Here is a 144,179-nt window from a genome sequence, read left to right on the forward strand (position 1 = left end):
AAGACTCATTAGCCCGCCCGGATTCAAATCCTCTGCGGCAATCCAGCAGCATTCAACCAAGGAATGCCACCTGTCCTCCTTTAATCTTAACCATTAGATCTTTACAACTTCTGATTAAAATTTAAATCGGGTTAACTAATGCCAAAACTTGGATCAAACCAAACCATAATCCGGTTTTCACTTTTCACTCGCCTCGTCCCATTCTTTCTCTCAACGTTGGATTCAAACCCCCCATCGCCGCCAGAATTTATTTGTATCTCGAATACTTGTTTTGGTATCCGAAGTTGCTTTCAGTTCCTGATTGAAATTGCTTTTATGGATTACAACTATTTGTCGGCTTCATGGATCCTTGCTCTCCAATCAGCTCTAAGTTGCCTAAATTAAGCATCTCCTATGGTTAATTGATGTTTGCCCCTAGATCTTGTAGTTCCCTCAGTTTAAATCAGATAGTCCAAACTGGAGCATCCCAAGATACCTCACCACTTCTCCTATTAATTTATGTCTGGCTCTTTGAGGTCCCAATTAAATCAGATAGTCCAAACTGGAGCATGGAGCATCCCAGGATACTCACCACTTCACCTGTTAATCTTATTCTAGTATTCAATTCTTTTCACTCACCTTTGGTGGTGTCTCTTACTCTTCTATATAAATTAAGGTGGGAGATGGTTTGTTTATTATCACGAAAAACATGTTTTTGAGAAGCTTTAGTTTCCTTTAAATTGTATCATACAAAACGGATTGGTGAATGTAGCTTTACGGATCCCTTAGTCCATCAATTACGAGGTGCACCATTTATGATGGAGGGGTTGACTGATCTTGCAGTGAAAATGCATTCAGACCTGTGTGCACTATTCGGGGCGTTTAAATACCTTAAAGAAAGTGCCGTTACCGGCACGTTTCAACTCCGCCACTTTTTGACAATTAGGTCATTTCATGCTATTTGAAACAAGATAAGTTTTCATATTTATGATTATGCTTTATTTAATTGTCTTATACGATTGCTCATGTGGTAATGTATTTCCAACACCTTCTGATCTTCTATGTATAGGTCTCTGATTACAATATCATTCTTGCTCAGACAATATTCTTTCCGCTTAATCACAAGTTTTTGCTTACATTACGACACCTGTCCTCCTAACAACTCTTCTTTGAATTAACAATATTCCCTTCATCTCACCACACATAGTCTTGTAGAAAGGTTGGAGGGCGTGGGCATGTCTCCTCGGAGGTCATGCGGGCTCCTATGGCAGCATGTGAACCAAGTGGCTATGGAGCAGCAAGGCCAGGTCCATGCGACTCAATTGTATCTCCATGCATGGCATTCTCAAGATGATGTGGTGTCGTAAGTCGTAACTGCCCATCTAAGCCGTCAGGGCCTAGACCACCAAGAGCTAGCCAGAACAAAATAATAGCTTTTCCCGCCCAGGAGAAAGCTCAAAAGCTTACCATATTTTGGCGTTAGGTTAAACATAGCTCTGAGGCATTTTTATCTCAGGAGTGAGTCCAAAGAAGAAACCAAGGCTAAAGTTGAGAGTATGCAACAAACCATGTGAACATATTGGGGCCTAGATTTAGATTCCTTCATTCATTGAGAGATAAGAAAGAAAAAATGGGAAAAATGCTTCATGCTTGCCTTTGCTTCAGAGTGAAACAGCTTAATTCATATAATAGTTTTGTTAAGTTGCCAAAAAAAAATGATAGTTTTGTATCCAGGTTGAGTTCTTACAATTAGATTTGTGATTTGATTTCAATTGAGAGTGATAGATTATGAAAAGGTAACAAAACATTAATTAGTCCCCTCCACTATACTTAATTTCCTTATAATTCTTAGAATCTTTGTTTGCTGTTGTATAGTTCCGAGTAGTTCTCAAATCGTGATACATGGCATTTTCAAAGTCTAACGACTATAATCTCCTGCTCATAATTAGAATCATTTAACTTAAAAAATGCCAAATGTCTGAGATTGTATAAAGACTTTCATATCCGCTATTTTCTACCATTATTTTTTGTCCCGATTATAATTATAATTCCTATGGTCCTAACCTGAATTTTCTACCTTGCTAGCCTAAAACAATCAAAAGTCACTTGCTTAACGACTTGAATTGTACTATTCCAAGAAAAAAGAACATCAAGACTCAGGAAGCTCATTTGTAGGAGTCTAGGTCCTCTCCACCCAAGCAGGTCGTCCCCCCACCTTCACACATGGCTTGCCCATGGTACACAAGCAGACCTATGTTAGCCCAACTTTCCTTTTTAGGATTTGTAAACCCATTTATTACTAATATGTCCTAGTCTAGAATGCTACAAATTAGTAATATTAAAGACATTGGAAGCATATCAAGCATTAGAAAAAGTTAGGAGCATATGTTCTACCATCTAATACATACAAACCATATTTTTTATTACCTCAAAGATGATCATAATTAAGAATACTTACAATTAAACAATAACACGGATTCAAGTCGTTCATATACTTCTGATCAGTTGGGAACAGCATGTTCGGAAGCCACTCCTTGGCAACTGAAGTACCAGGATTGGCTATTGCACAAACAACTAGAGTTGGTCGTCAAAGACCATTTCGGAAGGAGTAGAGGAGGAAGAGGAGAACTACGAGTTGAGGTCGTCCCTACATCTCGAGCAGATAGACTTGGAGATCTTGGGGTACCCAATGACTCTTTTTGAGTGGTTTCTTCACTAGAGGGGCTTTCAGTTCGAGATCTCTTCTCAACTCCCTCGACCACAGCTAGAGCAGGCCTTTTTGATTTTTTGGGTGGCAGAGGAGGATGACCAGACCCTGAAGCTCCTTTAGCTTTAGTGGATCTCGACCTATCAAGTTTAGGTTGATGTTTATCAAAGACTTCTTTCATTTTGGAGGCAGCAGCCTTGGCACAAGCAGCCGGGTTCAAAATCACTACACAAACAAGGGTCAACAAGATTATGGCTGACTACTGAGAAAAAATATTAATAAAATGAAATAAACAAAACTTACCGGGCAAAAAACCCCCAAAAAGACAAGATCTCCGTATGCTCAGGACAATAGCCATTGACAGCTCGAAAATTTTTATTGTCTGAAGGAATGCTCAGGGATCTGCTCCTTTGCTTGTTCTTCGGGGGGAGAAAGGTGAGGAAGTTTGTTCGACTTCTTAAGCAAAGACCGGCTCCAAGAGGTCGGAAAGGATGGAGTACGAGAAGTCCGGACAAAAAAACTTGGGGCGCCACCCCTTGGTATTTGAAGGCAAGGTCCCATTGGCTACAAACTTCCCATTCCATCGAGACTGACGGGAAGAACATTTTGACAAGTAAAACCAACCCGACTGCTCCATCTTTTTAGCCATAAAGAAGTGTAAAAATAGAGCAAGGGAAGGTCGAACACCGACCTCAAGTTGTTGGCAAAAACCCCAGAAACAAACCAAATTTCTCCAACTGTTCGGAGCCAACATACCAGGGCAGATGCCAAATTGACAAAAATATCGAAAAAGATAGGATGAACGGGAAGTCTAAATCCACTTTTTAGGGAGTCCTCATAAAGAACGAACTCCCCTAGACGACAGATGTTAGTTCGATCGTCTTTGGAGGGCACTCTTAGGACGAACATAGAAGGAATGTCGTACTTAGAACGGATGACTTTCAGCCTATCCTCGGTCATCTCAGTAGTTCTAAAAGCTGGACCTGATTTATTAGGGTCAAATTCTATATAGTCGGGAGAAGGTTTCTTTGCTCGCTCAACTTCATATTGCTCGGGAGTTAAACTGTCAACCCATTTCTGCCTAGCAGCCTTGAATTTCGCTCGAGCACTTAGTCCAAAACTAGAGTGTGGAATGGGGAAAGACTGAACTTTAGGTTCTTCACACAAATTCCCAGAAGATTCTCTAGAAGGATGGGAAAGACTTTGACTATCAGCATGATCTTGGTCGGACCCTGAACAACCATTGTTATCATGGTCTGAATGGGATTGACCACTAATATCATGGTCGGAAATTGTTCGACTACTGGAAGATTTATCGAAACAACTTGGTCACTAGTATCAAGGTCAAAATGTCCTATTCTATCCGGAAAATGCCAAGTCGGCAGCCACATCGACCCAATCGTTGATGATGACAAACACTCTACTAATGTTTCCATGTGATAGTTTTATCCCTCCCGGAGAATCTCGTGAATATCCGGTTCAAGAATTCCGAGGTAGCTCAGATCAACCATCTTAGCAGCCAAAGTCGGGGGCATCGTCCGTCGATCGTCAAGCCAGTAAAGATCGACTTGGCTATCGCTTGCCCTTCTCCCCTGTATGCATCCATTTGTATCCTGTTCTGGTGACCTGGCTGTTGTGGTGTCCGCTGGTTGTCCGTCCTCCGCCTTCCCCCGTTGTTGGGCCCGGTGTGTCCGTCCGTCTTCCTCGTTTCCCGGTCGCTTCCGTCCGGGCGCGGGCCGTCGGGTCTCTCTCGTTCTCGGCGGTGCCCGTCCGGGTGCCTCTGCCGTCGGCCCGTGCTTCGCTGTTTGGTTCTTCTCTGTTTGTCGGTCCTTTGGCGTGCCGCGGCCGCTCCTCGGCTCTTTTTTCTGTTGGGGTGGGCGTTGGGGTCTTGCCCCCTCCCCTTGGTTCCTCTCCCCATCTGCCTTTCCTCACGTGGCGTTTTGGTGTTTTAGCATTTTGTTGTCCTCCCCTCCGGTTCTTTGAGGATTTCCGTTGGCTTTCGCGTCGGGTTTTGCCGCTGGTTTTGTTCTTGGTTCATTCATTCATCACTTGCACTCGGGTGGGTTCTCTCTTTTGTGGTTTCTTCTTTCGTTTGTGTTGGTTTTTTAATTCTAGTCTGGTTGTTAGTTCTTGTTTGGTCTCTTGTCCGTCGGTTGTTTGGTCTCTTGTCCGTGCGGTTGTGGGTCTCTTGCCCGACGAGGTTGTGGGTTTGTTTCTCTACCCCTGTTTGGGTCTGTTGTGGTACTCTCTTGAGACTAAGAGGGGTGGCGGCTCGTAGAGTCGCCACTATTTCGTGTTTGTGTTGCTTTTTTCATTGTTTTATCTTGGCTGTCAATTCATTTTGTTGCAACTAACCGTTGGTATCCACTGGTCAACCTTCCCCCCTCTGTTGCCCCCTATCCGAATCGTCGGATAGGAGCCCGAGGAACCCATGGAAAGAGGATGAATACGAGGTCTCCTAGCTACTGTTTTCCTCCCCACCATAGAACAATAAAAGGAACACTGAGGAAAGGGGTAGATAACGACTACGGAAATAGCAAAGAAGCACAGTATTGAAACATTACAACGAAATACTGCAAAAATGGCAAGAAAAAACAAAGGGCATCGTGTAGAAGAACTTACTGATTCGAAGATAAATAGCCTCGCAAAATAAAATCACAGAAGGAGAAATAACGAACACAGAGCCTTCAATGAAACCCAAAGGATCTCAAAAGTTCTACTCCCACGACAGAAACAAGAAGGAAATAATGATAAGAGCGATTGAAGACACCCACAAGGATCTTAGGCAGAACTCTGAAATCAGAAGACAAAGCGAAAGATGCAAGGTTGAAGACGAAGTGAAAAACGCAAGGTTGAAGACAAAGTGAAAGAAGAAAGGGTTTTATATACCCCCAGTAAAAATGTGTTTTTACATTTTAATTCCCATCGAAGAGACATGAAGGGCCCAAGATCTAATGGTCTGGAGAAAAGGCCTTAGATATTCTAAAAACGATTCTAATCGAGCAAATATCAGAACATCTACCAGATGAATGGATCTAAGGTTGAGATGATAAAAGGAATGTGTGCTATAGATTTTGCCACGTGGAAGAGCACATGAAGAAGCTATTTATGTCAGCCGTATTTTGAGTCACTTCAGGACCACGTGGAGTGACCAGAGCAAACCTCAAAAAATGTGCTGCAGTCATTATAAACCGTCACTCTTATTAGTTGTCTTCTCGAAAAAGAAATATCCTAACATATGGATAAGAGCCAGAGTTAGATCAAGGAAGACGATAAGTCTTGCATGTTGAACATTGGAATGATTGGGCACGCAAGACTGGGGGGCTTATGTTATGGTCAAACCTGCCGAACCGGAACACCATGGTCGGTTTAGGTTTGGTCAAACTTTAGGTTCGACTCTATTAGATCCGGACTCTTAGGCTCGACCATATTAGATCCAGACTTTGCACTGTGTACAATAAGAAGAATAGTTTGTATCTAACTCTATTAGGGTTGTCCCAGTTGGATTCGTCTCCCCAGGAAGCTAGCAACACTTACAAGGTTTATTACAGAGTCCTATTCGAAATCCATTACCGCACAGATAAAGTAACCTCTCATAAGGTCTATAAATACTGACATATTTATCATTGTGAGGTATGCACTCTTAAGTTATTGAATACGCTGAGAGATTGAGCTTGCTTCCTTTGTTCATTTGAACTAACTTATTCGTTGGAGACGAAACTCAACCACACCGGTCGAGCACGTTTTTGCAGGTTCGGAAGATCGACCAGGAGAGACCGAATATAGCAACAACACCAACCTTAACCGCCTTGATTAACCATGACACTTGTGGGAAACAAAAAGGGATAATAATGTTGCTGCTAAGTAAAATCAAATCTATGACCTCTTTGTTGAAAATTATTGATCTTACCAATTAAGCAATGTTGCATTGGTATGCCATGCTGATATTGAATAACATTCAAGTGTAACTTTAATTAAATTAAACTAACATAGGTCGGGTTGGGCTGGGCTAGTTGATTTCTTCATGAATGTGAAATAAAAAATATCTTTTTTTATCCATTTTTCTACCTTTTTTTATTATTTTATTTGAAAAAAAGTAGGTCACTGCCTAAGATTTTTTTTTTTGAATGTTGGTCCCAGTATCTACATTGGTCCAGGCTTCAACATTGATTTTTTTAAAGAAAAAGTTAGAGAATCCCCCAATCAAAATATTTGGCTAAACTCGAACTTGACACTGTTTGGGCTCATTATTTTGTGAACCAAGGCCACCCTTCGAAATGAAAAACTGAGGCTGGAATAGGGCCGGTGGCTTGCCGCCTTTATCAAAAGTTTGGATATTTGAGAGCTTTGAGCTTTGTTCCATAGTTGGTTGCTTCAGAAGAAGGGCGGTGTCAATTTGCTCCAATTTTTTGAACCCAACTCCACCTATTTCTTTGGCTCGTAACATTTATCCCAAGCGATCAGAGTTAAGTGTTTACTTGAGTTAGTGTTCCTTAGCCAAAATTTCTAGTATAGAAAGTTCATCTTTCTACACACAACTATAGGGAGCAGAGACAAATTGGAAGGGCTTGAAGAACTAATTGTAATAGCACAACCCTTCCTGCAAAAGAGAAAGATTTGGCCTTTCAACCAAATAATTTAGAAGTCATCGTCTCCAAAAGCAGTTCAAGACTTTTAGACCTTGCTCTTGGGGAGATTAATATAGCTTCCAAGTAAACAACATTGAGATTCATCTCCCTAATTCCCAGAATTCCTAAAAGCTTTGTTCTATCAAAAGCAGAGACCTTTTTACTAAAAAAAGCTTTATCATTTGCATTGATAGATTGTCCTGTCGGGACATTAACCCAAATTGGAGCATTTACAGCTGGAATATAAACTTTAGTAACAATTCCCAGGTTAGCAAATTTGGCAGTTGATTCATATTATTTTATAAATGCATTATGTTTTGAACTTCAAGTCCACATTGCCCAGTGCGATGGTCTAAATGAGATAATGATAATGCATTCCAATCAATCTCTTTTTCCAACTGTTTATTCTCTTCCCCTCATGTAGAAAAAACTAATCATCAAAATGATAATCAACAAGTCTTGCTTTAAATAAATTTCCAATCATTGGCAAGATATTGAATTATATAAATAGATTTATATCCAATATATATTCTCAACTTTATTTGGAGATTTATCTTTGTGCGTTGTGGTGGAGCAATTGGAACACAAACCGCACATACAAATTTTAACATGAGAAATATTTGGCTTCTAACCTTAAGCTAATTATAATGGGGAGAATTTATGACAATTTATTATCTTTGTGAAACCCGTTCTACCCTTAACCCTGGTTTCCAGACCGGCCGAGTACAATGTGACCATCAATTCAGCCAGGTGAATACAATGTTGGTGATACCCTTATGCTCAACTCTCCTAGTTTTATATCTGGTTAGTATGAATATCTTATCTTCCTTCATATGTCCTCCGTTCCTTTCCCGGCCTCTCAATCTTTTTGGGTCCCCCGCTTTGCCGTTTGTCCCCCCCCTGTTTCTTTTGGGTTATTCGGTTTTTACCCTTTTTGTTTTTCTCTCTGCTTTTTGGGGCTGGCGGCTTTGGTCTGCTTTCTTCTTGGTTGTTCTCTTCTCTTTTTTTTCTTTTTTCTCTTCTTTTTTTTCTTCTCTTTTCTTTTGGTCTTGGGTTTTGGTTTGCTTTCCTTTTTGTTTTGTCCCTTCCTGTTTGTGGGGTTTCTTTTCTCTTCTTTGTCGTTTTTCCCTGTTTTTTTTCTTTTTTGTTTCTTGGTTTGGGGTTCTTTTCTCTTGGTTTTTTTTTTCTTCCCGTTTTTCTTTGCTTTTTTTTTCTTTTTTTCCCTTCCTTTTGTTTCTTGTTCTCCTTTCTTTCTTTGCTTTGGTTGGTGTTTCCTTCCTGTGGTTGCTCCCTTTTTCCTGTTTTGTTTGGGTTTTTTGTTTTGTTCCTTTTCCTTGCTCTTTTGTTTTTTTCTTTTGCTGTTTTTTCTTTTCCTTTTTGGTGTTCTTGTTTGGGCGTGGTGTTCTTCTTTTTTCTGTTTGTTCTTCTTTTCTTTTGTCTTGTTTGCTTTGTTTATCTTGTGGTTTTTTTTCTTTTTTTTGTTGCTTGTTTTTTTTTATTCTTGTGTTGTCCTTGCTTTGTCTTTTTGTTGTTTGTGTGTGTTGTTGGTTTTTTTTCTTCTCCTTGTTTTTCTACTAGGGTTGTGGGTTCCTTGCCCTGTGTTTTTGTTCTTTTTGTTTGGGTGGTGCCCTTTGGGCTTTCTCCTGTCCGCGTTGGGCCTTCCTTGGTCCCTTGGCTCTTTCCCGTTCTTTTCTTTTGGCTGTTTGGTGTTTGTTTGCCTCTTCTCTCCCTTTGGTTTCTTCTTTTGTTGTCTTTTCCGCCCCTTCTCTGTGTTCTTTGTGCTCTGGCTCCCGTTCCCTGGCTTCTCCTTCCTTTTGTGGTGCCCGTTTTGGCCCCGTCCTCCTTGGGTTCTTCTGGTGGTTTGCCCCTCTGGGTTCCGCCTTGTGTCGCCTTGCTTTGCTTGGGCCTGTTTCCTTCCCCATCTTATCCTGGTGTGTGAGAGAGTGGTGACCTAATCCCCAACCATGGCTTGACGGACATTACACAACAACCGCGGAGAACCCACGACGTGCTTGAGTGCCGTGAGGGAAGAGTGATGAGACCGCCCAAGAAGCGGTGTATGACTTAATGCGTGTCTACCATAGAGACTTCATGATAGAGTTAGGAGCATAATCATTCACATATCATATCATTGTTATTAATTACATTATTGATATTCATGTTATATGTGTGGTGTGGAATCTTGAGAATGAATGTGTGATATGATGTTGAGTTGACCTCACTGAGTTCTGTTGAACTCATTCCTTTTATATGTCTTTTTTCTATTAGATTATGCTACAGGTTATGAGGACTTCTTCCAAATGGAGGATGCGTTACCAATATATCTTATTGAAGGAGTGATCGAAGAAGAAGTGGCGCCATGGAGTTTCATGCCGTGTCGGCTGTTCTTTTGGATTGGATTCCATTAGAGAACAAGTTTAGTTTATTTTTCGCTGTGAATAAAACTACTCTCTTTTCTTTTCAAAACTCTGATGTTATACCTTTTATTTTGAAGTAATGGATGATTGTAACCATTATTTCGGTTTTGATAACTTAGTATGATAAACTTGATTTATTCTTGTCCATTTAATTATGCTATATCATGTTTTGTATGGATTTGTCACTGAACCTAGATCTTGCGGTGTATCACCCCCACGGGCATTCGGGTAATGACCGGATCCGGCTGGGTGGGGTGTGCCAATCTTGATGCGTACAAGTAATGCTGCATATAAAATAGCATATCCCAATGTTGACATGAGATTTGTTCTCATAATGGTTTAGATATTAGTTGGAGACATTTGATAAATGATTTTGCCAAACCATTTTGAATATAAAAATGACCAATAGGCTACTCAACTGTAATCTCAATTATTATATAAGAATCATAAAGCCTGAGATGCATATGTACCAGTATTATCAAAACAAATGGTCTTAGTCTTATAACATATAAATTGTGCTCTTAATCTAATTATTTGAGCAAATAATCTCGCAAATACCAAATTGTGAGTTCATAATGAATATACATGTGGTCATTTTATAGATGCATCTACTAAAATCATATATTATTTGAATGGTTCACATGATGAGTGAATGAACCAATATATTTCACCATGTATATGTTTAAAAAAACTTAGAATGTTCAATCTCAAGTTTAGTGAATGAATATCTAATAATAGATTTCCTGTAAGAACAAATAGTACAAGAAAAATCATTTAATTGAAGAATCTTCTAGTTCTTCAATAGATGACAAATGAATATTTAATAATTTTTTCGCATTATGCCTGATCCAGGATGGTCCAATCGGTCAATGCCAAATAATAAACTATTGGAATCATTGTTCTTTTGATTTACCCAAGTATACTATGCAAATGTTCGTGTAATACAAATTGGAAGAAAATATCTAACAATTTTATAATAATGTATAGATATTCATTTTTACCATCATTTGTAGTCTCAATCTGATAATCATTTGACAAATAGTTTTCAAATTTATAAGTTTATTTGAGACTTACTACAAAATAATATATTATTTATAGCCAATTTGATCTCTCAAGTAATAATATATTAGTTCTTCTGGAGCCCTCAATCAATGTTGTACTATCAATTATTGTATGGATATTGACTTCTGCGACATCAAATAAGATAAATATTTTTTTCTTTTTCAATGTAATATGCGTTGTAGCACATTAGAGAATACTCACATTCTTAATTAAGATGAAACAAAATACATCAAAAAATATATAGAAAGTCAATATAAAAAATTAAAAGTGAAAAATATTAAATTTAAAATAAACTAACATATGGGATGAAATTTGAAGGGAAAAGAATTACAAACTAATATAATATCAAATTTATTTTATTTAAACTTCAGTAATACAAACAAATTTTCAATTATTATCTTCAAAGAAGTTTGCAGCGTCTAGCTATATAGTATTTATGAGGCTATCAAAATCATCCTCTTTGTAGACAAAATTTGTTCCAGTATCATTATTTTGAAAAATTCAATTTATCACCACATTTTCTTCATACATTTAATTAAGGCTTGACAAAGTTTAACAAAATATGGTGGAGTACAACAGATACATACCTAATAGCTTTCATATCACATCGATAACAAATATTATCTTACTCATTGAAGAGTTATATTAAAAATCCTTGTTATTATCTTATTTATTTCTATCATAAGAACGGTAATTATTCCTTCTTTTGTTTCATCCACATTTACAGTCATAACCACGATTATAAATTTGCTATCTTTCAGGCTTATCATGAATTACTGCATTCACTTGGAATGTATGAGCTTCATAATTTTTCATTAATAATTCATTATTTTGCTCAGTCACAATGATGCATGAGATTAATTCAAAGAATATTTTAAAATTTTTTTTCTTCATGATATTGCTATTGTAATAACACATTTGAAGTTTGAAAAATTAAAAAATATATATTTTTTTCTTCCAATAAGTCCTCATTAATAATATTTTCTCTACATAATTTCAATTGAGAACTAATTTTAAAAACTGTAAAACTGTACTTGTTTATAGGTTTTAAATCTTACAACTTCATGTGCATTTGCAAAATTGTTTTTATTTACAGTTTCAAATCTTACAACTTCATATACATCTACAAAACTGTATTCATTTACAATTTCAAATCTTGCAACTTTAGGTTCATCTGCAGAATTATATTTATTTATAGTTTCAAATCTTGCAACTCAAGTGCATCCAACAATATTTGTGGTGCAAAACTAACAACACTATTTACAATAAATAAAAACATTATTTTGAGATTGGTTAATCACAAACAACAATTATTAAGAGCTGTTTGGTTATATGAATCTAGAGATTTGAAATCTCTAAATTCACAAATGGGAGATTTATACTTGTTTGGTTGTGTGAATCTCTGGAATTCATTAAATTTAGAGATTTACCTTTTTACGTTAAAAACGTGAATCTGTAGATTTATGGGTATGAGATGAAATCCAGAGATTTCACCCTTACTATAAAAGCGTCAAACATTTGAACCATGACTTTGTAAATGTTTATTCATAATTAATTTACAAATTTCATTTCAAAGATTCAGGTTAACCAAACAGTTAATTTTATGAACCATGACTCCATAAATTTGAAATATATAGATCTTAAGTTTCTAGATTTTTTAAATCTTCAGACTCAAGTAACCAAACAGGCTCTAAGGGCTGTGGTAGGCGGAGATTTCAAATATCTAGAGTTTCAAATCTAGATTTCAAATTTAGGGTTATAATTTAAAATTGATGTTTGGTGTGGAGAATCATGTTCATCCAAAACTTTTGACGCGTGTTTGTGTGGCATGTTGTTTTTTGAAATCTCTGTTTCACCCTTCCCTATCTTTCCGTTTTGTGTAAAGGATCTCTGTTTCATGATCTATTTTCCCCGGGTATATCGATTCTGTCCGGTTTGTCTCTGTCCCGCCCTCAGGCAATCTAATATCTTATAATTTATTTGATTTTTAGATTCAATAAATCATATACCTTAATCACAATACATTTACATTACAAGATGGACAAGGTAAACTCATTGTTTATAGAAATGCGTGGGTGGTTAATCATCTTTCTCACATTGGAATAGAAATCATAATAATATGTAGTCTGTTTGTCTTTCTTTTCAAAACGCAATACTTTGAGCGGATTCATGCTGATAACATGTTATAAAATAGTGATGCGTCTAGAAAATGTTAAGCCTCTAGATATGTGAAGATAATTTGCAAAACAATGTTAGACGTGGCCCGACCGCTGGGGTCGGGAGGCCACCTTCAAAGCTTAAGTCAGTCGCTGAACTAATCACAATGCTTTGGCTAAATGCATAGTCTAAAATGAATACAAATTGTAGGGAAATGATTCAGATACCTCTGTGGTGAGTAGATCACTTGTTTATATAGATTCTCAATCTTTTTAGAGGATCGTCCGATCGTAGGGTTTTTCCCTAGATATTCGGGGTGTAAGTAGTTACCAATGTGCACACGATTCCCTCTCCGCCTTGATGATAGGTGCTTCCTACAAGTTAGCTCTGTCTACTTCAAGATTCGGGAGGTCGTTCGTGACGGATAGCTAGAAAACAACGCCCTCTCGATTGTTTCGATTAGGTTAAAGTGGGTCTAGATCGTGGTTTGGTTAAAGCGAATGGACTGAACCCGGTCCAACAGGTTCGGTGCAATTTTCCTCGTATCAAATAGAAAAGATATATTAAATACAAAGAAGAAAATTAAGACAAGATGAATTCAACTATTCTATTGAGTTATTTATTACATATTTATAATGGAACTAACATCTTCTTTGATATGAAAATATCACAGTATATAAAGAAAAAATAATATATGATTCTCACACACAATAAGATAATTTTGATATGAAATTATGAATTGCTAAGAAAAATAATATATAATTCTCACACACAATAAGATAATCTTAATATGAAATTATGAATTGCTAAGATCTTCGATTAATATGAGAATGCAAATAGCCAAGATCTTCATTTGGAAATTACATCTTTTGGTATAATATTTTTAGGGATAATGAATATCTATAAATAAATATTATTTATAAAAAAAATTTAATAAAATTGGAATCATCACTCCCATGGTCCCACCTTACTTAAAAAGGAAAAGGTTGCTGACAAGGAATTTATTGTAACTTTTTTAGATGAAAAGGAGTTATTATCATCATCATCAATTCATCATATTGCGAGGTGTCTAAGTGGGACCAACCATGACTGGGAGGTAACCGTCATATATCCGAACCGAACACCTTCATAAACGCGAACGGAAAAGTTTTCTTTTGAGCACAAGGCAGCAGCATCGGCTGTATCGGCTCAAAAGTTTGCATGCAGATATCAACATCCGGGAATTAAATACCTGAAAGATTTCACGGTGATTTCGGTTCTGGTTTCGAAGGTTAACATTATTCTTTTTTGCTGTTCTGTAGTTCTGATTTCAGGATTAATTAGTCATGGAATTGAGCATTTTACTTCTTAGTTTTGTTTCGAGTTGAGTTATAGTCGGAAGCATCTGCATTGATGTTTACTGGATCTGCAGTTATTTGGTAAGTAATGTGGAAACTCAAGATCGCTGAAGGAGGGAGTTCATGGCTCCGGAGTGTAAACAATTACGTTGGGAGGCAAGTTTGGGAGTTCGATCCCAAACTTGGAACGCCAGAAGAGCTTATGGAAGTGGAGAAGGTTCGTGAGCATTTCAGGGAGCATCGGTTTGAGAAGAAACACAGTTCAGATCTGCTTATGCGACTTCAGGTAACCGTAATCGATTTGACAGGAAAAAAAAATGTAAATTTTAGTTAGTATTTCTTATTAATTTGTTTTTTCGTTGTAATGGTGGATTCCCGATGAATGAATCACTTTCGTCCCTTCCATAGGTTCTACTTTCATTAGATTCAGTTTTGTCTTCAAGTTCGTTACAAACTCTCTTGGAGTTTTAATCATCCAAAAAAAAAAAAAAAATCTCTCTTAAGAGTATTTCTACGCAAATAACAGCTCGGAATCGAGTTTGAAGTCCTCATTTTCTTCTAAGTTTTACCGCGAACAGCCTTGGGGGTTGATCTAAAGTTCGAGTTCTGTTTAGAATTTAACCGCTGTTCTTCATCCCGAGTTGGCAACTCCCTTTCCAAAGCTTAGGTTCCATTCTTCCCATTCCTACCCCCAATCCCCAAGATGGGATTTGCACCCTCATTAGCTTGCAGATTGCATATTGCAAGACACGTAGTTATTTTTCAATTACTGAACGATCTCCGTGAATTCTTGATTTGACAGCAATTTTCTCCATTGGACTGATAATTTCTTTGAAGTTTGGTATTCTGGTGAAATTCCGAGGAATTTTTAGTACTAGTTACGAATTGCTGACTTGATTTCTGTTAGCCTGTTCCTATTAGGCATGTTATTTCTATCTCCTAGTTTTAGTAAGACTTGAGTACTCTATATCTAGTTGGGTTAGGATCCCTGTTTTTGCAACAAATTAATGAAAATTTCTGCCGCATGATTTATCCAGGTCTCAGCACCCCCAGGATTGATGCATTAGTAAAAACAAATGGAAATGTTTATTACCATTCAAATAACTTGTACACATGTACTGTTTCTATTCTTGAGCTATTGGAACTTACAAAAAATCTTAATGGCATATATCACTATATAACATTTAAATGGTTAAAATTCTTGATCCTCTAATTAGTTTCTTTTCCACAAATATAGTTTGCAAAGGAGAACCCGTGCAAGATTGACTTACCCCAGGTCAAAATAAAAGAGACAGAAGATGTTACAGAGGAGGCAGTAACAACTACCTTGAGAAGGGCTATCGGTTACCATTCAACTATCCAGGCACATGATGGGCATTGGTCAGGAGATTATGGTGGTCCTATGTTTCTAGTTCCTGGCTTGGTAAGTGCTTAAATATGGATATCACAGTTTTCTTTCTACCACCCACTGAGCTTGTATCGATGTATCTATATCAGTGGTGTATACTTATAAAATTTTCAAATCTTGGTTGGTTGGTTGGATGGCCCCTAGATCTGAGGGGTGGGGGGTTTGTCTTGCCAGATGTCAAAATTTTGCCATATGGTGAACTTAATTTTTGTCTAAACTTTAAGTAGAGGTGTTCTGGGATGTGTTGATCTTTTCTATGGGACTTGATTTCTTGATCTGCTACTTGGCAGATTTGTAGTGGTGCTAATGTATATGTACAAATAGAGTTTGTAGGCAATTCACCTTGCCAAGTGTGGCTTCTTCATAGAGCCACATGGAGGGCTGATGATTTCAATCTGAATACATGTGAAACCTTTTAGACTGGCTCCATCCCTAAATGGCCCAACATGTATTTGAAACAAAACAGAGTCACTCACTTCGTCTGTGTTCTGCGCGCTGTTAATTGGAACTCTTTGATGGCACAGGTTATAACATTATATGTCACAGGAGCAATAAATGCTGTCTTATCAAAAGAACATCAGCAGGAGATCCGACGATATCTTTACAATCACCAGGCAAGAATATTCTCCCGCAATTTTGCAACATTTTGTCAGTTTGTTGCTTCTTTTTCTGCCTTTAATGCATTTGTCTTTACAGTCATTAGGCATGACATTTTTCTGACAATTGACAAATGTGGTTTATAGAATGAAGATGGGGGCTGGGGCTTACATATTGAGGGCCCAAGCACCATGTTTGGTACAGCTTTAAACTATGTTACTTTGAGGTTGCTTGGTGAAGGAGCTGATGATGGGCAAGGAGCAATGGAGAAAGGACGTAAATGGATTCTGGACCATGGTGGTGCAACTTCAATAACATCCTGGGGAAAAATGTGGCTTTCAGTATGGCTGTAAACCTTGTGTTTTTTGCATTGTTCAGCTGGACAAGTGTTTGATAGTTTTCAGATTTACTGTGGCTGATATTTTTCTTTCTAATGATAACAGGTTCTTGGAGTATTTGAATGGTCTGGAAACAATCCTCTGCCTCCAGAGATATGGCTATTACCTTATTTTGTTCCTTTCCATCCAGGTTTACTTTTTCTTTGCTTCTAATTTTTTCTTTTTGGAATCAAATGAGAGTAAAAATCCAATTGAAAAGTAAAGAATCTGTCAGCTGCTATTTAGTTTTTTCTTTTTGGTTACACTTGAATACACTCTATCAAGGGTGCTAAAGATCATTTTCTAGTTCTAATCTTCCTTTTCTAAAGTATGTAATGAATTGAAAAGTAAAGAGCCCTGAAAGGTAGACATTGAAATTACAGCACCCAATGAGAGGTTAATACTTTCTTCTAGCTCCCACAAAGATTTGTATGGTGAGACCAAGGATCAAAGCCTTGGGGTACCATCAAAACCTCTAATATCACCAGTATGGTAGACCTAGGTACACTAGGGAGAATTGCTAGGTACTTCATGCCCACACTTCTTAGACGTGCTCATCCTAGTCTGCATGGTGGTAGTAGAGGGGGTTCTCGATGGGATTAGATCCCTAGTTTAATTGGACCTTGACTTGTAAATCCTCGTTTGATTCAGTTTTTTCCCCCTAGATCATCTACTTGTAATTTCACTGATAAAAGCATAGGAGGGACTGTAGACTTACACAGTTCTCCATGAAGCTCCACAGCATGTCATGGACTTTTCATCTCTGTTCTCTTCTCTCTTCCTAACTCTGAGTGCGGTTTACATTACATGTTAGAGATTACAATCTAAATTAGACACACACTGGTCATATACGTTCCTCGGTTAAATCTCTATGTTTGAAAGTTACTAAATGTAAAAACACTTGTCACTTGTCAGGAAAGTCTGCGTACCAAATATGGTTCTTAGTGACGCATCCATTCAGTCCATGATAATTCATTTTATTAATGGGTAGTTATTGGTGCCACAACTGTTGCTGATGTTTCCAGAGGCCGCAGGACAGATCTGAGCTGTCCATTATTCATGAGTTCTCCTTCCTGCTCTGAGTTGGGAGAGTGCACTTCAATGATATTACTAGAACACATGCACAAACACACATAGGATGCATGCCAATATGAGGGTCATTTTAATTTGATTACACTCCTGGAATCTGATGCATGGCTAATCTAGAGTCCTAGACTACATTTTCTATATCCAAATATTGGAATGGACACATCATTTGTCTACATGGAAGAGTTGGTGTCTTGCGAGGTTTTTAAAAATAACTGACTCTTATGGCAATAATATTTCATCTTTATTAACTAACTTATCCAAACTTGAATTTCTAAAATCCATGTTCTGCTGTAAGTTTCCTTTATTTATATATTTTTAATTTCATCTTGACAGGAAGGATGTGGTGCCACTGCAGAATGGTTTATTTGCCTATGTCATACTTATATGGGAAGAGGTTTGTTGGTCCCATCACATCAACAGTTTTGTCTTTGAGAAAGGAGCTTCATGCGGTGCCCTATAACGAAATCGACTGGAATGAAGCACGCAATCTTTGTGCAAAGGTCCATAACCTTTAACAATCTTAATCTTTCCAGAACTTTGACATGTCTTCTATTATCTGTTGTTTTTGTATTCTAATCTATCCTTATGCAAGCTCTCTTTAGTGTCTTCTTAGAATGGTGGAAGAGGAAGGATGGAACTGATTCGGATCTGGTTGTGATCAGTGGATTACCATTCCCACTGGTGAAAGTTGTTAGACTGGGGTTTCCTTTCCATGGGCTCCATTTGTCTCAAAGGTTATATAAGACAGTTTTTGGCTTAAAAGAAAAAGAAAATTGACTATGAGATATGAACAGAAATTATTCCCTGAAATGCAACACGAATTTAGATTACATCTACTGATTTTTATTTATTGATGTTTTAATGAAGAAGCATTGATAATATTTTGTTCAATCATATGGTTACCCCCCATGGTGGACAGTACAACCACCATATGGTTGAATTCAATCCTCTGAGAAAATGCTCAAAATGTTCCCTTGTCATGTACAATTAAAAAGAAAGGGAAAAAGAAGAAGGATGAAAAAAAAAGACAAATGAGAAAATAGCACCAAATAATTTGTATTACTGCAGACTGATTTTCCTAGAAAATATTTGGCTGAAATAAGTACAATGCTAGAAGACCATAATCTTTGTTAAATGGTGGAGTCAGAATAATATTTTAGTGTTATTTGGTCAGCAAGATATCACAAAATGAATATGGATCTTATGTTGGTCAATGATCTTGTGGTTATTTCAGAAAAGATATATGTAGGATAAATTTGTTTTTATTTGTTTCTAGATTGTTAAGGTGAAGACCTAAATTGATTGTAATCAGTTCTAGGAACTTTATGTAATCAGCAGTAGGAAACTTTTCCTAATCCCAGAATTTATAAATAAAGCTATCTCAACAGGGGGAGAGATACGCACAATTCTCATCCGTCCATCTCGTCCTCTCTTCATATTTTTCTTCTCCCTTCTTCTCTGTCTTCTTTCTTTTCTTCTCTATGCTTATCCTAATCTGATGGAATTCTAACATGGTATTAGAGCAACTGTGATTGGTTAAGGGTTTCTTCCTCTTCTCTCACCTCTGGTCAAACCTTTTTGATTTTGTTTTCTTCTTACCTAGTGCATAGACACCTATAGCTGTATAATCATGTGGTAGTAACTTCTCCAACGACACTAATGTAGGACAACTCTAGAAACTAGGGTATTCTACAATAAATGAGATCCTAAGCCAACTAAGACACTATAAGGTGTGAGGACAGGGGTTTGCACAACACATAATTGAATTCACACTTAAAGAACGATATGAAATCAAAATTCAGCAAGCCAGGTTATAAGTAATGTGCAAATATCTACAGATTCAAGAGAATAATTTTAGAATCCTAAAGGGAAGAAAGCTTACTAGGAGAGAAGGAGGAAGGAGGCTCCACATGAGAGAAAGGAGAGAGACTGGTGGAAGTTCTTCAAGCTGCCGCTAGTTTTTTCTTTTTCTTTTTCTAATTCTTACCCCTATGGTGGTTACATATTAAAAGGAAAAAAAAACTTCCTAATTTAACTCCAATAGAATAAAGAAAATGGAATAGAATCCTATAACTCTAAGATATGAAAAGAAATCCCTAAACTACCCTTACAAAAAAAAAAAAAAATCCCAATGACTGCTAATACTAATGTATTAAAGAAAAAGAGTTGTGGCATGGACCATGATCCTAAGGGTCTAGATGACCCTTTCTAGTAGCTGAACCACATAGAAAGGTTTCGTTGCCTTTGCCTCTAGTAGTAACGGGTGATGGTTGGGCGTGGCGTGATGTCCCCATTAGACACATATGAAGTCATCTACCATTCTTACTGCTAGAGACCCAGGGTGATACGTTTTCTCATTGACTGAGATCTTTTGTGCATGAAAGCCTCTGGTTTTTTGGATCGACATGCTGTCACCCCCCTCTGGGTTATGATGGATATGCTGCCTTCTCATTCTGTAATTGATGTTGATGCTGCTAAAACTTCGAAGAATTATTGTATCTACCTAGAAGGGAACTCAATCGCAATTTGGGATGTTTTTGGTCATCTGGTGGTTTGGTTACCACATTCTATTGCCCTCTTTTCTTCTGGCACAGACTGTTTTTTGGGTTTTTCCAACTTAAGCTTCTGGTTTATGACTTGTTGGATCAGATTATTTTCTTGTTTCTCAAAATATTGAGAAGATGAAGTTGGTTGTTGCAAGACCAAAGTACTATGCCTCCTACCCTGATTTTCGGTAACTAAGGTTGAATGTCATCTTCTGTTTTTCTATTTTCCTTAAAAAATTTCTACTTATTTTTTCCTTTTTTCTTTGGCAATTTGTTTGCTTTCCTGATTGAGGGTTGAAGATTATCACGTTACTCACCTACCATGGTTATCAAAGCGTCCGCCTAGGCGGCAAAGCGGTTTTTGAACCGCTTAAATTGTGACCCCTTAACTAACGGGCTGATTTCTTGCCGCTTTTTTGCTTATCCACTACCGGTTTGCTGTCTTTTGGGCCTAATTGCCGCCTAGATGCTAAAGCAGCCGCTTTTTTTACATTTTGTAATTTGTGCATATTATTTTTCTTTTTTTTTAATCATAATTTATTCTACAATGCCGTATATAATATATGAGCCATTTTGGAATTGAGGCCCAAATTGCCTGTCGGCAACAGAATGTGAAGCATGAGCCATATTCAATGATTATTGATATAGTACATACTACATAATTATTGTAATGAATCTTATGATGCTTGATGAGATAAAGTTATGTTTTTATTCTTTTTTTGGATAATTTTTCATAATTGTGATTCTTGAATTTTTATTTTATTTTTTTTATTTTTATGAATGTGATTGTTGAATGTTTATTTAGTACTTCAGTTTATTATAAAAAGTATTTGTATTAAAAAGTAGTTTAAAAGTAGTTATATTAAAGATATTGACTAAACCGCTTTGGTCGCTTTATTGCCGCCTAAGCGCCGCTTAGTCGCCTAATCGCCAAGACGGAGCCCCAATTGCTTTGGTCGCTTTGCCGCTTTAATAACCATGTCACCTACCGTATCTAATTTCAGCTTCTCTTTACTTAATTACCATAAATTCTCTTCCTTTATTCCATATTCCCTCGTGTCCCTGATATTCTTTCATCTTAAGGGTTTCCTTATTTATAATTGCTTTATTTATACTTGCTTCCAAATTTGTTTTCCCATTATTACTTCTCCATACAGCCCCTCTTTCCATTAATAGTTCTCCACCTATTACCCTTTTTACCAACATAGGTTCTCTTTCTTTCCTTATTTAGTATAGTTCTCATGACTTGGTCACCGCTTAAGTCATGTTAATTGCCTCTATTTATTTAGCTTCCTTTTTGCTTTGGCTATTTTGGGGGGGGGGGGGGGGGGAGAAAAAATTGCTATTGGGCTTATTTTGCAAGGTGGATCCCTCTTTATACTCAAAATTTAGAGAATTGCTATTGGGCTTATTTTGCATGGTGGATCCTCTTGTGGTTAGAATTTACAGAATTGCCATTGAGCTTATATGTAAACCATTTTATTTGGTAGACTCCTATTACATCAGCTTGTAGATCTAATTTTTTGAAGATTGGCACATGTGTGACCATTATTTCTATCGTGAAATGTACATTGATAATTGCTGGAATCTAGCAGCCGTGTTACTTTGGGTTATTATTTTGTTTAGACCATGTGTAGTGCTACATATGAGGGGGAGATTGAAGACTTATCTACTTAAGATTTGTTGAAGAATATTATTTGTGAAGATCTTTGTCCTCACACCTACCTACTTGGTCCGTGGTAACTTATATTACATTTTACCCATCTACTTGGTCCACAACAACAGATACTACCTTTTATCTATCTACTTGGTCTATAGTGACTAATACCTTTTACCCACCTACTTGGTCCAAGTAACTTTTTGTCTACCTACTTGGTCCGTGGTAACCCATACTACATTTTATTTACCTACTTGGTCTGTACTAACCCATACCACTTTTTACCTACTTACTTGGTCTGTAGTAATCCATACTGCCTTTTATCTACCTACTTGTCTATAGTAGCCCATACTACCTTTTACCTACCTACTTGATTCACAATAATCCATTCTAACTTTTACATATCTATAATTTTAACTGCTACTTGCCTTCTTGTGAAGAGCTTATATGCAACACTAGATTTGTACTTTTTACCTACTTGTGTGGACATTGGAGGTGCACATTTTTGTTGTTTGATGGTTCATTTGACATGAAGATTATATATTATTATTATTATTATTATTATTATTATCTCTTGGTGAATCTATTTTATTCAGTTTTGTTGATTATCTCTTGGTGAATCTACAAACTAGAACCTGTTAGATTATCCTTTCGGTGAATTGATGGCTCACTTACATGGAAGGAAAACTGCTAGGGCAGTGAGTAGTTGAGATGGACCACAAAATTTAAACTCTATGCAATCCATGGGGTGCTTCATCTATCCAATGGTTGTATTGACCTCGTGGCCATCCACATAGATCTAAAAAGTCTTCAGATAAGGAAACGTTTCTAGTCTGATTCTGGAAATCCTTTCACTTACTACCATTTTAAGATTTTCTCTGTCATCAGTAAAATTGTTGTTGATATGAAGGCTAGGAATCTACAAAGGGCATTTCACTGCACGAATGTTGTCCACTTGATTGATTCATGGAGTTGAATAAGAATCACTTATATGCTGTGGAAGCACCAGGCACAAAAAATAGTATGTCCAAATCCCCCCTCCTCCCACCAGGAAAAAAGAAGTGTAACAGTTGTTTTGAGAAGTGCAACCAATTATCTGACTGAAGAATGGGTGACTTTTTCTATTTTTTTTGAGGAAAGATTGTTGATGCCGTTCTTTCTTATTTATTTATTTATTTATTTTATTTTATTATAATATCGTATACTCCATTTTTTCTCGTTCATTGTTCTGGATTTTCTTTCTCTGTCAAGTGGCATAAGAAGTTCCTTTTTGATAAGATAGAAACCTGTGTAAAGGAGCCAAATGGAACAATTCTATTCAACAACTTTGTTTGCACCTTCTTTCCATGCTTCTCCCTATCATATTATGACATCATGAGGGTACAATGCATTCTTGTTGCAGGAAGATCTATACTACCCACATCCACTTGTACAGGATATCCTTTGGGCATCTCTTCATAAGTTTGTTGAGCCTATACTAATGTCTTGGCCAGGAAAAAGGCTGAGAGAGAAAGCTTTGCTCACTGCAATTCAGCACGTACATTACGAGGATGAGAATACACGATACATATGCATAGGTCCAGTAAACAAGGTATAGATTGGAAGCTTCCTATGGTGCTTTGCTTAAATTTTAACTTATAACATCTATAGTTGGCTGGAGCATTGAACATTCGGTTGTGGCTGAAAAAATATAAAAGATGTTATTAACTATCAAGTCGCTATCCACTTTCTTTACTTTATTGTTTGGTTCTTTAGTTATAATTCTGTTAAAGGTTTTTAAGAGCTTGATTAATGTAATGCAGATTTTAAACATGCTTTGCTGCTGGGTGGAAGACCCAAACTCAGAGGCATTCAAGTTGCATCTCCCAAGAATCCATGATTATTTGTGGCTTGCTGAAGATGGCATGAAAATGCAGGTTTGAAGCTAAACACCTGTCAGTAAAATAGTAAATATCATTGGGTGGATCTTATCATTATCTTTTGCAGTATGTGTTGTTTAATCTTTCAAAGAGATTGTAAAATCTATGAGGTGGCTTGATGCTTTGAAAACCTCTCACTTATTTTATTCAAGCTACTATGTCCATCACATTACAGGGGTATAATGGAAGTCAGTTATGGGACACTGCTTTTGCTGTTCAAGCAATTGTTGCCACTGACCTTGTTGAAGAATATGGTCAAACTCTTAGAAAGGCACATGAGTACATAAAAAGCACACAGGTTCCTTCTGTTACATTCAACAGGCAACATTTTCCGTGATCTTAATTGTGTTGTTCCCTACTCTTCTCAATCTTTTTTTTGAATATTTTGTTTTTATTTGAAGGTTTTAGCAGACTGCCCAGGTGATCTAAATTTCTGGTATCGACATATTTCTAAAGGTGCATGGCCTTTTTCGACTGCGGATCATGGTTGGCCGATCTCTGACTGCACAGCCGAAGGATTGAAGGTAAAATCACTGAACAATATCAGAACATCTCAATGGCTTTCATACACTTCGTTATAGTAATTGTTTGTTTTGTTGTTATTTCCCAACTGCAGGCTGTTCTTCTGTTATCAAAGATTCCATCAGAAATTGTTGGCAAGCCATTAGAGGCAAAGCTCTTATATGATGCTGTAAATGTGATTATTTCGCTGCAGGTATGCTAAATCTGAGTGATCCAAAATAATATAATAAAATGCTAATGCACTTGCAGAGTGGGAATAAGTCTGCATACTAAAGCGTCTCCCAAATCCTGCAGTTGCAAGAGCCTTGTGCACTGAGGCATTCTCCCCCCCCCCCCCCTTTGTATACCACCATATTTGCAAGTACATCCTTAATTATTTGATATCATAATCGATAAATTGGAAGTAGTCATCTTAAGGGCAAGCAGTAGATGATTGGCTTTGAGAAATTGTTGTTCCAAATTTGATGAAGTTTCTGTTGAGTGCCCACTGAATCATAGTATGGCATGACGTTGGTGCTTGAGTACGTTTCCAAGCCTTTTTCTAAATTCACAGGGATCACACCTTGTGAGGCCTACCCGTCACCTGGGGCATCTCGGGACACTGGGTTGATTTTTTCTATTCACAGCTTTCCTCTAAATAGTGTTGTTATTAGCATTTTTATTGGGTTGCATACAAGTTTACTGTAGGTGAGAAGTATGGGATCATTTAGTACCAAAAATACATTAAGAAGGAAATTAAACTTCATTAGTTCACTTACTTTTCCCCCTCTACATTGTGCTATTCCTAAGTCCTAACATAATTTCATTCCTAATTTATTTTTGGTACTAAACAATCCTATGCTTCTCTAACATAATGCTGTCGAAGTGATGCCAGATCCAGTCAAATTAGTTCATGAAAATAAATTCGTATTATTTTTCCAGTAATGCTATAAACATAATTATATTATAGATATAATTGGATACATAGAACAAAATCCTTGGATTGTAGGCAACAAAGTAATTAGGGCAGCGCTCCAATGCCTTGAGTTGTCTACGTGCCCTGACAACTATGCTCTGGATGCTTTTGTTCAGATAGTTACTTCTTAGCTTGAAAATTGATATTTATTCATGTGTTGGGATCCGAATTCTATGTGCCCCATTATCAATTCTATTTATGTATAAGTTGATTACAAAGATCGTTTCCCTATGTCAACTAGGAAATCAATATCCCAAGTAAAAAAGAACATAGAAGACTAAGTCAACTAGGAAATATAACAAGAAAGTAAATCATAATTGAGGGTTCCGTCCTATCTCATGGTATATGTAAAATATGTTTAGCACATGCAAAAGTTGATGTTGTACAGAAGGCATCCCTTGCTTTATTTCTATCACTTCACTTGTGGTAGCTATATCATCACAATATTGAATGAAAGAATAACAACATTAACTGCAGTTTGTAGCACTCGACTCTGGTTATTTTACTCCATGATGAACATTTCTACATTTCAGTTTGATTGCTTAAAACTGTCAAATTTGTCACTCAATGAATTAGGAGATATCTTGTTCACCCCCCTTTGCTTTTAAACTTATTTAGGGGTATAGATATGAAAAGATACAATATGTGCTATACACTAGTGAGGTTCCCCACATTTCATTGATTTTTGCCAAATTGAATGGTGATGTCTTCCTTACCAATTGATAGATATAGATTTTCTGTGTAGGTAACATGTGAAATGTTCTCAACCATGTGTTTTGTAAACCTCTGCCCCACCGACCCCTACCCCCAATCATAGTTGTCACGGCGACGAGGCGATGCAAGGCGGTTTAGGCTAATTGAGGCGATGAGTCGACGAGGCGCCCTCCGAGGCGCTTTTGAGGCGGTTGAAGCATTTTAAGTGAAATTTTTAGTGTACATCTCATTCACTCTAAATCTATCATATCTTATATAATAAAAAAACTAATATCATACTACCTCAAGTCATCCAACATACTACAAACCACACATAATAGGTCCTAAATAAAAAGTTGCGAGAAGAAAGGAAGAGAAGGAGTTGCTTGTCACTGGCCACTGCTTGCCGGAGTGTCGCTGCGGGAATGGAAGAGAAGAAGAGAGGAAGAGAGAAAGAGATTAAGGTTTAGAGTGAGAGTGAGAGTGTGAGACTTGAGTCAAGAACTTATTCTCTTTCAATTTTGTTTGTTTTTATTTTTATTTTAACATTTGATCACATGTAGCGTCATTATACATATGCATATAGGTTCAAACAATAGATACTTTACAATCGGAATCTAATAAGTATTTCAATATATGCCTTCGATTAGGCATCTTTCTCGTGATTTAAAAAAGGAAAAAGAAAGAAAAAAAACGGATGCCTTATTGCCTAAAAATAAGGCGACGCCAATTTGAGGAGCTCTGAAGGAGCCCAGACGCCGAGGCGACGATTAAGCGATGCCTAGGCGACGCCTTGACAACTATGCCCCCAATACAACATGCCCACCTTCCGCTCCCACTCCCCCCTACCCCCTAAAGACCCCCCCCCCCCCCCCCCCCCCCCCCCCCCCCCCCCCCGGCCCCCCCCCCGGGGCCCCAAAAGCCTTTTCCCAACTAAATGGGGTCGGCTACATGGATTCTTGCCCTCCAATCGGTTATGTTCAAGGCCTGCTGATCAGGCCTAGCTATACATATCCTTTCTCACCACTTCTCCTAAGGTTATCTTGGGTCTACCCCTAGCTCTTCTAGTTCCTTCAATATGGATTATATCACTTCTCCGAGCGGGCATTTTGGTCTCCTTGGCGTGCCGTGCCCCTCAGCGACTTTCTCTGCTTATCCTTTGGGGCACTCCCGGCCACTCTAATATGATCGTTTCTTATCTTATCCATCCTAGTTTTGCCACTCATCCATCTTAGCATTCTCATTTCTGCTCCTGGTTTATCTATATGATTCTTTTTAACCCCCTCTGCCCGTCTCATAGCTGGTCGGCCGGTCCTTTTTTCCTTTGCTTTTGGAATCGCCGATCCTGACCCGGTCCCTCTCCCTTCTCCACCCTATTTTAATTCTTTGGGAACCTCATCTTCTAAATCACCTCTTTTACTTATGATTGAACCTAGGTACCTAAACAATCACTCGAGGAATCTCTTTATCGTCAAGTATCACCACTTCATCATCTGCCCGATCATGACTAAAGTTACAAACTGATATTCTGTCTTCGATCTACTAAGTTTAAAGCCTTTTGATTCCAAAGCTACTCTCCATGATTCTAATTTGGTATTAATCCCCACTTGGTCTCTCATCACACTATCATCCCGCATCACCGGGGACCTCATCTTGAATGTCTTTGGTTAATTCATCCATTACCGGTGCAAATAGATATGGGCTTAAAGTTGACCCTTGATGTGCCCCTGTTTCGGAATTCCTTACTTTGTCCCCCCTTTGTTCTAACACTAGTCACCGACCATCATACATATCCTTAACTATATCTACATATTTACTTGCAACACTTCTTTTCTCTAGTACTTGCCAATTACGCTCTGGGCTCTATCATGCTTTTTCTAGGTCAATAAATACCATATGAAGGTCTTTCCTACATTTTCTATACCTTTCCATAAGTCTCCTAATTAAGTAAATAGCCTCCGTTGTAGATCTTCCCGGCATAAACCCAAATTGGTTCTCCGTACTGTAGTTAAGTGTCTCAACCGGGTTTCAATTATTCTCTCCCATAATTTCATCGTATGGCTCATCAATTTAATGCCTCTATAGTTATTACAACTTTGAATATCTCCTTTATTTTTGTAAATTGGAACCACAACACTTCTCCTCCAATCATCGGCATTTTCCTGTGCTCTAATCTTATTAACAACTTAGTCAACCAAACTAGTCCATGGGTTCCTAAGCTCTTCCATACTTCAATTGGGATTTCATCGGGCCTTGTGTCTTGCCGGTTTCATCCTCCTTAGCTTCTTTTACCTCGGCATCGAAATTCTCGTATATAAGTTCGGACACCGGTGCCTTGGTGAAAAGTGTAATCGTCCGAAACATAAGTGCTTGAAGAATGCTCATTTAGTAAACTAGAAATAGGTTTCCCATCTTTTCTTAATATCCTCCTCCAAACTATACTTTACCATCTCCATTTTTTCATCTAACTGGTCAGTCTCTACTCTTCCTATCCCTCATCTTAGCTATCTTATAATAGTTTTTCCCCTTCCTTTGTGCCCAACTTATTGTATAACTCTTCATACTTTCTTTCCCTTGCTTTTCCCGCAATTTTCTTAGCTTCATTTCTATCTAACCTATACCTTTGAAGATCCTCAACATCCTTAGTTCTTTGCCATGTCTTAAAACTAGCCTTTTTATTCCTAATGGCAGCTTGAACCTCACTATCCCACCACCCGTCTCTCTATGTGGTCTTTCCTTTTGATTCACCTAGAACATCCTTAGCCACCTTCTTATACCTAGCCATCTCATTCCACATTGCATTGGTATCCCCTTTAAAATCCCATTTTCCTTGTTTGACTACTTCATTCGAAGGATTTAGAGTACTCTCCTTTCAAATTCCACCATCTTATTCGGGATAGTTTACCTTAGACCTTTTATGTGTTCTTGGGACTAAGCACATATCCAAGACCACAAGTCTATGTTGTGCGATTGCTTTCCCCGGTATCACCTTGCAATCCTTGCACAACAATCTATCAGTCCTTCTAGTTGGAAGAAATCTATTTGGCTTCTATGCTGTCCACTTTTGAAAGTAATTAAATGCTCATCTCTCTTTTTGAAGTAAGTATTTATAAGAGATAGATCAAAAGCAGTAGCAAAATGCCAAAATTGAAATCCCCTCGTCATTCCTTTCTCCAAAGCCATAACCTCCATGAACACTCTCATATCCTCTTTGATCTTTTCCAATATGTCCATTTAAATCACCTCCTATGATAATCTTTTCTCCTTGGCGAATTTCTTGCGGTAATCCACCCATATTTTCCCAAAATTCTAGCTTTAGACTTTCATCTAGTCCTACTTGAGGTGCATATGCACAAATTATATTACGAACTCTTTCTCCATTACAAGCTTGATAGCAATAATCCTATCACCCACTCTTTTAACATCCACCACATCATTTTTAAATCTTTATCCACTATTATACCCACTCCATTTTTATTTGTTTTATCCCAGGTATACCAAAGTTTAAAGTCATCCAACTCTTTGGCTTTTTACCCCTCCATCTAGTCTCTTGAATGCAAGCTACATTAATCCTTCTTCTCCTCATAACATCTATCAATTCTAAGCTCTTACCGAGTTAGAGATCCTATGTTCCAAGATGCCAATCTAATCCTATGCTTATGGACTAGCTTCTTTACCCGCACTCGTCCACGGCGCGGGAACCCTTGCCTACTTATCACCGCATCCGGGCGCCGATGCGACGCGTCGCTACGGGGGGACGCCCTAGCTAACCCTTGCCCACTTATCACTACACCGGGCCATAGTGTAGCGCGTCGCTTCTTTGTCGGGAACGCCCTAGCATAGCTTTATCATATAAGGTCGAATCCATGAAAAAGGTTTGGCTAGATTTTTCCGGTGCCGGCTGCCGACCTGGCGCACCAACCCTCCTCCTTTACCGGGCTTGGGACCCCGGCGGCGGCCGGGGGGCTCGGGGGGCTCGCTCTTTTTTTTTTTGTTTTTTTTTTGGTTTGGTGGTAATTGGAATGTCGTAACATATCAAATTTAAACTTTTGATTGGTTAGGATTTTGTTGGGGTTTTGTTTGTGTTTTTTTTTTTTTGGAGAAAAAAAAAGATAACCAAAGGGGGGGGGGGGGGGGGGAAAGGGGGGGGCCGGGGGGGGCCCCCGCGGGCGGCCCCCCCCCCCCCACCGCCCCGGGCAACAAGGGCCCAAAGGGGCGGGGCGGGGGGCGCCCCCCCCCACCCCACCCCCCGCGGCCCCCCCCGCCCCGCCCCCCTTTGGCCCCCCCCTGGGGCCCCCCCTTGGAACATGAAAAAGGAGGACAAAACACTGTTCACGTGAACAGTATCACAGCCATTTATTTGCTATATTGGGAATGTTTCATAGAAGATTTGTGGGGCCCAAAATCAGATTGCATGAAGATTTTATTCTTTGGAGATTTAGGACCTCAATTTAGTTTCTATTTCGGTAGTTTCTATTTTAGTTATTCATGCATGTGGCTGAAATATAAACCCTTGTAGTTTCTAATTTTAATTAGTTTATATATTTATAAGATTCCATTGTCACTAGTAACTAGGATATAAGTTTCTATTCCTCAATTGACCCTAACATTTTTGAAACCCCATCCCCTATTGGATCTTCCTTCCTTGTGTGAGACAGCCTCCCCTTGTAGCGATAACCTGCTGGACATTCCAGCCCCTCTTTTTGATGCCCCCAACCCCATTTAGTCCTTATGTCTGTAAGGGGTCTTAATTCCCTTGCTAAGCAAGCCAATGTAAAAAAGGCCATCCGCAAGGTGAAATTTGTGCCCTCCTTGAAACCCATGTCCATTGTGATAATGCCCGTTAGATCGCCCAATCTATTGCTCCCTTTTGGTCCTCTCTCTCGAATTCTAACCTTAATCCTAATGGCCACAATTGGATCTTATGGGACTTGTCAAGATTCCAAATCTCTCTCTTGGCCTTCTCCTCCCTCTTAATGCATCTCCTATCTCCTTCTTCCTCATGCTCCCTTTCTTTCTTTCCATTATTTATGGCTTCAACCGTGCTTTTGATTGTGCCCCCCTGTAGGATGACTTAAGCTCTATCTCGTCCTCTTTGGCAGGTCAACCTTGGGGTATTGGTGGGGACTTCAATATTGTTTGCATTCCTTATAAGTGGGTTGGTGGTTGCAATCTGGCCCCAATGGCAATTGATGCCTTCAACTCTTGCATTGTTGACCTCAATTTTACTGATCTCTGGTTGTCCGGCCATCATCTTACTTTGTCCAATAGCAGAGCTGGGTTAGATCGCATTGCCTCCAAACTTGACAGATTTTTAGCAGACCCTTGGCGCTCTTGTTTCCCCTCCTCCCATGCCTCTTTCTCCCATCCTAGCCTTTTGGACCACTCTCCTTGCATCCTCCACATTTAAGATCTCACCTCCTATGGCGCCAAGCCATTCAAATTCTCTAACATATGGTCTTCTAGCCCCTTGTTCCTCTCCTTTGTTATGGCGGCCTGGGAAAAGCTGGTTCATTATCCTTCTCTCCTATTCATTGCCTTCGCTAGAAAACTTAGGAATACCAATGATGCCCTCCCTTCCTAGAACTCCTCTACCTTCGATAACATCCCCTCTAGCATCTCCTTATGTCACTCCAATCTCTCAAGGGTTGAATCCCTTCTTCAAGTGGACCCCCTTGAAGATGATGAGAAATCTCTTTCCTTGGAGCTTTCCCCCCTCACCTCTCAAGAAGAAGGTTTTCTCTGTCAGAAGTCGAGAATTAAATGGTTGGAGCTCGGTGACTCTAACACTGTCTACTTCCATTGCTCGCTTAAAGCTCGCCATAACTTCAGTTCCATCCCCATCTTCCTCTCCAATAATAGAACTTGGTTCTCAGACCAAGCATAAAGTCTGAAGTGATCTCTTCATTTCGGGCATCCTCTCCCCTCTATCCCTTCCCCCTCGCTCCTCTCGCTCCCTTCTAAACAAGTTCGTCGGTCCCTCCTCTCTTGACTTCCTTTGGGCTATCCCCTCGACTGAGGAGATCCTTTTGGCTCTTCGCTCCTAGAAAGACAATGGGGCCCTAGGCCCTAACGGCTTTAGTATGGGATTCTTCTTTGCATCTTGGGACCTCGTGGAAGAGGATCTTATCCGATCAGTCTACAACTTCTTCTTCAATCCTTCCTAATTGGCCTCCATCAAACCAACCTATCTCTATCTTATTCCCAAAAAACCTAGGGCCTCCTCTCTTTCACACTTTTGCCCCATTTCCCTTTGCAACCTCCTTTACAAATTCATCTCCAAGATCCTGGCTAACCGGCTTAAGAAACTTATGACCTCTATTGTTAGCCCAAATCAATCGACCTTTATCTCGGGTAGGAGTGCGGACAATATACTCCTTTGTGCTTAGATTGTTAGAGGTTTTGATAGGGCCTCCCATTCTCGCCACCCTCCTTGGGGTGGATCTCCACAAAGCCTTTGACTCCATTTGTTGGGACTTTATCAATGAAGTCCTTTAGGCAGTGGGATTCCATCTCGCCTTGGTCCACTAGGTTGAAGTTTGCATCTCTACCCCCCCACTTCTCTGTTATCACCAATGACTCTCATGCTAGCTACCCCAATGTGGGCATCTATCAAATTTCCCCCCTTTCTCCCTTCCTTTTCTCCCTACCTCTGGAGGTTCTCTCCCATATTCTCCAATCCAAAATTAACCAACTTCTCGTCTCACCCATCCTTAGGTGTAAATCCCTCAATTTCACTCATCTTGCCTTTGTGGATGATCTTCTCTAAGGCCTCCCATTCCTCCATCTCCTCCATCCTCTCGACCCTCTTTCTTGTTGAATCCCTCTCCAATCTTCGGGTGAACTTTGAAAAATCCACCCTCTTTCTCTTGGGTGTCTGTAACATTGATCGGGCCACTCTATAAAGCTCACTGGCTTTCATCTTGGATCCTTTCCCATCATCTATCTTGGCCTTCCTCTCATCTTTGGTAGGCTCACCAATCATCATTGTACTCTAATGCTTGATCATATCCGTAAGAAGCTCCACCTCTAGAAAGGTAAACTCCTCTCCTTTACCAGTAGAGTGGTACTTATCTGTTCAGGCCTCCACTCTTCCTATCTTTATTGGTGCAACATATTCTCCATTCCTAAGGCCAACATTGGTGCCATGGAAGGTCTCTTCTGTGCATTCCTCTCGAAAGGTCAAGACACCTCCCAATTCCTCCACCCCATTAGTTAGCGGGATATCTATCATCTTAGTTGGAGGTTGGCTTAGAAATCCGGTGCATTTGTGATGTCAACATGGCCTACCTTTTGGAGCTCATCTGGAAGATTGCTTCCAAGTATTACTCTATTTGGATCAAGTGGGTCTACTCTTATCTTCTTAAATCTGATTCCATCTGGACTACCCCCATCCCCTCTAACCCTTCTTGTGTCTAGAGAAAACTCTTTCTTCTAAGGCTGCTAGCTATTACTGCCATCTCCACCCACATCTCTTCTGGATCTTCCACCTCTTTTTGGCTTGACTCATGGCATCCGATGGGCATTCTCTTCACCCTTGTGGGCACCCACACAATTACTAGTCCGTATCCCTAAATCAATGCCTCTCTCTTCCTTTACTTCTGATGATTCTTGGAGTCCCCTCCCTCATCCTTGTCTCATGTAAGTTTGTCCTCCCTCCCCCCATGGAAATCCCTAGTGATGTCACTATTTGGCTTCCTTCCCTGCTCAATACCTTCTCCAAATCCTTGGCTTGGAGTCTCCTTAGCCCCCCTCTCCTTGTTCCTTGGGCCCGCTTGGTTTGGTTCAAAGGGCATATCCCCAGACACTCCCTTACCCTTTGGAAAGCCCTTAATCTCGGCCTCCCCACCCAAAGTTTCCTCATTAGCCGCCATATGCTTGTTAAACCTAATTGTATCATTTTCTGTAATGGTTTAGAGGACATTGACCACCTTTTCTTTACTTGCCCTTTTGTTATTACCCTTTGGAAGAAATCCCTTGCTTCCATTTGGCCTGTTCTAGACATTCTTTTGGTTTTGCTCGAGACTGGTCTTGGATTTGAGAACTTGTTCCGGTTCTACTATTTGTGATCGAGTTGGTAAGCTTGTCTTAAGTGCCACCATCCATCATTGTGGTGGGAGCATAACCTTAGGAGATGGACTCCCAAATATCGCTCCATGGACATGATTTGGAAGGCCATATACTTTGATGTCTCTTCTAGGCTACAGTCTTTCATCCACCCCCTATTGATGACACCCCAAGGACATGTTTATTGTTGTTACCTGGGGTCTAGGCTCTACAGTTCGGCCTCCTTTTTGAAGGCTGGTCCCTTTGTACATTCTTTTTTCCCTTGTAGTTTACTAAAGTGTTTATTTATTCCCCCCCCCCCCCCAAAAGAAGAAAAAAAAAAGGAAAGAAAGTTTCTATTTCTCGTAAAGCTTAACCAAGCTATAAATACTTCCTTACATTGCAATAAAGAGAATACTGATGGAATAAAAAAAGATGAATTGAAGCTTTAGCAGTGTGGGTTTGCAGCCCCCATTTTCTCTCTCTCTCTCTCTCTCCTCTTCTCTTCTTCTTCTTATGAGTGTTCTTCTCCTTCTTCCCCTTTTATCATGACTAATTCTTCTGATTTTCCCTTCTCCCCCTATCTTCTTTCTCCTTCTTTCTCTTTATCCCGTCCCCCATTAATTTGGCATCAAAGCCCAAACTTGGGTAACTCTCTCTCTATTGGAGTCTTCACTCTATCGAGCTCGCTTTTAATGTTTCTTCCTTGCTAATTCCTTCTTCTTATGATTTGTCTTCCCTCTACTAATTCTTCTCTTCAATTTGTCTTCTTTATTGCTTCTTATTTCTCTGATCTTCCTCCCCATTTTGTTCTCCACCTTATCACTACCACTGTGATTAATATCACTCTTGCAAACCATACCTCTTCTTGTTCCGCACATCTTTTGTGGGGGGGGGGGATCTGCATACTTCTTGAACAAGCACTTTCCATGCGACTTTAGTTTTTATTTCACTAGAACCTGAGGACGAGGGTTTTATTTATTTATTTATTTTTTAATGAGAGGGAGAATTGATGCATGCCAACCAGCCAGGAATCAATTTGAACCAGCATTGAAGGCCACCTTAGAACATGAAAAAGGAGGCAAAAACACTGTTTACGAGAATAGTATTGGCCCTTTATTTGGTATATTGGGAATGCTTCATAGAAGATCCATGGGGCCTAAAATCAGATTGCATGAAGATTTTATTTTTGGGAATTTAAGACCTTAGTTTAGTTTCTATTTCAGTAGTTTTTATGCATGTGGCTGAAATATAAAGCCTAGTAGTTTCTAATTTTAATTAGTTTCTATATTTATAAGATTCTATTGTCACTAGTTTCCCATCTCTCCCTTCTCTATCTCAATCTCGTCTCGCCCTTTCAAAATAGCAAGATATCTCGCAAGATCTTCCACCATGACTGCAAGTATAAGAGGAAGCAAAGAAGATGAAGAAGAAATAGAAGAAAGAAACACAAGAAGTACTGATGTAACCGGGGAGGACCCTGCCAATTTCCTGCATCGTTTCAGGAAGGCCAAATCTGACCAGGGGCTAATTGATCATTTTGCCCTCTCTTTTGGGGTCTTGATGGGTCTTATTGGATGCAGAGTACTGTTAGAAGTTTGGATCTACTTTTATTTTTTGAAATTGAGTCCTTATTAGCTAACTTACAACAGAGTCCTAGTCTAGTTAGGATTCCTAAGTAGAGAAGGAATCCTTTTATTGGATCCTAGATCTGCTTTTATTTTCAAGTCATTATTTGTCAAGTTATTGAAGAGTCCGAGTTAGGTTGGGCTCCTAACTAGTGAAGGACTCCCATAGTTGCAGTTTGCTTCTTTTATTGGATCCTAGATCTACTTTTATTTTTGAGTTTGAGTCATTATTTGTCAAATTATTGAAGAGTCCTCATTAGGTTGGGATTCCTAAGTTGTGAAGATTCCCCTATGTTCAGTCTGCTTCTTACAAGGATTCCGTATCTACGGTTATTTTTTGATTTGAATCCTTCTAGAGTAAGATATGATCAAGTCCTTTTATGATTATTAGTCTTTAGTCAAAAGTAAGAGTCCTAGGTTGATTTATTATCTAAAGTTGAGTCCTATTGTGAGTTTCTTTTAAAAAGCTATAAAAAAACCTCTCTGGCTTGTAAAAATTCAGATTATGTTTATGAATAAAATTGTGAATTGAAGGAGCAGAGAAGCTTGAAGTCGTGGATTCCCTTGGAGAGAACTTGCGGCTATGTTTGTGCATGAAATTCTGCAGTTTAATGTTCTTCTAGGTCCCTTTTTCTCCAAGTAAGTACAGCCAAGTCCCACTCCAACCCCCATGCTTTCTCTTCTTCCTCCCTCATCTGCAGCTTTCCCTATTCCCTAAAACCCTAAAACCCTAACCCTAATTCCCATATTACCCTCTTTTCAGACTTTATCTAAGACCAGAAATTCAAGGCCAGATCAATGACAATCTAACTCTTAGATCTGCCCCAATTTTTAATAGCCTCATCCCCCCAACCCTAGTGACCTTTCCTCCTAGTTTCAGCCCAATTGGACCAACCGAAAACTAATCTGAACCCTAAATTCCTGTGCTGCCCTAATATTTTCAACCATAATTTTCAAACCCTTCATCGAAAACATAATTCCTTTTAAAATTACCTTCCTCAACCCCTATTTGACCTTCGACTGTAACCCTAACTGTAGTTGAAACCCTAGGAACCCTAGAACTTAAGAGACCCTAATTCCAGAACATTAGATTTGGAATCCTATTCTGAAATTAAAATTACTGCAAAGGGTTAGAGTTGGATTTCATAACTCTAGCCTCTAAACCCTAACCGAACCTAGTCCTATCCATTCCCAACCCTAGAACTTCCAAAACAGCCCTATTCACTCAACTGTAGGGTAATACAAACCCTAGAAGACTGCTGATTCTCAGGAAGAGTATCCTGGAGTACGCCTAGATCTGGGGCTTTACTTCAATTAATCAAACCCTAGATCCTAGTTTACATCAAGTACTTGTCGCACAGAAAAGGGAAAGGGAAAGGGCTATCCATGCACCAAAGAGAGAGAGAGAGATGCCAAATATGGTAGGAGGGAGAGAGAGAGAGAGAGAGAAAGAGAGAGATCTCAAATTTATATTCATTCCAATTCATTCCTCTTTTCTTCTGTACATGTCCTTAATTAGAGAAATTCTCTACTAATATCTATTAATTAGGGACAAAATTGAAACCCCAAAGTACAGTTAAATAAAAATAACCTATGGATGAAACTAAACCCAAGTACATTAAAATAACTCAAAATTAAACCAATAAGAAACCATACCCAACCTATGACTGATGTCCTCATCACCGACATACACATAGCGGCTTCTAGTAGCCTAGGTTTGAGGATTTCGTTGGTTTGTACTTGTTATGAGTTATGATTTTTGAGTTGATATTTTGTAATTTGTAAATGAGATTTACTACTTCTGGATGTTCCATGCTCATATGTGTTTGTTGTGCGCATTTTAATGAAGTTTGAGTGTTTTGCTTGATTTTCAATTGAAAATGCTTCTCATTTATGTCAATTTATCCTTCAAGCATGTCTAGATTTGTGAAATACGTCATTTAGTTTTATCCAAGTAAAATCAACCATGTGCGAATCAAAAAGACCAATTTTGTGTTGTGTTTTAGTAAAAAGCAACCACAGAAATGTGCTTATTGGCCTTAAAATAGGCTGTCCACCAAAACCGGGTGAAAACAGCCATAAAACTCACGGAAACCATCCATCGAAACCTAGCACAATCTTGTACCTGGTTCTGGCAAAATTTTGCTGAAATCTTGAAAGTTTGGTCATCTCAAGGTGGTTGAAACCTAGAGAGTAGAGACAAAACGAAATCTTAAACTATGCCATCCCATCTCGAGGTGGCTGAAACCTCGAGATCTGAACTGAAATATTAAATTATGCCGCTGATGTAGTTGGTGGAATTCAAACAGTGAGAAATAATTCTAGCATATAAGGTGGTGTTGTCATCCTATTCTGCTAACTTTCTGCACCCTTTTAACCATTGTTATTTGACAACTAATAATTTACATTTTATTATTACCAAAAATATATTGCCATTTTATATATATATCTAAAACAATTTGTCAATTCTTTTTATTAATTTAGTGGAGTATACCATAAATTTTCATAACCTCTTAAATTTATTAACCATGACTAAACTTTGAATGCAAAGTGCTTGCCTTCTTGTCTTAAATATTTAATCTTGCAGGAAATGGTATATAACTTGTATGACATTCATCCAAAAAAAAAACTTGTATGATGGGGTGAGAACGGTATGAAGTTTTAGCAGATGAATCTTTTGCCCTTTTTTTTTTTGGGGGGGGGGGGCGAGGAGCTTGTGAGTGTCTTCCTTGTCTGTTCATGTTTGATGAGTATCGAGTATGTAAATACATGATAGTTGAGCAATATGTTGAAAGGGGAATTATCAGTGTTCAGCACTTCAGTGTTGTTTGGCTATCTCACTTTCAAGAATCTGCTAGGGAGAGAAATTGTAGGGTGAGTTTGCTTTAAGTTGATACGTAACAGGATTTAGTGGGAGCAGAAGTGGGGTTGATTTTGGGAATGTAAAAATAATATAGGAGTAGGAGTCCTGCTTTCATTTGATATGTGAAATTGTTGCCAACCTTCAGCATTTTTTGCACAAAATTGGCTGCTTCGAGACTTGAGTCTGTGTATTTATACTTCAGCTTAAGTTTTTAGTGTATTCTGAATGATATCATAATGCTGTCTTATTCTGAAACCTGTGTTCTCATTATTATTGTTGTTGTTATTATTATTATTATTATTATTAAGTAACAAAACTGTTCAATTCATTTATATGTGCACTTTTTGGTGCCGTTGCAGAACAATGATGGTGGCTTGGCAACATACGAATTAACGAGATCATACCGGTGGTTGGAGGTAGCCTTCATGATGCTTACATGCTACTTTATCTATAGTAATTTAATATTTCTTATAATCTAAACCGTCAGTCTCACTTGCAGTTGTTCATTAGATATATTTATATATGCAGCAACTCAGTCCCATGCCTCTAAAACCTGCATGTGCATGGTTGTACACAAATTCATCCACATGGGCTGTTCCCTTGTAGTATTATCTGACAGCTTAGCATGTGTAGGAGTGTGTCTGGCTATGAGATGAGCAGAATTATAAATGACTAAGCATGGATAGACTGTTATGATTTTCCCAACTGTTCCACCATTATTCCTCCACCTTGGTGACTACAATTATTTCCTAGCGGTGGTTTCTTCCTTTTCCCATTTCCAATTGGTATTTATGGATGACTTTTGTATCCTAGTGGTCATGGATTCGAGTCAGAGAACAACTTTTCTGCAAAAGAAAGTGGTAAGGCTTCATTAGTCATGGACCCTGCAGTGGCAGGAGTCTCACAGACTGGGTATTGCCCTTTATTTGTGGAATACTATTGTTGTAATTTGTAAAAAAGTGAGAGCTTTCTGTTTTTTGTGAATTGTTGATAAGCTTGTGTGTGTGTCATAGTGACGCAGCAAGAAGCAACCGAGTGGGCAATGCTGTCTAGTTTGCAGAGAAAGAGGGAACTTGGGAATGAACAAATGCCACTTTGGCATTCATTGGTTCTATAAATGGAACACAGGAGAATCCTTCCTGACTACATGGGGATTTCCATGTTGTGAGGCCTCATGAGGTTGAATCTCTTTAATATATCCCTAATTTATTCCCTGTTGATATGATCATCTGTACTTGCCCATTTCACTCCCATCCAGGCCCATGAAAATATTAGTTATTGTGCACCATGAGTTTTGCACTTCTACTATCCATCATAATCAGGTTATGTGCCATCATCATCGTCACTGGAGCCCCATACTTTCTTGTTAGGTCAAGGCTCTGATTTTGAACTGTACAAAACTTTGAAAATAGTATTTCTTGTTGCAAGTGTGCTGCAGCTCATTGTCATAGTTACTGTCATCTTACTTTTGTCTGTTGCTCCTGTTTTCAGCTAATCAACCCTGCTGAAACTTTTGGGGACATTGTTATAGATTATCCGTAAGCTGTCCATTCCTTAGTTTTTAATTTTGTTAATTAGATATTTTTGGGTAACTGACTAGTAGAATGCTGCTGCAGTTATGTGGAGTGTACCTCAGCAGCAATTCAAGCGCTAGTTTCATTTAAGAAGTTATATCCAGGATATCGGAGAGAAGACATAGAAAATTGTATCGTAAAAGCTGTGAGGTTCATTGAAAGTATACAAAGTCCAGATGGTTCATGGTCTGTAATTTGTTGTAATACTTCTGCAGTAATTTAAATTGTGTCGTTTCTCTCTTGTAATTAGCTGGCTACTTGCTGAGTTTTCTTTCATTGTGTACTTGGTTTATTTGGAGAATCTTAAAATAGGTATGGCTCTTGGGCGGTCTGCTTCACCTATGGAACATGGTTCGGGATAAAGGGATTGATAGCTGCAGGAAAAACCTATAAGAACTGCTCCAGCATTCGAAAGGCTTGTGATTTCCTGTTGTCCAAACAACTTCCATCAGGTGGATGGGGAGAGAGTTATCTTTCATGTGTAAAGAAGGTTAGCTTTTTAAATTTTGTTAAGTCTCCGTTTTTACTTTTGTTTGTGTGGAATATTTATTATGTAGAGTCCCGTAAGTTAAAATTATTGTTTTTTGTTTTGAGTGAAACAAGAAAAGAAAACTTCAAAGATTTAAAAGAGGGTTGGTATTATCAAAAGAAGGTAGTGTAAAAACCTAGACCGGGGTGGGGGTTGGGTGGGGTGGGGTGAGTAGGTACACCTACTGGATTTTCCCTTTTCTTTGAGAATTACTGTTAGTTGAAATAATTTACCAAAATGCCAATCAATAAGTGCCCAAGACAAGCAATTTTAGTTGTTTGACTTATCCAAGTCTATATCCACTGCTCTTTTGGTCTTAAGAGGGTATTGTGCTAGAGTTCCATTGCAATGGGTAGCAAAACTTATAATCTTGATTCAATTGGCAAGAGTTCCCTAATCTCTTTTAGGATGAGAGGGTCCTTGTATCAATCCTAATTCTAATGTAGAAAGGATACATGTAATTAAAAAATACAAACAGTAGTTACAGATCAAGAAATGCGATACTTTTACTCTTGAATGCAGTGAGTGATGCAAGGTGATGTGCAAGGAATGAAATGGATGCTCCATGTTAGAATTCAGACCTGTGATTTAGATCAAGAGCAGAGAAGAAGAAGAGAAGTAGGCTGTCACAAGCAAGAAGGGAACCCTGTGATTGGATGTTTTCTCTAATTGCAGGATCCTGATTCAGATTCGTTTAAAGCACCATAAAAGGTCCATTCTACCCATACCTAAGTGACAGCAGAGATACAAGAAAGCAATGTTCGATAAACTAAGAAGCGAGGACAGATTTGTCCTTGCAGCTGCCGATAAGAGCTGGAGTCCTTGATATCCCAAACTTCAACACTCCTCACAAGCTGGAGCATACAAGGCACCTGTGCTCAGCTTGTTGCAGTAGTACATGAACTAAGAGTACACAGTTCCTTGATAAACATGTCTACCAACTGGTTAGAAGAGGATAGATTGGGAGTGACAATCACATTCTTCATCACAACATCTCTGATGAAGTGACAATCCACCTACATGGTTGGCGTGCTCATGGAACACCAATTACTAGCAATGCAGGTAAAGTCTTGGTTGTCAGACTTACAGTTCATCTTTATTGGTCAGTCTACAGGAAATCCCGGTTACAGAAGTAATGTTCTAATCCACATCAATTCAGCTGCAATATAGGCCATCACTTTGTATTCAGCTTGAGTGCTAGACAATGGCAATAGTAGTGTGCTTTTCACTCCGCTATGTGACCAAATCCCCCCCCCCCCCCAAAAAAAAAAAAAAAAAAAAAGTGCAATATCCTGTAGTAGATCGTCCATCACTGGCCAAACTTGCCAATCAACATCAGAAAAGGCTACCAGATCCGTGTGTCTATTGGGACAATAAATTAACTGTTTGCTTGGAGCACCCTGGATATTTTGAAGTATGCAAACTGCAGCATCCTAATGATCTTTTCTAGGAGACTGCACAAACTAACTAAGAACTCCAACAAAAAAAAGGCGATGTCTGACTTGTAATACTAAGATAGATTAACCTTCCAACCAAGCTCTTGTAGCGATGAACATCACCTAGTAACTCCCCATCTTCAACTCCAAATTTCTGATGAGGATCTGACAGAACATCCACTGGTTTTGTAGCAAGCATTCCTGTGTTAGTTAAAAGATTCAATATATACTTCGTTTGAGATAAGCTAATCCTTTTCTTGCTATGAATCACCTCTATCCCAAGGAAACAGTGAAGATCCCCTAGGTCCTTGGTTTGAAGATGCGATCGTAGGTTGGTCCACCTCTTCAATGTCAGCCATGTCATTTCCGGGAAATAATTATGTCATCTACGTACGCAACCATAATAACAACCTTATCCCTGTGATGGTGGACAAACACTGAGTGGTCAGAATAACACTGATTAATCCTGTAAGTAGTAGCGGTAGTTCTAAATTTCTCAAATCAGGCTTTAGGAGATTGTTTGAGACCATAGATGGCTTTTATGCAGCTTGCACACCCTATGTCTATTCCCTGGAGCAACATACCTTGGAGGTGGTACATGGGAGGTCTCAAAGTAATCAACACTACAAGTTTGAGTGTATCCTTAATAATGGGCTTTGAGATCTCAATGAAGCCATCAGAATGATACTTAATAGTAAACACCCAATGACACTTAACCACATCTTTACCAAGAGGTAAATCCACCAAACTTGATGTGTTCCTTGGGGTCAAACCATCCATTTCCACATCCATTGCAGTCTTCCAGCTGGGTTTTGGAGAGCCATAGAATGATGAGAGGGGAGAGTGAAGGTGGAAAGGGACATAACAAGATCGGTCACACAAGGTTGAAGGTGAGATTAAAAAACTAAATGGTCAATGGGATAAGAACCATCAGAACGGAGTGTGCAAGAACGTTTATCTTTTCAAAGAGCTATAGGTAAGTCATCTAGAGGCAAAGAGGTAGGAGTTTCATCCGAGGAGGGCGGTGGCACAAGGGCTGGTGAAGGAGGGACTGTAGTTCCTATTGTATGTTGCTGCTGATATACTAGTAAAGGAGGGGGTGCAGGAATAGGTATTAAAGAGGGTATAGTGCGAGTGTGGTGTTGAAGGGGTCGTCTGAAGGTTCCCCAAAGTGAAGAAAGTAGGGGGTGCGGGAATGGGTATTAAAGAGGCTATAGTGCGAGTGTGGTGTTGAAGGGGTCGTCTGAAGGTTCCCCAGAGTGAAGAAAGTAGGGTGTGTCTTCAAAGAAAGTTACATTAGCATTGACAAAGTGTATGTGGGTAATAGGATTATAACATTGGTATCCCTTTTGTATGAGGGAATAACCCAAGAAAACACGCTTGATGGACTGAGTGGAAAGTTTGTTAGTAACAAGATGTATGTTAAAAAACTCTAATAAAACCTAAACTTCATCTTCTTCCCCAAACCATAGAAACCCTAACTCTACTTTCATTCATAACTTTCAAACCCTTCACCCAAACCCCAATTCCTTTTACAATCACCCTTCCAAACCCCTCATTGACCTTCAACCGTAACTCTAGCCCTAGCCATCCCCCTAGAAACTCTAATTCCTATCAAACTCTAAATTTCAAAACCCTAAACTTGAAGGTTCAATTCTGAACTCTAAATTGCAGCAAGGTTTTGAATTGAACTTCTACAAACCCTAGATTCCTAGCACTACCTGAAGCATTGCCATCCCTTTCTAAAACCCTAGAACCTTCAAATAAGCCCTAAATCTACAACCACAGGTTTTTACTAACCTGGATTTACTGCTGGTTCAATTGAATAAGATCCTGTAGCTAAACCCTGAATTTGGGGTTTACATCAATTACTAACCCTAGATTTTGGGTTTACATCACCAATACAATACAATACCAATCCAACATACTTTTTTCTATAAAAAGGATAGGTGTTTGTTGCTAGTACAAGCAATGTGTATCTGAGGCTAAATTTTATGATAATGGCATAGCGTAGTGTGGATACATCCCAATAGACTCTGGTAGCTAAAAGCAGGCGTCCCCATTTTTTGGAATCACAGGGAATTTGTTATTGGTTTGCATTCTCTAAAAACATTTTGGTCTGAAGTCCTGTCTGCTGCTACGTTTATGATGGCTCACATGTCATCTATAGTATCATTAGGCCAAATGTCCTTTGGAAATTTTGTCTGCTAATATCCAAATGTTTTCTTCTCTTTTAAGCTGTTTTTAAGTGTATGTTTTTATTAGGAACCTAAACATTTGTTGCTTGATCTTATAACTCAAATGTTTACTCCTATTGAGAAGGGCTAAAAGTGCTACCAGCCTCCTCAGAAATGACTTGTATCGATCAATGCTACTTACATTAGGCCTTTGCTGTTCTTCTCAACAGTGACAGTTTTCCTGGGGAGAGTAAATGCAAAGTGTTCAGGAGGTGATCCCTATTAAACAAAAACTTCAATATATTTCTCCATTTTACAGGGGTTGATGGATGATCCATGTGATCTTTGAATGAAAAACTAGTTCACAGATCTTTTTCCCTAGAAAAAGCGACATCTCTTCTTTTGCCTTGAGATGATGTAAAACATAAGCCTAAACCCAAATGCTCAACAACATGATAGATATTCGTTTTCTATTCTATCCTATAAATTGAAGAACATACACACATGAAATAATTAAAAGGAAAAAATCATAGCAGAGTGCAATCCTTGGAGAGGCTCAAGTGTTATTCTACCTCTAGATATTGTTTCTTGCTCTATTGAAGACGCTAGGCTGATCCTCTTGAGTCCTACAGTTACACTTGATTCTATAAAACCGAACTTTTCTTTAAGTCTTGTTTTTTTTTTTTTTTTTTTTTTTTTTGGGGGGGGGGGTCTGTTAAAACTCAAAGGAAGGAGAATAGCCAAAAACATAGAAGGCAGTGGTCTTCCCTTCTTGGGATTTCTATTTATAGTGGTGTTGGGCATGCTCCTTCCAAAGTTCCCTACAATGAGTTAGATTTCCCATTCCCTGCTTGGCTCAAATTGAACAATTGTAGTATGTATTGAATAGCGAAGCAGAATCTAGAGGGAAAGTAAAGAGCTAGTAAATTAATTTAAGTTGAATAAATATAATTATATCATCATCAAGCAATTAATTACTCACTTATTGATTTGCAAATTTTTGAATAACTCCCAAATGCAGTGACTGTTTGATATGGGTGCCCAACCCAAACCCTAGTTGTGACTACTATTTAGGTTTAACTAAGGGACCCACTATGCTCAAAAAGTTGACACTGCATGTGAAAATAGTAAAAGAAATTATTGAATTACCAAATCAAGTGGGGTTCAAAAGACCTGAGTGGAGTTTGATGGGTACATACATCCAACATGAAGAGTGGTGCAACCTTCTCCTAATTTATCTTTCTTCTTGTGGGGAGAAAGATATGCAGCATCCAGTAGTGGTTAGCATATCAGGAGGATTTATTCTTAAATGTCTCAGAAACATCATCAAGAGATGTGAAGACCATGATCAAGTATCCACATGATATAGATCGATATGGTTGATATGGAAATTGAGCATGTCAATATGATATGTAATTAATACGTAAGAATTCAGTATAGTACTGTTGAGGTCTGATATGGTACCAATCATAGTTCAAATCACAGTAGAATTTGTCCAGCATGAATGGTGATGCTATGTCGAAATTGTAAAAAAAGAAAAATTCATTTTTTCAGTTGTCGTCTTTCAAGAATTCCTTGTCTGAAAAAGTATGTTATTTTGATAATTTGTTTCAAGTATATATTACTCCAAAATGGAGAAGGAAAACTTAAAAAGTAAAATGCTAAAGCAAAATCTTGTCATCCCACAGAATTTTGGTCGGGCCGAATAGCCTTCCAATTTACTATGTACCAGTACAAACCAATACATTTGATGCAAAAGAAGACGTCTTTTTCTCTGATTTTTCTCCGAAACTTCTGGATTCCATGACCCCCACCCCAAAAAAAGGGGAAAAAACCCTAAAATAAAGAAAAAATAGATATTATAGGAGTGAGTAAACAAGAAAAAATTTGCATTAAAGCTCATCAAAATGGACATTCAACTTGAATGCAAATCAGGGGTTACTTTAAGCCAATACCTAATTGTATGTGGATTTTTATTCCTCCAAGTCTTCATACTATATTGCTTCTTATTATCTAGTACTTGCCAATGAAATTTGCACGATTTCAATGCCATGAAGACAGATTTAAACTTTCATTAGTTGGATATCATTATTTATTGCTTGTATATCAGCGTCTTCAACTACCCTTGTAGTTTCTTAAGCATATCTTGCATCTCTTAGTGTCTCTCTGATACATTTTTAATGTCTCTTAAATCCAAGCCTCCTGATATATTGACCAATATCAATACTTGTTGCCTTGGTCCCATTTCCTTTACAACTTGAAATTAATGTTGTTACAGTATAACTGTATTTGGTTTTTGAATCTAAAACTACGATGGTGTTTTGATGCTTGTCTTCGGCTGTATTCATTTATCAAGGACTTGTTTAAATGTTTGAGCAGGTGTATTCAAATCTCGAAGGTGGGAGGTCACACATTGTAAACACTGGATGGGCTATGTTGTCTCTCATTGATGCTGGACAGGTGAGTGTGTAGAGATAATTGTAACACTATTGTCCATATTTTACCAGAAATTAGGCCTTCTCCATTTTGTCTTTTTACAGTGAAGAGTAAATTTTATGCCTCCTGAATTTATCTACTTATTGGATTCTCATATAAAGTTAGTATACGTTGCTTACAGGTCCTCATGCCCTCAAGCCCTGTAATAAGCATGTTCACTTGAAATTTAAAGAGTACGCCGTCTTGCTCACAACAGTAATAAATGTTTCATTAGTTAACTCTCCAAATACCTTTGCCAAAAATGTTCATAAGTAAATATTAACCACAAGCTGATGGGTCAATGCAGCTAATTGGTCGATCTTAGGGAACCATCTTGTTAACAATAGTGATAGTCCCTTGAGTGAACTATTCCAAAACCTTTGCCAAAATAAATGTTTTAAATAAATAGTAAGCACAAGCATACAGGTCATTGGACTGAATATAGTTAATGGGTCAATCTTAGAGAGATACATCTCTCTGTTTTAATCACTTTAAGTAATGCAAAGCGAACCAAATTATGATCATTAATCAAAATAAGCTACTGGTCTTGACACATGCATCTAGAAATAATTATCAAATTGACAACCTAACCTTTAAAATAAACTCTCCTAGCACATGAATCTAAAAATAATTATCGAATTGACAGCCTAGCCGTCCAGAATCTAACCTATTTACATCCAATGCTGAGTAATGGATTGACTAACAAATTTAAAATTACATCCATCCCACATAGAAAGGAGGACTGAAGAAAAGGAGGAAAAAGTGGATGCTGAAAGAGATTGTACCCTAGCAATAGATTTTTTGCAAGAAGAAGTTTGATCATCAATAACTCAATCTAAGAAAATTAAATGAAATAAAAATTAGTATGAATCTCAAATGATATATGGAAGCAGCAAGGTAGAGAACAAAATAGAACATGAAACTTGAAACGATACTTCCTTCATACAACAACAACAACAACAAGCCTTGTCCCAACTAAATGGGGTCGGCTACACGGATTCTTGCCTTCTAATCAGTTCTGTTTGAGGCCATGCTAGATACAAGGCGTATGCTATGCATATCCTTTTTCACTACTTCTCTTAAGGTTATCTTAGGTCTACCCCTAGCTTTTCTAGTTCCTTCAATCTGGATTATATCACTTCTTTGTATAGGGGCATTTATAGGTCTCCGTTGAACATGGTCGTGCCACCTCAAACGACTTTTCCCAAGCTTATCACTTATGGGAGCCACTCCCAGACCAACTCTAATATGATCATTCCTTATCTAATCCTTTTTAGTTTTGGTACTCATCCATCTTAGCATCCTCATTTCTGCTACACTGAGTTTATTTATATGATTATTTTTAACAACCCAACACTCTACACCATACATCATAGTTGGTCGAACGATGGTCCTATAGAATTTTCCTTTAATCTTTAATGGAATACGCTAATCAAACAAGACCCCAGACGCACCTCTCCACTTCATCCACCCTATTTTAATTCTTTGGAAAACCTCATCCTCTATGTCACCTCTTTTATTTATGATTGAATCTAGGTACCTAAAAGAATCATTGTGAGGAATCTCTTTATCGTCAAGTTTCACAACCTCATCGTCCTCCCGATCATGACTAAAGTTACAAACTAGATATTCTATCGTTCTACTTAATTTAAAGCCTATTGATTCCAAAGTTGTTCTCTATGATTCTAACTTGGTATTAATCCCCACTTGAGTCTCATCGATCAACACAATATCATTAGCAAAAAGCATACTCTAAGGGACCTCGTCTTGAAAACCAAAATTGATGTTGATGAATTGAACATGAAATTGACTTATTGTTGATGAAGCTTGCAGTGATGGAATGAAAGTAAAACACCAATTTCTCTCTTTCTCTCTTTCTCTCTCTCTCTCTCTTTAGAACTTAATTCCTCTCACAAGAATCAATCCCCTAGACTAGAATGCTTTGAAGATTGAATTAATCTAAAAAAGCCATATAAATGTCTAATAAAAATTGCATCAATAGAAAAATTAGCCTTAGTGGATAATAAAATTTTCATTAAACTAGAAGAGAGAATACAAGAGAATGTAAACCTAGACTATCTCTACTTATATTTTTCCCTCCTCTTATAGACTTGTTAGGACCCCTTCTCACTAGCCTAACTTATCTCCCTACCAAACTCCTCAACAGCAGCAAAGATTACTCAGATTGATAAACAAAGAATATGAACAGATGAAGAAGTTGAATATCATTGCATATATATTAAGATGACAATCCAACTTGAATCACTACAACAGACTCTATTCATCTGCTAACTATTTCTTGGAATGATAAAACAGAAATAAAGTAAAGCTGCAACTAACACCAGAAGGTTATACCCTTCTCCTGAGAGGCTCCCTCTCCCCGCAAGATCAACTTGCCTTTCTCCTCTTCCTCCTCCCTTACTATTCGGCTATTCCCCTTATATTATTCTCCCATCCCCTGGTACTCTAACAAACTTGATTCTCTTATCCACTGTCCTGCTGCCATCTGGTCTACAGTTCTGTATTTATATTATGTTTATTGCATAATAAAGATGGTGGTATTTGCCCACTCCTGGGTTGCCACTTGGCCTTTCTCTACACCTGCTGCTGGTGTAGCTACCACATCTCCCCTGTTTCACCTATGTTATGCCCTGTTCCAGCCAATGTCTCTGCTGTTCTTCTCTGTTTCTTCTTTCGTTGATACACTTGTGTAATCAGGGGCGTATCATAGACCTAGGAGAAAATACATATGATAGGATCCCCTTCCTTCTAAGATTCCTAATTGGGAACTCATCTTAAAAGAATAAAAGAAAATCACATAGAGAATATTATCCTCTTGGTCAAATCGTGGGCTAAGGTTAGGATAAGAGGAGTGAAAAAAATAAAAGAAAATAAAATAAAAAATAGAGATGTGAAGGAGAGGAGAGAGATTGGATATGGAGAAATTGGAAAGAAACAAAGTAAAAATGAACAAAAAGGATGAAGAGAATTGGAAGGAAAGAGGGCATGGTTGTCAAGATAGCAAGGCAACCAAAGCGGTTGGGGCTCCACCTAGGCAATTTGGCAACAAAGCGGTGTCCAGGTGGCAATAAGGTGACCAAAGTGGTTGGGTCAAATTTTTTTAATACAATTACTTTTAAATTGGTAAATTTTTACTATAATCTAAACGAACATTCAAGAATCACATTCATCCCCCCCCCCCCCCCAAAAAAAAAAAAAAAAAAAAAAAAAAAAAAAGAAGAGAAGCATTTAAGAATCATAATTATGAAAGATTATCCAACAAAGAATACAAACATAAGTTCATCTCATCAAGCATCATAACATATATAGTTCATAAGATCATCTCATCAAGCATCATAACATATAACTATGAACTATATCAAATTATACGTATGAAAATGAAGTATTAATTTTATGTTTTTACTTACCTCTATGACAATGTGATGCCAAATAAGTGCCTTGTGTACAGACCTACGAATTGTTTGACCCGATTTTTTTTAAATAAACGAATATTTTCAAATCCAAATTGGAATTGATATGTCTTTTTTTTACCACTTTTCTACTGAACACAATAAATTAATATTACATTATTCCAATTTCTAAATCATTATCCATTTAATGATTCATTGATTCCCGATTCCGACATGACTAACTATTAAATTCGTATACGGCTTGTTGAATAAAAATTGATTAAAAAAATCTGAAAAAAAAAATTATTATGTATAAAATGTCAAAAAAGAGACCGCTTTGGTGTCTAGGCAGCAATAAGGTGCACAAGGAGACAAAGTGGTAGTGATTAGGCAAAAAAGCGGCTGAAAAACCACATGTCAACATAGTGGTGTAAAATAAGTTGGTTGAAAAACTGCCTTACTGCCTAGGCGGACACTTTGAAAACCATGAAGAGGGAGAAGAAAATGAGAGAGAGGAGAATAAGATGAGAGAGAAATGGAGAGTGAGAGAAGTACTTGATGGAGAGAAATGTGTGAGAGGTAGGAATAACAGGAGAGAAAAAGAATAATTAAAAGAAGGGAAAAGCACGTGTGAGTGAGGTGGGTGGAGAGAGAGAGTCATGGAGGGATTGGTTAGGGATTTTTTTTCTTCTCTTTTTATCTTGAGTTTTCATCCTCTCTTTCTTCTGTGTTGTAGCTTCACATTCTTGTTTCCGAATTCTTCTGGTTTGTTGTGAAGTACCCCATTGCCCTTAATGCTTTACCGACACTCCTTCCGATTCTTCCCTTGATCACATATGCACCAATCCATGAATGGCATGGCTGGGTCGCATCAGAATGTCCTATTAGCATCAATTATGCGCATAACCCTACAACCTGCAAATGACAATAAAAACCCAGGGTAACTCCATTTTAAGTACGTAAAAATGCATGCTTTATGCATAGGTTTTCAAGGATGCACTGCTTATCAATAAAAATCATGAAAAGAGAAATACTTTAATGCTACATTCTGTTGCAACTTGCAAGTAAAGAGAAGTAAAGGGAAGTAAAGTCACTTCAAAATGAAAAAGAAAATTGTTGCATCAAATTCGTTGCCATTGTGTTGTTAAGGTATATGAAATATGGGGTTTATGTTTTTTGTTTGTTCTTCTAGACACCTTTCTTTTTAATTTCCTCTAAAACCCTTGTGTGAGAAGGCTTTATGCTCGTCAATTTTTCTTTTATAGATCTTTTGGATTAATTTGTCCATGATTTTAATGGAACAGGCGGAGAGAGATCCCACACCATTGCACAATGCAGCGAGATTCTTAATAAATTCACAAATGGAAAATGGTGATTTTCCCCAGCAGGTAATTCTGTGCTACATTTGCAGCATCTGTTATTGCTTAGAATAGGAATTTAAAGGTAAAAATAAAATGTCATTTGCGGCTTTTAGTATTTTCACATTGTCCGATGGGATTTGGTCCATGTGATAACCAGATACTTCACACTCATCTCAGTAGTCAAAATCACCAAAGAACAGCCATGGGATGTGCCTAAATTGAGTTTAAAATTTCATTAGATTAAAACAATGCACTACATAAATGAAATCTGTTGATGTGCTTGTAGTCTCCTGTCTTGAGCCCCATTTTTAAGGTACATTCATTGCTTCTAGATAAAAAACTTGACCGATGATGGTGTTCTGTTGGGCCATAGGGGTGTGGACTAACCAATGTCTTGTGTGTTTAGTTCTGAGACACTAACTTATCCACCTGAGTGACCTTCCCATCATTTTTAGGAACGGAAAAAAGGCTTTGCACTAATCCTATTGCTAAAATTGTATCTTATGCTTCAACATCCCCTACATGTATTGCATATTCAGTGGTCTAGTTTCCTTCCTTGAGATTGTCACTAACTCACTGTAGGCATGACAATCCCAAAGTGTAAAGAAGCTATTAAAACAAACACTAGGAAATAGCGAATTGAAATGGAAACAAAACGAAAACACACAGAAATTTACGTGGTTCACACGCTGATGTGGTATGCTACGTCCATAGTTGAAGAAGAAGAGTTTTTTTCACCATGTAGAAGAAGAACACAAGGAGATCTCACAACCAATCGCCAAGAATGGCGTTACAAGAACTCTTGCCCAAACCCTAATCTAAAATCCCAAATCTCTCAATCAATATGTGGTAGGCGAACATAAGATATATATATATATATATATATAGACTCCAATCAGGTAAATGGGTTGACCCACTAGGTCGTGTCGTACCGTACCGCCGGGGCTACGCCCCCACACTCGGTCCACAAATAGGTCATTCGGGGGTTGCTCACCAAAATATGTCGGTGTGGGTCCATATTCCAAATCGGGTACAAGAATTCGGGTCAAAACATAATAGATGCCATGTCTGAGGAGATGAGAGCTCTTAAGAAGAACTGCATCTAGGGAGATGGTTGCAGTTCTTGTGTTCCTGCTGGCTGCAGATGGGTTTTCTTGGTTTAATACCATTCAGATGTTACTATTGGAAAGTATAAAGCTTGTCATAGGGTTAAGAGTTATAGTCAGGTTTCTGGAGTTACTATGAAGAAATATTTGCCCCTATTCCCAAACTTAACTTGATAAGAGTCCTCGTCTCTAGAACCAAACAACTCCTTTTTTCCATTGTGACTTAGAGAGAGGACTATAAATGCACTACTCCACCTGGATTTAATTTTCATAGATGAAGGAACTTGTTATGTTTCCTTCGTTTCGATCAGACCAAGATGAACAAAATATTGAAATTTTGGCAAAATTTCTCGGACTCTCTATCTCTTTGTCAATGATGTAGTTTTGGTGGATGAGACAAGAGCAAGCATTAATGCTTAGTTAGAGATGCGGATAACTGTCTTGGAAACAAGAGCCTAAAGATTAGATCAAAGACGTAGTTAATATGATCTGTAACTTTAGTTATATAATGGATGATGACATGGCAAAAGTTAAGGAGAGAGAGACTGCCAAGTGACTTTCAGATCTTTTGGGTGTATTTTCAAATGATACTAACATATTTTCTTATCCAAGTTCACACCTTTCCATGCAGAAAATTTTGACTTAACTCGCAATGGAGTGAGTTATTTTTTTAGGCCTTGTTTGTTAAAAAATATTCAAGAGTAAACAATTGATGTTCTCTGTGGAGTGGATAGCAGTAGTATCAACGTGGACTATGGGGCAGACAAGGGAAATATATAATTTGTAATTCAGGGTACCATACATAAGGTTGTGTCTAAAATTTGCATTCTGACCCTTGATATAGTAGATCGCTTTTTTTTTTTGAGTTTTATTTCCTGGATGAATAGTAGATTGCTTTGTTAATCCAACTCCATAGTTGCAGTGACCTTTGGCTGGTTTTCTCAATCTGTTACTGCATTGATGTATTTCATACCATTTCATGTTCGATTGTTCAGTCTTCCTCTATGGAGTTCCAGTTGCCTTTTGTTTCTCTTCCTTCTGCTTTTTCTATTTCTATTTTTTTTTTGGGGGGGGGGGGGGGGGGGGGGTTGAGGATGGGTTTGACATGTATGTCTGATCAAGTTAATTTACATTAGGAATTAGGTGTAAGGCTGTGTACTTTTGACTCTCTCTGTAGGACAAAATAAAACTTCCATTGTTAATAACTGTGGTAAGAGCAACAGTGGCAACATTATGAACTAGGGTCTACAGTCTACACTTCCAGTTCTTCAATTCTGCTGGTAGTTTTACTATAGTACGTGATTTATTCTAAATGATGGTAGAGAACTTGGAAACTTCACCTTTCAATAAGCAAGTGGGGGTACACTTCTGCAGTCGAGTCAAGAAGGTCCCCTTACAAGTACTTGTGAAGAAAGGAAATCAATTGATACACATGGAAAATGGAAAGTGATGTTGAAATTTTTTTTGTTTCTATCTTATTATTTATGGAGTTTCAAATATCAGATCCCTTCTAGGTTCTTTGTGCATCTGGGCATGTTTGCAGTTTGTAGTCTTATATATTTGTGAATAACTCTTTTTATTTTCTTGTTGCAGGAAATTATGGGTGTATTCAACAAAAACTGCATGATCAGCTACTCTGCATACCGAAATATATTCCCAATCTGGGCCCTTGGTGAATATCGTTGTCGGGTATTGCAGGCCTCATGAGCAGTGTACACAGTATTCTTCAATGTCCATTTCTTCAAGAAACTCGTAGTTGTTAGATGATTTCTAGGGTGCCTCTTTATCTAACACTAAAATATTACTCCAAATAGTTTCATTCTTGGTGGATCTAGTTGGTCAAAGATTGCAGAAGAGAAATATTAGTTTTGATAGAGAAAACTCTAGCAAGCTGATCAAAAGAACAGCCGTCTACTTGTAGTCCTAGTATTACTTTTTCCCTCGTTTTTCATTTGTTTTTGTTTATTAATCTATTTTAATGTATGCATTTATTAAGGAGAGGCTAGTGTGACAGTTGATGTTTGCAGTTGATTCTGCTTCAAGAACAGGACAGCATGAGTCTTGCAAACTCCAAATGGCTGTATTTTAGTTGCAATTTCACCTTGGATCTAGAGGCGATTTGATTTTAGTCTTCAATTCTGCTACTATAAGCTCTTGCATGGTTGGTTGGTCCTAGATTTACCAAGCGTGGCCCACCTCCTCGTTACCCACTTCCAGCACCATCATTTCTTCACACTGCTTATCTATAAACCCTAAATCAGGTAGGTATCATTGCTTGTTGGTGTCGAATCTCCCAAGATTGTAGACCGCACCAAGTTGTATTGCTCTGGTCTGAATTGATTGAATCACTATTAACCTGCGGATGACCTGAAGAATAGAGTTAGAATTGGAGCTGGTCGAGTTGATCGGGGATTTGTCTCTAATGATCAAGTCAGTGGAGTTTGGGACGAATCAAATCTAGTGTTCATGAGAACCCTAGGTTTGAAAGAACAAAAGGCAGGAAAATTGCAAACTAGCTTCAATGGTTCTTGAAATGATATACCTTTGCATTTGTCTCTTTTCTATTTATGGATTTTATCTTCTATCGAGGTCTCATTTGGACCATCAGATGTTTATTTTTGGACCGACGTCCCCAATTAGCTTTCAGTGTAATTCACGGTTTGACTCCGCATTGTTTTTAGACCATTTGCCAACCCAATATGAACTAGTAATGGGTGATTTACCCATAACACGAGCCCCAAGCCTGCTGACCAAGTTAAACCCTTGTTTAGACAATGATTAGGAGGCTTAGATTATATCCTTGATTCAGCACGACAAATCTTCGCCAAATTCTTTTAAATTTATGTTGAGTTCATCTCTAGTTGAGAGAGTTCATCAAAATAAATTTTGAAATGAGTTACTTGATGAAATTGCTTTTGTGGACTACATGGCTGATTTTTAGCCCCTTGACACTTGACATTTCTTGGGATCCAATCATTGGTTGTGTTTTTATCTTGCTTCGAGATTATTCGGACTTTGATCTTTTTGCGTTGGGAACATGCTCAGCCCCCTGATCATTTTCAGCTGTCTGGCAAAAGTTTTGCTTTGTCAGGTTTTTTGGGACTTTCCTCATAAATGTTGGGATCTGATCATCCAATACACTAAGTCCCTCGAAGCAAGGCTCTACACTTTTCCTCCTAGTTGTTGGCTCTTTGTGTCTAGATGTTTCCCTCCAAAGTGTGGATGAAGAGTCTTTTTTCCCCCAAGTGCCAGTTCCATTTAATTGCAACCGTTGATTTGAAACATCGTGTTTTTCCCTCGAAGTTCAGAAAACTTCCAAACACGTTGCTTCACTTCCCTTATTTACTCTTCCCCTCAATTACGCCTTTTCTTCTTTTTCTTTAACCCTGTTTCATCCTTTTTAACCTTCGAAATCTCCATATGCAAGTTTAGTATTGCCGTGTAAGTTTTTCAACCTTGTCCTTCTTCTCTTTTCTTTACTTTTACCTTTCTCTTCCTTGTGATTGTACCCTTTTTTTTTTTTTGGTCTTAAAATCTTCCCATGGACCCAACTGACTTACTAATCCAACCTCAATCCCTAAAGCTAATGCTTTTTCATTCCCTATTCAAAGAAATACTCCTCCAAGCCGGGTCTCAGTTGATCCTTCTGTCGTTGGCCCCAGCGGAGCCCCTAGTTCTAGTTTAGTTGATCTTGATTGGGTTCTCATCTCATATGCTCATGACGAAGTCATCCTTACAAGCCTGAGAAAACTGTTGGGAAGCCCGATTTAAAAATGGCTGGTCCTGAGTGGTTCCTCAAATTTTCTTCAAGGAATTTTCACTTTCGTGTAGAACTTAGGGCCTAGATCCGTGAACCAGATGACCGTGCTTTCCTTACTGATCCTATTGTGATTGCCCTTTATGCCAAGTCCCTAGAGGTTGGCTTTAGGATTCCCTTAAATCCTTGGGCTCAATCCATTATTGATCATTACCAAGTATCCCCTTGCCAACTTACTCCAAATAGTTGGATGATTGTCAATTGTTTCTAGGCATTTGTTCAGCATCTGGGGTGTAGGCCTTCTATTAATTTATTTTTGTATCACTACTCCTTGAAAGTTTCTAGAGAACGGGGCTTTCTTCACTTTGCCAGAAGGAACAATGTGAATGCTAAGCTTGGAAATTGCTCTATTTTCGTTGAAAAGTCTATCCCTTATGATAATAAAGGTTGGAGAGAGAAGTTCTTCCTTTGTTTAATTCCTTCTCTGAACTATCACTCCCGCTGAGCCTCTCACTCATTGGAATCTTTGGCTCCTTCAAACCGAAGAGAAACCCTGAATGCTTTGACCAGGAGACTTGGAGTCTTTTCCCAACTGGGAAACAGATTGATGTCAACAAGTTCAAATCAGATGAAGGATTAGCCCGATATGGTCTTCTTCCAGGTTTTTCCTCAATTCAATTTATGTTTTCTGCCATTTTTCTGATCATTTTCTCATATGTTATTTATGAGTTGAAACCTAGATTGCACCTAACATTGTTGACATCCAACAAGCCACCCATGCTGAGAAGGAGGCTAATGCTAGTTTGGAGAAGAAAAAGAAGAAAGAAAAGAAATCCTCAACCCTACTGGTGTTGGTCATGTTCCAAAGAAAAGGAAGTCTACTAAGAAAGAGCGAGATTCTAACAAAGGTGATAGTGGTTCTGAGGAAGAAAGTGAAATGATAGAAGGATAAGAAGAAAAAGAAAGAAGAGAAGAAAGATAGTGGAAAGAAAATGATGAAAGGTTCTGATGAAGAGGAGGATGATGGGAGTAGGAAATGAAAGAATAAAGAAACAAAATAAGAAGATGATGACATTGAGATCGTTGGTATTAGGGTTGATGAGAGTGCTGGTGGAAAACCTTCTAATAGAGATCTCGCCCCAAGGAGGAGGCTTCGTTCTATGGAGCTGACCACCCATAGAAAAGGTAAGAGAGTGTGGACCAAATCTCCTAATCCGAAAGAGAATCTTGGGGGTACAAGGAGTACAAAGGGGGCAACAACTTCTGACCTACCCTCTGGACCTGTTGTTTTGTCTTTGCCTTCCCCTGTTCATCCTCCTGCTAGTGAAGGACATATTCCAACCATGCAATCTTTAGACATTTTCAGATTTTTTGATTTGCCACTTTTTGATGAGTTGTTAGGGAACCTCATGCAACTTCAAGAAAAGTTCTTGATCAAGAAATGAGAGCTAAAGGCTCTCAAATAGGTTTGGAGGCTGATGATGCTCAGATCAGGCAAGTTCTTGAGAATATCGTTGTTCATGCTGCTGAGGAATTAATTGAACAACTTGTTGACCAAATTTTTTGCGAAGAGAATAATCCCACAACTTCCAGTCACCCTCAAAGTGGTAGGGTCTGATATTCATGTTGAAATTGAGACCCAAGTTAACATTGCAGCTGATGTGGCTGACCATCAAGAAGCCTCTAATGATGCTGCTCTAATCCCACTTGGTCAAGAGATTCTAGGAGATGTCCCCATTGATATTACTGGTCCCTCTCAGGTTGATGACAATCTAAGTGCTGCTGATTTTGGGCATAATTTCCATCCAGAATAGAATTTGAAGGAGAATCACACAGTTGCCTAGAATTGGGGTGCAACTTGCAAATGGGGGACCAAGGGCAAGTTACCTCGAGACAAAAGAGAGACTACTGCAATGGCTGATTATAATCTTTACTGCCATGGATGGGGGTAAGTTTTCTTCGATCCTTTTATTTCCAAACCCTTTTTTATTTATTTTTGGATCTAAGGTTCATCCGGGCTAGCTTGCGCGCACCACGACTACATCCTTAGGGGAGTTTTTTTTATTCCAAACCCTTTGATTAGCTCTCTAAACTCATTTGTCCTCTATTGCAAATGTTTTGGTGTTGCTTTCAATGCTTATGTAGAAGTTCTGAAGGGGCAAAGGTCCCTTTCCATTGAGAATCTAGAGCTCATCAAACAAAATCTTGAACTAGTAAATGAGGTACGGGTCTCAGAAGTAATCTAGATGTCATGCTAAGAAAATTGGAAGTTGCAGAAGTTAAGGAGAAGCTGAGTTTAGATCTTGAAGGTCTACAGGAAGACTTTGATTTTTGTTCTAATCAGTGTTGTGAATTGCAGGATGAAACTATAGGTTTAAGATCTTTGTTTTGGAAACAAAGAGAAGAGATGAATCTCTTAGAGGCCATGAAGGTTGATGCCATGGAAAGAGCCAAACTTGCTACTTGTGATAGAGATGAAGCTTGTCAAATGGTGGAAAACTAGAGGAAGGATTTGCAAAATTCTCAAATCAAACTTGACCAGGCACCCACGTGGTCTAGAATTTTTGAAGTTGAATGCAATGAGCTGCGAAGGAAACTTTGCGAAGCTGAAATTGAGAATTTCAATCTGGACAAAGACAAAAAGGAAGCTCAGAAAGCTCTGAAATTCTTTACTTAAGAAAGAACCGACCTCAAGGTTGAACGAGATAATCTGCTGAAAACCTTGGAATCCTTCCAAGAGAAAATTGCTCTTGAAGTAGAGAAGAGTAAAATCACAGAATGACTATAATACTTCAGTCAGAGCGGTCATGAGGCCATTAAACATGCCAAAGAAAATCCTGGCTTTATTGGCTTCTATCACAGTATTTTCAAAACTTGTTGTGATGAAGTCTTGGGTGAGATATTTAGAATTTAGCCCAATTTCAGTTTTAGGGAAGAAAATGAGAGTAAGTTAAAAGTTGGTCATCGATTCCTCCCCACAAGAGCTTTCTTCAGCTCTTGTGGAATTTGATTTATAGAAGATGATAGTTCTTCAAAAGAAACTGAAAATGGCTCAGAAGATGAGGATGAAACCGAGGATGAAGAAGATGGGGGGGTGATAAAAGGAATGACGATGAGCTTAGTGATAATAAGTCTGAAGAAGAAAAGGATTTTGACGATGGAGATTTTGTCTCTGAAAATGATGAACCTGAGGAAGAGAATGCTGTTAAAGATGGTGCTCAACCTCGAATTCTGAAAATTTGTGACTAGGGTGCTATGATGCTCTCTCTCTCTCTCTCTCTCTCTCTCTCTCTCTCTCTCTCTTCCCTTCTTTAAAAAGAGCATCTAATCTCCTTCTTCTTTAATATACTTTTTGAATTTTGATCACTTTTTGAATGTCTGGTCACCTGGCATCTTCTTCGTAAGCCTTGTCGAGCTATGAATATGACTTTTGCAAGTATATTCACACTTCCACGTAAAAAGATTTTGATCTTTTGTTTTCCTTTTTCCCTCCTGAAAAAGTTGTATGAATAGTTGACGAGCTGATGAAGTTACTTATAAAATATTTGCAATAAATCAAAGGTACTATAATAGCATTTTTGAAAAATGGCTGACTAGGAGCTTTAGAAGAAATGATTGACGAAGAGCCTTATTAAAAAATGGTTGATAAAAACAGCCTTAACGAAAAATGGCTGATGAAGAACCTTAATGAAAAATGGCTGATGAAGAAGAACCTTTTTGAAAAATGGCTGACAAAGAGCCTTAACGAAAAATGGATGACGAAGAGCCTTTTTGAAAAATGGCTGATGAAGAGCCTTAATGAAAAATGGCGAAGAGTCTTTTCCAAACTCAATTATGACTAATCAAAGAACTTTCATTCAACATCAAGGTTGACCTTTTGTAACCAAGTGCAATTTTGTCAACAATTCTTGAATGGTTCTTCTGAACATCATTGATAGTATTTCTTCAAATGGGTCACATTCCAAGGTCTTTATAGTTGATTTCCCTCCAAATCCTTAAGCCAATAGGTGTATATATAGACGATTTTAATTACATATGGTCCTTCCCAATTTGGTGAAAGTTTTCTATAGTTCCTTGGGTCTGAAACTGATTTCTTCCATAGAACCAAATCTCCCACTCTAAATGATCAAGGCCTAACCCTCGCATTGTAGTAAGCTGTTGTCCTTCTCTGATATTCTATATTTTGATATAATTCATTTTCTTTTACTTCATCAATAAACTCCAGATTCACCCTTAATCCTTCCTCGTTCAATTTTGGATCGAACTCCTTTGATCTTTATGATCCTGTTACCACTTCCACTGGAACTAGAGCTTTTGATCCGTATGTCAAATTTGAAAGGAGTCTCCCCCATTGGAGTTTGCACTGTAGTTCTGTACGCCCATAGCACTTGTGGTAACTCCTCTACCCATTGAACTCATGCTTCCTCCAACTGTCTTTTAATTCCATTAAGGAGCATTCTATTGGTTATTTCGATCTGTCCATTACATTGTGGGCATGTCACAGAAGAGTTTTTGTATTCAATGTGGTAATGTGTGCAAAACTCTTTGAATCTATCATTGTCAAACTGCTTGCCATGATCAGTGAGAAGGACCTTTGGCAAACCAAATTGGGATAAACCTGAACTCATTCTGTGCATTCCAGTTCTTCAATGCTTTAAAGAAAGCTGCACATCTATCGCCAAATCTGGATATAAACTTGTTCAACGTTGCCACTTTCCTTGTTAGACTTTGAATTCCTTTCATGTTGCTTGGTGGTTCCATATTCATAATGGCCTTTTATTTTTTTCTTTTCTGGATTTGCCTCTATTCCACGTTGTGTAACCATGTAACCCAAGAACTTTCCAGATGATACACCAAAAGCTCATTTTTCAGGGTTAAGCGTCATCCCATGCTTTCTTAAAACATTGAAACATTCCTCCAAATCTATTAAGTGACCAGTCTTTAATTTACTCTTCACGAGAAGGTCATCCATGTACACTTCCATGTTTCGCCCAATCTAATAGAATATTTTTTTTTGTTCATGTCTCTTTGACATATGCTCCTGCATTTTTTAGCTCGAAGGGCATTACCTTGTAACAGTAACTTTTGTGACTGGTCATAAACGTTGTATGATGTTGGTCCTCCTTTTTCATGATAATTTGGTTTTAACTAGAATATGCATCCATAAAATGACATTTGCTTACCAGAGGTTGCACCTATCAGTTGATCAATCTAAGCAATCGGTAACAGTCCATTGGACATGCCTTGTTTAGGTCTGTGTAATCTACACATGTTCTCCATTTTCTATTATGCTTTTTCACCAACACAACATTTGCTAGCCAGATTGGACACTCAATCTGCTCAATAAAACCCGATTTCTTAAGCTTTTTCGACTTCCACCTTTATTGCTTCATGCTTCTTTGTAGAAAAATTCTCCTTTTTTGTTTCACTGGATTTATTGTGTTATTGATCCAAAGACTATGCTCCACAACATCTCCGCAACATCTCCGCTTAGACCTAGCATATCTTGTGTTGACCAGGAAAATATATCAGAATTTTGTTGAAAAAATTTGTCAGCAACTTCTTGTCCTCTTCAGATTGTTCCGCTACTATCATGGTTCCTTTCCTTGAATCATCAGGTTTGAAGAAGATTTTCTCCAACTTCTCCATTGGTTCTCCTCTTTGGATTTTATCTTCATCCTTGTTGTCCATGACTTCATTAGTCAGGGCCAAGGCTTTACCTTGAGCCTTTGGGTCTTTGAGGAATGTTGTATAACATTGTCTAGAAAACCTTTGATTTGATCTACAATCTCCAACTCCTTGTCATCCTTAGAGGTCTCGTGGATACAATTGCTCCAATTGCATTCAATGTCGGTCTGCACAGAATCATGTTGTATGCTAACAAACTCTTGATCACCAAGAAGGTTGTCACAATTGTCACTGTCTTCGATTGAGTCCCAAGTGTTTTGGTCAACTCCACTGTTTCTTTGATAGGAGCTGATTCTCCAGTAAAACCAAACAACCTAGTCCCAGAAGGTTTTAGTTTCATAGAGTCAAGCTTCAATTTCAGGAAAGCTTCATATGATAAAATATCTACTGAAGATCCCATATGTATCAGAACTCTATGAACATCATGATTTGCATTTTCTGTAACTATGACAATTTCATCATCATGTGGCTCTTGAATTCCAATCATCTCTTCTTCTGTGAAGATTATTTCTTTTGTCTTTTTAATTCGCTTTGGAATTGATTGTGATTCTACCAACTGAACAAATCTCACATGTGCTTTTGACTTGGCCACAAAAGTCAAGTCAATACTACCAAAATAGCCTAACTAGTGACCGCTTCCGCTAAGGCTTTGGATCTTCGTGATCCTCCTATGGAGAATCTGAATACTCACCCTTTTTAACTTCTTCTTTTTCTAGATCTTAGTGGTTCCATCTCTATGGCTTGTCCTTATTTCTTTGCTGACCACCGTTCCTTAATTGGACATAGCAATTCAAACGCCCTTAGCTGATTAGCCGTTCAATTTTATTTTAGGACTCTACATTCATCTGTTTCATGTCCATAATTTATTTGGATTTTGATCATGTGCTCTGGCTATCATTGGAGCTGGCCACCTTAAGAATCTCTAGTCCTGAACTTGCATTAATATATCTAACCTTTTGGCATTCAATGGAGTGTACTGATCATTCTTTCTGCCTCTATTATCATTTTTTGAAAAATCCTTGTCATTTCTTTGGTCTCTCTAGTAAGAACATAGTGTTCCACTTTCTTTCTTCTTATCTCCTCCTCCATCTGTTTATTTCCTCGCTTGCAAGATCTCTTGCATGTTTGCATACTGGTTACAACAAGTCATTAATTATGGCATGCTTGTAGGTTTGTTCATGATTAGAGATTCGAGCAACTATTCATCTGTCAGTCCTCTGAACATAGCATCATAAGCTACCGCTTCATTTGAATCTTTGAATTGGATTGACTCCTGATTGAATCTCTTCATGTAATTGCAGATTGACTCTCCTAGTTCTGACGAATCGCTACTAGATTGTCAGCAGTCTTATTGGTCTTCATGCTACTTTGGAATCATGAGACAAAAACTTTTGTAGAATTCTCTAAAATTCCATATTGAATTTGGTCCTTTCAATGATGAAGGAAATGATTTGCACTTACAAGGCTTCCGATTCTCCTTCTAGCATCATGACAAAATTAAATTGGCCAAGGTGCTCCAATGGATATGTACTTCCATCATATATAGTGAACATCGGGAATTTGAAGTTATGAGGAAGTGGAGTCTCCATAATCTCCTTGGAAAAAGGATTTTGACTAATGGATTCACAAATGTTTTCTTCGTTCTCCTTGTTTACTTGTCTCCAAATTTGATTTCCGAGGATCCGGAACCTCTTGCTAATTTCAGATCCATGTATGCTTGAGTGGCTGCGAACTGAGTTTTGTCTTTGTTCTCTTTGATTTCTCCTGCTTCCAAATTTTTTACTTTGCACGCTCTTGCTTACAAGAGGTCTCCTATCTCTCTGAGTCAAAATTTGGTCTTCCACCTCAATTGGTGGAACACTATGTTGACTTGTATAAAAACTTTGTCCACAACCCTCGCGATTTAGATCTAATTCTCTGTGGCATTGCCTCGGCTCTTGCTTTTGAGGAATCTGGTTTGGAACCACTTCAACTTGAGAAAGAGGAGTTCAATGCTCAACATGTACTGTTCAAATTGCCATTCCTATTGGCGTTGGTATTCTGGCTTGACGAATGTATGTCCTCATGAGATCCTGAGTCTCAAGGATCTGATGTTGCATATTTTCCATTTGAAGTTAAATCAATTGCAAATCACCACTTGTGAAGCTCCTGATGGCATCTCTTATGGATGAGTTCCTTGCTGGTTCTGAAGCTCCAAGAGACGAAGAGATTGTCCTTTAAGAGTTTTTTTGCTTCTGGCGAGTTAGCATCGAAGGTGCTGGCGGTGGCAACGTCGCTTCTTTCGTCCTTCTTTTGTTACTCTTTGCTCGATCATCTCTTTGACTTGTCTCCATGGCTTCAATCAATGATACATTATCTTGCTCTTTTGGTAGCTGAGCCATGACTTATTGCTCAATTTGCCACAGACGGTGTCAAATGTTGGTGTCAAAGCTCCCAAGATTGTAGACCTCACCAAGTTGGATTGCTCTAGTCTGAACTGATTGAATCACTGCTAACCTGCAAATTACCTAAAGAACAAAGTTAGAAACGAGTTGATCGGCAATCTACCTCTGACGATCAAGTCAGTGGAGTTTGGGATGAATTAAATCTAGAGTTCTTGAGAACCCTAGGTTTAAAAGAACAAAAGGCAGGAAAATTGCAGACTAGCTTCAATGGTTATTGAAATGACGTACCTTTGCCTTCGTCTCTTTCCAATTTATAGATTTTATCTTCTGTCGAGATCTTATTTGGACCGACAGATGTTTATTTCCGGACCGACGTCCACGATTAGCTTTCAGCGTAATTCACGGTTTGACTTCGGTGTCGTTCTTAGACCATTTGCTGACCTGGTACGAACTGGTAATGGGTGATTTACCCATAACATTGCTATTATAGCTCTTATATGCCATGCTAGTACACATATTAGTGTATGTTGGTGAAGAATCTATTTGTGTTATCGATCCCTCATGTCTAGTGTCAACAAAGAGTATGAGACAAACATGTCACCTGACCATATTACTTGAGAGATGTTAGGTGAACTTAGGCTGATGCTTTGGAGACGAATTAGCACATTGTGAGTGACAGAGTGAGTGTCGCTCGATATAATATCCACTACTAGGTGTGGGAAACATTGGTTTGAATGCCTTCTGCTACCGAATTATAAGTTTAGATTCAATAATATTCCTACAATGGTTGCAAAAAAATGGTTTTCGCATAAGATGGTACTTCTTATTTATGTTTTAAATGTTTAACTTTTTTTCTCTTTTCTTTGGTAGAACATACATATGTTTATTCTCAATTTTTGGATTTGGTTCGTGTCCTTGAGCTGCCTTATTTAAATCCGTAGTGAATTTGGGGTATTTAAATCCAGTATTGAATGGATGTTAGCAATAGTATTTTGACTGTATAGGTTTCTAGATTATAACTGTTAGAAATTTGAGGGTCTTGAATGCAGTTATTTGATCAGAAGTCTAGTTTTATGTGATTTATAATCAGATTATCAAGTTATTATTTTTTATGCATTAATTTAATTTTGTCAATTATCGTTTTCGAAATTAGATTTTGCTTCTTCGCTATTTGAAATGCGATAGGGCTCAAAAACTCAAACCAGACTAAGAGTAAAGGATTGTCTACAAATAGTAGGACATTGGAGCCTTAAAGGCACCATCCCCCATCTCTCCATCCTCTGAGTTGTGCCGACACATGGCCTACCCATGGTACATAGGTTGCCGAATCCAAAGAGTGGGGATGGGGGGATGGGCTGCCCAGGAGGAGAGGATCTCTCTCGATGCATTTTGGCTTGCGCCCCCCTTCCAGTGTGATTTCCCCCCCAAAATTATACATGAATTTCTTTAATTAGGGTCACCTTCCCTATGGGTAAAACAAAAATAATTTTGGTTTGAAGGAGATCGTTAAGATGCTTGCATTTCCCAATGTGGGTACAATTCAAAATCCATGGTGCGCATGCACGTTGGACTAGTTTGTAGTCATTCTCCCATGTCTAAGGTATCGGTATTGAGTATCATATTATTCTGGGCCTAGCTGTAGAGCCCAAAAGAGAAAGATAGTCTGCCCCTAAATTTTGGGAATTTGCAATTACCTCCCTTGAGAAATTAATCTCTACTTAGAACCAGGGAACGAAAGTTCGCTCATATCGCCCCGGTTCGCTGCCCGGGAACCGGGCGATATGTATATTTCTCGCCGATATTTCGGCGAGATATGACATCCATGGTTGATGGTTCATTCAGGTTGTTGGCATGCGTATTCCCTAGTATCTGTCATATTTATTAGTGGGGCCCATGCACGTGACTCCAAAGTTCAATTCAGTCATGAGGATGTCTTCGTGGGAAGGAAATCAGGAATTTGGGTGGGTCATTAGACTCTTCCTCACACGTGGTTCCTTATTTTTCATTTAATTTCATTATCACTTATCCAATCTGACAATCTCCACCCAGTTTTTCTTCTTCTTCTACCGTGTTCTCGACTTTTCTCCTGGTCTTTGTCAGTTTGTCTTTGTGTCTCCCTCGCTCTCTCCGCTGGTTAAGACGAACTCCCTCACCATCTCCGCTTGTTTTAGATGCAGGGTTTCGATGCAACTACAATGGATTTTGAGGATCTCGGGAGAGCAGACGAGGAATCAGAACTAGCTCCCGGCGTGTCTTCTATTTTCAGAGGCGAAGACAGCCCTAGCACCACCAGCTCTGCTGAGTCTCCCGGTAGCAATAGCAGCCGTAGTTCAATTGACTGTCTAAACAAAGAAGAGGAGGGAAGCCTTCAATTGCTCACTGAGGCGAAGGACTCATTGCAGAAGAACTTGTTGGAAGTTCAACAATGTCTTGAGGATATGGAAGTCAAAATGATATCCACAAACAACTTGTCTGACAGAACCTTATCCTTGTTAAAACTTAAAAGACACCGTAGCTGTTGTGCGTGGATCTGAACAAGAGGAGCATGGAAAGGTAAAAGCAGCTATTGATGCAGTGAAAGTATGGCGAGATATCGTTACTTTCGGCGGTAAAGCGATAAAATGGCGAGATTTCGCCCAATACGCCTGAATTGGATCTGGAAGATTGTCCACAGAAAAATTGGATCCTCCCCCAACAACCCTTACATAGGTCATCTTCCTAACTGGTGCCTAAGTAGCCTGTTCATCAATACAAGCAGCACTCCTTTGATTCCTTTCCCCAGTATCCAGACCTTCTCTCTCCTCTTCGATCCATCATTCCATCTAAAAATTGAGTTGGCCATAGATAAATCACCTTAATGTTGAACTTGAAACTTGCATTCAACAGGGTCTGTTTTAGTATCAACTAGAACAATAATAACATTGCTAACCACCCACCGGCCCAAGGAAAAAAAAAAAAAAAAACAAAACCACCCACTTGAAGTCCTTTTGACTTTAATGAGCCAAACTCAAACTTGCATTCACATTGACTCGAAATGATTCGGTTTTAATACCATTGATTCTTTTTCTGATTCAGTTCTAATTTCATAACAATTCTTGTTTCTGTCGATAGAGACCTTGTACTTGTTTTACATACTGAGTTTTGAATAAAGAATGACCTAAACACAATGAAAATGAAAACTAATAATTTTTCTTAAAAGGGATGGTTTATTTTAATCCTCTTTCATAGTTGTCATCGTTACCCATAGTTTATTGTCATCAAATTGTTTAATCATTTCATATTTTAAAGCATGCCTAGCCACCATCATCACTAATACCATGATAATTTACATTCTTATATATCAAATGTGCCTAAAACTTCCCACCTACCCTCTTCTAAAAGATCCTCCATTGTATTGATGATCTTAAGCAACGTTTCGAGTATCAATATCGAATATTGTATGCGTCAGGTGATTTTAAGAAACGTATTATGATACGATCCAAGTTGGAAAGAAGGATGCCACTGTGGAGGGACACCATGGAACCATAACAGACAGCACCACAAAACCTTTATGACGCTTTCAAAGGGTTAGGAGTCCAGCTTATCTAAAGGCATACACCCACTAGAGGACAAGGGTTGACAACTATTCTACCTTGATTGATCTCCAATCATTACCCAAATCAGCATCAATCCCTAAGTATAATGTTGTTGCCAAAAGGTGTATGAATGGATACAAGAAGCCCTCAGAAAGTAATGAAGAACATTTATCTCATATCCCTTGTCTTCGATCTTCCCCTCTTTGTTTCCCCCTCTTATGTTAAGTTTTCTTTGAAGGTCATAATTATCACACCCCACCCGATAGTATTAGATTTACCCCCAACAACCCATTGATGTAATTCACAGTCACAAGATTAGGTTACAGTCTCAATAATAAATAAAACACATAATACCCCAATCAAGAGTAAGAAATAGTAAGTTCATCAATTAATTAGAATAATAAATGTTCAAAGTTCTAAAAATGAATCTCAAGGAATATCTGAAATGAAGTCTGTAAGCGGAAGCAAGGTAATAGTCTAATCAAGGTTTACAGTCGTTCTTAAGCATTTCATGGGTTTTCTCCTCAAATTATTCTATAAAAGGTGTCATTAGCCCATTCTTAATCTTAAGTTTCAAACGGTGAGCAACAATGATTGTCTTTATTAATACGCACTAGTAAGAGAACACCAAACATCCACACAAAACTTCGTGCTCATCGTAACTAACTCCCACTGGGGTCTTTAGTATATTTTCAGTGGAGATCTCCCTTGGATATAGGGTTTCTTCTGTACCTGTATAGCCATCAGAGAAAATAAGGAAAATCCATAAGGAGTAAGTTTATAGAACATAGCAAGGGAGCAATCCACATAAATACCATGATAGCATGAATACAAGAATGTAAGGAATGCAATGACATGCTAAGTATACAACTAATAAACTAACTATGTTAGTCTCTACCTAGGGAGACATGCATTAAGATGAACAACAACCTCCTCTGGGAAGCCTCGTCACTCTGTATCCTCATGAATTGGCTACCTTTGTTGGGATGCCAGGCATAGGCGTATGGTCCACATCACACCTTGGCTAGGGTTATTAGGCCACACTCTCTCACCACAACCATTGGTATGTTTACTATTACATGTTGGGGATTTCTATACCCAATGCAAGGTCATACAGTAATACACTACATATGGTCTAGATATATTTTTTCATGCCTAGTGCCCTTTTGGTCCAGTATCCTTCTTCATCTTGGAATGTTATTCCTCATATACTAGCTATCTCTATTAGAATAAAATTCTAGAGCGCTATGATCATCCACATATGTTAGGGCAGATGCCTTTCATGTTTCTTCATGACACCCGAGCCGTTTTTTGGATGCCTATAAGATAATACTGGTCTCTGTGTCTCCTCACGAACTGGTTACCTCTTTGAGAAGCCCCAGACAGTGTCATAATGGGTCACTCGGCTTCAATATCCTTGCCAAAAGGGTAATAACATGTAAATAAGTAACTTAACCGTGCATCTAGACTTCTTAACATGAATAAAAAACAAGTAAAAGATGCACTAGAGGCACCAAGGACAATGGCCTACTAGACCACAGTCCCTGATGTTTAAGGCTAGGAATACCAAACCTAGGCATTCCTCATGTCAAAGTCACCCAAATTGTTATATCACATCATGTACTTAAGTAAAGAACAATTATAAGTATTCATGATTTACATGCTGTAATTAATCCTGCATAAACAATAGTTACATCATACAGACATAATGTAGACATGCTTAGAATATTAAAGAAAACAACATATTAGACAATTAAGTATAAATGTAATTGTTTCCTTACTTGTCTAATGGATAAAACTTGTTAAATGATTTAGTTCCACACAACCCAACACTCTAGTAGATCCCAGTAAGTCCCATGATCATGTCCATACAATTACATTCATGCTTAGGAATCAAAAATACAAAATCAATCATCAAAACAACTTTTGGAACAGGGCTAGTTGCTTGGGCCGGTTGGTTGGCCAACAGATTGCCTATAGCAACCACCTACTCACACTGGAAAATTTCTAGGTCTGAAATCTAACCTCTAATCTCCCATTTTAGATATGCTTTGGGATGATCCTAGGCTTAGATTGCTCCAGTGAATCACTATAAAAATTTCCCCAACTTTGAAAGCATGAAAAACTAATCAACATTTAGATCCAAACCTTAAAAATCTTCTTTGAGAGAATCCACCATTAAAATAGATATATGACCTATTCTCCTGGTATGATTTAATCGAGATCCATGGCAAATCAATATTTTTCCGAATCAAATCCTCTTTTAGCAGAGGTTTCACAGAATAACCACTCTTAAAACAATAGAATAATGGAGAGAAAGAGAATTAGTTAATCCACTTACTTTTAAGATGCAAAAATCAATGAAATTCTGCAAGAATATCCGCAAGAATGGGTCTTCTCTTCACCACCCCATGCTCTCTGACCTTGTTGGAGGCCACAATTGCCTTTGTATTAAAATAATGCAAAAACAGGGTTTAGAAGGCTTTAAATAAGGTGCTAGGGGAAAAAGAGACAAAACTTCCTGTACTAGTCCAATCAATAGCCTAGGGTGGAGGTTGCTTGGTCAATCGACCGCCCTAAGTCACCGTCCCCTAGTACTTTGTGGTTTGCCCTCTCAAATAGTCCCAAACATTGGTATAGGCCTAGGGTTCATGTAAAAAGCTCATACCTAACTTAGTGGCATCTCCCAACTCTATCTCCCTTGAGTTGGATGTCCACTGCCCAAACCATTAGGATTCTAATTAGATCTTCTTCCAGTTCCCAACAAGGCTAGGGCTTCACCATATTCTTGCTATTGGATGCTCGGGTTCATGGACCTACAATTCGGGTTGGGGTTATCACAATAACAATTGGTCCAACCTACTAGATTAATGGTGGAAGGAACCAAAAATAGACATCTTAATGAGGTGGTGAAGCAATTAGCTGCAACGCCCACTACACACATAGAGCAAATTAGTTCACTTTAAGGAGCTATCACAAAGTAGAAGGAAACTTTGCCTAAGTTGGACCTGCGCTTGATTGCATGGACGGAAGGCTAGAACAACCATTGCATCTTCTTGTGTTTGATCACTAAATAAGATCACCTACTACACTTGATTCATCTTCTTCACATTCTTGGAACAATACAGACTTGGACTATACAACTGGACTTCCCAAGGTTTAATGTAACATATCAAGAAGGTTGGAGGTTTAAAGCAAAGCGTTTCTACGAGTACCACTCCATCCAGGATGACAAAAATTGTTGATATCCCCCTTCAACATGGGCGGTATTGCACTCCAATGGTTTATGTGGATGTAGAATGCTAGCACCCCTGAGGTGAGCTGTATTCACAAAGGCATTAGAAGTTCTGTTTGGGCCTTCACCATTTGACGACCCACAAGTGGACCCAAATTGCTTCTATTGCTGAATATTGGGCTCAATTTGAGGATCTTGCAAACCAAGTGATGGGTTACCTACTTGCTTCCTTAAAGTTAGAGATAAGAGACGAGGCAATGATGTTTCATCCCCAAAAATGGCTAGCACCGTGGGCATGGCAAGGCTGCAAGAGAAAAAGCAACAGGGATCTATCAAGGCCATTCCTATATCCTCACAGCCACTATTACTTCCAACACCAACTATCAAACCATTACCCTTACCACTGCAATCCCCTCCTTCGATCCCCATCAAACGCTTGACCTGAATAGAGATGCAACAACATAGAGAAAATGAATTATACTATAACTTTAAAGAGCAATACATCCTTGGGAATAATAGTAAAGGTAGACAATTATTCCTTTAGGAATATGATATAAGAGAACCGCTAAGAGGAGGGGAGCCTTATGCTGAAGTTGAAGTGGGAGAGGAACCAGTAGTGAAAGAAGCGATTACCACAAAACTTTCCTACCATTCACTAATAGCTATGAATTCCACTACCACACTGAGATTCACAAGAAGTACGATTGAGGGGTGACCCCTTTAGATTCTTATGGACGGGGGAAGCACTCACATATTTGTGCAATGAAGAGCCATGGGGTACTTGGATTGCCAATAGAACCTGCAATTTCCATCACTGTGCTTGTAGGCGATGGCAATAGATTGGCATGTGAAGGATTAATTCAGAAACTCCATATAAAGGTATGACTATGTTTGGGGATGTGATTCTTAGAGTCCAATGGATGTCCATGTTAGGCGCAATTGTGTTTGATTATAGTTGACTCACCCTACAATTTACCCAGCTAGGTCATGCAATCAAGTTTATCAGTGATGTCAGCCCAATACTCACCCAGTTAGATTTTCATGGATCATAAAAAGTGATGAAGGCCCAAACATTTGTAACCCTCTATAAATTGGATTGGAATCAACCATGAATAGGCCGGCCGAAATCCACAGCCTAGAGTTACAAGCCTTCCTATCTCAACATGGGCCCTTGTTTGAAGAATCCACATGCCTTCCCCAAAAACGTGGCCAAGACCACTCCATATTCCTTCAACTCGGATCTCAACCCATGAACGTACGTCCATATCACCACCCACATTTTCAAAAGGGGGAGATGGAGCACCAAGTAGCATCTATGTTGGACGGTGGTATAATCCAACCTAGTGTGAGCCCATTCTCATCACCAGTCCCACTTTTCAAAAAAGGGACGTCACAAGGAGATTTTCTTATGGGATATAGGGCCTTAAATTCCATCACAATCAAAGATGAGTTTTCGATCCCAATGATGGATGAACTTTTTGATAAGTTACATAAGGCCCAATATTTCTCGAACTTGGATCTACGGTCTAAATATCATCAGATCAAAGTACACAAGGAGGATGTGCGCAAGACAGTGCTTCACACTCATAAGGGGCACTACAAATTTTTGAGATGCCCTTTGGGCTCATTAATCCCCTTAGTACATTCTTAAGTCATGAAGAATAACATATACGGAAAATCTTGGACACCCTAGAGGCCCATCACTTATATGCTTAGAGGAGTAAATGCACATTCAGGCAGCGAAAGGGTAGAAATTGAAGTCAATAACGGTAGAGATTGAAGATTTGAATCAAGCTCATGTACATGGGTTCTTAGTACATCTAACTCAGAGACAACGCATTCAAAATTGCCCTATTTGAGTAAAAAACTATCATCGAGGGCATAAGCTTCTTCAACCTACAACCGAGAAATGTTAGCCATAACGCAAGCCATCATGCAGTGGCGCCAGTAACTACTTGGTTAGAGGTTCTATATATTGATTGATCATAAGAGTTTGAGGGAACTCATGTTGCAGACTACCAAACTGTCAATTTAATAGGAATGGTTAGTGAAATTGCTTGGATTTGATCTTGAGATTATTTATAAACTAGGGCAAGGAAGTCAGGCAGTTGATTCCCTCTCACATACTCCTAAGGTGAAGATGGAAACCCTATCCATCACAATCCCTTCCGCCAATTCTTGGCTGATCTGTGCATCAAAGTGGCAAATTCTAACAAACTTCAGCTCATCTGTAAAGGGCTTATGGAAGATTCATAGGGTTTTCTTGGGTATTGGTACATAGATGGGCTTCTCTACCACCGCCAACGGTTAGTGCATCCAGCTGATTCCAATTAAAAATTTCTTGTTGGAAGAATTCCACAACTCCCTTATTAGCAGACATTCCAAGTATTTGAGAACTCTCAAGAGAATTGTGGCGAGTATCACCTGAGCAAGCATGCAGAAGATGGTAAAATGCCATGTGGAGCAGTATGCGATTTGTCAACAAAAGAATTCATTTCATACACATCCTGTATGATTACTTCAACCTCTCCCTATTCTAGAGTAGGTGTGGGAGGATACACCTATGGATTTTATCATGAGGTTGTCAAATTTTAGGGGTTAGGTGGCTATCATGGTGTCATTGATAGGTTAAAAATATGTGTTCACTTCTCTCCCTTTCCCCATGGTTTTACTAGCCATAAAATAGCAAAGGTTTTCATTACAGACATCCTCTGTTTGCATGGGATATCAAGATCAATTGTGACAGATCATGACATTTGCTTTTGAGCAACTTCTATAAGGAATTCCATAAGCTATAGGGCACCAAATTGGCTCTTAGTTCCACATACCACTCTTAGTCAAATGGCCAAACTGAGGTTCTCACTAGATGTTTGGAGATGTATCTCCGTAGTTTCTTCTTCGACAACCCGAAGCAATGGAGAAGGTACCTAGCCTGGGTAGAGTATTGGTACAATACCTCCTATCACAATGCCACTGAAACTACTCCCTTTCAAGTGTTGTATGGGCACGCACCTCCCACTCATGTGATACCTACCTCAGATTACCAATAATGTAGCATTGGAAGAAGATCTCATGTCTCATGACCAAGTTTTGGATGAATTGAAACTAAAGTTTGAAGAGGACAGTCAAGGGTAAAAAACCTTTGCAAACACCGAGAGGACTGATTGTGATTTTGTAGATGGGGATGGGGTGTACATTAAATTACAACTTTATCGACAAACCACAGTTGCTCAAAGGCTCCATCCGAACCTCTCAAGGTGTTACTTCAGCCCCTATTAGGTTGAGGAAAGGGTGGGGAAGGTGGCTTATCTACTGCTTTTCCCACCACTTCTTAAATCCATCTCATATTCCACGTCTCATTGCTCAACCCCAAATTGGAGACACCCCTATTCCCTCTCAACATCAATCACTTCCACTTCTAGATCCTAAATGTGCAGTTTCAATATATTTTGTGAGGAAACCACTAGATTCCTTAGGTTTTAATCTGAATCTAGTGGAAAAGACTATCAATGGAGGATGCCACATGGGTTGATGTTTCTAAGTTACAGGAGCAATTTCCAGACTTCAACCTTGAGGGCAAAATTGATCTTTTAGAGGTAGTAATGATACGATCCAAGCTGTAAGGAAGGATGCCACCATGGAACCATTACAGCCAACACCACATCACCTTTATGACACACTCAAAGGGTTGGAAGGAGTCCAACTTACTTGAAGGAATACACCCACTAGAGGACAAGGGATGATAATTGTTTACCCTGATTGATTCTCCAATGATTGCCCAAATCAACATCAAGCCTAGGTATAACGGTATTGCCAGAAGATGTATAAATGGATGTAGGAAGCCCTAGGAATGTAATGATTGAAGAACATTATCTCCTATCCCCAGTCTTCATTCTTCTCCTTCCCTGCTATTCTTCTTTCTTTTTCTCCTTTTTTGTTTTGTTCTCTCTGAAGGTCACAACATATTGATACGAACCAAGGGGTCACCCAGATCACTCTTGAACTGCCCAAACTGGATCACTCCGCATCTGCTGCAAACATGCGAGATTCAAATGATGAAGGTGTCGTACCAACAACAACTAAGCGTGACACTGCGAGACCACAGAGGTAGCGGATGAGGCTTGTTGCCCTAGCAGATTATGTGTGACTTGTGTGGACCATTAGATGAGGTATGAATTGTGTGATCCATTATACGAGGTTACATTGTTAGGAAAATAGTTTTGTAAAGAAATATTAGAGAGGAATATTACCGGAATTGGGCTATAAATGTTGTAAGGGAAACCTGAAGGAAATATACAATTTACTACTCTTCGTTCTCAGTCGTCTTTCTTCCCTATCTGTTTCTCTGGAGGTGACCCCCTCGAAGTGGTCGAATAGTCCTCAATCCTTATCACATATTGTCTTATATTTAGTTATATTATACTGGTTAATACATTTTGGTGCAATCTAATACGATGTTTTTGTTTAAAGCAAGTTGATATGAATCGTATTGACTATATCCAATATTAATGCATATCAATTAGTATCATATTATATTGTGAAATACTTTAAATCATGATCTTAAGCATGCTTCCATTAACCTATGCTGATGCCAGGTGTACAGGACAGAATAATGATCTTTTACTTTCTATTTTTAATCAAAAGACGTTTCAAATGCTTAATCTTTAAATTTGTCCTCTCTCTTTTTTTCTTTTGAAATTTGTCTTCTCTACCCACAGAGAAACTTACATATTTCACAGCAACTGGCACAGAAGGAGAGATTCAGGCTGTTCTGCTTGCAACAGCCACGAAATATCAATTAATACTGGTTTACTAGACAAATCATTGTAAACCTAATACTTGTTGGGATTGATAGCTTTTATATGGATCAATTGATGGGTTTGGTTTAATAATTTGGTTTCTGCTATCCATTTGAATGAGAGATAAGAGTCTTCACATGAAAAATTAATGGAGTCGTCAACAAGGTTAGTAAGTGTTTTAATTAAAGTGCTTGATTGTTGAAGACATTAAAAAATATCCCATTTTCAAAAGATTTCAGAATGAGTGTATGGTGGATTTTTTCCAAGGAAAGTGAGAGTGAAGGTTCACCCAACAAGATTGAGGTAGAAGTGTCAGGTTCTCTGTAAGAAAAGAAAACAAAGCGGTAGATAACAAAATATAGGGGACAATGAAAGGGCTGCGTTTCAATCTGAACAAAAGTTTCTAACCCAAACATAATGAAGCTAGTAATATTTTAGGGGTAGATTGTACTTTCCTCACAGTTCTTCGCCAAACATTTAAAAGGATGACACACGTTTGAATACTGACAGGATAGAGTAGAGATGAATTTTCCTTTCTAAACTTGTGATTGAAGGGTATGAAGGGAGTACAATCTCCTATCTTTGCGGATAGAACGTCCCAATTAGATAATTCAAAATCACAATCAGAATTAGAATAATCACATGCTCTATAATTGAAAGATTAACAGCATGATTTGAAGTATTAGAATTGGATGGGCTGAAATCAATCAATTCTATCAATATTGATAGAGTTTGATAACGATTGGTAAGCCCATTTGTAGATTCCAAGGTTCTCATGTGTTCCTTCTGACGACAGAAAAAGGGAAAAAGTAAACAAGTTGACAGATAAGCATCCCCTTGAAATGTGTTACCAATAGTCTTAAAATGATCAAAAGCACATAAACAAATTGAGCTTCTGGGCACTCTTGGCTCATCTAACTAAATAAATGTTTGTTGACTTTTTGGGCATCATTATTATTTACTTCCATGAGTTTCAGGATGATAAAAATGAGAAACTCCACTACATTATCACATTGCAGAACCAATTAAGTTTGTCTGGGGAGTACTTTCATGTGATCACATGGAACAGAAGGCTTTTCTTAGATTTCTCATAATCTTTCTGGGCTTCTCCTTTGTTCTTTCCTCCAGAACATTTCCTGATTATCGTAAGATCAAATTTCTTGTCAATCTCTTGGGTTTCTTTATATTTCTAATGATAATTATTCAAAGATAAATCTGTGTTTTACAGCTTTCCTCAAGGAGGGTAACGAAGACCCATCATCTTTCCAAGAACTTGTGGAGCAGGTTCTCTCTCTCTCTCTCTCTCTCTCTCTCTCTGTGGATAGTTGTTTTGGCTGGCTTATTGTTTAATTGATGCAGGGATTAATGGAGGGAAGAAACTATGGAGCAGAACTAGGGTTTGAAGAGGCGACAATAAGGGGCAGAATGAATATTGAAACCGAAGATTACTCAGGAACTGGAGCAAACAATGAACATCAACCCAAGTCTCCTGGGAGAATGTAAAAGAAACTTTGTATTTTGTGTGTAGCATGTCAAACTGATCTGTGTGTCTCTGTAATTATATTCTGTAACAAAAATTTTGGTAGTTCGCACTGAAAAACCTTTTCCCTTTTGTTTGTACCTGGAAAACTATGGAACTTTCCAAGGTTCCAACCAATAAAGACTTAGCCTCCTTCTCCAGCTGAGATTTAAAGCCTGACCTCTAAATCTGTAATCTTTCTCTAGTATGAATCAAGTTTTTTTTACTCTAGTCTGCTTGTGTTAAGGGTATTACATGACACTGTATCAGTAATTAGGTCGTTATTATTATTGCAACTGAGAGGGCTCATCTGTAATTATGCCCTCTTTTGTGCACTTTGGACAGTGGTTCATTCCTTGGATTAACACCACTCGACCAGCTCCTTATGACTTTGAGTTGAGCCAAGGTATTTATACCCTTTGGTTTGGTTCATTCATTTGATTGAAACTGGTTAGGATTGAGGCCTCTCTCTTCTTCTCTCTTGCGATTGCGATAGGGGTTTTATTTCCTCTTCTTTTCTCCTCTGTTTTTCGCTTGTTACTTCATGTACAATGGTTGTAATCGAGGGGTTTTTGGAGCTTTGAGTTTGTGGTTGTTAGGAATTTTAATTATGCCCAAGGGCACTCTCTCCTAGAAACACAAGAATGAAAGGAAGAAACACAAGTTTTTGGAGGTTTTGTTCTTCCTAGATTTGATCTCTCATTTTTGACTTATTAATCCACAAATGTATTTGGGTTGTGGACTGTGTTCTCTTTCCAAGAGATTGAGGATTTACCAGTGATGGATTTGTGGAGGAACGACTTTGTGGATCCTTTCGTTTTCTTCCGTTGCATTTTTCTATTTTGGGATTAGCGTATCCAAGTATACTTTTATCATTCTCCTTGTGGAATGATAAATCTAAATATCATGTTGTCCATTTAGAAAGAACCAAAATTGGCATTAGAAACAAGTTCCCACGTTTTTTGTTTCCTTCCGAATCCTTGGATGGTTGATCCGTTTTCCTTTTGAAATTTATTGTTGATATCTTGGATTGGATCAAAGTGGGAGGATCCAGGGTTTTATTATAAAACCCTAGATGGAAAACTAGACATTTTGATTTTGATCAAGTGAAAGATCATGTGTGTTCATATGCATGAATATGTTAATCCATGGATTTTTCATGCATTTTTTATGTATGGCATGGAAAGATCTTGGAATCCAGTTCTATGTGGGTGTTTGGGTTTGTTTTTTAAGGGACGGAAATTTTTACCACCCAGCCGGAGTGCTGTCTTGTTTAAAATGGACGTCTGTCTGGCGAGACAAACTTCTTGCTGGTCCTAGAAGACCATACAAAATTTCTGTTTGGTGAGACGACAGTCCGTTTGGGCAGATAGAGATCCGTCTGATCCTAGATGGCAGTTCCTTTGGCAAATGGAGATCTGTTTGATCCCAGACGGCGATCTGTCTGATTACCAGACTGTGTTTTGACTTTCTAGACACCTGTAGCCTGACACTCTAAGTGACGTCTGTGCATTAAACGCCTAATGGGGCTAAGTGCGAGCTATTAGGGTATAAGTGTTTTGTGTGAATCACCTCATAGCATTAGCATGACTTTGCGTTTTACTTTTGTAAGTACCAAAGCAATTTTAATTTGGGTGATTTAACTATTGAATCATGCTTCTAGTGCATAATGAAGCTAGTATATAAATTCAATGTGGATTTGCAATTGGATGTTTGTTAGCATTTCTTTTGGTTCAAATGCTTATCCCATAGGTTGACCATGCAAGTGTTAATTTGTTGCTGCTTGTGTTTGTGCTAGAAATTTTGAACTCATCCTTGCTTGTATTATCTTTAGTTGATATGGTTGCAACTAATAGCATTGTTGCTGGCCTCACCAAGGGAGATAAGCTGAATGAGAGGAAGTATGACCTCTGGCACTGAAAGGTAGAATATCGCGTTGAAGAGCATGATATGATGGAAACCATAAACCAAACCATGACCCCACCTAAAGAAGGTATCATTGCACAGCATTGCAAGGACCTTGAGACCTACAATGATTGGAAGAGGAAGGATAGGGTAGCTAGGATTACCATCCTGAGCTCCATGAGGGATGATGTAATGCTTCGATTTGAGAGACATCGGACTGCAAAGTCTTTGTGGGAGGTAGTGAAGTTCCAGTATGGAAGGACTTCCACCACTAGAGGTCGTCACCTTGGATTCACTTTCGATGGTTTAAGGTGCGTCAAGGTCATACCATAAGGCAATATATAACCATCATGTCCAACATGATAAGTGAGTTAAGTGCATGTGGGCGCCAAAAAGCCAATGAGGAGCAAGTCTCCACAGTCATCAGGTCATTGCCCATATCTTGGGAGCACATGAAGATCTTCTTAACACATGTTGATGATGTCAAGACATTCGATCAAGCTACCAAACACCTTGAGCTAGAGGAGGATTGGATGATGGCTGATGTCCCTCCCACTGAGGTATTTGTTACTGATGCGAGCACCAGTAAGGGTGCAGGCTTTAAGCACAAGAAGGATAAAGCTATAAAGCTCAACCTCAATGTTTCAAGCAAGCAACAAGGGTGGGAATGGAAACAAGAATCACCCCAAGCGTTCTAGGGGGACCAGAGACGGCAAAACGAAATTGCCTGCGATTTGCTTCAATTGTCGGAAGCCTATTCACTTTGCTCGTGATTGCATTGAGCAGAAGGTATGTACTTTGTGTTATACCTCATCTTGTTATGTAACAAGCACTTCGTTACTTGCTGAATTAAATCCTTTATGGATTGTTAATTCAGGTGAGACATAACACATAACAAGGGAACTTTCGAGCTTCGTGGAATATAGTCGTATTTCAAGAGGAAGCAGAAGAATAACAATGGGGAATAACTCGAGTGTGCAGGTCCATGGCGTTGGCACATGCAAATTAGTTTTGTGGGGTGGCCAGACACTGTATGCTTTGGATATTTGACAGAGTCTTGTTTTTGTTATTTTGCTTATAAGACATGGTTTTAGAGTTGTATTTTAAAACAATTCTATAGTTTTGTATCTAAGTGATACAATTTATGGTAGTGATTTTTTCCATAATGGTTTTATATTAGATACAATTGATAATTTATCTAATTCTAGTAGTGCTTTTGTGTGCCAAAATACTATATGTATTGATTCTGATGTGTGGCATGCTAGATTAGGGTATATTGGCTTTGATAGGATGAATATGTTGGCAAGGGAAGGCTTATTGGGCCAAGGTTCCTTATCTAAATTGCCGACCTAAGAACCATGTTTAGTAGGAAAAGCAACTAGAAAACCATTCAAAAAGGCTTTGAGAGCCTCTATTCTTCTATAACTTATCAATTAAGATGTTTGTGGGCCCATGAATGTGCGTACTAGGAAAGGACAAACCTATTTCATCACATTTATAGATGACTATATGTGGTATAGTCATATTTATCTAATTTCTCACAAGTCAGAAGCTCTAGAATGTTTTAAGAAGTTCATGAGCTTAGTTGAGAATCAGTTAGATAAAAGAATTAAAACTCTTAGAAAGGATAGGAGTCGAGAGTATCAATCCAATATGTTCATAGAGTTATGTGATGAAAAGGGGAAATCTAGGCAACTTACTATTCTAGGGACTCCACAACAAAATGGGGTTGCTGAGAAGAGGAATAGAATGTTGCTAGACATTGTGAGATCCATGATGCCATAGGCAAACCTACCCATCTCTTTTTAGGGAGACGCTTTATTGAATGCAGCCTATATCCTCAACAAAGTTCCAACTAAATCAATTCCTTCTACACCATATGAGTTGTGGACTAGAAGGAAGCCAGATTTGAGTCACATGTGTGCATGGGGTTGTGCAACATATGTTCACTCTACCTCTCACCAATATGGGAAGCTTAGACCTAGAAGGAAAAATAGTATATTTGTGAGATATGTTGAACATTTGAAGGGCCATGTCTTTATTGGTCTAGATGAGAGTGAGAAGAGAATGGACTTGAGTCTAGGGATGCGACATTCTTGGAAAATGATTTTCCATCTCTTGCAAGAGTTAATAAAGAGTCATTGGAATTCATTGAAATACAAGATAGTGGTCTTGTCACTCCTAGGGTTCATCCAAAAGATCCTAGTGGGAGTGGTAGTGCAGATTTGATAGCTCCCTTAGAGGGTGAGAAATCTAACATGTACTTGCGCTATAGTGAGCGTGGGCTAGTTCCTCGTCGACGTTTCGACATAGAGAATGAAGCCTATATGATAGCTCTTGAACAAACTGACTGTGAGGTAACTGAGATAACTTTAGTCAATGAGCAGGAACAGAAGAGCATGCATGAAGCTCTTATGAGAACGAGCTCAAAGGAATGGCTGAAAGCTATAGAAGAAGATTTGGAGTTGATGAGAGTTAACCATGTCTGGGACTTGGTTGACTTACCATTGGGTCGAAAGACAATTGGGAACAAGTGGGTTCTTAAGATTAAGAGAAAGGCAAATGGATATATTGAGATATTCAAGGTTCAATTGGTGGCTAAGGGCTACACCCAAAGAGAGTGCATTGATTATGAGAAAACCTTTTCCCTTGTGGTTAGGTTTGCCTCCATCCGCCTCATATTAGCCATTGTTGCTCAAATGAACTTAGAGCTTTACCAGATGGATGCAAAGACTACTTTTCTCAATGGAGAACTTAAGGAAGAGATCTATATGGATCAACCTTAAGGCTTTGAAGCTAAGGGACTAAAGCTTAAAGTGTGCAAGCTCAAAAGGTCCATATATGGTTTAAAGCAAGCATCTATCAGTGAAATGCATGATTCCACCAAGCTATGATGGAAAATGGTTTTCCATGCTTGAGGAAGATCACTATGTTTTACACCAAGAGATCCAATGGTAATTTTTTTTCATTTTGGCATTGTAATTAGATGACATACTCATGGTTAGTATTAGTAAGGAGCTATTGGAAACCATTAAGAAATGGTTGTCTTGTCCTAAGATTCTAGATGAGAAAATCAAAATGGAAAGAATTTCATATTCCACTATTGTAGGTAGTTTTATGTACGTTATGATGTGTACTAGGCCGGATATTTATTATACAATGGGTTTGGTTAGTCGGTATCAATCAAACCTAGGCATAGAACACTGGAAAGCAATCAAGAGGATATTGAGATATCTCAAAGGAATGAGTAATTATGTGCTGTGTTACCAAGGATCAAATTTGCGATTGGTTGGCTACAATGATGTTGACTGGGTTGAAGACATTGATGAGTGCAAATCAACCTCTTGATATGCTTTCTTGTAGAATGGCAAGGCCATTTTGTGGTGTAGCAAGAAGCAGACTTGTATAGCACTCTCGACCATGGAAGTAGAGTATGAGGCATGCTCAGCTGTAGTGTAGGAGGCTATTTGGTTGAGGAGTTTCTTATGACATTTTGGATTTGTGTTGACATCCAAAGAACCTACCCTTGTTTTCTGTGATAGTGCAGTAGCTCTTAGTTATGTCAATGACCCCAAGTATCATGGGAAGACCAAACATATGCAAGTGAGATATTATTTTGTTAGAGACACTATAACAAGGAAGAAAAAGTTGTACTTAAGCACATATCTACTAGTCAGATGGTAATTAATCCTCTTATCAAACCTGTAGCCAAGAATGTTTTTATTTCTTAAGTAAAGTCCTTGGGCTTGTGTAGAATGTGACTTATTTATGTACTAAAGCTTTCTTATTATTGAGTAATATGAGTTCATTCTAGCATTTCTTTTGACTTTTTGTGTGATTGTGTTCTTCTAGCATAAAATGAGATATGTCAATAGGCATAAGAATGGCTCACACACACGAGCATTCGCCTCTAGTGCTTTGGTAGCATGCGGAGATGAGACTGATTGTGAATGACCTTGTGTAGGTCAATTAATAATCATGTTGTCCCCTTCATTTTGGAATCAAGATGAGATTCTCTATGGTGAAGAGAATCAACATGAATGTTCCCACTATTCATGTTGCCTATAGAAGCGAGGTGTGAGAACTTTATGTGGCGTTGGGTGGCGACAATAAAGAAACTCGGGTTAAGCACAAGTGGTGTGACTAGACTAAGACCTGTATGGTGTTGGGAGAAACATTTGTTCTATTGTGTATAGAATGCTCTACCATAATACGTATATCATACAATGTGTGCTTAGCGACCATTGGAAATGAGAGGATGGATCCCTGCTCCTTTCATTGTGTGAGTCTAGTACTTTTTGTGGTTACTAGTTTCCTTAGTGACTCTTGACGACATCATGGACTGAGGGGTTGATGTGGCTACTTTGCAATGTTACCTACGATATGATTGATCCAATCTGAATGGGCATTACTAAGAAAGGAGTCAATCCCAAGTGAAGTGATGATCTAGGGCAAAAGAAAGGTTTAATTCAACTGTAACCTAAAAGGGTTGCTGGTGCCAGTTGTATTAGTTACAGTACCGAACATTTTAAGAACAAGAAGGTGATCTCTCATAGGGATTGAGATACCTTTTATTTAGTGAGTTTGAATAAACCTAGGACATTACGGTATGTTGATGCTTATTTGATGTGTTTCTTTTAGTGATGTTGCCATTCTAGCCTTCTGGAAAGGTTTCTAGTATGTCTTGTTGATGTTGGGGTATGCGACACAAGTGGTCCATGTATTTGGAATACATAGTAGAGAGACCAAGGTTATACATATGTGTCTAGGACACACTGTGATAGAAAGATTGATACTTGCCCTTGTGCAAGTGGGAGATGTTGGGAATTTTAATTATGCCCAATGGCAATTACGGAATTGCATAATTGAGTAGTTATAATATGTGAGGATATATTGGTAAATGTCGTTCCACTCCACAAGTGAGATACGAGATTCTTTGGACTCACACACACACACACTCTCTCTCTCTCTCTCTCTCTCTCTCTCTCTCTCTCCAAGAAACGCAAGAACAATAGGAAGAAACACAGGTTTTTGGACCTTTTCTTCTTCCTTGATTTGATCCCGCATTTTTTACTAATTAATCCACAAAGTTGTGGATTGTATTCTCTTTCCAGGACATTGAGGATTTACTAGTGACGGATTTGTGGAGGAACAACTACATGGACCATCTCTTTTTCTTCCGTTGCATTTTTCTATTTTGGAATTAGCATATCCATGTAAGATTCTATCCTTCTTGTGGAATGATAAATCTAAATATCATGATGTCCATTTAGAAAGATCCAAACGTAGTGTTGTGTTCCACCTTCGACAATTTTGTATAGATTCTGTATGTCAAACTTTGATTTTTTATAGTGCATCGTGCTCTCTTGAGCCATGGAGACATTAGCCATTAAGGTTGAACTCCGTCATCAAACTCCTCTGTGTCTCGTGTATTTCATTGTTACAACTTTACAATCACCGGATTAATCACCATTAGATCATTACAGTGGTATCAGAGCAATGGTTAGGGCTCAAGAATGGTGAAATTTGTTTGGCATTTTTTGTTTCTAAACCTCTAATTATGTGTGTTTATGGCTTATTGTGGTGATTCATAATGGTTATTGCATGTTTCAATTGACTAATTACACAGTGTCTTTGTTAACCAATGCAGTTTCATTCAAATTTGCTCAGTTATTCTTCTTGTTAATATTTAATGCTTATTATCACACCTCAGATGCTTATGATACTTTGATATAGTTCTTTGTAAATAAGTAGTCGTTATTTGGTAACAATTCATTCCATATATCGAGTTTGACATGCATTTTATAGTGGTTGTTGTGGCTAACTTATTGTACATGGTGCTTCAGATTCAACCTTGCTATATCCTTTATTTCTTGCTACTGTGATTGTGTTTAATTAAAAAAAGTGGAGACCCGAGAGAATTTTGAGGAGCTTGGATGGGATTCCTCTCTTAATGTGACTTCTCAAAGCCCTATAGTGGCTATAGGAAAGAAGGAAAACCCTAAGTATCCTCATTTTAGGGCTCCAATAGGAGTTTAAGTGCACACATTGAAAAGTTTGATGAGACAGGGGATTTTGGTATATGGAAGAGGAAAATGAGAGCCATGATGGTCCAACAAAAACTGTTGAGGGCCATTGATGACTTAGATGTTATATTTGAGAGTATAGACCCTTCTTTGAGGACTAAGGTGATGGAGATGCAACTGGTTGCATGCTCTAAAACATCACTAATGGCGTGATTATATGTTTGAGTGAGGAGGATGATGCTGCTTTATAAGTGTGGACCAAGCTTAAACAAATTTACCAGAAAAAGAATCTCGGTAATAGGATCTATTTAAAAGAAAGATTGAAGTTCCTTTTTTCATGCTACCCACTTAAGTTGAGCCAAAACTTTTGTCCGCCCAATTAACTAGCAAAAATTACATGTCCACACTGATCATTTTGAAAAATTGCAAGTTTCCCACTATTACATTTTGGCCATTTGACCGTTAAGTTTCAAATTTTAAAATGTGTTAAGACATAAATACCCTCACCCTATCAAATTACATTATTGTCCCTAATAGTCAGTTCCCTCCCAACGTCTCTCTCCTCTCGCGCGTCATTGTACATAGCATCTTCACCTCAATACTCAGAAGTCGTCTTCCTCCTCCGATGTTGGTTATCGGATTTTGTCACCACTCACCTCAAAAATCGGACCTGGGCGACGACACCGTCATGCAAACAAGAATCTACGGTTCTGGCTTCTGTGCTTTTGTTGCTGACATAGGAGTGATTGCCTAGATTAAATTCAAACATTGTAAACTTCGCTCAGACACATCTGTTCGTAGGAATTGGAATCAAATAGGAACACTCAATTGTAATAACCCCTATGATCCTAACCCAAAACCCAAATTGTAGGTTTGAGACCCGAGCATCCAGTAGAAAGAAGTTGTGGTCATTTGAGTTGAAGCCCATGATTTGGCCTCGAAACCCATGGACCTAGGTGGAGATGGTGAAGAACCTACCTTATTTGGAACTAGAAGACGATCCATCTAGAATCTTGATGGTTTTGGTAGGTGGATATTAAGTTCAAGGAAGACAAAGTTAGGAGATGCAATTGAGCAAGGTAAGAGCTTTTTAAATGATGTTTAGGCTTGTACCAACTTTTAAGACCAACTGAGAGAGCAAAGCACCCAAGTGTTGAAAAGTCCTCAGCACCCTACTTAAATCCTTCTAAACTCTATCTTCGTGCTATTTTAATGCAATAGGTGGCTGTGGACTGCTGCGATGTTAGAGAGCACGTGTTGGAGAAGAGAAAACCCATTCTCATGGAGAATCTTGCAGAACTTCATTGACTTTCGGATCCCAAAAGTAAGTAAACTAACTACTCTCTCATTCAATTATTTTTCTTCCATTTGGAGACTGGTTTTTCGTACAAAGATCTTTGCTGGAAGAAAATTTGAGATGGGAAATATTTATTTATCTTTGATCCCTATCAAATGACACCAGGAAAATGGATCTCACACCTATTTAATGGTGGATACTTTCAAATAGAGTTATTAAATTCTAGATCAAAGTTTTGTTTAGTTTTTCGTGTTTTCAAGGCATAGAATACTTTTTTGGGGATTTAGGGTTGTAAAGTAAGCCTAAGATCTTCCAAAGTCTATTTAAAATGGAAGATTAGAAGTTAGATTTTTGGACCTATCTGTGCAACCCAAAGGTTGCTTCAAGCAGTTGCTTGAAGCAATTGGCCCAAGTGACCTGTTGTTTCCCAAAATTTGTTTTGATGTTTGTTTTTCTTCTATTGCTTCCTAAGCTTGATTGTAACAACCTGAACTTGAGCATAGGACTTATTGGGATCTATTAATGTGATTGGTTTGAGGAATTAGGTCGTTTACCAAGTTTTATTCGTTTAAGACAGGTAAGAACACAACTACATATTATGCTAGATTGTTTGATGTGCTGATTACTTTTAATATTCTATGCATGTTTGTAATACATTGGTATGCTATATTTACTATTTATGTATGGACATTTATTTTATGTGAATCATAAATTGTAATCATCGTTTTTTTACTTTAATATATGATGTGATATGATGGTTGTGTGACTTTAACTTAAGGAATGCCTGGATTTGTATCCCTAGCTTTGAACATCAGGGACTGTGGTCTAGACCATTGTCTTTGGTGCTTCTATTACATTCTTTCTGTCACATCCCACTCAGATGGTATTGAATTTACCCGCATACCCGCAGAGTTTATGCATACTACAAGATCTAGGTTCACGGCCAATCCATAGCCACAACATACAACATAGCATAATCCAAGAGCAAAGGAATAAAAGATATCAAATTATCAAAGTTATTACATTCATCCACAAAAGATAAACAAAGTTTAATTCAAGCTAAAGGAAATGTTAATGTTTAATACCAAAAGTCTTAATTGTGAAAAGGTCCAGCAATGTAAGTAGCACCCTTGTCTAACAAATAGATAAAGAATGTAAGTAATCATAACCAAGGCAACTACATTTTGAAACGATATCTCCAAGGCTTCAAAATGGTTGGACTCTATAGGAGTAGTCTGAGCAGGGGCACGACTCTCCATATGCCTCGGCATCTTCTCTCACCAGTCCCTCTTAGGACTTCACTGGCGGAGAACTCTCCAAGTAAATGGTGTCTTCATAACCTGCAACAGAATCTATATATATATATATATATATATATATTCGAGGAGTGAGTTTCATAGAATCCAATGAGGTCAACATAATCACACATTGTGCACTCGACACACGGAACAATATGTCATACATATATAAGTGTAAATTAATGAAATGAGATAATGTATGATTATGCAAGTATGCTCCTAAACTCTAACAAATGAAGTCTCTATGGCAGACACACATTAAGTCACAACACCAGCCTCCTTTGGGAAGTATTGTCACTTTAATCCCTCAAGGATTGGTTACCCCTTTTGGGATCCCGCAATTGTGGGTTCCAGTCACATCACACTGTGGTTGGGGGATTAGGTCACTACTCTCTCACCACACCATTGGTGTGAGTACTGGCGCATGTTAGGGATAAACCTAATCCAATACAAAGTTGTCTATGTTTCATACTACATGTGATCCAGATACCTTCCCTCATGCCTAGTGCCCTTTTGATCCACGTATCATTCTTACCTAGGAATGTTATTCCCCACAAAAATTGCACATCGTGCTGGATTAACATTCTGTAACCCTATGGTTGTCCATATATGCTTCGGCGGGTGTTCTCGTGTCTACCACGAAAATCACACATCGTGTTAGACGCTCATGAGACCTAACACTCAACATATGAAACCTTCACAGTGCATGATAACAGTGGACTTGTGTCTCTCCACAAAAATAACATATCATGTTAGAAGCTCACAAGACCCAACCACTATTCTCTTGGGTCACTCGGCTTCAATACCCATGCTTAATGGGTAGTAGCCTGCATCAAGGGTTAGCTAGACAATGCATCTAGACACCTACCGACAATATACATAGTTATCTAAGTGAGTGCAGAGGCACCAGGGGTGATGGGAGTACCCACAACCCTGGGTTGATATATAAGTAATGTCTTACCACACATTTCCCAACACATCATACTGACACTCACAACTTGAAATAAAATGAATAATGAATAATATGACAAATAAAGTCATATTATCATCTATGCATGCAAGTCTCATCACATCAATCATAAGAATACATATGACATTTATAATGGAATGAAATTGAATATAATAGAATATAATTCAAATACACAAATACACGATGATGTATTCCTCATCTGTCAATGACAAAATGATCTCCAAGATTCCAACAAAATCCACAATTTAAAGTGCTAACAAGCTACAAGACCTAAAAAAGATGTAGATTAAATTAGGTTCAAGCTGGGGACCAAACTACAAATCAAAAGGGCCAAATCACACCACCCGTATAGTGGCGGTTGGTCAAGGCTCACTAGGACCGGTCAAATGCCCCCAGGCTATGAACCAAAAAGGACAATCTCAAGCTCATTTTGAAATTCGAACTTTTGGGACTTCAATGGAACAATAGTAATGTCCCAAAAATACCTCTCAGACACTTAAGCAAGTATCCAATTAAAAAGCCCTAATTTGATTAACATAGTTTTTCCTGCGAGCATCTCTAAGATGATGAATTGGTTTCAAATGGAAGGAATAACACAATCCATCACTTATTAGGGTTGGGAGACATAATGGATAGTATAAACAACCATTCAATTCAAACCAACTACCACAACCACCACCATTATTGCAATTAGTCATCTTCAATACCATGAAAGAATAGTTGCAAATGGGGTTTTACAGGTCTTCTTACCTCAACAAGAGATTATCTCCCCTTTCCGTGCTTCGGCACACCTCAATCCTTAGTGATTTGACACAACACCAAGATTTTCCCCTCACCTCCAAAGAACATAAACAATTTGTATATGAGGCTAGAAAACAATAAAATAGGATTCCAAGACTAAAAACCCGAAACTGCCCTTTTTTGGGTATGAGTTAGGCAGTCAGTTTGATCAACTGCCTCCATAATTTCTTCTTACAAATACGGTTTTCGACGGGCTTCAAAGGGTAGAAACCTCTAAGCGTGTTTGACTCAATGGTATACTTTACCTTGGTCTTCTTGCATCGATTTTTGTGTGTGCCAAAATTGCTTTTTTGACTCATCCGTGTTTACTTTCACTCTCCTTTTAAAATAAAAAATGGTGGCCCGGTCATCTCTTCATTGTCCGTATCCATGGGTTCAACTTCCAGGTCCATGGCCTTCACTTTGATGGCCCACAACTGCCTTATACTAGCACTCCAGGTTTGTACATGGATCTGAAATAAACATTTATTGGGTTAGGGTTCAAGGGGATTTTACACTTTAGCTATTGTTTATGCATGTTTAGGAAGTCTAGATGCATGGTCAGGTTACCCATTACATGCTACTACCCTTTCGGGAGGGGAATTGAAGCCGAGTGACTCATGATGATAGTGATTGGGTCCTTTGGGCATCTAAAAGAGGTACCAGTCCATGAGGAGACACAAGTCCACTGTTATGAACCTCCAGTAACAAGAGCTTCTTTTGTACGTTGGAGTCCCAACTATGCACGCATTGTGTAATGCATCTCTCACCAATTTGGAAAGTCTATGATTGTGGTTATTTATCAAAATTAGTTGCAAAGAAGAGAACTTCTTTTGACCTGCAACCTTTTCTTCTTCCAATCGTTAATGAGACGGAAGCTGATGCTTCCAAAATAACTCTGTTCAAAACAGTTTTTCGCTTTAATTGTTTAGCACGTTTGTTACTTGATACTCGCAAATGACAAAATGAAATCCAACCAGGTGTATCTTTTTTAATTTTATGTTTTTACTTTTGGAGAGTAAAATTCCTTTTATTTCCTTAAAATTCAAAGCCCCTTTCAAAGAGTATGATATAATCTTTCATTATTATTATTTTTAATTATTAATACTTGTTAGGAGCGTGCTCTCTATAAATTGTATTAAACTTATTTTTATTTCATAATTGTTCAAGAAATGCTTAAGGAATGTGTATATCATACCCTAAAAAAAAATCCAAAACTTTTTTAAAGCATACAAACATAAAAAAATAAATAAGTTTCTGCAAAGAAATATTGTAGTAGAATTGTTATCAAACACACTCTAGTAATCCCCTCCTCCCCAAAAAAAAAAAAAACACAATTTCTTTTTAAACAAATAAAGGACCTGTCCATAATTTATACAACCTGATTTAGTAGTGTCTTAGAAAAAGTGATTGTCAAGGCTATCGCCAGGCTGGGTTCAGCGAGGCTGCCAGTCAAGCCCATGAACCGACACTTGCTAATTCAATCTAATCGTATTTGCCTTCTTGTTGTCCCAAATTTTGCATCTTGAATCCTCCTCACAACGTCGAGGACATTTGACAAAACATTGGGTATGAGATAGAAATTTTGTTTTTTGTTTTTTTTGCCAGTTGGTTTGGCTTGCTTATGCAACCCATACTTTAAAAATGCTAAAAAAGAGTATAAAATTTACCACAATGATGGTTTGCAAATAAACAACAGGGAAGGGAGATTTCAAATAAAATCACATGGTATGAAAAGGGGAAGTGTTCTGAAATACTGTAAGGTAATGTTCTATTGGCCAAATCGGTCCAATCGCACAGATTTGCTCTTCAAAATCCCGAGAAAACTATTTGCTTTTTTGTTCTTTTATCCACTGTCATACGTTAAGAATCAAGGAAACACAACTTAGGTGTTGGGCGCCCACGTTTACCTAAACCCAGACATATCCAAACATGAATTTACCACCATGCCCATTTGTTACCCGAAAACGGAAAATGAGTGCTTTTGAGTTTTAGTCTCTCTATTAATATAAAGCAAGGTGAATTTCATGCGGAAGGAGGAATGAGTTTGCAATAAGGGGCAATGTTAATATTTATTTCGTACAGTCTCCCAACTAGGAGATAGACAACCAGTTCTACTGCCTTACAATTATATGTTAGCACATTGATAACGAGAGACTTTCAAACTTCTCTACCACTAATGTGGATTGGCAGGATCTAGACATGTTTATTAATCTTCTGCGCCTCTAAGCGCTTTCACTTCACCTCACCCTGAAAACGTAACAAAAACCGAATGTTAGTCATAAAATAATCACTAAACCATTATGAAATTCTCAAATCTAAGGGTTTGAGATTCACAATAGGAATAGAAAGGATTTGAAAATTCACGGGGTTATCTAGATGATGAAAATATACTTGGAGCAGTCAAAGGAAGGGCTGATTTTGTAGGGAAGGTGGACACCACATTTGCCGAGAAGTGCTGTAGCATTGCCTCCCTTGATGCCAGGAGTGGCTCTATAGGAATTTTTGAAACAACGACAAGCTACTCGATGGTCAAGAGTGGTTCTTGCTGCAGAGTTGAGTGCCCTCACGAAATTGCAACAAGCCCAAGACACATTTCCTCCATTGCGCAGAAGTGAGGCAATAAGCCAATCGAGAGACCACTTGCCCACAGGTCAGGGCATCTGCAGCATGTGGTGCTGCCACAACCATGCAAACCAGAACAAGGCACACAACCTTCAAGACACTAGAATTGGCCATAGTTACACGTACTTCCAAGCTCCTTGATGCTCACTTGTCTCTTTCTTTTCTCCTAGTGTTTTGCAAGATCAATGCAATGACAAACGCCATTCTATGTGTTTATTTATAAGAGAAGGGCGTAACAGACTGGTTCTGGTCTCCTTATTTGGCTTGGAAGATTGATGGTGGTCGAGATTTGAATGCTTTTCGATGTGTTTGTCGTTTTGCTTGCGTGTATTCTCTCTAAAATGGAAAGTGTAAATGACTTTTCTAATTAACATTTTTTGGTTGGTTTCACATTAGAATTCTAATTTGAATGAACAAACTGGTAGGCTAACGGGACCATTTTGGGAAGCTTGGGTCACCTACTCATTCGAGTTGAGTTCGGTTTTGTTTTAGTTTTTAGAACCAACCCGTATTTACATATCTTAAAACTTCAATCATCTATTGGTGATCATCCATGTGGTTCTTGCACCCACTACATGAAGCATTAATAGACGAGTGTGTGGAAGGACCAATCAGCCCCAATGCAACCCAAAACCCTTGCGATTGAATATCTTTAGTGCACTCCCATCAGTCTCCATCTTCGTGCAAAATCCATGTGGGCGGTTGGTATTCTTTTATATTTTAATATGTATAATTTCATTGTACAAATCCTGATAATAAATTATATGTCTATTGGAAGGTTGAAGAAGGACAAAAAAGAGTAATATGCATAGGATATAGGTGTACAACACTGAACGTTACATAGAATGTGTGTAAATACAAGAATAGCTATTGTATTGTACTAAGACTGTAAGATTTCAGGAGTGACTAATCTAGGCCATGTACTCTCTAGCAAATTTTTAGAACACATATATAATTCATTTCCCCTTTCTCAATCTTACCGCTTCCTCTTTGAGTAACCATATCAAGTTAGCCGTTGAAAATCCCATAAGAAATTAGAACAGGGCTTCCAAGATTTTTATTTTCAATTATCTTAATCAATTATAGTTCAGACTTAACTTTGATTAGGGGGGGGGGGTGAGAATGGGATCTTTCTCAAAACACCTAGGAGTTGTTCATTTCAATGCTCAAGAACCAGTCATGCCACAACAGTGAAACTTCCAGTAGCAAGAGCTTCTTTTGTACATTGGAGTCAAAACTATGCACGCAATGTATATTGCATCTCTCACCAATTTAGAAAGTCTATCTGATTGTGGTTATTTATAAATATTAGTTGCCAAGAAGAGAACTTCTTTTGACATGCAACCTTTTCATCTTCCTATTGTTAATGAGATGGAAGCTGATGCTTCCAAAAGAACCTAGTTCGAACAGGTTTTCCGCTTTAGTTGTTTAGCAATTTTGTTGCTTGATACTCCCAATGACAAAATGGAATCCAACCAGGTGTATCTTTTTTAATTTTATGTTTTTATATTTGGAGAGTAAAGTTCCTTTTATTTCCTTAGAATTCATAGCCCCTTTATATGAGTATGTTACAATCTTTCAATATTAAATTTTTTTAATAATTAACACTTCTTAGGAGAGTGCTCTCTATAAATTGTTTATTAAACTTATTCTTATTTCCTAATTGTTCAAGAAATGCTTAGGGAATGTGTTTATCATACACTAAAAGAAATCCAAAACTTTTTTAAAGCATACAAACGTAAAAAAATAAAAAATGTTTCTGCGAAGAAATATTGTTGTAGAATTGTTATCAAACACACTCTAGTAATCCCAAAATAGAAAAAAAAAGGACCTGTCCATAATTTACACAACCGAATTTAGTAATGTCTTAGAAAAAGGGATTGTCAAGGCCATGGCTAGGCTGGGCTCAGTGAAGCTGCCAGTCAAGCCTTGAACCGAGACTTGCTAATACAATCTAATCTTGTCTCCCTTCCTATTTGTCCCAAAATTTTCATCTTGAATCCTCCTCCTCACAATGTCGGGGACATTTGACAAAACATTGGGTATGAGACAGAAATTTTGTTTTTTTTGCCTGTTGGTTTGGCTTATTTATGCACATTATAGCCCACACTTTAAAAATGCTAAAAAGGATGTATAAAATTTAACATAATGATGGTTTACAAATAAACAACGAGGAAGGAAGATTTGAAATCAAATCACTTGGTGTGACAAGGGGAAGCGTTCTTAGTATTGTATGGTAATGTTCTAATCGCCAAATTGGCAACATGGCACAAATTTGCACTTCAATATCCATAGATAACTATTTGCTTCTCTATTCTTTTATCCACCGTCATACGTTAAGAATCAAGGAAATGCAACTTAGGTGTTGGGTGCCCACATTTACCTACACCAAGACATTTCCAAACGCGAATTTACCACCATGCCCATCTGTTACCCAAAAATGGAAAATGAGTGCTGTCGAGTTTTAGTCACTATAATAATACAAAGAAAGGCTAATTTATGCGGAAGGGGGAATGTGTTTGCAATAAGGGGCAATGTTAAGGCACCAGGATATAGACATGTTTATTAATCTTCTTCACCTCTAAGCACTTTCACTTCACCTCACGCTGAAAATGTAACAAAATCTGAATGTTAGTCATAAAAGAATCACTTAATCATTATGAAATTCTCATATCTAAGAGTTTGAGATTCACAATTGGAATAGAAAGGATTTGAAAATTCACGGGGTTTTCTAGATGATGAAAATATACTTGGAGCAATCAATGGAAGGGCTAATCTTGTAGGGAAGGTGGACACCACATTTGCCGGATAGTGCTGCAGCATTGCCTCCCTTGATTCTGGGAGTGGCTCTATAGGCATTCTTGAGACAACGACAAGCCACCCAATGGTCTGGTGGTTCTTGAGGCGGAGTTGAGTGCCCTCACGGAATCGCAACAAGCCCAAGACACCTTTGCTCCATTGTGCAGAAAGGTGAGGCAAGAAGCCAATCGAGAGACCACTTGCCCACATGTCAGGGCATCTGCAACATCTGTTGTATTATTTTTAATATAATAAAATAATAAACGTTTCATTTAAAATTGGATTTATAAGTGCGGAAACTTTCCTTTGTTTATTTTAGGAAAGTGTGTGTTATATAGTCCCACATTGGAAACCGAGATGTCGCAATCCAAGTTAATTAATAGGTACTGCCTATTAACTTTGATTTAATATCAAAAGACATGCCAATGCGTGTGCAGTGTACTAGCGAGGACGGTGTACCGTCCGAGCGCGCTCACGCACGCGCGGTGTGGGCAGTGGGCTGTTTAGGCGCTTTTGGCGCACGCACTTAGCACTTAGTAGCACGCTTCGAGCGAGATCAGATTTGAACCATCTATTTTGATCAACGGTAGATCTAGGGCGATGGAAGTAGATCCATAAGTGTCATCTTGATGGTTCAATCTAGACCGTTAGATCGTGCGGCCGAACGATCCAACGGCTCAGATCTGAACGTTGGCATTTGTATCCCTACAGAGAGGTGCACCCATACGAACAGAGTCATGAACTGTTCAGTAGAGGCACCTCAATGCCTATAAATCCCCTCTAGTTTCTCAACAACAGGAGAGTAGAAAATCTGAAGTTTTCTTAGTTCTTGAGTTTTGTCTGTGCTTCGTAAAACTCGGGAAACAACCTTGAGTTTGGGCTTCTTTGTATCTTGGGAGACAGTTCGCTGGTACCTCATAGGACCTTTCGTGAGGGGCGAATTACATCTTAAGGACAGCGACATAGTAACCTGCCTAGAAGCTCTAGCTGTCATACTGTAATCTCGTGCTCCTGATTACACCAAGTTTTATTTTTTAACAACATCTGGTGCTACCACAACCATGCAAACCAAAACAAGGAACATAACCTTCAGGACACTAGAATTGGCCATAGTTACACGTACTTCCAAGCTCCTTGATGCTCACTTGTCTCTTTCTTTTCTCCTAGTGTTTTGCTAGATCAATGCAATGACATATGCCTTTCTATGTGTTTATCTATAAGAGAAGGGCATAACAGACTTCTTTGGTGGTTTTGGTCTCCTTGTTTGGCTTGGAAGATTGATGGTGGTTGAGATTTTAATTATTTTCAATGTGTTTGTCGTTTTGCTTGCGTGGATTCTTTCTAAAATGGAAAGCGTAAATGATTTTTCTAATTAACTTTTTTTGGTTGGTTTCACATTAGAATTCTAATTTGAATGAACAAACTAGTAGGCTAACGGGACCATTTTGGGAAGCCTGGGTCACCTACTCATTTGATTTATGTTTGGATTTGTTTTTGTTTTTATAACCATCCCGTATTTACATATCTGAAAACTTCAATCATCTAGTGGTGATTATCCATGTGGTTCTTGTACCCACTACATGAAGCATTGATAGAGGAGTGTGTGGAAAGACCAATCAGCCCCTAGTGCAACCCAAAACCCTTGCGACTCAATATTTTTAGTGCACTCCCATCAGTCTCCATCTTTGTGCAAGATCCATGTGGGCGGTTGGTATTCTTTTATATTTTAATATGTATAATTTCATTGGTACAAATCCTGATTATAAATTATATGTCTATGGGAATGTTGAAGAAGCACAAAAAAGAGTAATATGCATAGGATATAGGTGTAGCACATTGAACATTACATAGAATGTGTGTAAATACAAGAATAGCTATTGTATTGAATTAAGACTAAGATTTCAAGAGTGACCAATCTAGGCCATGTACATTCTAGCAAATTTTCAGAACACGTATATCATTCATTTCCCCTTTCTCAATCTTACCGCTTCCTCTCTAAGTAACCATATCAAGTTAGGCGTTATAAGTCCCTTTAGAAATTAGAACAGGGCTTTCAAGATTTTTATTTCTAATTATCTTAATCAATTATAGTTCAGACTTAACTTTGATTGGGGGGGGGGGGTGTTGAGAATGGGATCTTTCTCAAAACACCTAGGAGTTGTTCATTTCAATGCTCAAGAACCATTCATGACACAACAATGAAACCTCCAGTAGCAAGAGCTTCTTTTGTACGTTGGAATCCCTACTATGCACGCGATGTATAATGCATCTCTCACCAATTTAGAATGTCTATCTGATTGTGGTTATTTATGAATATTAGTTGCCAAGAAGAGAACTTCTTTTGACGTGCAACCTTTTCTCCTTCCTATTGTTAATGAGATGGCTGATGCTTCCAAAAGAACCTAGTTCGGAACAGTTTTCCACTTTAGTTGTTTAGCAAGTTTGTTGCTTGATACTCGCAAATGACAAAATCGAATCCAACCTGATGTATCTTTTTTAATTTTATGTTTTTATTTTTGGAGAGTAAAGTTTCTTTTAATGAATTAAAGGATTACAAGAGTGATCCGTCACATGCTTGATCCACGGTTTTAGTCTATCAACAATAATAAATACAAATAAAGACAATCAAAAGCAAGAATAGTTCAATTAATGAATTAAAGGATTACAGGAGTCCAAATACTCCAATAAAATAATCAATGAAAGAATAATAAATCAAAAGAATACGAGTTCAGCGTAAGCAATTAAAAAAGAGTTAAATTATTTTCTTTCCAGTTTCTTTTTCTAAAGCTAAGTAATGTTTTTCATAAATTTCTAAAAACTGAGTCCTCCAGTTCTTCTCCATTTGTTGAGCAAATTGCCTGGCAACTTGTCTCCTCTGCCCATCAATGGGTGCGATAAGCGCATTCCATGCACTCGCAGGAGCTCCCGCACAGGCTATCTCCATTTCCCATTATCGATGCCACATCTTCTTCATACGGGAAGGTTCCTTCATAGGAAGCCAATCCATCTTCCGACACATTTCCTCCATCTACGCAGACTAATAAAACATATACAAATAAAGGAATGAGTTCTGGAGAACTCAGTAAGAACATTAACAATTCCCATCCATATGTCCAAACAAATCAGAAATGGATATATGATGTGTGATATGGAGAGTTTATGATCTGACCGGGTTCATACCTGGTCCGACCCTCGACCCCGGTAGAGATGGAGAAAACCGAATCGCTCCCGAGCGAACCGGAGCCGGAAGATGGCTTGATGAAGAAGAAAGCTTATTCGGCTGCAAGCGTGCCCTAATCTTACTTATGGATTAGGGTAATCACCCTGATGACAACAGACTCAAACTGACGGCTGCGGATAATCATCATCAAAGGGATAACTATCGCATAACCTAACGGTTATCTCAGGAGTCCTCTACTAGCCCAAACTAGTAGAAGTCTATCGCTCAACGGATCTTATTGATAAGATCCAACGACTACCCGAAGAAGGCTCGAGTGCATCCAACGAAGGAGATTCGAAGGTACACTCTATATAAACCTCACTACCATACAAGGTGAGGGACGGATCAATCGATCAAAAAGGATACTATCTGAGACTCAGGTTCAGATACATACTGATAGATCCAAACTATCAGCGTCCCGCTATCTAGATCACCTTTCCCGTTTCTTCATTCATTAGCTCGTGCTTCTAGCAGAGCCGTTTGTGATTAAGTTCATCAACTGACTTAGCCTTCGGAGGTGGACTCCCGACCCCAGCGGTCGGGCCACATCTGACGCTTTTGTTTTGCAGGACATCACGAGGAGATCCAAGGGCTGAGCAGATTTTGGATGCATCATTTGGCGCCGTCTGTGGGAAAGACTTGAAAAAGCCATGGTGACTAGATCGGCAGCCGCAGCAGCCGCTGCACAACGCAATTCCGGTGTTCAGATACCTAGGGTGAATAATCCAGATATTCCCCAGGAAAGCCAAAATCCTATCGAGGTGGATGATGGCCAGGGAGGACGTAATCTTCCTCCTGATACAATCCAAGATCAATTGGATCAGGTAAAGATTCAACTCTTGGAGGTGAGCCAAGCACTCCGCATGCTCACCAGACGGGTGGTTTTACCACAAGAACCTGATCAACACGATTCAGGGAGATGTGCATTACCACGTGACCAAAGAATGGCTGAAGACCGGAATGTTGATCAGAATTTCCGTGAAGGAGACCGAGGACTTTGGAGGACTGATGATCAACCAAGGCGAGGCGATCGGTTCGACAGACCGCAAGAGAGTACAACTGATTCAAGTACAAGGTTGGATACGGGGGTAAGAACTCACTCACCCTATCGTCGAAGAACCGTTCGTGATGATCGAGCGATTCGTGACGAGAGAAACGTTCGTGAAGGACGGGCTGTTCGTGATGATCGAGTAGCACGTGATGATCGTGTTAATCGAGGTCGTGATCGTATTGCTGAAGATCACCCGACCCAGATTGGTCAAGAATTGGCCAACATCAATGAGAAGTTAGGGCAATTGGCTAAGGGAAGAATAATCGAGGATATTTACTCGGTCATTCGGAAGACTCCTTTTGCTTGAGCCAATTGCGGGATATCGGTTTCCCCATAACTTCCGTTTGCCTACCTTCTCAACATTCGATGGCTCCGGAGATCCAACAGCTCACATCGGCTATTACCAACAAACCATGGCGGTTTCGAGTAATTCGATGAAATTTTATGCGGGGTTTTCGGTTCATCTCTAATTGGAGCGGCACAAAAGTGGTTTTCTAACCTCCCCTCGGGAAGGATCGTAAACTTTGACCCAATTCATAGGACGATTCCGAGTGGGATACAGAGTCAAGAAAACGGAAGAAACCTTGTTTACTTGTCAAACAAGGAAAGAACGAATCGATCGAGAGTTTCCGAAAAGATTTAACAAAGTGACGATGGAGATAGAAAACTTGGATGAACAGTAGCCGAACCGCTCTATTCACAGGACTCACAAATCGGAAACTCCTGGAGTTATTACTACGGGATATACCCACGACTTATGCTTGAGTTGGTACGAGAGATGCCGAAGCGAGCTGAAGTCATGGAGATTCGGATGCGCGCCAAGGAGATAATAAAGTCTCCAATAAGGAACAAAAGGCTCCTGAGCAGAAGCAGAAGCCAAAAAAGAATGTTCGCGATCGGGTTGGAAGATCCCAACCTTGGCGCCAAAGATCCCCCGGTAGAAGTGAGTACACTCCATTGAATGCTCCTCGGGCCGATATTTTGAATATCCTCAAAAGAAAAAATATTTTGAAGTGGCCGCCTAAAATTCTTTTGAAACCCGGAGAGCAGCTGGATCGGGAAAAGTATTGCCGATTCCACAAGGACTATGGTCATTACACTAATGATTGTCGTCATCTGAAGGCAGATATTGAAAGATTGATATCTCAGGGACATCTGTCCAGTTTTGTTAGCAGGAGAAGGGAGGAGCCACGTGGGCCACGTGCGGCTGCCCCTAAAAGGAATCATTCGGTTAGTTCAGAACGATCGAGGGAGGCCCCGAAGTCTAAAAAAGGCAAGGAGGTGATTGAAGCTGCTACTCGGTCACCGATTCTTACCATCTTCGAGGGACTAGAGCCCGAATCATTCTGGAGTCTGAAAACCAAATCCAAATTTGTTGGAGCCGGAGAGTCGCAGAAGCGGAAGAAGCTGAATGGCGAAGATTCTATCACCTTTAGCGAAGAAGACGAAAGAGATGTTTGTTTACCTCATGATGATGCTATAGTCATCAAGGTAGAGATTGCACGGCGGGAAGTGCATAGAGCATTGATTGATACAGGGTCTGTAGCTGACCTAATTTCTTACGAAGTGTATCAAAAATTGAAGGTGGATCAGGACTTGATGAAACCTTCATCTACACACCTATATGGCTTTGCAGGGTCATCTGCAGTAGCGGAAGGATCGGTTCAGTTGGATCTTTCCATTGGAAGTTTTCCTAAAGAAACAACTGTCCGAATCAATTTTTTGGTGGTTCGAGAACTACTAGCCTATAATATGATTCTCGGGCGACCATCTTTATCCAAGATAGGTGCTATTGTTTCAACAAAGCACCTGAAGATAAAATTCTCGACGATATGGGAATCGGTCAAGTCTCCTCCGACCCGAGGAAGATCTCTCGGCGGTGTTATGTTGCCTATTTAAAAGACAAGGAGGGTCCGAGGAAGGTTACTGCCCTCCCCATAGAAGTTCGAGATGATCGGAAGAGACAGAGATGCAAAGGCCCGAACCAGTGGAGAAAGCTGGAGCAAATCCAACTGTGTACCGAGGATGAGAAAAAGATTACTTATGTCGGGTCCGAACAGATGGAAGAGTTTAAAGATGAGTTGAAGTTATTTCTTCAACGGAATAAGGATGTATTCGCATGGTCCGATGAGGACATGCCGGGGATCAATCGGGCCATCGCAGAGCACAAACTCTAGATAGACCCTAAGGTGAAACCAAGTGATACTGAAAAGAAGAAATTTCTCTATTTAAAAGTATGAAGCCGTTCGAAACGAAGTTGAAAAACTTAAGAATTCTGGTTTCATAGAACCAATCGAGTGCCCAACTTGGTTGGCCAACGTGGTGATGGTGAAAAAGGCGAATGGGAAGTGGAGGATGTGTACGGACTACACGGATCTAAACAAAGCTTGCCCAAAAGATTGCTACCCGCTGCCTCGGATTGACCTCTTGATAGATGCTACTGCAGGATATGAAACTTTAAGTTTCATGGATGCCTACTCGAGGTATAATCGGATCCTTATGAATAAGGAGGATGAGAAGTATACGGCTTTCATGACTGATCGTGAAAGCTATTATTACAAGGTCATGCCTTTTGGCCTAAAGAATGCAGGAGCAACATATCGAGGGGCCGTCAACAAGATTTTCAAAGAGCTGATAGGAAAGAATGTTGAAGCATATGTTGACGACATGCTTGGTGAAAAGCTTTACAAAAGCAAATCACATTGCAGATTTGATCGAGGTTTTCTCGATCGAGGAAACATCAAATGAGGTTGAACCCCGAAAAATGTGCCTTTGGAGTCTCCTCGGGCAAATTCTTGGGTTTCATGGTATCACGAGGGGAATTGAGGCAAATCCTGCCAAAATACAAGCTCGATTGATATGGAGGCTCCCAAAACCGTTCGGGATGTACAATGTTTGACAGGAGAGTTGCTTGCCTTAAATCGATTTATCTCCAAGTCCGGAGAAAAATGTTTGCCTTTCTTCAAGGCGCTTAAAGACCTAAAGGGCGATAAGGAAGCAAAGTGGACTGAAGAGTGCCGAAAGCTTTCGAGGAATTAAAAGAAGCACTTGGACAACCACCGATCCCGTCCCGGAAACGAGAAGGGGGAAATATTACAGCTATATCTAGCGACATCCCTTTCGGCGGTCAGTGCAGTACTTGTTCGGGAGAAAGATAAGAAACAATGGCTGATTTACTATGTAAGCCACGTGTTGTTAGATGCGGAGACGAGATATTCACAGATTGAGAAGCAGGCTCGGCTCTCATGATGGCCGCCGGGAAGCTAAGGCCATATTTTCAGGCTCATCCAATTGAGGTATTTACAACTTTTCCTCTTAGTAAAGTTCTTAACAAACTTGATTTGTCTGGAAGGATGGTATCCTGGTCGGTTGAGCTAAGTGAGTTCCAAGTGAGTTTTAAGCCCAGAACTGCAATCAAGGCTCAAGCATTAGCCGACTTTGTAGTAGAAACTACTACACCAGTGGAAATCCCATTATACCAACCACTTGGGAGGTATATGTGGATGGTTCGAGTAATAAAGATGGAGCAGGCGCTAGAATTCTATTAAAATGTCCAGCAGGATTTATTATTCGATATGCTTTGAGATTCGCATTTGATGCAAGTAATAATGAAGCGGAATATGAGGCCCTGATAGCAGGACTTCGGTTGTCAAAGGCATTAGCTATTGTAGATGTTACTATTTATAGTGACTCTCAGCTTATAGTCAACCAAGTCCAGGGGGAGTATGGCTTTAAAGAACCACGCTTGCAAAAATATCGGGAGATAGTGCAGGCATTTCAGAACCAATTTCAGAATTTGAAGATATCTCAGATTTCGAGGAATGAAAATTCAGTGGCAGATGAGCTATCCCGACTAGCCAATGCCAAGGAAAAGAATCTAGACCCTTCGGTCTACATTGAAGAGATAACTTTTCCAAGTTATCATGAGAAAGAAATTTCTTATATTGAAGCGAACGTTGCTTGGATGGATCCATTAATCGAATATCTAAGAGATGATAAGCTACCCGAGGATCCAAGAGAGGCAAGGTTGATCAAGATTCGATCAGCTAGATTTGTCATTCGGAATGGGAGACTATACAAAAGATCTTATGTTGGACCCCTTATGAGATGTATAGGCCCCGAAGGAGCAAAATCAGCTTTGGCTGAGGTTCATGAAGGAATTTGTGGCGCTCACATGGGTGGCGAGCCCCGGCCCACAAAATTCTAAGACTTGGGTTATATTGGCCTAAGATCCAAGAGGCTGGTATGGACTACGTTCGTCGATGTAGTAACTGTCAAATTCATGCTACAAGATATCGAAGCGCTCGGCGGAAATTATGACTTCAATTCTAAATCCCATTCCCTTTGCAATGTGGGGAATTGATATCATGGGCAAGTTCACCAAGGCATCAAAGTGGACGGGAATATCCGATAGTAGCAATTGATTACTTTACAAAATGGGTAGAAGCCGATGCTGGCGACAATTATGGAGAAAAAAGTGGAGAAATTTGTGCTTGAATCAATCATATATCGCTTTGGGATTCCAAAGATAATTGTCACTCGACCATGGTACTCGGTTCGATCTGTCCACAATTTGAGCAATTCTGTGGAACATATATGATCGAGCATCGTATGTCCTCAGTGGCATACCCCCAAAGCAATGGCCAGGTAGAGGTTACTAACCGAACGCTACTGGAAGGAATAAAGAGAAGACTCGAAGCTGACAAAGCTTCTTGGGTCGAAGAACTACATAATGTATTGTGGGCTTATAGAACTACGGTTCGAACACCTACAGGAGAAACTCCATTCAGGTTGGCATATGGATCCGAAGCATTGGCACCTGTGGAGATAATGGCGGGGACGTTACGGGATCGTGAGTTCGAGGAAAAAGCGAATGAACAAGGACTGCTTGATAGTCTTGATTTGTTGGACGAAGTTCGGGCAAAGGCAATAGCACAAACTCAACATTATCAAAGAAGGATAGCGTCTCATTATAATACTCGAGTGAAGAATCGTCGGTACTTAGCCGGAGATTTGGTGTTGAGAAACACCCTAGCTTCCGATCCGCGTCACCAAAGAAAGTTGGACCCTTCCCCGGGAAGGACCTTATATGGTTGTGAAACCGGTCGGTTCAGGAACTTACAGGCTGAAGAACATAGATTCCCAGAAAGAGTTGGATCGTTCGTGGAATGCTAGGCATCTCAAAAAGTTTTATCCTTGAGGATGATTTCAATTTTGTTCGCGATGTAATCATTTTCAACTCAATCAATGCAATTTTTGGCTTTCAACAAACTATCTTTTGATTGGGGGGCATCATACACCACATTCAAGAACAAGATCCAACTATAAGGCATCGGATGAAAATTCGTGTGGGTCCTTTAACACTTCAACATTTATGGAAAATCTTTCGAACTTTCTTAAGTCGGGGCATCGGATGAAAATCCGAGTGAGTTCCTTTTGCAAGGCGTCGGTTTGAAACCCGAGTGAGTTCCTTCGAGACTTATTGAATTTTTGAATTATCCTTAAGTATAAGGCATCGGTTTAAAACCCGAGTGAGTTCCTTCTCAGACTTATTGTATTTCTCCGGAAATCCTTAAGTATAAGGCATCGGTTTAAAACCCGAGTGAGTTCCTTCTCAGACTTATTGTATTTCTCCGGAAATCCTTAAGTATAAGGCATCGGTTTAAAACCCGAGTGAGTTCCTTCTCAGACTTATTGTATTTCTCCGGAAATCCTTAAGTAAAGGCATTGTTTCAGACAACTAAGACCTAATGCAACGGCGATTCAAGTGGCTAGCAAAGTTCAAAGATAAAGTAATTTCTTATTTCTTCAGAAGATCCAAAGAGGCCAGTATCAAAATAATTACAAGAGCTCGATACAATCTCTGATCAAAGAAGAAAGTCATTACAGTGATTTGTTAACAAGTTATACAAGATCGACGAGACTTTGCTAGAACAAACATATGGTCAACCATTGGTGGGAAGTCAAGGAAAAGAAGAGAAGAAATGAGGATTACAAATTTTTTTTTCGATATTTAGAAAATCCTCCGCAATTTCATACTCTTTGTCCAGCTTGTCCAGGAGGAGAATGGTCCTCGACAAAACTCGCATTCGGCACAAGCTCGTCATAATTGACTTCTTCCAGCGGAGAATAAACAGGAGAATCTTCCAGATATTGCATAATATCTGGATCGGAAGGTGGAGGATCAATCTTATCCTTGGTCTAGTCGGGAGGAGGAATACCCAGGTCGGTAAATACTTCAGGATGGCAAACAACACTGTAGGGAGTCGTATCAAAATGAGGATCTTTCCTTAATATTGATTCCCATACTTCGTTCTCACCATCCCGGTACGCCTGCAAGTTATAAGCATTCAGCATATCAACAAAAGGCTTACTTGTGTAAATACTTGAAGACGTAGGCTCTGCGAACATCGGTTGGAAGGGATTCGGGCAAAGGAACGACAGCTTGCCTTTCGGGTAATGTTTCAAATCCTTTAGCTTCTGACTTTCCAACTGTCCGCTCCAGTCGCCGGATCTTCTCCTTGGCATCATCCAAGTCCAACCGAAGACGACCAATCATCGAATTCTTTTCTCCTGCCACCTCCCAAGCTAGATTCCGAAGGCGAGCAATCTCAACATCTTTAGCTTCAGAGATTTCCCGAAGCCTAGAAACTTCATTGCTCAACCTACTGAGTCTAGTGATTGCTTCCACTTGTTTGTGGAAGTTACCAAAGAAGACTCCACGCAAACAACTTTCGAGTTAGCGAGGAGCAGAAAAGTAATTTTTCAAAATCGAGGATAATGAAGAAAGACTTACATCACCAAGTGACTTCGTAAAGACTTCATCCGGAAGTTTGGAAAGAATTGCGCTCTCGAAGTCATTCGAGCAGCGGTACACCATTCCAACGCTCATCAAACTCGTTTGACACTAATTCAAGCGAAGGATGAGAAGGATGAACTACACTAAACAAAGGCTGAGCTTCATCACTTGTCACCCGACGGCGCTTCCTAGTGGCAAAATCCTCCAACTCGGAAGGAGAGGAGGAGGATGCCAAGCAGGCACTGGAGTTAGAAATAGGAGCAGCACCTGCTGGGACCACACCTTCATCAGACGCCAACATAGTTGCCTCGGATGCCCGAAGAGTCTTCTTCGGGGTGTGCACCAACAGCTCACCAACAGGCTCACCAGCGGGAGTGCCGGCAGCACCATCGGCAACGGAGTGATCAAGATCTTCCGGGAAAGGCGAGCGATCACTTCGGGCAAAGGAGGCGTAGGGACGGCATCAACGAAGCTGCAGGAATCGACTTGAAGATTCACCGCCAGCGGTCGCCTTACGTTTGGAGGATTCACTAGCTGAAACCGCCACACTGGCCCCAACCACCACCGACGCAACCTTTTTCTTGCAAGATTTTGCTCTGATAAAGTTCGGGTTGATCTTGGGAGCCACTATGCAAAACAACAAAAAACCAGCCGTATCGAGACGAGAAATAAACGACAAGCAACAATGGGGAAACCCTAGTTTTCTAAAGCTTCGACAGACCAACAAACTAAACCCCAAGTATAACTACATGTGCAATTTACTTCGGGGGAAGTGGGGAAAGAGATGAGAAATCAAAAAACTCACTTGTTCGAGAAATGGATAGAGCTGTCGTTGGAGTACGAGGAATACGGAAGCAGGCCGAAGGATGAAAGGTTGCTTTGGCACTTTAGCAAATCTATCTTGCAGAAGTCAGGATAGATGGAGAGAACACACGAAGGCTTTAAATAGCCTAAGGTATAAGACGACGGTTGAAGGCTAAGGACAACCGACGACCCAGATCGAAACGACGCTTCGAAATCCGCAAAAAGCAAGATCAACGGTCGAAGGGATGCCACATGGAAACATGTGGAAGCGAGCACCTGATGCAGAGAAACCTCCAATCGTCGCACTGCCATTAAAATAATGGATGTATTTCCAATTCATTGGAAACAGTGAATGGTATACAAAAGCAGGAAAACGTTTGAACTTCGCAGAAGGGAAACGTTCGGACTTTGCAATAAATGAAGTAGTGGGGAAGATTAACGCATCTTCACAATATTCCTACAAGATCATTATTCGGCGAGGAATGAAAAGTTAAGTGATAAGTTTTATCATTAATACTTTGATATTCAAGGCAATACTTCTGCAGGAGACGGGGAAATTTTGAGGCCAACATGAATAAAGAAATTTCTATTCATTAAATTGAGGGTACATCTTTACAAAAGAACAACTCCCTAAGCCTTTTCTTCATTGTTGCCCGAGGGACCCTGGTCGGGATGACTTTTCTCAGGACCATGAGAAGAGCCTTCCTCAAGAGTGGCATCGGCTGAATCCTCTACAGCAACAACTTGAGACTCGGCTTGTGATTTCTCCTCTGGAAGTGCCGGCTCGTCATCTAGATATGCCTCATATTGAGGGTCAGCTGGAAAAGGATCATCTACTCCCTGAGCCCAGTCTGGGAGATCCATACCAACTTTCCCGAAGACCTCTGGGTGGCATACCTTGCGAAAAGGAGCAGTGTCGAAGTTAGGGATCGTTCCAAGGATCTGCTCCCAAATGTCGTTCGCCCCATGCGATAAGCCCGAATGTTGTAGAAACCTAGCAATTCAGAGAAAGGTACGCTGTCCAGGTATTTCCGAATGCACTCCTTCCGAAGGTCTGGCTTTATATGCTCAGGCTTGCTAGGGATTGCCAACTTCAGATGTTCTTCGAGATCCCTACTTTTGATTTCGAGGCTGTCAACAAACAACGTGGCAGCTGCCTTTTGCTTCCCCGGCCTCGCGCTCGGCAGCAGAGACACGAATTCTCGAAGCTTCAAGAGCTTCCTTGAGGGAGATCACTTCTTCCTCATGCTTTTTCTGCAGCTCCATGGTAGCTGCAGTTAGCTGGTCTATTTCAGAATTGGCCTTGGCCAATTTCTCTTCACAAGTTTGCAGCAAGGAGCTGGTGCGACCAACCCGGCTCAATGCTTCCATGTGTTGATAAAAGCTCAACACAAAGCATTCCCGGGAAGACGGAAGATATCGAAGAAGTCATAAGAAATTATGAAAACATAAGTAAGCAAGAAGACCGATACCTTGTAGATTGACTAACAAGGGAGGTGTCATCCAGGGCTTCAAATTCCTGGTGATCAGAAGGAGCAAGATTGAGGGAGCTCCACTCTGCAGCTTTCTCAGGATCCCGAGTGACCCTGTCGGTCATCTTCAGGGTCCACTGGGGGATGAAGACCTCCTCACCATCCGCTGAAGCTTTGGATTTTTTGTTGGAGGGAGCATCAATTGTGTCATGCCTCCTCTTGGTTCGGACGGAGGAGGAGACGTTAGCCCTCTCCACCATTGGTTTCTTCCCTTTACCCGAAGCATCGGCTACGGGCCCGATATTCCCGATACCCCCGTAAGAGGGGTCGGGAGAGGGAAGAGAAGCCTCTTGATTTGCAGTCAAGACCCCGGGCGATCGTTGCTCGGCTGTCACAACGGCCCTAGTGGCCTTCACCCGTAGGCTTTCGGGGTTCGTTCGGGAGGCACCGCAAAGAAGAAGGACAAGAATCGAAATTCAAGACATATCACTTCAGTCAAATCAAAGGATGATGGTTAGAAGCTCACAATGAGCCAAGCCCCAAGATCTTGAAGGATGGAGTTATACTCCATTTCATATCCATGTATCTCTTGATACCACGGAATGGATTTGATCTTCCCGATGGCCGCCTCGTCTTCTTTGGATAAGGGAAGGCCCCGGTTACTTTCGCACGAAGAAGTAAACCTCCTCCAGGTGGTCGGGAAGTTAAGATCTGATGGAGGCGCTCGACGAGAAAAAGTATCGTTCGCGCCATCTTTTGTGATTAGAAGGGCAAGTTCCTTTGACAAGGATGCTGCCCCTCCAATCAAGTTCATCCTTATTGCGTTTGGAAAGAAAGACCCATCCGGGAGGATGGGAGATAGAAAGAACATGAAAATGTACAAAAAGAGAAAGAGATGGCGTAATGCCAAGCTCAAAACACAAACCCAAGAAGCCGACGATGAGACGCCAGCTATTGGGGAGGAGCATTCCGGGACAAATGTTCCAGTGATTCAAAACTGCGGAGAATAAAGGATTTAAAAAGGGAAAGCGAACCCCGCTTTCTAGTGCATCTATGTACAGAGAAAATTCACCCGAAAGGGATGAATCAACCCTCTCATCAGGGTGGGGAGCCCTAACCTGATAAGAGGAAGGAAGGTCAAAATCTTGGACAGCTGAAAGAAGGGTTTCTCCATTATAAATGGAAGGAACAGAGCCGCACCCACCATTGGACCCGGAGGTTTGAGGCTGCCTAGAAGACTCGACAATCTTGGAAGATCCAGGACTCGAGAAGGACAGGAGAAGTTTCGGTTTTTCTTTCAAAACCTTTTGAGAAACTTCAGCGAACTCTTGCCGAGGACGGTTAGGGTTTTGTTATCACTATTCGACTATTCGGGAGCAGGAGAAGCAAGAGCATCACTGCTATCACCAACATGGGGTACTAAAGAAGCCCTATCGTCCGCCATTACTCGTTTCAGTAAACTACAAAAGAAAAAGACCAAGAAACTTACCGATTCGGTGAGACGGAGGCTTGAGAGCGGGAAGGCGCGAAGCGGACAACAAGGGTTCAAATTCCGGATAGGAAGAATGAAACCTACGAAGACAACGAACTGCTTTTAAAACTCCCGCACGAGTGTTCGGGAATCTGAACGATCGAGATTGATTCAAAATCAACGATCAAGATTGAAAGACGTTTTGAAAGTTTGAACTCACGAATCCGAAATAGGCATTCGGAAACCGTCGCTTGGATGACGTGAGCCACGACAGATCAACTGCAACGAAGATACGTGGCCTTACACTCACAACGCTCGAGGAAAAGTGACCACCGCATTAAATGTGATATGACATTTAATGAAGCACGCAGAGATCATCACCTGACGACGAACCCAGTTAAAAACCAAGCCCTCGGGATCGACCGAACGCTTGGTCTGGGGGGCTCGTGATATGGAGAGTTTATGATCTGACCGGGTTCATACCTGGTCCGACCCTCGACCCCGGTCGAGACGGAGAAAACCGAATCGCTCCCGAGCGAACCGGAGCCGGAAGATGGCTTGCTGAAGAAGAAAGCTTATTCGGCTGCAAGCGTGCCCTAATCTTACTTATGGATTAGGGTAATCACCCTGATGACAGCAGACTCAAACTAACGGCTGTGGATAATCATCATCAAAGGGATAACTATTGCATAACCTAACGGTTATCTCAGGAGTCCTCTACTAGCCCAAACTAGTAGAAGTCTATCGCTCAACGGATCTTATTGATAAGATCCAACGACTACCCGAAGAAGGCTCGAGTGCATCCAACGAAGGAGATTCGAAGGTACACTCTATATAAACCTCACTACCATACAAGGTGAGGGACGGATCAATCGATCAAAAAGGATACTATCTGAGACTCAGGTTCAGATACATACTGATAGATCCAAACTATCAGCGTCCTGCTATCTAGATCACCTTTCCCGTTTCTTCATTCATTAGCTTTGTGTTTCTAGCAGAGCCGTTTGTGATTAAGTTCATCAACTGACTTAGCCTTCGGAGGTGGACTCCCGACCCCAGCGGTCGGGCCACATCTGATGCTTTTGTTTTGCAGGACATCACGAGGAGATCCAAGGGCTGAGCAGATTTTGGACGCATCAATGTGTATGAGTGCAAAGTATGAATGCTGCTAAGATCTAACTATGCAAGTCTCTAGCAGTTGACATGCTTTAAGATATAACACCAGCCCTCCTCTGGGTAGGTCTAGTCACTCTGATCCGGCAAGGACTGGTTACCTCTGTAGAGATCCTGGGTAAAATGGAAAGGCCACACCTGGCTCTCAAACCATGGCAGGGGTTAAGTCAACACTCTCTCACCACGACCATTGGCATGAGTACTGGCGCATGTCGGGGTTTCTAATCCAATGCAAGGTCATACAGGTAACATACTACATGAAGTCCAGATACATCCCCTATGGCACCAACCAACTCGGTTCAGTATCCTTCGCAACCTAGGAATGAGAATACTCACGGACTGGCTACCCTATTGAACTTTATTCCATAACCCTATGGTCATCCACATATTGTTGGGGAGGAATGCTCTCATGACTACTCTTGACACCCGGTCCGTTCCTTGGACGTCCATGAGCCCAACCCTAACATATGCAACCCTACCATTTATATGACTAACAGTAGACCATCGTCACATCACTATCATCACGGGTCATCCGATTTCAATTCCCCTACCGAAAGGGTAGTAGCATGTGGGGTACCTAGCCATGCAACTCTAGACTCTACCTAAGAATGTCATCCAATAGTTAAGACATTGCTGGAGACATCAGCAGGCATGTGTCCCATACCACAGCCTTCTGATATCCCAAGCTAAGATATCCAAATAGAATATCTATTCCATCAGAACCACATACTATCAACCATCACCATATCACATTCATAATTGACAAAGTGCATGTATAAACAATACAAACAGCAGTCATATAATAAGATCAACATGTGAAACATGGTTACAACAACATATAAAATGAAAGATTAATAATAACAGACACTGGACTAGCATGTTCGAGTCAATTCATAAAGACAGGATTGTATGCCCTTACTTGCATATAAGTAATTCGTCCGTAAAAAGAAATCCGTAAGCAATTATAAACTTTCTCTTCAAACAGAGGACACCTATACATAGGGTTACAATAAGGTATAAGTCAAATAAATCAAATCAAATCAGATCAAAACCAAAAGCCATTTGGTCACTGGAAACTAGCCGGTCGCTCGAGCCGGTCGCTTAGGTTGAGCCACCACCACTAGTGACCACCCCAAAAACAGAGAGTTTCAGATTGAAACTCAAGCTTCTGATCATCCATTTTCAATTGGAATTTTGAATGATCATAATCTGAATTTCGAATCTATTACTCTCATAACCACGGGCGATACTAAACCTAAACAAAGACATCAATTTGGTTATCCGTAAACCTCCCTCTTGATTAGATTAGCCCTTTTCATGAAAGCAGGGTTTTGTTTTTAGATCTGATCTCACCAAGATTAACAAAAAGGTAGGCGGTGCAATAGAAGGATCAAGAACAACCAAAGGGAAACACTAATCTACTTTTATCATAGCAAGTGGTGATGCATAAGTGAACAGGGAATCACTTACCACAACCAGATAAACTATGAATGATAGTAGAACCTTCTGGGACTTTAACTGCGCTTCAGATTTGCTTCTAGCACTTCTCCACAGCCGTCTAACCTCCAAAAACGGTAACTATGAATAAAATATTCGTAAAATAGGTGAGGGTTACTATTTATAGGAGTCAGGGGGAAAAATAGGGCAAAATCCCGCAACCAGAACCAGGCGGTCGCTTGAGGCAGTCGCTTTGTTCAAACGACCGCCACTAGCAACCGCCCCCATGTATTTTGTTATACAAGGGTGCTTTGCTAGGGGGGTTGATGTCCAAGTACAACCTAGCCCTAAAGAAGACATGGGGAAGATCTTACCTTCATTCCGGACATCTCCATACATCACTTGCCTTCCAGAAGTCCAACTACCAAGCAAGGCAGGCTCTTCAGTCAGAGAATCCAGATCCATGGGTTCAGGGTATGGATCATGGACTTCTATCCGGATACTGCACAAATTTACCCGACTAGACCTTCGGGTTCTCGGACTTGCAATTTGGATCCCGGGTTAGCAATATAGGGGTTGTTACCCCTAGGGCAACCGAAAACCCATGCAACTCAATATCTTTATTGCACTCCCATCCGTCTCCATCTTCGTGCATGAGCCATGCGGTTGGTATTCTTTCTTATTTTAATATATATCATTTCTTTTGTACAAATCTTGATTACAAATCATATGTCCATGGGAATGTCGCAGAAGGACAAGAAAGAGTAATATGTACAGGATATTGGCATACACCATTGAACATTACAAGGAATGCCTGTAAATACAAGAGTAGCTATTGTATTGAATTAGACTGTAAGATTTGAAGAGTGATCAATCTAGGCCGTGTACTCTCTATCAAATTATCAGAACAGATATATCATTCATTTCCCCTTTCTCAATCTTACTGCTTCCGCTCTGAGTAACCATATAAAGTTAGCCGTTGAAAATCACATAAGCAATTTGAACGGGGCTTTCAAGATCTTTATTTGCAATTATAATAATCAGTTATAGTTTAGACTTATGTTTGATTGGGGGGGGGGGAATGGGATCTTTCTCAAAACACCAAGGATTTGTTCATTTCAATGCTCAGGAACCATTCACGCCACAACAATGAAACCTCCTGTAGCAAGAGCTTCTTTTCTACGTTGGAGTTCCAACTATGCACGCGATGTGTAATGAATCTCTCACCAATTTAGAAAGTCTATCTGATTGTGGTTATTTATCAAAATTAGTTGCCAAGAAGAGAACTTCTTTTGACCTACAACCTTTTCTTCTTCCTATTTTTAATGAGATGGAAGCTGATGCGTCCAAAAAGAACCTAGTTCAGAACAGTTTTCCACTTTAGTTGTTTAGCAAGTTTGTTGCTTGATACTCGCAAATGACAAAATGGAATCAAACCAGGTGTATCTTTTTTAATTTCATGTTTTTAATTTTGGAGAGTAAAGTTTCTTTTATTTTCATAAAATTCATAGCCCATTTCAATGAGTATGTTATAATCTTTCAATATATATTTTTCTAATAAATTATACTTAGAAGAGTGCTCTCTATAACTTGTTTATTAAACTTATTCTTATTTCATAATTGTTCTAGAAATGCTTAGGTAATGTGTTTATCATATACTAAAAAAAATTCCAAAACTTTTCTGAAGCATACAATCGTAAAATATAAAAAAAAAAAAAAAAAAACCACAAAGAAATATTGTCGGAGAATTGTTATCAAACACACTCTAGTAATCCCACAAAAAAAGAAAAAAAGAAAAAAGGACCTGTCCATAATTTATACAACCTAATTTAGTAATGTCTTAGAAAAAGTGATTGTCAAGGCCATCGCTAGGCTGGGCTCAGTGAAGCTGCCAGTCAAGCCCTTGAACTGAGACTTGCTAATGCAATCTAATCTTGTCTCCCTTGTTTGTCCAAAAATTTTCATCTTGAATCCTCCTCCGCACAATGTCAGGGACATTTGACAAAACATTTGGTATCAAACAAAAATTTTATTTTTTTTGCCTGTCGGTTTGGCTTGTTTATGCATGTTATAGCAACCACTTTAAAAATACTAAAAAGGATGTATAAAATTTACCACAATGATGGTTTACAAATAAACAACGGGGATGGGAGATTTGAAATCAAATCACTTGGGGTGAAAAGGGGAAGCGTTCTAAGTATTGTATGGTAATGTTCTAATGGCCAAATCGGCAACATGGCACAAATTTGCCCTTCGATATCCCTAGAAAACTATTTGCTTCTCTATTCTTTTATCCACTGTCATATGTTAAGAATCAAGGAAATGCAACTTAGGTGTTGGGCACCCACGTTTACCTACACCAAGACGTTTCGAAACACGAATTTACCACCATTCCCATCTATTACTCAAATATGTAAAATGAGTGCTTCCGAGTTTTAGTCACTATAATAATATAAAGAAAGGCAAATTTTATGCGGAAGGAGGAATGAGTTTGCAATTAGGGGCAATGTTAATATTTATTTCGTAGTCACCCAAACTAGGAGATAGACAACCAGCTCAACTGCCTTACAATTATATGTTAGAACATTGATAACGAGAGACTATCAAACTTCTCTAGCACTAATGTGAAATTGCAAGATCTAGACATGTTTATTGATATTCTTTGCCTCTAAGCACTTTCACTTCACCTCACCCTGAAAACGTAACCAAATCTGAATGTTAATCATAAAAGAATCACTTACCCATTATGAAATTATCATATCTAAGAGTTTGAGATTCAAGGTAGGAATAGAAAGGATTTGAAAATTCACGGGGTTTTCTAGATGATGAAAATATACTTGGAGCAATCAATGGAAGGGCTAATCTTGTAGGGAAGGTGGACAGCACATTTGCCGGAAAGTGCTGCAGCATTGCGTCCCTTGATTCCGGGAGTGGTTCTATAGGCATTCATGAGACAACGACAACCCACCCGACGGTCAGGAGTGGTTCTTGCGGCGGAGTTAAGTGCCCTCATGGAGTTGCAACAAGCCCAAGACACCTGTCCTCCGTTGTGCAGAAAGGTGAGGCAAGAAGCCAATCGAGAGACCAGTTGCCCACATGTCAGGGCATCAGCAGCATGTGGTGCTGCCACAACCATGCAAACCAAAACAAGGCACACAACCTTCAGGACACTAGAACCGGCCATAGTTAGATGTACTTCCTAACTCCTTGATGCTCACTTGGCTCTTTCTTTTCTCCTAGTGTTTTGCTAGATCAATGCAATGAGATTCGAATGCTTTCCGATGTGTTTGTCATTTTGCTTGCGTGGATTCTGTCTAAAATGGAAAGCGTAAATGAATTTTCTAATTAACTTATTTTGGTTGGTTTCACATTAGAATTTAAATTTGAATAAACAAACTGGCAGGCTAACGGGACCATTTTGGGAAGCCTGGGTCACCTACCCATTCGATTTAAGTTTGGTTTTGTTTTAGTTTTTAGAATCAGCCCGTATTAACATATCTTAAAACTTCAATCATCTAGTGGTGATCATGCATGTGGTTCTTGCACCCACTACATGAAGCATTGATAGACAAGTGTGTGGAGAGACCAATCAGCCCCTAGTGCAACCCAAAACCCTTGCAACTCAATATCTTTAGTGCACTCCCATCAGTCTCCATCTTCGTGCAAGATCCATGTGGGCGGTTGGTATTCTTTTTTAATTTAATATGTATAATTTCATTGGTACAAATCCTGATTATAAATTATATGTCTATGGGAATGTTGAAGAAGCACAAAAAAGAGTAATATGCATAGGATATAGGTGTAGCACATTGAACATTACATAGAATGTGTGTAAATACAAGAATAGCTTTTGTATTGAATTAAGACTGTAAGATTTCTGGAGTGACCAATCTAGGCCGTGTACTCTCTAGCAAATTTTTAGAACACATATATCATTCATTTCCCCTTTCTCAATCTTACCGCTTCCTCTCTGAGTAACCATATCAAGTTAGCCGTTGAAAATCCCATAAGAAATTAGAACTGGGCTTTCAAGATTTTTATTTTCAATTATCTTAATCAGTTATAGTTCAGACTTAACTTTGATTGGGGGGGGGGGATATTTCTCAAAATACTTAGGAGTTGTTCATTTCAATGCTGAAGAACCATTCATGCCACAATAGTGAAACCTCGAGTAGCAAGAGCTTCTTTTGTACGTTGGAATCCCAACTATGCACGTGATGTATAATGCATCTCTCACCAATTTAGAAAGCTATCAGATTGTGGTTATTTATCAAAATTAGTTGCCAAGAATAAAATGTCTTTTGACGTGCAACCTTATCTTCTTCCTATTGTTAATGAGAAGGAAGCAAACGCTTCCAAAAGAACCTAGTTCGGAACAATTTTTCGATTTAGTTGTTTAGCAAGTTTGTTGCTTGATACTCGCAAATTACAAAATGTAATACAACCAGGTGTATCTTTTTTAATTTTATGTTTTTATTTGGAGAGTAAAGTTCCTTTTATTTCTGTAAAATTTGTAGCCCCTTTCAATGAGTATGTTATAATCTTTCAATATATATTTTTTTTAACAATTAACACTTCTTAGGAGAGTGCTCTCTATAAATTATTTATTAAACTTATTCTTATTTCGTAATTGTTCAAGAAATGCATAGGGAACGTGTTTATCATACACTAAAAAAAATCCAAAACTTTTTAAAAGCATACAAACGTAAAAAAATAAAAAATGTTTCCGCAAAGAAATATTGTCATAGAATTGTTATCAAACACACTCTAGTAATCCCAAAAAAGAAAAAAAAATAATAAATAAAGGACCTGTCCATAATTTATACAACCTAATTTAGTAGTGTCATAGAAAACGGGATTGTCAAGGCCATTGCTAGGCTAGGCTCAGTGAAGCTGCCAAGTCAAGCCCTTGAACCGAGACTTGCTAATACAATCTAATCTTGTTTGCCTTCTTGTTTGTCCCAAAATTTTCATCTTGAATAAAGAAATGCGAATTTTATGCGGAGGCAGGAATTAGTTTGCAATATGGGGCAATGTTAATATTTATTTTGTAGTGTCAATGAAAGTAGGAGGTACACAACCAGGTCAACTGCCTTACTATTATATGTTAGAACATTGATAACATTACATATTATTGGTGTAGTACACTGAACATTACATATTTTGTAGAGTCAAACAAACTAAGATTTGAAGAGTGATCAATCTAGGCCGTGTACTCTCTATCAAATTATCATAAAAGATATATCATTCATTTCCCCTTTCTCAATGTTACCGTTTTTGCTCTGAGTAACCATATCAAGTTAGCCGTTGAAAATCCCATAAGCAATTTGAATGGGGCTTTCAAGATCTTTATTTGCAATTATCATAATCAGTTATAGTTTAGACTTACATTTGATTGGGGGGGGGGGGGAATGGGATCTTTCTTAAAACACCTAGGATTTGTTCATTTCAATGCTCAGGAACCATTCACACCACAACAATGAAATCTCCTGTAGCAAGAGCTTCTTTAGTTCCAACTATGCATGCAATGTATAATGAATCTCTCACCAATTTAGAAAGTCTATCTGATTGTGGTTATTTTTCAAAATTAGTTGCCAAGAAGAGAACTTCTTTTGACCTACAAAACTTTTCTTCTTCCTATTGTTAATGAGATGGAAGTAGATGCGTCCAAAAAGAACCTAGTTTAGAACAGTTTTCCGCTTTAGTTGTTTAGCAAGTTTGTTGCTTTATACTCGCAAATGACAAAATGGAATCCAACCAGGTGTATCTTTTTTTAATTTTATGTTTTTATTTTTGGAGAGTAAAGTTCCTTTTATTTCCTTAAAATTCATAGCCCCTTTCAATGAGTATGTTATAATCTTTCAATATATATTTTTTAATAATTAATATTTAGGAGAGTGCTCTCTATAAATTGTTTATTAAACTTATTCTTATTTCGTAATTGTTCAAGAAATGCTTAGGGAATGTGTTTATCATACACTAAAAAAAATTCCATAACTTTTTTAAAGCATACAATCGTTAAAAAAAAAAAAAAAAAGATTGTCTTAGAATTGTTATGAAACACACTCTAGTAATCCCCCCCCCCCCCCAAAAAAAAAAAAATTAAATAAAAAAAGAAAAGAAAAAAGAACACATTTAGTTTTTTTAACAAATAAAGGATCTGTCCATAATTTATACAACCTAATTTAGTAGTGTTTTAGAAAAAGTGGTTGTCAAGGCCATCACTAGGCTGGGCTCAGTGAAGATGCCAGTCAAGCCCTTGAATCAAGACTTGCTTATACAATCTAATCTTGTCTCCCTTCTTGTTTGTCCCAAAAATTTTCATCTTGAATCCTCCTCCTCACAATGTGGGGGACATTTGACAAAACATTGGGTATGATACAGAAATTTTTTTTTTTTTGCCTGTCGGTTTGGTTTGTTTATGCACATTATAGCCCACACTTTAAAAATGCTCAAAAGGATGTATAAAATTTTCCACAATGATGGTTTACAAATAAACAACTGGGATGGGAGATTTGAAATCAAATCACTTAGTGTGACAAGGGGAAGCGTTCTTACTATTGTATGGATCTAGAGATGGCCCATTGTCTTAATGAGATGGTAGGGTTGCATATAATAGACAAGGGCTCATGGGCGCTCAAGACCGGTGAAATGACCCGTGAGAGGACATGGAGAGGATCCTGTCCATTATATGTGGATGACCATAGGGTTAGGGGTCAACGTAGTCCGAGTTGGTTGGTGCCATAGGATACGTTGACTCTAGGTGGGAAAAGATACTAAACCGAGTTTGTTGGTGCCGTAGGGGATGTATCCTGACCATATGTAGTACGAGACCGTATGACTTTGCATTGGGCTTAGAGTAATCCTTGACACACGCCAGATCTTATACCAATGGTGATGTGAGAGAGTGGTGACTTATACCCCAGCCACGGATTGATATGACTTGACCCAATTGTCGTGGAGAACCCAACAGACGTGCTTGAGTGCCGTGAGGGAAGAGTGATGAGACTACCTAAGGAAGACTGGTGTGTGATTTAATGTGTGTCTACTTTAGAGACTACATTATAGAGTTAGGAACCTCATATCATCACCATGCATTTGTTGTTTATATTATTAAATACATGATTGTTTTATGAATTATGATATGGAGTGTGAATGAATGTATTGACATGAATGTTAGTTACCTCACTGAGTTTTATGAACTCATTCCTTTATTTGTTTGTTTCTTTAGATTGCTCTACAGGTTATGAGGACCCCCCAACATTGAGGATCCTTTAATGAATGGCTATTAGGAGGCGTAGTCAGAGAAAAAGTGGAAGCTCATGACGCTTCATGTTCATGCCAGGACTGCTCTTATGGAGTTTCTTTTCCTTAGAGCTTCCTTAAATGATTTTCCGCTGCAACTTTAAATATTCTTTCTCTTCTAGGACTCTGATGTTTAGTTTTGATTTGAAATAATGGATGACTATAATCATTATTTCAGATTTGGTAATTTATTACTTGAACTTGATTTATTCTTGTCCATTTAATTATGCTATATCATGTTTTGTATGGATTTGTCACTGAACCTAGATCTTGCGGTGTATCACCCCCACGGGTATTCAGGTATGACTGGATCCGGCTGGGTGGGGTGTGACAAAAGTGGTTGTCAAGGCCATCGCTAGGCTGGGCTCAGTGAAGCTGCCAGTCAACCCCTTGAACCGAGACTTGCTAATACAATCTAATCTTGTCTCCCTTCTTGTTTGTCCCAAAATTTTCATCTTGAATCCTCCTCAAAATGTTGGGGACATTTGACAAAACATTGGGTATGAGACAGAAATTTTATTTTTTTAAAATTTTTTTTGCCTGTCGGTTTGGCTTGTTTATGCACGTTATAGCCCACACTTTAAAAATGCTAAAAAGGATGTATAAAATTTACCACAATGATGGTTTACAAATAAACAACGGGGATGGGAGATTTGAAATCTAATCACTTGGTGTGACAAGGGGAAGCGTTCTTAATATTGTATGGTACTGTTCTAATGGCCAAATCGGCAACATGGCACAAATTTGCCTTTCGATATCCCTAGAAAACTATTTGCTTCTCTATTCTTTTATCCACCGTCATACGTTAAGAATCAAGGAAATGCAACTTAGGTGTTGGGCGCCCACGTTTACCTACACCAAGACATTTCCAAACATGAATTTACCACCATGCCCATCTATTACCTGAATATGGAAAATGAGTGCTTTCGAGTTTTAGTCTCTATATTAATATAAAGAAAGGCGAATTTTATGTGGAAGGAGTTTGCAATAAGGGGCAATGTTAATATTTATTTCATAGTCACCCAAACTAGGAGATAGATAACCAGCTCAACTGCCTTACAATTATATGTTAGAACATTGATAACAAGAGACTATCAAACTTCTCTAGCACTAATGTGAAATTGTAGGATCTAGACATGTTTATTGATCTTCTTTGCCTCTAAGCACTTTCACTTAACCTCACCCTGAAAACGTAACCAAATCAGAATGTTAGTCATAAAAGAATCACTTAACCATTATGAAATTCTCATATCTAAGAGTTTGAGATTTATGGTAGGAATAATAAGGATTTGAAAATTCACGGGGATTTCTAGATGATGAAAATATAATTGGAGCAATCAATGGATGGGCTAATCTTGTAGGGAAGGTGGACACCACATTTGTCAGGAAGTGCTGCAGCATTGCCACCCTTGATTCCGGGAGTGGCTCTATAGGCATTCTTGAGACAACGACAAGCCACCCGACGGTTAGGAGAGGTTCTTGCGGCGGAGTTGAGTGCCCTCACGGAATTGCAACAAGCCTAAGACACCTTTCCTCCGTTGCGCAAAAAGGTGAGGCAAGAAGCCAATCAAGAGACCACTTGCCCACTTGTCAGGGCATCAGCAGCATGTGGTGCTGCCACAACCATGCAAACCAAAACAAGGCACACAACCTTCAGGACACTAGAATTGGCCATAGTTACACGCAGTGGCGGAGCCATGTAGGGACCGGAGGGGGCCATGCCCCCCCCCCCCCGGATTTTTGAAAATTTAAAACTACCTACATATTTTCCTAATTTTTCTCACTTTACGTGTGAAATACCACTATTTGGTCCCTTCCAAAAATTAAAAATAAAAATCTAAGATATAGATGATATGTACAAATGTCATTCTTAATCATAATCAAATGGTTATCATTAAACCCCTAGTTTTAAGGAATAAAGGGTTAAATTCTAATTAAAAACTAACTCACGATCCATAAATTTCTCCCTATATTCTCTCTCATATTTGCATTCCTATTTATTCTCTAATGAATCTCCTCTTTTATTCCTATTTCTTCTCTCTCTTTTTCTCACACGTCTCAAAAAATATTGAAGTACTCAGCAGACATTGGAATTTTTCGAAATCTTCTCCACAGTTATCATTATTCACTATCTTTCTCAAATTATTCCTCTCTCTCTCTCTCTCACATTCACCACGTTTTTTCTAATATTCATTTAATAAAGTATAATTTTATTTTTTTATTTAGTTGTTCTTTCTTTCTCCTAAAATTTGATTCTACTAATAGCAATTTGAATCTCGTTAGAATTAAGCCATAGATTTTATCCGATCTAATCATAATCATTGATTTTTTTTTAATCCTTAAACTTTTTTCTAAAATTTCATTCATCTTAATGGAAATTCAAATCTCGCTTAGAATTTCAACATAATTTACCTAAAATTTTAATGTAGGCCGCCCCACATGTCAAAATATAATACAATTTTATGAGATGGGACCCACCGTGGATCCCGCATTGGCCCAGGCATATTCGGCCCCCCCCCAATATTCAATCCTAGCTCCGCCCCTGGTTACACGTACTTGCAAGCTCCTTGATGCTCACTTGTCTCTTTTTTTTCTCCTAGTGTTTTGCTAGATCAATGCAATGACATATGCCTTTCTATGTGTTTATTTATAAGAGAAGGGCGTAACAGACTTCTTAGGTGGTTCTGGTGTCCTTGTTTGGCTTGGAAGATTGATGGTGGTTGAGATTTGAATGCTTTTCGATGTGTTTGTTGTTTTGTTTGCGTGGATTCTCTCTAAAATGGAAAGCGTAAATGAATTTTCTAATTAACTTTTTTTGGTTGGTTTTGAATGAGAATTCTAATTTGAATGAACAAACTGGCAGGCTAACGGGACCATTTTGGGAAGCCTGGGTCACCTACTCATTCGATTTGAGTTTCGTTTTGATTTACTTTTTGAACCAACCCGTATTTACATATCTTAAAAATTCAATCATCTAGTGGTGATCATCCATGTGGTTCTTGCACCCACTACATGAAGCATTGATAGACGAGTGTGTGGAAAGACCAATCAGCCCCTAGTGCAACCCAAAATCAGAACACTTATATCATTCATTTCCCCTTTCTCAATCTTACCGCTTCCTCTCTGAATAACCATATCAAGTTAGCCGTTGAAAATCCCATAAGAAATTAGAACGGGGCTTTCAAGATTTTTGTTTTCAATTATCTTAATCAATTATAGTTCAGACATAACTTTGATTGGGGAGGCGGGGGGTGAGTGAGAATGGGATCTTTTTTTCAAAACACCTAGGAGTTGTTCATTTCGATGCTCAAGAACCATTCATGCCACAACAATGAAATCTCCAGTAGCAAGAGCTTCTTTTGTACGTTGGAGTCCCAACTATGCACGCAATGTATAATGCATCTCTCACCAATTTAGAAAGTATCTGATTGTGGTTATTTATCAAAGTTAGTTGTGAAGAATAGAATGTCTTTTGACATGCAACCTTATCTTCTTCCTATTGTTAATGATAAGGATGCTAAGGCTTCCAAAAGAACCTAGTTTGGAACAGTTTTCCGCTTTAGTTGTTTAGCAAGTTTGTTGCTTGATACCTCAAATAACAAAATGGAACCCAACCATGTGTATCTTTTTTAATTTTATGTTTTTATTTTTGGAGAGTAAAGTTCTTTTTATTTCCGTAAAATTCATAGCCCCTTTCAATGAGTATGTTATAATCTTTAACTTTTGTTATTGTTCAAGAAATGCATAGGGAATGTGTTTTTCATACACTAAAAAAAATCCAAAACTTTTTAAAAGCATACAAATGTAAAAAAATAAAAAATGATTCCGCAAAGAAATAGTGTCGTAGAATTGTTATCAAACACAGTCTAATAATCCCAAAAAAGAAAAAAATAATAACAAATAAGGGACCTGTCCATAATTTATACAACCTAATTTAGTAGTGTCATAGAAAAAGGGATTGTCAAGGCCATGGCTAGGCTAGGCTCAGTGAAGCTGCCAAGTCTAGCCCTTGAACCGAGACTTGCTAATACAATCTAATCTTGTCTCCCTTCTTGTTTGTCCCAAAATTTTCATCTTGAATCCTCCTCACATTGTCAGTGATATTTGACAAAACATTGGGTATGAAACAGAATTTTTTTTTTTTTTTGCCCGTCGGTTTGGCTTGCTTATGCACGTTATAGCCCATAATGATGGTTTACATTGCTGAAAAGGATATATAAAATTTACCATAATGATGGTTTATAAATAAACAACGGGGAAGGGAGATTTGAAATTAAATCATTTGGTGTTACAAGGGGAAGTGTTCTTAGTATTGTATGGTAATGATCTAATGGCCAAATCGGCAACATTAATATCCGTAGAAAACTATTAACTTTTCTATTCTTTTATCCACCGTCATACGTTAAGAATCAAGGAAATGCACCTTAGGTGTGTGGCTCCAAGGTTTACCTACACCAAGACATTTCCAAACGCGAATTTACCACCATGCCCATCTGTTACCCGAAAATGGAAAATACGTGCTGTTGAGTTTTAGTCTCTATAATAATATAAAGAAAGGAAAAATTTATGCGGAAGGAGGAATGAGTTAGTAATAAGGGGCAGTGTTAATATTTATTTGGTAGAGTCACACAAACTAGGAGGTAGACAACCAGCTCAATTGCCTTACAATTATATGTTAGAACATTGATAACGAGTGACTATCAAACTTCTCTAGCACTAATGTGAAATTGCAGGATCTAGACTTGTTTATTGATCATCTTCGCCTCTAAGCACTTTCACTTCACCTCACCCTGAAAACATAACCAAATCTGAATGTTAGTCATAAAAGAATCACTTAACCATTATGAAATTCTCATATCTAAGAGTTTGAGATTCACGGTAGGAATAGAAACGATTTGAAAATTCACGGGGTTTTCTTGATGATGAAAATATACTTGGAACAATCAATGGAAGGGATAATCTTGTAGGGAAGGTGGACACCACATTTTCCGGGAAGTGTTGCAGCATTGCCTCGATTCCGGGAGTGGCTCTATAGGCATTCTTGAGACAATGACAAGCCACTCGACGGTCAGGAGTGGTTCTTGCGGCGGTGTTGAGTGCCCTCATGGAATCGTAACAAGCCCAAGACACCTTTCCTCTGTTGCGCAGAAAGGTGAGGCGAGAAGCCAATCAAGAGACAAGTTGCCCACATGTCAGGGCATCTGTAGCATATGGTGCTGCCACAACCATGTAAATCAAAACAAGGCACACAACCTACAGGACACTAGAATTGGCCATAGTTACACGTACTTCCAAGCTCCTAGATGCTCACTTGTCTCTTTCTTTTCTCCTAGTGTTTTGCAAGATCAATGCAATGACATACGCCTTTCTATGTGTTTATTTATAAGAGAAGGGCGTAACAGACTTCTTAGGTGGTTCTGGTCTCCTTGTTTGGCTTGGAAGATTGATGGTGGTTGAGACTTGAATGCTTTTCGATGTGTTTGTCGTTTTGCTTGCGTGGATTCTCTCTAAAATGGAAAGCGTAAATGAATTTTCTAATTAACTTTTTGGTTGGTTTCACATTAGAATTCTAATTTGAATGAACAAACTGGCAGGCTAACGGGACCATTTTGGGAAGCCTGGGTCACCTACTCATTCTATTTAAGTTTGGTTTTGTTTTAGTTTTTAGAACCAACCCGTATTTACATATCTTAAATCTTCAATCATCTAGTGATGATCATCCATGTGGTTCTTGCACCCACTACATTAAGCATTGATAGACGAGTGTGTGGAAAGACCAATCAGCCTCTAGTATGACCCAAAACCCTTGCGAACCAATATCTTTAGTGCACTCCCATCAGTCTCCATCTTTGTGCAAGATCCATGTGGGCAGTTGGTATTCTTTTTTAATTAAATATGTATAATTTCTTTGGTACAAATCCTGATTATAAATTACATGTCTATGGGAATGTTGAAGAAGGACAAAAAAGAGTAATATGCATAGGATATAGGTGTAGTACACTGAACATTACATAGAATGTGTGTAAATACAAGAATAGCAATTGTATTGAATTAAGACTGTTGGATTTTAGGGGTGATCAATCTAGGCTGTTTACTATCTATCAAACTTTCAGTACACAGATATCATTCGTTTCCCCTTTCTCAATCTTACCGCTTCCTCTCTGAGTAAACATATCAAGTTAGCCGTTGAAAATCCCATAAGAAATTAGAACGGGGATTTCAAGATTTTTATTTTCAATTATCTTAATCAATTATAGTTCAGACTTAATTTGATTTGGGGGGGGGGGGTGAGAATGGGATCTTTCTCAAAACACCTAGGAGTTGTTTATTTCAATGCTCAGGAACCATTCATGACACAACAGTGAAACCTCCAGTAGCGTTTTGTCATTTATTTTTTTAACAAATAAAGGACCTGTCCATAATTTATACAACCTAATTTAGTAGTGTCTTAGAAAAAGTGATTGTCAAGGCCATGGCTAGGCTGGGCTCAGTGAAGCTGCCAGTCAAGCCCTTGAACTGAGACTTGCTAATACAATCTAATCTTGTCTGCCTTCTTTTTTGTCCCAAAATTTTCATCTTGAATCCTCCTCCTCACAATGTCGGGGACATTTGACAAAACATTGGGTATGACATTTACCATAATGATAGTTTACTTAAACAATGGGGAAGGGAGATTTGAAATCAAATCACTTGGTGTGACAAGGGGAAGCGTTCTTAGTATTGTATGGTAATGTTCTAATGGCCAAATCGGCAACATGGCAGAAATTTGTTCTTCAATATCCCTCGAAAACTATTAGCTTTTCTTTTCTTTTATCCACCGTCATACGTTAAGAATCTAGGAAATGCAACTAAGGTGTTGGGCGCCCACGTTTACCTACACCAATACATTTCCAAACGCGAATTTACCACCATCCCCATCTGTTACCTGAAAATGGAAAATGAGTGCTGTCCAGTTTTATTCTCTATAATAATATAAAGACAGGCGAATTTTAAGCGGAAGGAGGAATGAGTTTGTAATAAGGGGCAATGTTAATATTTATTTGGTAGAGTCACACAAACTAGGAGGTAGACAACCAGCTCAACTGCCTTACAATTATATGTTAGAACATTGATAACGAGAGACTATCAAACTTCTCTAGCACTATTGTGAAATTGCAAGATCTAGACTTGTTTATTCATCATCTTTGCCTCTAAGCACTTTCACTTCACCTCACCCTGAAAACATAACAAAATCTCAATGTTAGTCATAAAAGAATCACTTAACCATTATGAAATTCTCATATCTAAGAGTTTGAGATTCACGGTAGGAATAGAAGGGATTTTGAAAATTCACGGGGTTTCCTAGATGATGAAAATATACTTGGAGCAGTCAATGGAAGGGCTAATCTTGTAGGGAAGGTGGACACAACATTTTCTGGGAACTGCTACAGCATTGCCTCCCTTGATTTCGAGAGAGGCTCTATAGGCATTCTTGAGACAACGACAAGCCGCACGACGGTCAAGAGTGGTTCTTGCGGCAGAGTTGAGTGCCCTCACGGAACCGCAACAAGACCAAGACACCTTTCCTCCGTTGCGCAGAAAGGTGAGGCAAGAAGCCAATCGAGAGACCACTTACCCACATGTCAGGGCTGCAGCATGTGGTGCTGCCACAACCATGCATACCGGAACAAGGCACACAACCTTCAAGACACTAGAATTGGCAATAGTTACATGTAATTGCAACCTCCTTGATGCTTACTTGTCTCGTTCTTTCTCCTCGTGTTTCCCTAGATCAATGCAATGGCATACTCCTCTCTAAGTGTTTATTTATAATAGAAGGGCGTATTAGACGTCTTAGGTGGTTCTGGTCTCCTTGTTTGGCTTGGAACATTAATGGTTGTTGAGATTTGAATTCTTTTCGACGTGTTTGTTGTTTTGCTTGCGTGGTTTCTCAAAAATGGAAAGCTTAAATGTTGTTTATAATTAAGATTTTTTGGTTGGTTTTGAATTAGAATTCAAATTTGAATGAACAAACTGGCAGGCTAACGAGACCATTTTGTGATGCACGGGTCTCCTACTCAATCGATTTGAGTTTGGTTTTGTTTTAGTTTTTAGAACCAAGTAGTATTTACATATCTGTAAACTTCAATCATTTAGTGATGAACATCCATGTGGTTCTTGCGCCCACTACATGAAGCATTTATAGACGAGTTTGTGGAAAGACCAATCAACCCCTCGGGCAACCAAAACCCATGCAACTCAATATCTTTATTGCACTCCCATCCGTCTCTGTCTTCGTGCATGAGCCATGCAGGCGGTTGGTATTCTTTCTTATTTTAATATGTATCATATCTTTTGTACAAATCTTGATTATAAATCAAATGTCCATGGGAATGTCGAAGAAGGACAAGAAAGAGTAATATGTACAGGATATTGGTGTACACCATTGAACATTACAAGGAATGCCTGTAAATACAAAAGTAGCTATTGTAAAGAATTAGACTGTAAGATTTGAAGAGTGATCAATCTAGGCCTTGTACTCTATATCAAATTATCAGAACAAATATATCATTCATTTCCCCTTTCTCAATCTTACCGCTTCCGCTCTGAGTAACCATATCAAGTTAGTTGTTGAAAATCCCATAAGCAATTTGAACGGGTCTTTCAAGATCTTTATTTGCAATTATCATAATCAGTTATAGTTTAGACTTATCTTTGATTGGGGGGGGGGGGGAATGGGATCTTTCTCAAAACACCTAAGACTTTTTAATTTCAATGCTCAGGAACCATTCACGCCACAACAGTGAAATCTCTTGTAGCAAGAGCTTCTTTTGTATGTAGGAGTTCCAACTATGCACGCGATGTAAAATGAATCTCTCACCAATTGATAAAGTCTATCTGATTGTGGTTATTTATCAAAATGTTGCCAAGAAGAGAACTTCTTTTGACCTACAACCTTTTCTTCTTCCTATTGTTAATGACATGGAAGTTGATGCGTCCAAAAAGAACCTAGTTCAGAATAGTTTTCCACTTTAGTTGTTTAGCAAGTTGTTGCTTGATACTCGCAAATCAGAAAATGGAATCCAACCAGGTGTATCTTTTTTAATTTTATGTTTTTATTTTTGGAGAGTAAAGTTCTTTTATTTCCTAAAAATTCATAGCCCCTTTCAATGAGTATGTTATAATCTTCCAATATTATTATTTTTTAATAATTAATAATTAGGAGAGTGCTCTCTATAAATTGTTTATTAAATTTATTCTTATTTCGTAATTGTTCAAGATATGCTTAGGTAATGTGTATATCATACACTAAAAAAAAATTCCAAAACTTTTTTAAAGCATACATTCGTTAAAAAAAAAGAAAAAAAGATTGTCTTAGAATTGTTATCAAACAAACTCCAATAATCCCAAAAAAGAAAAATAAATAAATAAATTTAAAAAAAAAAGCACATTTATTTTTTTAACAAATCTTGTCCATAATTTATACAACCAAATTTAGTAGTGTCTTAGAAAAAGTGATGGTCAAGGCCATCGCTAGGCTGGGCTCAGTGAAGTTGCCAGTCAAGCCCTTGAACCGAGACTTGCTAACACAATCTAATCTTGTCTCCCTTCTTGTTTGTCCCAAATTTTTTATCTTGAATCCTCCTCCTCACAATGTCGGGGACATTTGAGAAAACATTGGGTATGAGACAGAAAATTTATTTATTTTTTATTTTTTTTGCTTGTCGGTTTGGCTTGTTTGTGCACGTTATAGCCCACACTTTAAAAATGCTAAAAAGGATGTATAAAATTTACCACAATGATGGTTTACAAATAAACAACGGGGATGGGAGATTTGAAATCAAATCACTTGGTGTGACAAAGGGAAGCGTTCTTAGTATTGTATGGTAATGTTCTAATGGCCAAATCGACAACATGGCACAAATTTGCCCTTCGATATCCCTAGAAAACTATTTGCTTCTCTATTCTTTTATCCACCGTGATACGTTAAGAATCAAGGAAATGCAACTTAGGGGGTGGGAGCCCACGTTTACCTACACCAAGACATTTCCAAACACAAATTTACCACCATGCCCATCTATCACCCGAATATGGAAAATGAGTGCTTTCGAGTTTTAGTCTCTAAGCACTTTCACTTCACCTCACCCTGAAAATGTAACCAAATCTGAATGTTAGTCATAAAAGAATCACTTAACCAATATGAAATTCTTATATCTAAGAGTTTGAGATTCACGGTAGGAATAGAAAGGATTTGAAAATTCATGGGGTTTTCTAGATGATGAAAATATACTTGGAGCAATCAATGGAAGGGCTAATCTTGTAGGGAAGGTGGACACCACATTTTCCAGAAAGTGCGGCAGCATTGCCTCCCTTGATTCCGGTAGTGGCTCTATAGGCATTCTTGAGACAACGACAAGCCACCCGACGGTCAGGAGTGGTTCTTGCGGCGGAGTTGAGTGCCCTCAAGGAATCGCAACAAGCCCAAGACACCTTTCCTCCGTTGCGCAGAAAGGTGAGGCAAGAAGCCAATTGAGACACCACTTGCCCACATGTCAGGGCATCTGCAGCATGTGGTGCTGCCACAAGCATGTAAACAAAAACAAGGCACACAACCTTCAGGACACTAGAATTGGCCATAGTTACACATACTTCCAAGCTCCTAGTGTTTTGCTAGATCAATGCAATGAGATACGCCTTTCTATGTGTTTATTTATAAGAGAAGGGCGTAACAAACTTCTTCTCGTCTCCTTGTTTGGCTTGGAAGATTGATGGTGGTTGAGATTTGTATGCTTTTCGATGTGTTTGTCGTTTTGCTTGCATGGATTCTCTCTAAAATGGAAAGCGTAAATGAATTTTCTAATTAACTTTTTCTGGTTGGTTTTGAAATAGAATTCTAATTTGAATGAACAAACTGGCAGGCTAACGGGACCATTTTGGGAAGCCTGGGTCACCTACTCATTCGATTTGAGTTTGGTTTTGTTTTAGTTTTTAGAACCAACCTGTATTTACATTTCTTAAAACCTCAATAATCTAGTGGTGATCATCCATGTGGTTCTTGCACCCACTTCATGAAGCATAGATTGACGAGTGTGTGGAAAGACCAATCATCCCCTAGTCCAACCCAAAACCCTTGCGACTCAGTATCTTTTGTGCACTCCCATGAGTTTCCATCTTCGTGCAAGATCCATGTGGGCGGTTTGTATTCTTTGTTCTTTTAATATGTATAATTTCTTTGGTACAAATCCTGATTATAAATTATATGTCGATGGGAATGTTGAAGAAGGACAAAAAAGAGTAATATGCATAGGATATTGGTGTAGTACATTGAACATTACATAGAATGTGTGTAAATACAAGAATAGCTATTGTATTGAATTAAGACTGTAAGATTTTAGGAGTGACCAATCTAGGCCTGCGTACTGTCTAGCAAATTTTCAGAACACTCATTCATTTCCCCTTTCTCAATCATACCGCTTCCTCTCTGGGTAAACATATCAAGTTAGCTGTTGAAAATCCCATAATAAATTAGGATGGGGCTTTCAAGATTTTTATTTTCAATTATCTTAATCAATTATAGTTCACACTTAACTTTGATTGGGGGGGGGGGGTGAGAATGGGATCTTTCTCAAAACACCTAGGAGTTGTTCATTTTAATGCTTAGGATCCATTCATGACACAACAGTGAAACCTCCAGTAGCAAGAGCTTATTTTGTACGTTGGGGTCCCTACTATGCACGCGATGTATAATGCATCTCTCACCAATTTAGAATGTCTATCTGATTGTGGTTATTTATAAATATGAGTTGCCAAGAAGAGTACTTTTAACGTGCAACCTTTTCTTCTTCCTATTGTTAATGAGATGGAAGTTGATGCTTCCAAAGGAACCTAGTTCGGAACAGTTTTCCGCTTTAGTTGTTTTGCAAGTTTGTTGCTTGATACTCACAGATAACAAAATGGAATCCAACCAGGTGTATCTTTTTCAATTTTGGAGACTAAAGTTCCTTTTAATTCCTTAAAATTCACAGCCCCTTTGAATGAGTAGGTTATAATCTTTCAATATTGTTTTTTTTTTTAATAATTAACACTTCTTAGGAGAGTGTTCTCTATAAATTGTTTATTAAACTTATTCTTATTTTGTAATTGTTCAAGAAATGCTTAGGGAAAGTGTTTATCATACACTAAAAAAATCCAAAACTTATTTAAAGCATACAAACGTAAAAAATTAAAAATTGTTTCCGCAAAGAAATATTGTAGTGGAATTGTTATCAAAAAGGACCTGTCCATAATTTGTACAACCTAATTTGGTAGTAAAAGGTATTGTGAAGTTCATGGCTAGGCTGGGCTCAGTCAAGCTGCCAGTCAAGCTCTTGAACCGAGACTTGCTAACACAATCTAATCTTGTCTCCCTTCTTGTTTGTCCCAAATTTTTTATCTTGAATCCTCCTCCTCACAATGTCGGGGACATTTGAGAAAACATTGGGTATGAGCCAGAAAATTTATTTATTTTTTATTTTTTTTGCTTGTCGGTTTGGCTTGTTTATGCACGTTATAGCCCACACTTTAAAAATGCTAAAAAGGATGTATAAAATTTACCACAATGATGGGTTACAAATAAACAACGGGGATGGGAGATTTGAAATCAAATCACTTGGTGTGACAAAGGGAAGCGTTCTTAGTATTGTATGGTAATGTTCTAATGGCCAAATCGACAACATGGCACAAATTTGCCCTTCGATATCCCTAGAAAACTATTTGCTTCTCTATTCTTTTATCCACCGTGATACGTTAAGAATCAAGGAAATGCAACTTAGGGGGTGGGAGCCCACGTTTACCTACACCAAGACATTTCCAAACACAAATTTACCACCATGCCCATCTATCACCCGAATATGGAAAATGAGGGCTTTCGAGTTTTAGTCTCTAAGCACTTTCACTTCACCTCACCCTGAAAATGTAACCAAATCTGAATGTTAGTCATAAAAGAATCACTTAACCAATATGAAATTCTTATATCTAAGAGTTTGAGATTCACGGTAGGAATAGAAAGGATTTGAAAATTCATGGGGTTTTCTAGATGATGAAAATATACTTGGAGCAATCAATGGAAGGGCTAATCTTGAAGGGAAGGTGGACACCACATTTTCTGGAAAGGGCGGCAGCATTGCCTCCCTTGATTCCGGTAGTGGCTCTATAGGCATTCTTGAGACAACGACAAGCCACCCGACGGTCCGGAGTGGTTCTTGTGGCGGAGTTGAGTGCCCTCAAGGAATCGCAACAAGCCCAAGACACCTTTCCTCCGTTGCGCAGAAAGGTGAGGCAAGAAGCCAATCGAGAGACCACTTGCCCACATGTCAGGGCATCTGCAGCATGTGGTGCTGCCACAAGCATGTAAACAAAAACAAGGCACACAACCTTCAGGACACTAGAATTGGCCATAGTTACACGTACTTCCAAGCTCCTAGTGTTTTGCTAGATCAATGCAATGAGATACGCCTTTCTATGTGTTTATTTATAAGAGAAGGGCGTAACAGACTTCTTCTGGTCTCCTTGTTTGGCTTGGAAGATTGATGGTGGTTGAGATTTGCATGCTTTTCGATGTGTTTGTCGTTTTGCTTGCGTGGATTCTCTCTAAAATGGAAAGCGTAAATGAATTTTCTAATTAACTTTTTCTGGTTGGTTTTTAATTAGAATTCTAATTTGAATGAACAAACTGGCAGGCTAATGGGACCATTTTGGGAAGCCTGGATCACCTACTCATTCGATTTGAGTTTGGTTTTGTTTTAGTTTTTAGAACCAACCTGTATTTACATTTCTTAAAACTTCAATCAGCTAGTGGTGATCATCCATGTGGTTCTTGCACCCACTACATAAAGCATAGATTGACGAGTGTGTGGAAAGACCAATCAGCCCCTAGTCCAACCCAAAACCCTTGCGACTCAGTATCTTTTGTGCACTCCCATGAGTTTCCATCTTCGTGCAAGATCCATGTGGGCGGTTTGTATTCTTTGTTCTTTTAATATGTATAATTTCTTTGGTACAAATCCTGATTATAAATTATATGTCTATGGGAATGTTGAAGAAGGACAAAAAAGAGTAATATGCATAGGATATTGGTGGAGTACATTGAACATTACATAGAATGTGTGTAAATACAAGAATAGCTATTGTATTGAATTAAGACTGTAAGATTTTAGGAGTGACCAATCTAGGCCGTGTACTGTCTAGCAAATTTTCAGAACACTCATTCATTTCCCCTTTCTCAATCATACCGCTTCCTCTCTGGGTAAACATATCAAGTTAGCCGTTGAAAATCCCATAAGAAATTAGGACGGGGCTTTCAAGATTTTTATTTTCAATTATCTTAATCAATTATAGTTCACACTTAACTTTGATTGGGGGGGGGTGAGAATGGGATCTTTCTCAAAACACCTAGGAGTTGTTCATTTTAATGCTTAGGATCCATTCATGACACAACAGTGAAACCTCCAGTAGCAAGAGCTTGTTTTGTACGTTGGAGTCCCTACTATGCACGCGATGTATAATGCATCTCTCACCAATTTAGAATGTCTATCTGATTGTGGTTATTTATAAATATTAGTTGCCAAGAAGAGTACTTCTTTTAACGTGCAACCTTTTCTTCTTCCTATTGTTAATGAGATGGAAGCTGATGCTTCCAAAGGAACCTAGTTCGGAACAGTTTTCCGCTTTAGTTGTTTTGCAAGTTTGTTGCTTGATACTCACAGATGACAAAATGGAATCCAACCAGGTGTATCTTTTTCAATTTTGGAGACTAAAGTTCCTTTTAATTCCTTAAAATTCACAGCCCCTTTGAATGAGTAGGTTATAATCTTTCAATATTGTTTTTTTTTAATAATTAACACTTCTTAGGAAAGTGCTCTCTATAAATTGTTTATTAAACTTATTCTTATTTTGTAATTGTTCAAGAAATGCTTAGGGAAAGTGTTTATCATACACTAAAAAAAATCCAAAACTTTTTTAAAGCATACAAACGTAAAAAATTAAAAATTGTTTCCGCAAAGAAATATTGTAGTGGAATTGTTATCAAAAAGGATCTGTCCATAATTTGTACAACCTAATTTGGTAGTAAAAGGTATTGTGAAGTTCATGGCTAGGCTGGGCTTAGTGAAGCTTCCAGTCAAGCCCTTGAATCGAGACTTGCTAATACAATCTAATCTTGTCTGCCTGTAAATACAAGAGTAGCTATAGTATTGAATTAGATTGTAGGATTTGAAGAGTGATCAATCTAGGCCATGTACTCTCTATCAAATTATCAGAACAGATATATCATTCATTTTCCCTTTCTCAATCTAACTGTTTCCACTCTGAGTAACCATATCAAGTTTGCCGTTGAAAATCACATAAGCAATTTGAACGGGGCTTTTAAGATCTTTATTTGCAATTATCCTAATCAGTTATATTTTAGACTTATCTTTGATGGGGGGGGAGGGGGATGGGATCTTTCTCAAAACACCTGTTGTGAAACCCGGCCCTAACCTTAATACGGATACTCTTTTGTCTGTAGGTCCAAAGACCCGATGTAGAATTGAAAGTCAACTATGGGCCATATCAGTAGAAGATATAGTGTTCGATTCCAAACCTATGGAGATTGAAGATGATGCCCCATACTTGAAGACAATGTTGGATATAGAAAAGAGACTACACCTTGATGAAGGGAAGATTGGTTGATGACCATAGAGTTTGGTGGGATATGATTTAAAGTTATTTTTCCATGCTAGGTAAGTTATAGAATATGTGTTTAAAGTTTTGTTTGATTCCGAGTAGTGGAAGGCCCTCAAATCCCTGATCTTGGCTTTGCTGTCTGCCTGGGTGGACTGCTTGGGTCGACTGGGCCAGGCTACACAGCCAATTGACCCAGAGATGCTGAACTCAAGCAGAATCTTCTGTTTAGGTTATATTGCTCTATATACCCCATGACTTCGTGATTTTAGTATCCCTAGCCTCCAAAACACTTAGAAAACGAAGGGAACTCATCTCCAAGCCTCCAAAAGTGTAGAAGAAGACCTAATCTTGCAAACTAGCTAGTTCTCTCTCTTGTTCTTCAATCAAAGTTTAGTATTCAATCTTTTGTGTTCTTGATTCATTCTTTCCATGATCACTCTCATCTCTGAACTAAGATTATGATGAAGATGCTGCAACCTTGTAGTCATATCTTTACAATCTCTTTCCATTCTCTTATGCCATGATCATCTTATTCATTCTTAATATGATTTTTATGATTTCTTCTTAAACTATGATCATATTCTTGTTTTGATTTATTCTAGCATTGTAGATGCCTCTCCATGATTATTCATACCTCTGATTTACGGTGTTCTTGTACTAGAATGAGATCTTATCATCTCTAGTTCATCTCTTTCATTCATAGCATGTTTCCAATGAAAACCATGATTTTTACCAAAATAGAAACTATGATTTCAAATTAGTAAGTAATGGTTTTAGTCGTTGTTTGATGTCTAACTTATGCTTTTTAGTCTTAGACTACTGTGTTAGACATTCTCTCCAAGTTTCGTAGCATTCCGGATTGTATAGCATAGGTTTCAGATCAAGATTCTATTTTTGAATTCAGATTTGCTCTTGGGTAGACTGCCTGGGTCGACTGACTCAGTCCACCCAGCCAATCAACCTGCAATGACAGAATTGGATTTATTTGTCCGTTTCGATTCGATTGATGCTCATTCTTTTAGGACTACTTCCTAATGACTTTATGATGTTATTCTAGGGTTTATTTGCTAACTTTGGATTCATCCTCTTGTCCATCCGGAATATATTCGAATCTATTTAAGGTAAGGAAAGTTGTTACCATATTAACATAGATTGCATAGATTTAGTTTCTAATTTGGGAACTACTTAGATTTGCTACTGTTATGTTAGTTTCTATTATGATATGAATGCTGTAAGTACAGTAGGATCTTATTTCCTTATTTTCATTATGCACTTGATCATGTATGAATACTTAGTCATGTATGTTTCTTATTTATTTAATCTTGTCTTATTTTACTCTTTCATATGATGAGATATCTGTCGTGGATGATATGACTGAATTATGATTGTGATTGTTTAGTTATGATTTGGGATTAGGGAATGTCCTTTTGACATTTCTGTCCTTGGACATCATTGGGGATAGTATGGGATATTTCCAATGTTGCCCTTTTACACTTTCCCGGAATAGTGGTTTTCATACCTAGGATTTGTCTAGCAGTGTTTGGCTAGGATATTCCCTATTATATCAGACCCGATTCGGAAGGGTATTGAGACTGAACAACCCGTGGTAGCAATGGGGATTTATGGGCGCTCAAGACCGGTAACCAACCCATGAGGGGACATGAATCACATTGTGGGGGCCATTTATGGGTAGAGTTGCATATGGTTAGACTTGGGCTCATGGGCGTTCAAGAATGGTAACCAACCCGTGAGAGGACATGAGAGCTTCCCGTTTACTATATTTGGATGACCTATAGGGTTGATGAGTCCATATTTGAGAGAGTCGGATACGCTAACTCTAGTGTGAAGGATACCGGGAAGGATCCCGAGAGGGGAGGAATGGACGTATCTGGATTTGAGTTGATGTAACTATGTAGATGACTTGCATTTGGCTAGGCTTTACCCTAACATGCGCCAGTACTTAGACCAAATGGTGATGTGAGAGAGAGGTGACTTAACCCCCAGCCATGGATTGTTCGAGAGGGATGAAGGACCCTTTGCCAATAGAGGATGAGTGAATTGAGAACTACCCAAAGAAGTATAGTGCTATGACTTAAAGCATGTCTGCCTATAGAGACTAGTATACATAGAGTTAGACACATACATGCATTGTCTGTCTCATATCATATCACATTATGCTTTGTTTATGTTATCATGTTATTTATGCTATTATGGAATAACTTGCCTTACTGGGTTTCTTTTGAAACTCACTCCTTTTGTTCAACATCTTTTGTTAGATTATTCTGCAGGCATTGATGACTATGAAGGCCAATATGAAGAAGCGCAAGATGAAGAAGCGTACCATACACAAGGTGTTGGCAACTATGAAGATTACGTTGAGGATTCCTCGAGTGGTCTTACTTGTTACCAAGATTAGCCCTACTGTGTAGTGGGAGCGTCTGAGCGTGATTGATGAAGTCTATGTTTATGATGACGTTCTTTATAAAGTAGAATAGACTCTAGCTTAGTTAGATTATATCTTTCTTTCTTGTCTTTAGAATCAGTTGTAATCTCCTTTGACTTTTGATCTACATTCCGCTATACTCGTGGAGTGAGATTCCGCCTCACTCTATATTTGATTTTATTTATCTATTGGTATCATTTTTGCACTCTAATGATTATCTCGTTACTTTACTTTGATTCATTTGAATAATATTGTTAACCTTGATTTAGTCCTATTCTTGATTATATTATTGTGAATGTGGGAGGTTGAATTACTCGATACTGGATCTTGTGGACTGTGGATCACACACTCAGGTATGCCAGATAGGGTACTGGCTGGGTGGATGTGACAGAGTGGTATCAGAGCCCACAGTTCCAAGTAAAATCCTAACCAAAGAAACAATGATAGAACATTCTTGAGTCATAAATCCAGAAGTGACCCAAGTATTCTTTGAATTGAATAATAGAACACTTGAATTAGAAACTTAAAAGTGAAGAATAATATACTCTGAATAAGACACAATATGTCTGATTTAACAAACATCACGTAATGCAACTAAAGAAAATGCATGATACACAATAAGACGGTGAAACAAAAGTGAACTTCATTAATTCTAGGAAAGTTCTACAACAAGTTACATTTGAGAAACATAAAAGGAAATCCTAGTACAATCTATCTAGATTACTGTCTTTGCTCTCTCAGTACTCTAACATCCTCTACAACCTGAGTCAACTGCGACTCCATCCTCTCCTGCATCGCCTCTATCCTCCCTAAGATGGAAGTCATAGAGCGCATCTGTGCACACAGCTCCGCAGTCTCTGGAACTGTGAGTGAAGGACCTCCGATCTCAAAATGTGATGATGTGGGGATCTCTTGATGACCCTGATCTGCCTCACTCATCACAATGTCATCTCCAGCCTGGTCATCTGTATTTGGACCAGCATTGTAGTCACCACCATCCGACTCATCATCCTCCTCATCTGTCTCAACACCATCCTCATCATCTGACCTCTCAGTCTGAGTAATGTGCATCTGATGAATAGTCCTCATCCCGATGTCATAGCCCAACAATTGTGTCTGCATCAATGTATCCTCCACCCTCACTCCGAAATGCCGGAAGATAAGTGTGAGTAGACATCCGAAGCAAAGGTTTCGTACGCCTGGAGACGTCACAACCTCTAGCATGACGTTCTAGATGATGAAGGAAAGATCAATCTCGAAACCCTGTATATGCGGTAAATCAGTAGAGCATCCATCACTGATACTCTCTCATGATGCCCCACCATCGGGATGATGTTGCGGCCCACAATGCGACCGATGATTCTAGCCAAATCTGTCATCTGTGCACTAGTCCGTGGTGTATAGCACCCATCATCTTTCCAAAGTGTGATGCAAATCTCATGCAGCTCGTGTGGTAGTAGATAAGCATCTATCTCTGCCCAGTCGGTATCCATACACACTCATGAGGGTAGTGTGGTACCCGGAAAATTTCTGCCAGTGTACTAGTAGAAAATCGAATCCGTGTCTCTCAAACGTGACTCTCTAGGATCAACTCGAATGGACCTCGCCTTCGACCCTCCTCGACTGATGTAAGGTTGCTAAAGAACAACCTCACTAAGTCTGGATAGACTGGAAGATCCTCAGTAAAAAGATGCATCCACTCCATCGTATCGAATCTCTGGCGGATCCGGAAAGTGCTAAGCTGTCATAGCCTGAGTACTCGGCCATACTCAATGCGGCACCGCTCGAAGAAGACCTCATATAAGTACTCTGCTCGGGGTGTACTAAATAGGTCTCCTTGAATGACTACATCTCGTGGCTCCAAAAGTGGAACCTGACCTCTGCCTCTGCCTCTGCCTCTCCCTCTCCTCCCACCCATATGTCATCCGCGAGGAGGCATGATGTGTGTATAGCTGTAAAGAAGACACTAAAAAGAAAAAAAAGAGACTTTGACGTTAGTAGAATTACAAAATTCAGCATGAAGGATATTTTCGTAATTTTTCGAAAATTTTTGATTTTGGCGAAATTTCAAATTGAACATACTAGCATGTGCACGGTACTTAGAATAGTGTGTTAGCATGTTTTATTTGAGAAAAACATTTCAATTTGGTGGTTTAAAGGTCAAAATTCAGCAAGCATAGAAAGGGGGAAAATTCTCAATTTAGGTCAAAATGCGAATTTTGAAGTTTGGATTTGGCTCAATCAATTTACATACACATGTTCATCATATCATTGCAAGTATGTAGGAATTTATTTGAAGTCGAAACTCTTTGTGGTTTGAAAATGAGAGAAGGTTTTTAAAAGAGGGTTTTCGGTTGAGAAATCGTTAACAAGAGACCATGAAATTGATAGCAAGCGTTGTAAAGACATGGCATTGTGTTAAGATCACCTAGAACGCGTTCCTATATGTTCCTAGACATGTTTCCTAGCAATTATAACAAGTAAATCATGATTTTTGGAAGAATGCATATCAGTTTTTGAAGTTGTGAAGCAAGAATGAAGGAAATTTACCTTAGATGATGTTGCAAGAATGTTGGAGACTTGTTGTTGATGCTAAATGGCCTAGAATAACTCTAGAAGACCTTAGAGAACCTTGCCCTAGAGCTCTCCCACGAAGTCTTGTGTTTTGGAATGAGTATGAAATGAAAAATGTGATTTTTAAGGTGTTTTTCGCGCACTGTATGCATGGGTCGACTGGATCACTCAACCTAGCCAAACGACCCAAAGAGTAAATTTTTGGAATTCAGATAAATTTGGTGATTTTAATATATGGTTCATGAATGACTATTTGATGATTAAAGTGATGATTTTAAGCCTTATTTGGATATGCTAAGATTAAGGTTAAGTGATTATTGATGGTATATTGGAATTTCGGTGTTTTTGACTTGTTTCGTTTTGCAGAATGGTTGTACTAAGGAATCGCAATATTGGTTCTAATAGTACTGGAAATGAGGAAGAAGTGTTTCATGAAGATACTCCTAATGGTAGCACTGGTCAGCATACTCATGTGAATGGTGATAATACGACCGGTATACCTAATGCTCCGGAAGTGAATAGTTTTCGTGATATTGCCAATATCATGGGCAACATCATGCAGCAGCAGTCGAATCAGTTCAACTAGATGATGATGGGTTTCATGACACTACATAATGAGACTTGTACTGGTGTGAATGGAACTCCTCATACTGCAGTCCCTAATGCGGAAAGGCTAGCTGGAACTCCTCATACTCGTCTGATGGAAAGTTTTCTGAAGATGCAAGTGCCTTCTTTTACTGGTGTTACTAAGGACACCTTGTTCCCTAACAAGTGGCTGAGGGAATTAGAGAAAGCATTCCGTCACTTGCAGTGCTCTGAGACACAGAAGATCTTGTTTGCCGAACAGAAGCTTCAGCAAGAAGCCAATGCTTGGTGGACCTCCGCTCGTCCTATCTTCGAAACCTTGCATATTGGTGGACTGACTAGGGAAATTTTCAAGGATGCTTTTTGTAAGAACTATTTTCCTAAAGAAGTGACCGATGCTAAGGAAGCTGAGTTCATGGCCCTTACGCAAGGACCTTTGTCTGTGTTGGAGTACCAACAGAAGTTTAAAGAACTATTTTACTTTGCCCCGGATTCTATGAGACCTGATCATGCCAAGGCAAAGAAATTTTTCAAGAGATTGTGTCCTGCAATCAAGGCTTATCTTACTGTGATTTCGATTGAGAGCTACGCTCAGGTAGTTCAAGTTTCGAAGAAGATTGAAGAAACTGAGAAGGAAAATGCGCATGTGCAAAGGACGTGGCAGCCAAGGAACACTGGTTTGGTTGACCATACGGAGAGAAGGTTTACTAGACCTACACTGTATCTTACTCCTAATTTTCAGCCTAGGAGTGTAGGCCAAAATTCTAGTTTTGCACCAGCCGGACAGCAGCGCCAATTCAGTGGGAATAGACCAATTGTGAATGTTCCAAATGCTAGGCCAGTGAGTGTGAAACCTAGACCTATGGGTCAGAAGCCTCCAGTGGTAGCACCTTTAGTTGGGCCGCCGGTTTGTTTCTTTTGTAAGCAGCCCGGTCATTGTGCGCGTACTTGTCCCAAGAAGCCTAATCAGACCTATGTTCCTGTAGCGAAGAGTGTACCTGCCCCTATGCTTGGAAAAGTGTTTAGTATATCTTGTACTGAACAAGATGCAAGTCATGAAGTTGTGACAGGTACTTTGTTAAGCGCTTCTATTCCTGCATTTGTATTGTTTGATATGGGTGCATCTCATTCGTTTATCTCGTCTGCATTCGTTAGGAAGACTGACTTGTTATCAAAGAATTTGTCTAGTTGTTTAATGATTAGTACTCCTACTAGATCAGCTGTGAAACTAGATAAAATGATAGAAGATTGTCCCATTTTGATTTGCGAGAAGAAATTGAAAGCTGATTTAGTGATTCTTGACATGAAAGACTTTGATGTTATTCTTGGAATTGATTGGTTGACAGCCCATAAGGCTGTAATTGTTTGTTCTTCGAGGAAAATTCAATTTCAGATTAGTAGTAATTCAGCCTTTGAGTTTCAAGGTAATAAAGGAAGAGTTAGCAAGAAGACTTTGACTGCCTTGATGCAAGTTTGTGCACTAATGGAAAGTGCTACAGCTGAAAGTGAAGTCAAGGAAGTGAAGAAGAAGCTTGAAGAAGTTGAAGTTGTTTGTGATTTTAAGGATGTCTTTCCAGATGATTTATCAGGATTACCTCCGGATAGACAGTTGGAATTTTCGATTGAATTAATTCCAGGAGCCGCTCCGGTATCTAAAGCTCCATATAGAATGGCGCCTACCGAGTTGAAAGAACTACAAGACCAGCTGAATGAATCTCAGATAAAGGTTATATACATCCTAGTGTATCGCCTTGGGGAGCCCTGGTTTTGTTCGTTAAGAAGAAGGATGGTAGTATGCGTATGTGCATTGATTACCGTGAGTTGAACAAATTGACCATCAAGAATAGGTATCCCCTGCCTCGGATTGATGATCTTTTCGATCAGTTGAGAGGTGCAGCAGTGTTCTCGAAGATTGATTTGAGATCCAGATATCATCAGTTGAAGGTGAAAGCTTGTGACATTTGTAAGACAACTTTTAGGACAAGATATGGTCATTTTGAGTTTAGAGTCATGCCCTTCGGTTTGACTAATGCTCCTGCTGTGTTTATGGACTTGATGAATCGAGTATTTCATGATGTGTTAGATAAGTTCGTTATTGTCTTTATCGATGACATTTTGATTTACTCAAAGAACGAAGAAGAGCATAGGAAGCATCTTGGTATTACTTTGCAAAGACTAAGAGAGAAGAAGTTGTATGCCAAGTTTAGTAAGTGTGACTTTTGGCTTCCAAGAGTGGTATTTCTTGGTCATGTCGTTTCAGCCGAAGGTATTCGTGTCGATCCCAACAAGGTTAAGACAGTTGCCGAGTGGGAAAGACCGAAGACTGTGTCTGAAATAAGAAGTTTCTTAGGTTTGGCTAGTTATTACAGGAGATTTATTGAGAACTTTTCTAAGTTGGCTGCTCCTATGACTAAGCTAACTAGGAAAGAGGAAAAGTTTTTTTGGTCTGACGCATGTGAGAAGAATTTTCAAGAATTGAAGGATAGATTGACAAGTGCCCCGGTTTTAACAATACCCGATAATTCCAGTGGTCCGACTGTCTATACCAATGCGTCTAAGATTGGTTTAGGTTGTGTTTTAATGCAACATGGGAAGGTGATAGCTTATGCTTCAAGGCAATTGAAAGAATATGAGCGGAATTATCCCACTCATGATTTAGAACTTGCAGCCGTTGTTTTTGCCCTAAAGATTTGCAGACATTACTTGTATGGTGAGAAGATTGCTATCTTCACAGATCATAAGAGCTTAAAGTACTTCTTTACCCAAAAGGAGTTAAATATGAGACAAAGAAGATGGTTGGGGTTAGTCTCTAATTATGACTGTGATATCCAATATCACCCTGGAAAAGCAAA

General features: G+C 38.9%; 1 protein-coding gene, 1 long non-coding RNA gene and 2 pseudogenes across 2 annotated transcripts; 2 read left to right on the forward strand and 2 right to left on the reverse strand.

The window, feature by feature from the left end:
• Positions 1-14,045: 14,045 nt before the first annotated feature.
• On the forward strand, positions 14,046-55,160 carry CAS1 (cycloartenol synthase 1). The gene is made up of 19 exons (XM_089154523.1): positions 14,046-14,220; positions 14,362-14,573; positions 15,525-15,710; positions 16,220-16,309; positions 16,439-16,633; positions 16,736-16,820; positions 18,092-18,258; positions 23,364-23,552; positions 23,764-23,877; positions 24,056-24,178; positions 24,282-24,404; positions 24,497-24,595; positions 38,947-39,003; positions 40,079-40,125; positions 40,204-40,347; positions 40,474-40,651; positions 46,683-46,763; positions 51,493-51,576; positions 54,249-55,160. Exons 2-19 carry the CDS (start codon positions 14,376-14,378, stop codon positions 54,360-54,362), a joined length of 2,274 nt encoding a protein of 757 aa, XP_089010649.1. The 5' UTR covers positions 14,046-14,220; positions 14,362-14,375; the 3' UTR covers positions 54,363-55,160.
• Positions 55,161-77,072: 21,912 nt separating this feature from the next.
• Positions 77,073-77,848, forward strand: LOC149015639 (uncharacterized). Its single transcript, XR_016173664.1, has 3 exons — positions 77,073-77,238; positions 77,322-77,377; positions 77,453-77,848. It is a non-coding gene; the product is annotated as an uncharacterized LOC149015639 (long non-coding RNA).
• Positions 77,849-115,417: 37,569 nt separating this feature from the next.
• Positions 115,418-115,923, reverse strand: LOC149015640 (non-specific lipid-transfer protein pseudogene; annotated as a pseudogene).
• A 14,242-nt stretch (positions 115,924-130,165) lies between these two features.
• On the reverse strand, positions 130,166-130,661 carry LOC149015641 (non-specific lipid-transfer protein pseudogene; annotated as a pseudogene).
• Positions 130,662-144,179: the final 13,518 nt, after the last annotated feature.

The sequence above is a fragment of the Hakea prostrata genome, chromosome 5, assembly GCF_041222555.1.
Source record: "Hakea prostrata isolate BN-2017 chromosome 5, UWA_Hpros_2, whole genome shotgun sequence".
Taxonomy (NCBI): domain Eukaryota; kingdom Viridiplantae; phylum Streptophyta; class Magnoliopsida; order Proteales; family Proteaceae; genus Hakea; species Hakea prostrata.

Coding starts and splice junctions, on each gene's coding strand:
- CAS1 (XM_089154523.1), top strand. CDS start 14,376: ATGTGGAAACTCAAGATCGCTGAAGGAGGGAGTTCATGGCTCCGGAGT. Junction 16,634..16,735: donor GGGGAAAAATGTGGCTTTCA/GTATGGCTGTAA, acceptor TAATGATAACAG/GTTCTTGGAGTATTTGAATG. Junction 24,405..24,496: donor GCACAGCCGAAGGATTGAAG/GTAAAATCACTG, acceptor TCCCAACTGCAG/GCTGTTCTTCTGTTATCAAA.